Here is a 130,840-nt window from a genome sequence, read left to right as displayed (position 1 = left end):
TACAATACAGCATTCTCCCTTTGCATTTTCTGCAAGTCATTCAATGTTCAGTGATGAATAGTTTATTTTCACGATATTTTGATGCAACATTGTTTACCAAAAATAAATGGGTGTTGGGTGAACTTGCGTTAACTTTTTATTCCATAATAAGTATACTGGACTACATAATCTGTTGTGTCCGATGTTTAAGAAGTGTTATGATATTCATCACAGAGCACATTTTGGAGGTAAAAGTTGTAAATCAACCTCCAGTGTCAGTGAAACATCCGAGAGACCGAGCTCAATAACTGACACAAATTAGAAATACAAATCTTCCACCTCCTGGGCCAGACATGACTACTAATTCACTTGTCCTCTTTGGACTCCTGTCCCATGACTGACTGCTTTAATTAAACCGTGATTGGGGCTGGGAAGAGGGTAGTGTTGTAATAGGATTGCAAGCTTTGGTCCGTCTCCAGCGGAGACTATCAGGGTATCATGGACCTCAGGGATGAGGCTGAGGCATTGGATGGGAACCAGCTGAGGCCAAGGTTGACTTAATCAGCAAACTGACTGGTACAAAAAAAAAATTAGAGCATTACCAAGCTTAGTCAACAATGATTATGATTAAAAAAAAAACACAAAAAAAATATCAAAACAAGCAACCTAATTAATGGAGTGTAAAAAAAAATATAACGTCCCATTGTGGCTTTTCCTCACCAGTGAACAATTGTACCCATTTATGAACCCTTCAACAAGAATCCACTTAAACTGCAAACAGATATGTCAATTAGTGCTATACATAACGATATAAAAACACTTTGCAATATTTCATCAAACGTGTAAAGTTAGAACGAAACATATGGTACAAAAGTTACATGTCAGTGGGGTTAATGTGACAATTGGCATTGCCATATCATAATTAGATCCATACAGCTGAGCTCATGTTTAACCTCTCCAGATTATGCAGCCACGAGGCGACAGCTGCACTTAACCTTTAAGGTCATATCATGAATAAATGGTCATTTACTGCTTATCAACACTTGCATAAGAGTGTTTGTGTTGCTCAAAGCTAATGAGGTATTGCCACATTGTCAGTGGCTGAAGTTGCAAAGTATCGGCCCATCAAGCAATATGGCTGACGTCTGTGTGTAGATAGGTCACTGTTTAAATTGAGTAACATGTGTTTCCGACAGCCATTATTGTTGGTGTCTATTAGACATAGTTGTCTATTTGATGTCTCGTTAGTGATTGGTTAGACATCGACTAAACTTTCACTGACAGACCGAAATATATCTAAATTTTAGCCTAGAAGTCATGTCTACTTACAGACGGCCATTAGATGTCTTTTTGATGCAACGTTGTACAACTGTAATCCAGTTGGTGGCTATCATTTGTTACCAGACCCAGTTCAACTTGAGTAAAAGTGAAGCCATTATTTGGGGCATATTACACTTATATGCAGTTGTTCAACAACAGTCTAATTGATGTCTAGGCTACGCTTGAGATGTCTAATAGACTTTCACACACACAAACCTAATTTAGCCATGTTTCAGCCGAGTCGGAGTAAAGACAGCAATACGATAGATTGCTGTCTTACAATAGATTATTCCCTCCGTAGCCAAGTTGGTAGTTATACCATTTGCTTGGACTGTAAACACTGGTGAATTCACAGCGGTTGTCATGGACTGATGGTGTGGTGTGCGTGGTACTGCTGTGTTCCCTAATTACATTTTTATATTATACAATATTATACCGAAGAAAAGTCAGTATGAATATGGACTCCATTATTCAACTGTGAAGAATGAATGAACAAAATGGCAGGGCTCCTCACGATAATGATGTGTTCATGATGATGGAACAGCTCCAGGAAAAAAAACTGAATAAACTGGATTAATTGAATTGAACTAATTGGATAATCAAGTTTAATTTCCATATGTGCAATTGGATCGTCTTGAAGGGGGCAGGTTCATTGATATCCATTGGGGAATGTTTTATACAAAATACCCTGGACAACATTTTTTGTCAGAAAATGAGTAAAGTACTGTATCCTATTAATACCATGTAGTATAGAAGTGAGTCATAATAGGAGTTAGTTCCTAATACCAGAGTGGGTTGCCTGCCAACCCTGGATGAAACCCAGCGTTCACAATAGAGTGGCCAAACACCTGATCCTTATTACCTTAGAGGACTAATACGTGTTGGCTATCACAAGTAAATCCTTTCAGAGACAATACCCTGGAACCTAGACCTCATCTCACCATGAAGATGTAGCCCAACTAGAAAGAGTCCTCTGACAAAACACTGCACATAATATTGCCTAATGAATTTAAAATAACAGTATTTACTTTTATAATGGAGTCTATTCTTCATGCATCTCTCTTGCTCAACTCCAACCATATGTCTAGTAGCGGTTAATGTAGATAATACTTAAAGTACATAATGCTTAAAGCCTTTAAGCACCTATTTTCTCCCTAAAATCAAAATTGTGAAGTGTTTTTTAACCTTCTTCAAGAAAGTTGACATATGTTGCGTGTCACGTAAAGTGACACAGTTAGGACACATATGCCTAGACAGTGAATCAGGTGTTGGTGCCCCATTGACAGCCTTTCACTGCCTAGTTCCAGATTTATGGCATACGCAGTGTCCACTAGCCACGCGTAGTAATCCCAAAGGATTGGCAAGTATTTTTAGTAATGGATTTACTGATGTCCGTTGATCCTTTGATGGGAGGCATCTTTCAGAACAGTCATGGACCACCCCAGCCTTGCTGAGCATAATATTTCCTGGTATGCACGTGTGTGTGTGTGTGTGTGTGTGTGTGTGTGTGTGTATGTGTGTGTGTAGTTGTAATGCAGGCCCAGACACAGTGCTTGAATAATAGAGTAAGCCCAGTGGTGAAATGCAATCAGGTTTTGTTCCATTCTAAGTTAAGAAGGTTGCCATGTATCGGTCTGCTGTTATCTGACACTCATAATTAAAACTCCCAAAAATAATGTGATGAGGACCTCCTCACACTGACCATAGGTTATTCCCTTGTGAGCTCAGCAATGTTGATTTGTTGAACTGTCGTTTTCAAGCCAATTTTAAAAGTGAAGAAAACTCTCATTTGATTTACACATTAAAGAAATTACAAGATATTCCACCATTCAAATATTTGAAAGTCTTTTTTCCCCTTCAAAAAAAATGCCGAAATACATGTACCTATTTCAAGACAGATCTGTCTTCAACGCGCTAATGCATCAGTAATAGTTTGTGCACGCACCATCACCCTTTTGTGTTTCTGCCCAGAGAATCAAGATGAAATCAGTGTTTTTCCACCTCAATGGAAATCTCTGGAAGAAATTACAGAGACGTAATTAAAAAAAAGAAGCTTTTCTCTTCTCACCATTATAAGACCAAGCTTAGCTTTATTGTGTCTATTACTCAAAGAGTATTCTACTTTAAACAATATTAATAAAAGAACAAACCTCTGGGAACTTTCTGTCAGTCTGCATTATTACTTTCACCATCTGTGGTTTCTCTCTGAGGCACCTGTCACATGCAGGGATTTGACCTCACAGTGCAGTCCCTTCTTTAGGGACACCTGGCTGGACACACTTATATTTTAAATCTCATAACATTTCTCCCTTTTATTTATTTTTATGTCATCATCTGTGCCGTTAGGCTTGTTATGAATGACACTTCAATATGTAAGCACCAAGCGGTGACTTCACATCAATAAGTACTGATAACTTGGCAACACTTTATTTCAAGAGTGTGTCTTTTCTGTTTTTAGGATACATAAACCATATGCGGTTCGACTTTTCTACCTCATCATGTCTGAAATGTTGTGTATACATGTCCGCCATGCTATGAGCAATTTGATCGCCCGGAGTAAAACAATGGCTACGTCATGGCTGGCTGAGTATAAGAGGAATCTAAATGTTAATTACAGCTCCAAAAAGTCAAATCGCCTAAACTTTGAAAGCCAGAGATTTGAGAGGCTGTTGGGAAAATCCCACAGTAATCCAGGGTGATCTGAAGTACTCTAGCTCCCAGACCGCGCAGACCACAGCCAGCTGCAGACAGACAAGTGTCCGCCTGTGTGTGGGCATGCTTGTATGTGTGTCTGTCTGCATTTGGGGCAGGGAACGAAAGGAGGGAATTACTTTGGATGAATACAGAACGTTTTAGGGTAAGAGGATACGATGTGTTCCCAGTCCAAGGCTGGGGAAATGAAGTGAAGGGTACTCGCGCACATACGTAACCGGTGACGTCACCTCTTCCTTCATCCACCCTCTGCCTTATCCCCCTTTTTCCTGTGCAAACACTGAGCCTCCCTGTCGACTGCTCCTCCCAGCCCATGTATGCAGTCGTGACACTCTAGCCCTCCCCTATTCCCACCTGCTTTATCCTAGTGTTACCTCTTACCTCGTCATCTGTCCTTCCTAAAAAACCCGACCCTTCACTCAGCTCTATATTTTACGCGTTCGGTCATGGCGGGGAGGCTTCCCGGCGTTTTGGTCTGCTGCCTCAGCAGCACAGCAAGGTTAAATCCCCCCCCCCCCCCCCCTCCAAAAAAAGGAAATGGGTCTCTGCAGCTCTATATGGTGCCTTGGGGGGATTGACATTTTTCAGGCTTGATTATACATTTCACACACAGAAAGGGTAAATCGAGAGGAGGCATTGAGAAAAAAAAAAATACATGCACTGTGGCAAAGGTCCTCAATATAAAATCAATGCAGTTAGTTGAGATTAAATCAAAAGATGTCTCACGAGTGCACAGACCCCACATAAATGCACTGCAGCGTGGTGTGATAAGGGCGAAGGTGTTCAGCTCAGTGGTGGTCAAGGAGGAGCCAAGGTCATTTCACAGTGACGAAGTCTCTTAATCTGTGAACTGCCCGTCAACCAGAGAGAGACTGACTGACTGTCTCCTGATTGTCTTCATTTTAGATTAACTATCTTGGTCCAGGCTCAGTGATATGTTCTATTAATGAATGACCCCCACTTTCACTGTACCTTTTGTACATTTACTAGTCAGCCTCCATGCCAAAATAATAATAATAATAATAATAATAATAATAATTCACAAATACAGGCCTAAATGTTGTCTATCAAAGTTCCATTTACACATGAGGCCTTTTTATGGAAAACTGAACGACAGACCTGAATGTGAAATGTGCCTTCGCATGCCTTGAATCGATGATGAGCTGCATCAGGAGCAGAGTAACCACACTGTTGTACGTGACACACATGCTGCAGCCATATTGAAACAGGACTTGAATTCATTTGGTTTAATTTCTCTCATGTCCCCAGGATGTGAAAAGACAAACGCAGCGTGCAATCAGGGGCTTAATACAGAAGAAAAGTTGCATTCTGCCAGCTGTCAACCATTTGTCCAGAGTCCATCCTTCAGCAGATTATTCCGTTTATTTTGCTATATGATATAAATATGATTGCAGTCGAACAGTGTTGCAGTCTAAACCAATACAGTATGTATTGTGTTCTGTTTGCCAGGATCAGAAAGTGTGATAGGACCTGACAGCCATTCTGCCGGGATCCCTTAATGTTTAATTGACCATTCGGAATCAAGTTCACTCCAGATTAAACATATCACTTCCTTGTGAGTGATGTATCTGATTTGTTAGTCACTTAATAGTGATGATAAGATTTCTCTAATGTGGCCACAGTGAAGGTTAGAGAGGTGAACTTGTGACCACATGGTTGCTGTTTTTTATCCGCTAGACAAGCAATATGTTCTTTTACATTGTTTCTCCATCTTTTCAGCATTCATTAGAACCAAAAGAGTCTCAAGACAAAGCTCTACAGCCAGGTTGAAGTCCTTTGAGCTCACCCTTATGAATAATTAAGAAGCACCACAATGGCAAGGTGCCCCAGTTCGATCTCAAGCTAATGAATCTATTACTAATGACTCACTTAGCTCATCGGTCTCAACATAGACGCAACATTAAACCAACAACACTTCAGACTCTATTAGCTGGATGTGTCAAAGTCGGTCTCATCTCCAGAAACTCTTATTTCCCCAGAGGAAGCACAGTTGTTTGTCTCATTCTGAAAACAAATATTGTGACTTTAACAGACAGGAGGTTATTGACTGACCTAAGCTTGCTTTTACTGCTTTTTAATCCCTCTTCTCTCAGGGTGGTTTTATCTCGTCTGTTACGTGTGTCATTATTAGTCAAGTGTAATTTGCTGGTGCCTAATGCTGGCTCTTTTTTTTGTCGTTTCTCTGTCTGTTATTTTTTAACGACATTTTTCTTTTCCACCCAAATATACATTGGCTGCTGGGAAGTCAAAGAAGCAGCCAAATCAGTCTTCATACAAGATTACAAATTAAATTGTGTAAGAAATTAAGTTTCCTATGTGACATTATCAAAGTGACACAAGCATTTAGAAAGTGTCAGTAGAAACTGCCCTACAGTATCTCCACAGAGTTAATAATGGCAGAAGCAATGTCACTAATAGACAACATTTTTTGACTTACTATCTACAGTTTCAAATATCAAAAGTGTTCTCGGCACTGATATTTTAGATGTACAGTTATCAGACGCTTTGAGGTAAATGCTAATGCTAACATGGCAACATTCTCCTAACGGCAATGCTAAAGTGTTGATGTTTAGCAGTTATGACGTTTACAACGTTTATCATCTTAATTCAGCTTGTTAGCATGCTAACAGTTGTCTATTAGCGGCAAACAAAAATTCCAGCTGAGGCTGACGGGAATATTTTTAGCTGCGCAGGTATTTTCTGTGCTATAACCCAAAGTCCTGGACAAACCAACATTTTTATCGGAAGATGGTGCTCATGAAAAACCAAAGGATCAGCAAAGTCATTGACTGCTATTCATCGTGAGGGGAACGTGAATGTCTGCACCAAATACCACGGTGATCCCTCCGTTAGCTGATTTTTGAGTCGAGCCCCAAAGTGTTGAAGCGAGCAACGGAGCGATGTGAACACCCTGAGCCATGCAGCTAGCATGACTGAAAAAGGCTCAACGCCTTAGACTGTTGTCATTGCACTCTGACAGCTATTAATATCATTAGCTGGTTATAAGCAGATTAATCAGCCAACCAGGTGCAGCTGGAGATGCAGGTGGCAGGATATGAGGCGATCCAGGTCAATTTAACCTATAAGATAAGCGCAGCGATATGAAGCAGGGAGAAACTACTTATTTGGAGACAATATTAAAATAGTGGTTGTGTATGGGAGCAACACTTGCTGACTTACAACTTTAAAATGAGCTACTTTCTGCGTTAGGACTACTACGGTGATGTGATAGCCTCCAAAGTGTGTGTAACATTAATCATGACTATCTCGAAAACAAACCAAAACAATTATCATGAAGCTGTGGGCAGCGACTCCCAGCCCTCAAGCTCATACAAGCTGATTATAGGCAAGGCAAGTTTAGCACATTTCAACAACAAGGCCATTCAAAGTGCTTCACATAAAACCATTAAAAGCATCAAAACATAATGCAAAAGTCAACAAGATTTAATTTTACATTAACAAGTAAAAAAGCAAGAAATAGAATAAAAGTTGCAATGCAGTTAAAGAAATAAAATGCAGTAGTGAGATGCAGAAATTGATTGATATCCTTGAATCTTGTTCAATTAAAGGCAACAGCAAACAGAAAAGTCTTCATTCTGGATTTAAAGGAGTTGAGGGTCTCAGCAGACCTGCAGCTTTATGGGACTTTGTTCCAGATATGTGGAGCAGTAAACCTTCTCCAGGTTTAGTTCTGACTCTTGGAACAGAAAGTAGACCAGTCCCAGACGAGGGTCGGGGTGGTTCATAAGGTTGCAGCAGATCACAAATGTATGTAGGCCCTAAACCATTCAGTGCTTTATAAACTAGCAGGAGGATGTTAAAGTAAATTATTTGTTGGACAGGAAGCCAGTGCAAAGACCTCAGAACTGGAGTGATGTGATCCACTTTCCTGGTCTTAGTGAGGACTTGAGCTGTTCTGAATCAGCTGCAGCTTTCTGATTTACTTTTTACAGAGACCTGTGAACACACCGTTACAGTAGTCAAGTCTACTAAAGATAAATGCATGGACAAGTTTCTCCAAATCCTGTTGAGACATAAGTCCTCTAATCCTTGATATATTCTTCAGGTGATAGTATGCTGATTTTGTAATTGTCTTGATATGGCTGTTCAGGTTGAGGTCTGAATCCATAACTACACCTAGATTTCTGTCATGGTTTGTGGTTTTTAACATCAGTGATTGAAGCTGAGCGCTGACTTTTGATCGTTCATCCTTGGTACCAAAAACAATTACTTCCGTTTTATCTTTATTTAATTGAAGAAAATTCTGGCACATACCGTTGTTTAGCCAGCTCTTGTATGGGATTACAGTCCCCTGGTGATATAGATTTGTGTGTCGTCTGCATCCATCATTATGATAACACACTTTGTTGTTTTTCATAATCTGAGCCAGTGGAAGCATGTAGATGTTGAACAGAAGTGGCCCCAGTATTGAACCTTGGGGAACACCACATGTCACCCTAGTCAGCCCTGATGTGTAATTAGCAAAGTATTGTCGGGCCTTCAAGTAGGAGTCAAACCAGTTAAGTGCTGCACCAGAGAGTCCTACCCAGACTTTTAGTCTGTCTAGTAGTATGTCATGGTCGACCGTGTCGAATGCGGCACTGAGATCTAGTAATACTAAGACTGAAGTTCTGCCACTGTCTGTGTTTAAGTGGATGTCGTTGAAAACCTTAACAGCAGTTTCAGTCTTCTGGCGTTGACGAAAGCTGGAATGGATGTGAAAAAACACATTTTCCATTATTTTCCATAAAAATGGGAGGTTTGATATTGGCCTATAATCTTTCATTATTTCGGGGTCTAAACTAGCTTTTTTTAAGAGAGGTTTAATAACTGCAGTTTTTAAGGCTTGCGGGAAAACACAATGTGTTTACAATTTATAAAAGATCAGTGGTCATGCAGTGTGAATTATACACTACCTGGACAGCACAAAATGGCCAAGCGCCAAGTGGCTGTTGAAGATAGTTGAATAACAAGCCTGGAAAAAGACTCTCAGGAGTTGGCAGACAAAACCAGAGTAAATGTTGAATTAACATTCAGCAGATAGCGAGAAAGAGGATTCCAATGCAATGCTCATTTTGTGCTTTAATATTTCTTTCTGCTGCCTTATTTAAATCATTCTAGATTCATTGTAATACTTTCACCCCCTCTGTCACCCCCTCTGTCCCTGGGAGCTAGGCTTCGTTTTTATGTGCAGAAAACAGATTGTAGTTCATCATCTACTATAACCTCCACCTGCTCTGTACAGCAGCGTTCCCCAACCTTTTTTGAGCCACGGACCGGTTTCGTGTCAGACAATATTTTCACGGACCGGCCTTCACAGTGTGGGCGATAAATATGACGTAATAAATATGACGTAATAAATATGACGTAATAAAATGATACGACCGGCATAAAGTGCATAAAAATACAACTCACCATGATGCCGAATTAGTGGGAGCCCTGAGCTTGTTTATCTGCAACAAGCCGGTGCCATCTCGGGGGGTGATGGGAGACAACGACACCCGAAGTGTGTTTGTTACGTCCAGTCTCCGTAACTTAGTTTTCATCACTGCAGAAAACCCGCTTCACAGAGAAGCTCTCCAAAGACGTTTGTTTTTTGACTCATTTTCTCTGGCTTGTGGGTTTGCTATCGCTCGCTAACTTATACGTAATACGTGACCTCTTGAGATGTGTGACATATTTCGTAAAGTCGTGAGAGGCTCAGATGCAAAGACGGATGTATCTGGTCCTTTATCAAAATAATTTTTTTTTACGACTTTGATAAAAACTTCTTTTTTTTCCATTCACTCGTTCTGTGCGACCCGGTACCAACCGACCCGCGGACTGGTAACGGGGGTTCGGGACGTCTGCTGTACTGCACTGAACATTTTTTTAATTCTTGCCGATTTGATGGATGAAGGTATTATATAATCTGCCATCCAAATATATGCAGACGTATTAAGAACAGTTGGCTCTCAGTCTAAAATCTTTTTTTTTAAAATACAGAACATTTAATTTTAAGGAAAGTCAACCAGCTTTCAGTTTCACCACAGTGATTCCTGTAAATCAGCTAAAGTGTTACGTTAATAATGAATAATATAGCAGTTTATTAAGGACAGTGTGGATTCTCCTTTTTTCTATTAGCTATTGCTTTCTCACCCAAGCGTGCAATAAATCTGCTTTGGCGAGACAAACTATGGATGACTCAGAGTCAGTACAGTACATCACACAGCCATGCATCACATGTGAAGAAAAAAACAAAAACCCTTGGCTCTGCAGCTGTAACCCCATTGACAGAAAGCTATCAAGAAATACAGAAAGGCTGCAGCTGAGTGGATACAAACTGTCACTGTATTTCAGACACGGCGGCTGCGGGACGCTGGCAGCTAACTGATGTTATAACCATGAGGATGCTTTCAGAAAATGAGGTTTCAGAGCATAGGCACTGATGGATTGCTCTCAACTCTCCACCTTCATCGACATCAGGGCAGAGGGTTCCCTCCTCTTTCTTGTCCTTGTCACACAATGCAGGAGATGGTCCCGCAGAAGGTCAGTCTGAAGCCGCATGAATCAAGAGTGGCACGTGTCTCGTACTGGGTTCGCCTGCGCCCAAGTGTCTCCAGATATGTGCACTTACAGACGAACATTTGGTTTCCCGAGGCTAAACGCTGTGTTCCAAAGTGAGGATATAAAGCAACATGATGTTCTGCGGAGCAGCAGCAGAGAGGAAACAGCAGCTGTCGGGCGCATGTGACTGAGCGGCCGCCACGCAGGGAACGAGCTATATCATGATTGAAAAGTCCAAACAATGGCTTCAATGAACACAATGTGGCAGCGAGGCATATCAACTCGAAAAAACAAACCCGTACGTACTTTTATGCACGAATGTACGTCTTACGCAACACACACACTTTTCTCACGAGCATTCATCGTTCACCCGCTGTCTGCCGTTTCTACAGCTTTCCTTCCCTTCGTGGCTTATGCAACTAAATATATCACTTATGCAACAAAAAGCCTGTCTAAATGACCTGGCGCCCTCATCATACTAATAACGTAGGGAGTGTAACACGTGGTGGACAGCTGGTCCGGCTACCAGTCCGAACGCAGCCACTTCCCACCCCCCTTCCCTCTGCCAGCATCCGTGCTGCGGAAGGTCAGCTGTGTACCATTCCCCTGGTTTCATCTCATTATGCAATTCTTGATATGCATATGCTTCGACGGTGATTCAGGGTTTTTTCCTATAGTGATATAAAAGATAATTAATTATAATCTTGCAAAAACATGCAACACAGTTCTCTACATGTTAAAAAGGGTGACTTAGTTGCAATGTGTATTTTATATATATATTTTTTTAAAGATATATGCATTCATCTGAACATGATATAGTCTCATATAAAGTAGATATAGAAACTGAATCATCATCATCATCATCATCATCATCATCATCATCATAATAATAAGGTAAGGTCATATAGTGTATCTTCTGTCATTTTAAAACATACACACCATCACTTCAATGTGGGAGTTCAGCTTAAGGCTAATGTGTATACACGATACAGGTTACAGCCCCGCATCAGAGAGATTTATGTACGATGTATGACTTTTTGGCCACTTGGAGGCCAGATTATTATTATTGTCACATTATTTTCATTTAATTGGCAATATAGAAAATAATTGAGTGGTTTTAAATCTTGCCCAAAGACACTTCACCGTGGGGACTGGAGGAGCTGGCCAACCCGCTCCACCTCTGAGCCACAGCTGCCGCTCAGAATACACATCATAAGGCAGAATAAAGATGTTTCAGAGCATCGGTGCAAATATTAGCCTCACTACAAAAGCAGGTCATAGTAAATGAGTCAATCTGAATTTCAATATGGATGGAGGAATATGGTCCATGTGCACATGTTGAGCATGTGTCCATTTAATTAACAGTTTAAGTTGTACTGCACCTCATGACAGTAAAGACATGACATGTAAAAACGTGATGGTTACAGCACAGTGAAATCCCTTTTTAATAATGAATGAGGGAGGTAAGGAGCACAAGGGTTTCCTAGTTAGTATTTCCCGTCTCCATGGACACGCTGGACCTCTGTGTGAATGTGTCCCTCTTATTCTCTACATTACATACAGTACAGACATCTCAGCTTTAAAGTACAAAACTACACATTTTACATGACGCGTTACTTTTAATGTCTTGTTGAGATTTCATTCATAAACCAGGGAGACAAACTCTGCTTATGATCGTGGGTGGCGTCTTGATACCGACACGCAAGTCACCCTTGAGCATATCTGTGGGAGACGCACCCGGTCTTTACACCAACCTCCAACGTAAATCCACCCGCATCCTTATTGGGCGCTAATAACAAACAAAAGGTATTTGCCTCAGGGGACTGGATGGTGTTGTGTCCCGCTGGGCCTTTGGGTCTCATGACAGAGGGCTTTCGCATGCAGCGATAGACAAAATCAGCCTTGCGTGAGCTCCTTTAGCAAGAGGCCTGAAGGTCAAGGTTTTGTTTTGTTCTACGTGTCAATGTCCCGCACTCCAACTTTAACTCTGTGAGCTACGATCGTTCACCACTCTTCCGGGAAGGCGGACAGAAGCAGCTCTGTGAGTTTCACATTGCCACTGCTCTTCGTCCGCGAACAGGGATGTGTCCACTAGTGCAACCAGGGCACCCGACACTTTGTGTGTAACACTAGAACCGTGGCCCACAACACTCACACCAGCACTGCAGGACAAGATTTGATCACAGACAACTCAAGTGCAAAGAAAGGAGAACCCATCCGAGACTAAATGCCTGTGCCAAAGGCGCCAAATGCTTCAAAACTGTACCTTGAACAATTCCAGTAACGCCGGCTGTGAATGTATTTCTTTCTTTATCTTGCTGAACAAAAACAAGAACGTCACAGGCGTGGGGAGAGTTGGTTTCATTTGCCGGTTTTAGATTATACACGAGGCACAGTTCGCTGTATGATTAATATTGCATTTAACCAAGAAGCTGATCATAAATCACAGGCGCTTCTTAAAATCTAATCTTCACGGCTTTGATGTTCGCGCAACTGTATACAAGGACGTTAATGTAGGTCAGGTTAACAGATTGTATTTTCATGGATATCTAACATGCAATATAAGAACACATTTGGAGTAATAACGTGGAATTCTTCAGCGGGATATTCTCACAAAATAACCTAAACCAATGTATCAGCCGAGGTTTGTACCTTTGCACTGCAGGTAGTTCAGGGGGCAGCAATACACCCGGCTGCATGTGGTCTACTTCCTCCGAAACACTGCAGAAAAAAAAACTTTAAATGTCTTATTGATAACATTTTCATGGCGATGATTGCTTACAAAGAATAAATAATACATCTATTGAGCTTTTAGAAAGAAAAGTGCCACCCAAAAAAAAAAATCTTCTTTACTAACATAAGAATTGTGAATTATTCATTCCAAAATGTCTAATGGGTGCCAAACTAATCCACGATGAATATCTCGGCTTAACAGCCGTAGCCCTTGCAGCTAGTAGCGGATAGTCAAAATGACAACAACAAAAAAAACTACTGTTGCATCAATGACGGCTGCGTCCAGTTCCTTCACGTTATAGCTCCCTCAAACAATGAACAAATAAGATGCACATCAGAGGAAGTACCAACGACTACGTTATATAAATCTTTTTTGTTAAACGCACAAAGTAACCTGAATCAATCTACAGCTAGTGTATGGCTACATAATGACCTCATTACTGTCTGAGCCTCACATGCGGTATGAAAGTTGTGCAACAAAGGATGCAGGGGGACGGGGAGAGGGAGGGTAACATCTAGTGGCAGAATGTTCTCAATTGCACCTTCGAGTAGTTACGTTTTAAGCCAAGTTCACAGAATAACACCTGTTAAAAAAGTGCTCAGATCAATGTTCACGCTACACAAATGTACTGTCTTGAAGTCTGTGGTTTTCACTCTAGATGCCAAGCGACAGTCAGACAGACACACACACACACATCTGGAGAAACCATGCACTAACTATGCTGTGTTTTGTGTTGAAGTGGAGTGTGACTTGGCACATTCATTCTACCGACAGCACCTTGCTCCAACCACGTCCTCTATGCACACACGCATGCAGTTGTGTTGGTAAAATGTGGTTGGTGCACATTCAAGTGAATACAAAGCCCGCGTCGAGCCCTCTCCACAATCTCTGCTCTTTCCTGCACTTCAAGGCTAATGGCCCAATGCAGCGGCCACTTGTGTGTTCTGCACCGATACTCAGTGAAGACCCATTCATCCGTCTGAGATGCTCTGTGTGCACGAGACATGCACATCTCAGCCTTCTTCATTAAACCGTGTGACAACATTCAAATACACAGACCATCGCCCAAGTATATTCTGGTTACATTAAGATTAAATTGTATTTGAGTCAACAGTTTTTGAGTTTTTTACTGCATACATGTGCTGTGGGTCCTCGTTCTGAGAGCCGGAGGGTATTTTTCACAGCACAGAGGAGGCTGTCTTTCCCGCGCGGTGACGGCTGTAGTCATGCAGCGTACCGTACTGTACAGTGTGCGGCCACACACAATGTACAGGTACTGCATGTGCGCGCACACACACACACACACACACACACACACACACACGCTGATAGGCTGCATTGCAGCACTCGACTGTCTCCTCCCCATCAACGCCTTTGAAATTCACCTCATGGAAGGCGTTCATTGCTCCATTTGTGATACGATTGTGTTCCTTTTCCTTGTCACTCGTCTCTCAGTCTTTGTTCACGAGGAAGTCAAATTTGCGGATCAGGTAGCGTGCTCGCAGAGAGAGAGAGAAGAGGAAAGGTGTCTGAGGGGGAAAAAAAACTGACAGATGTGAATGATGTGGATTGTAAAGGAAAAGACATGATGAGGAAGGTTGCCGAAGCTATTTTGGTCTGCGTGATTGGCGTGCAGACGGTTTGACAGCATGGTGTCGACTGCTCGACAGTTGATTGTCCTGTACTGAGGATGTTCACGTTAGTTTGTAGTCTACTGTTGGGTCTGTGCCGTACGTGCATTGCCCCCAGGTGTCAGGTTAGTACTGTATGATATAGCCCTACCTTTTGTTGGTATGGGTCTAACTAGGTCCCCCACCAACATCTGTCCCATCCCTTTCTCCTGTGTCATCATCTGCCCGTCCCAGCCTACGGTGTGTGAGCTTTGGGTTGCATGTGTCATGACGGAGCTGTATGGGCTTGTGTTGTCCAGGAATATGTATCTCTGAGGGTCTTTAAACCCACACCAGGTTATACTTAGACACATCAACCCATTTGTGTCTGCTGCCAAACAAAACCTTTTCAAATGTCCAAACCACCAAACAAAAGTACAAAATGTATTCATTCAAATAACACGCCACCTCCTGTAGTTTGGAAATATTTGTACATCACTAATCTTGCAAAAGAAATAGCTCAGCCTAAACCAGTTTAAACATTTATATGTCTCTTTTTTTTATAATCATGGTCAAGCTCATCAAACAACAACATGGCCAGATGGCATACACCAGATGTTCATGATTACTGAGAATACAAAATGATTCCTGATTTCAACATCATTAACAAATAAAAAATTTGGAGGGGGGGGGGGGGAGAAATCCCTTTTTCTGAAATCAGCAGAACAAACAGGAATACCCTTCGTGTTTTGATCCCAAATGAGAGAGGGGGAGAGGTGCACTGATGTAATCACCGCTGCTTTAGATGGTCTGGTCTCACAAGGTCCCTTGCCCAGATGTTGTTGCGTAATAGTTCATTGAAAATGAAAGCTCTGTTGTTTAGCATTGGCTTCCAACCTCTGGGAGCAGCCGGCCAGCTTTGGCCGTATGAAGCTGAGCCGATGCCCATTGCCAGCCTCGGAGGTAAAGCCGCAGCCATTGATGATGAACTGTCTGTAAGCCGGAGGACGGAAGGACACTCTGCTGTGCAACATTTGTAAGCCCCGAGATATTAAACAACTATAGCTTCAGCATCATACACATTTAGCTGATGATGCATCATAAGCGAAGCACAGAGAAACCCGGATTACAACAAACATGGTGGGAGATTGAGTTGATTCTCTGCTCATATATATATATATATATATATACATACAGTATATACAGTATATATACATACATACAGTATATATATATATATATTTACACACAATATATATACATACATACACATACATATATAAATATATTATATATATATATACATATATATATGTATATATATGAGCAAATACAAATAGAGAGCTAGAATTCTGCACCTTTAAAAAAAGAAAACAGAAGATACTGTTCACAGATTTATGCTGCATCCACATTGCAAATCTTAATAAAATTAGATTGTTTTCGAAAGTGCACTCTTTAGATGAGATTATTCTGATGACCCACATGGAAAAATCTGATTGTACTATAAGTAAATCAAACTTAACCGTGTGCCAAACATTGAAGCAGATGCTGATATTTCACTGAATAATTGAAAACTTAAAAGTTACTTTTGGTGCTCGAGGAAATATCAGATGATCTCCTTCTGTTTCATGGATTGGAGTCCCATTCATACATTGTCATATTCATGTAATGTGTTTATGTAACTTTGTAACTCTGTTCATTCTGTACACATGACATCTATTGCATCTGTCCATCCGGGGAGAGGGATCCTCCTCTGTTGCTCTCCTGAAGGTTTCTTCCCTTCTTTCCCTGTGAAAAGTTATTTTTGGGGAGTTTTTCCTGATCCGATGTGAGGTCCTGGGACGGGGATGTCGTATGTGTACCGATTGTAAAGCTCTCTGAGGCAAATTTATAATTTGTGATATTGGGCTATACAAAATAAACTGAATTGAATTGAATTGATCACTGAAGTCATTACAGTTTAATCTCATGAGACCACAAATGTCCACACAGAATTTCATAGCAAACCAATAGTCATTTTGTATCGGAGGTATTTCAACAGGAATTAATTTAGGCTATTTATTTGGGGGTCTTCTGAAAAGATTCCCCACCAGGTTGAAAACATATGTACAGTAACACATCATTTGAAAAACCAACTAAACGATAAAAAAAAAAAAAAACATAGATAACTCAAGATGTATTATTAAAACATATGTGTGCTCAGACAGAAGTGAATTCTTTTGAGGCGATTATAACTAAAGTCTGTATGGTTGGCACATGGGATGTTTAGGGGAAATACACACAGAAGGACCAGCTGTCATATTCATATGAATGATGCTTCCTGCGGGAACAAACCTATCAATAGGTAATGTAACGCCAACCAAGAAAGCCAGTATTTCCCAAAATGTCGTGCTATTCTGGAAACGCTTTCTCATAAACTGTGCAGGAAGTCGCTGTACGTCCTCGTACCTCCATGAACTCATTGAGCTCCCTGCTGACATCTATCTGGCACATTGCAACGCGCCTGAACGTCTGCTGGCAGGCGGTCAAACACGTCCGTATCACATCACCGACTGAAACTGTACCTGAGTGTGAGGTGTCTGAGGAACACGGGTCACACACGGCCGGTCCTGTCCTGTAATGAGAGACCTTACTTTGCCACCCAGACACTCAAACAAGCCTTTAGCCGCGCAGGCACCCATCACGTCGCCGTGTCAGCAATCCACTGACCCGCGCCCAAGTGCCCATGTCTTCACGGCAACCCTCATCCATTCATTGGCGAGGTGAAATGAGCTCCTCTGATTTTGGAAGGGGGGGGGGGAGATCAGGTGACCAGTCACATTCCTGTGTTACCTCGGTGAGACTATGTAGGTCACACCATCTGACTAATTAAAAATTCAGGATGGAGAGATTTGCTTCTTTCTCCACGAAAGGCATGAAAAAAATATGATATTTTTTTGGGTCCACAATCTAAACTAAAAAGAACAGGTGACCTCATTTGTCAAACTGTGGAGCTCGGTGTAGAAGATCACTGTTCCCTTTTAAGGTTCTCCATAACAATCATTCCTTGTACCAGCCCTTTATGTTCTCCATGTGTTCCTCTTCAGCTTCCACATTACTACAAAAGGACTGTTTAACCTTTGTTTTATAATAAAAATGCTGCTTTTTGTTGCTGTCAAATTGGAAATCAATTCTATAGAAGAATGCAAAGAAATCAAATGATCCTCTCCGTTACAATAGTCTGGGTAGAGCTGAAGAACAGTAGAGGGAGAGGGGGGGGGGGGGGAAAAGAGAGACAGAAGAATATTATTGCAATGCATTTCCTTTGGTGATAGCGTAATTTCATCTTGACATCTAAAACATAATAGCAGGCTCAGTGAAGCAAGCTCAATTCTGTTTTTTAAGCCCGGGGCTATTTTTTGGAGCAAACACTCGAAGATTTTAGATGTTTACGAAATAGAAGAGGGTAACTCTGAAGATGTGATATTCTCCTCTGTTAATGCAGGAATGTGTTCATCAGACAACTCAAAACACAGGACCAAGAGGGGAAACTGTTAAACTGCAAAAACAAAGTCCAATTTGATTTGGATTATTACACCGATTCCAAGCACACACACACACACATGCAGAAAGATCATAAAACAGGTCAATGTTTAATGTTACGTCACCCTAAAATATAAAGAGTACAGGCACATCTTAAGAAATGCACAGTGATTCAATTAGTGCAATTTTCTTGTCGTTATTTTTGTGAGATGGAAGAAGAAGCTGACACAGAGAGCAAATACTCAGTTGATTAAACTACAGTTCCATGTATTGAAGAAGTCTAAATTATTCAGCTGGACATGGGCCCTGGAACATGACAGGGATTAAGGACATTTACTGTGTCACAACCTGAGTGAACTCAACCAGATTTTATAGCGTAGCCCCTGCTGATGCCATTTGAAAGAATATTTCAGTATTTTTTGGGGAAATAATCTTATTTCAGTCAGAAGACTGATACCACTCACATCATCTTAAATAGGAAGCTAGCGCCTGTTAGCTTAGCGTGAAGATTGAAAGCGGCGGCTTGCCTCGTTCTGTCCAAAGGTTGAAGGAAATCGGCCTACCAGCACCTCAAAAGCTTACTTACTATCACATGATATCTCTTTTTGACACACCCTCTGAGAGTCTCGTTTTCACTTTGAGGTTCACAAGACGCAAGCAGAGAAAAATAGTGCAACAGATGACCGCATTTAAAACCACACCTTTGCATTCTTACAATTGGGTGATTGGTCTAGATTTAACAAATGTGGGTGAAGCGTGATCATTCGTGACCTTTAGCTGTGCTGGAAGGCAGATGTTGTTACCCCATTTCTCCCCGTTTGCAGTCTTGATGCTATAAGCTAAGCTAGTCGCCTCCTGGCGGTGGCTTCCCATATAAATGTGAGTGGAAACAATCTTATCGTAACATTTTTGGTAAAGAAGAGAATACATGCATTTCCTTAAAATGTCCAATTAACCCTTAAACATGGTAACACCGTAGTATCAACGTTGTATGTCGCGTGATGACATTGTGGTAGATGTACGGTGGAAATATGCAGGTTTACTCATGAAGACTCGTGAATTGCAGGAAATACATTTGCACATTTGCTCGTTTAATAGCAGAGAGTCCGTGTGCTGAATTGCTTCCGCGCAGCACGCTCAATTATTATGTCAACCCCCCCTCTCTCTCTCTTTCCACAGCCTTAATTCATGCAGCCCACTTTATAACAAACATGCCATCCTAAAGGATTGCTCCCAGTAATGCAGGTCATGGATCATCCTGCGGCCTTGGCTTCAACCAAGCCGAGTTTCTGCGTTTTTAAAATGTATGAGAAAAAAAAAAGAAGCCGGATAAATTAGTAGATGCCCGTGTGCCTCTTTGAAACTGCGCGAACACATTTTCTTTTTGTGAATTGCACCTGGGTTGAAACAAACCTAGGTGGCCTAGTTAAAGTGGTGCTTTTTTTCCTTTTCTTTTTTTTTTTTAAGTTCATGTTGCAAAGTAAAGCCAGCTGCACATATTTGGCCATAACTAGAACATCTCAATCCAGAGAGATGCACATGTCGATGCACTCACGTTTTAAGGAGGCTTAATATTGGAGTGTAATTAATACATACTGTGCCGTTCGCCATCTAGTATGTTGACATCCATTTGTGCAGATCAAATTAGCTGATTGGGAGGAACAGGCTGACAGAGTTTAGCTGACAGTGATGTGCATCGTCAGCAATACAGGACATGTGTGTGTGTGTCTGTGGTCTCTGCATATTCTCAATGTTCCCTTGAACGTGCTTTTTGCAGGAGCACATCTAAGTGCAACAACCAGACTGCCCTCCTGTGGCAAAAGGAAGTATTGCATAATCATAACCTAAATATTTCATTTGTCTATGGAAAATTAAAAAAAATTTAAGGCCTTGGCTTATGTGAAGGGAGTGCCACTTGCTTTTAAGACTTTTCCAATCCTTTTTAGTGCTTTTGTTAAGTAAATGTGAATGAGAAATAAAATGTCCTGTAATTTGGAAACCACTGGCAGATATTTGTCAGGATAGGATTCACTTTGTCATGTCTAACTCTCCCTTTAGTCACACCAAAAAATAAAAGTGAAAGTAGAGAGTTCAAAAGTTCCTTCCAGGTCCAGTTAACCTCTTTGGCCAAAGAGGTCTAAAATCAAACAAAATAATGCATTTTTTGAGCATATAATTCAAGCCAGGATTATTGTTTCTCATTGCATGCGTGTGGCTGAATATCCATTTTTACTTAGAGCGGTGACGTGCTCTCCAGTCTCCCTAAATCATGTGTCGACACACATTTTCAATTGGATTCATTATAATACACCTGAATTCAAACACGATCATAAAAAACCACAGTTTACTCCAGCCGTACAAAATATTTGAAACAAATTCTTGACACATTTTCTTTCTCCCTTGGCCTATTTTTATTATTATTATTATTATTATTATATGTACCTGTTAAGTTGCTGGATGTTACATTTATATACACGGCGAGGGCTCTTGTGAAAAAGCCCCCACTCTCTCAGCTGCAGGGCTGCTGACTGCAGGTTGAATTCTGCCTTACTGGCCACGCCGCTCACAGGGAAACAGATGGGTAATAAGGTCACTGCAGACGTACCTCTCACTAGCACAGACAGATTGCAGCCGCACCAGCTGTGCTGACTCAGGACAACATTAGACTCAGGGGAATCAAATTAAGATCTCATTTTGTAATAGGGGAAGTTGTTAATTTGTGTGTTATTCGCCTTTCCTTTCATTTGGAGGCGGTCAGTAAATGGAAATGTAATGAAAAGGCCGTGAAAATGGACTTTATCTTTGATCTAAATGCTTGTTTTCTACAAAAACAAACTATATGCTGCCAAAGTTTGAACGGTTTAACATCTGAGATGTGATATTTTAGATAAAGTCAAAGTTTTCACTTATTTAGCGATACATACTTGATGGATTGGCACCACAGTTTACAGACAAACATTGTTTCCAAGACAATCTATTCAATTAAAATAGCTCAACAATCATTGATTGCATTAAAATTAGGGACAGACATGCATACCATTTGTAAAAACTGTGATCAAGGCCAAGGTCAGAATTGACCTGATGTGATGTGTCATAACTGGACCGTATAATGACCCGGGACATATTCAGAATGTTTCAGTGCACATAACATGTAATAGGTCCTCTGGCATTTCCTGAACAAAAGAGCATTTTAATTTCCTTTGCTAACAAATTGAGAAAACACTTTATCACATGTGTCTCTTATGTCTAAATGGTCAATCAACTGATTTTCCTGAAAACTCTGAAGTGGCCTAATTTAGGGCCTTTTGATTTTGATTTAGAGAAGGTTGACTGACAGAAATGATGTTTCCAATAGATGTATGTTCTAAATATAGACACCATTTTAGGGTTTAAATGATATGTCTGTACTTAATTATAATAAGTATTGTTTCATTACCAAGCACACCGTTGTTCTCTCTCACTGGATGGACATATAGATGTATGAGCAGTGGCCTTTTTATTGGAATAAAAGTTGGGACAACCATTTTGGATTATAGATGCATTGTACAAATGCAAAACCATAAAATGACAGACTTTGGAGTAAATCGCTATTTCTCACTTCCCACCACAGTTCACAGATGACATACCTGTTCACCTGTTCACCTGTTCTCCTGCTCGAGGACCGTCTGCCCCGTTTCACCGCGTGCTCATCCTGTCAGAAGGTCACGTGGGATGCTAAGAGTGTGTCCTTTTTCTGCATCTCTCCAAACACACAAGGACATGTGATGGGAACCGAGGAGTTTAACCTCCTTAATTTGTTCTTCAAGGGGACATTTTCCAACGTGTGTTGCAGATGATACTCTCCGTCACCCGCAGCTATGATCTTCTAGAAAAAAGACCCCAACTTCGAAGCAAATAGCTAATCAGAAGGCAGCGTCTGGGCATGCGCATTGTAGCTTGTTACGCGTTCCGACCACTTGACATTGCGCGTGAGGCTACGACACGCGATCCGCTCATAGCTGCTCTAGTCAGCCACTGCCCTTATTTAGTAGATTATTGATAAATAACAGCAGCAACTAAGGATGTTTTATGGCATGAATAATGCAGAATTGTCCAGTAATCTGAAATTACTCTGTAGCACCAAAACCACAAAGTATTTATTTCTGCCAGCAGGTGGGGCTTTTGAACTCTATTAACAATGACGTTTTCTTTTTTCAGTTGGTCTTGTGTATGCACAATATCCAGTTGTCATGTATCTGAAAGCCCATCTAAGACAAGCAAGCTTTGGCATTCACTTACTTAATAGAATATTCACTTAATTCATAATATGAATGTAAATACATTGATGTGTATATTTATGAGAAATAAATTCAATAAAATGTTCATTTCGATGCAGAAATAAAAAATCAATAGGCCGACAGCAAAAATACTTATTTAAACACCCTTTTATTTTACAATAATACCATCCGTGTGGGACGGGTAATTAAATTATTACATATTTTCAAACAAACAGGCACATTAACTCTTTTTTGTGGCTTATTCACCTATATATTTTAAAAATCTTATCTATCCCTGTAGTGCTGATTCAGAGTAAGCACTGCATTAATTACAACACCTTGCACATTTGGAAAACCAAAACTACACATATCTTTAATTTCAACCAACATATAAACAATACAGTACACTACCTTACAGGTTTGGCCAATAAAAATCTGTGTTCAGTGCATAATGTGCATGGCATGGGAGAAGATACATTCATCAACAGGTTGACCACAGCTGGCCGCGTCAGTCCTCTGTGTCGGAGCTGTCTGCTGGGTCGGTGTTGTGGGTCAGCATGTAGTTGTCCATGTCGATGGAGGGGCAGTTGTGGATGGAGTAACGCAGACGCTCAGCGAGGATGGCCTGGCTCGTGTAAGGGGGCAGGCGAAACAGGAAGAAGCAGGTCTGTGCAGTAGGGAGGCCGTTGATGGGCTGAAGGAAATAATAGGGGGGAAGAAAAAAACAAGTTTATTGTTTGTACAATTGATATGTTTGCCTTTGTGAACAGGCTTGTTATTTCGTTAGCGATGACCTCACCCTATCGACCTTGATGATTTGGAACTTGTGTGTGATATCTGCTGGGTTGGAAGGCAACCTGGACCGGCCAGAGACGAAACGTAGGAAAAGCACTCTCTCCTCATTGGTGAACTCCTCCAAGCTCTGCCAAAACCAGCCAATGAGCTGGTGGCTCTCGGTGATGTCACGGTAACGCACCAGCTTCTTCAGCATCTCAACAGAGACCTCTGGCAGGCCACAGACCAGCTGCTCCAGCTGCTGTGCTGTCAGCAGAGAGAGGAGGGGCACCGGGATGATGTTGGACATGCCCTCTCTGACTGCTGCCACCTGGACACAACAGAACAACGTCAGCTTTGATACTTCTGAGGACGAGATGAAGGGAACACCAACAACAGCACAACAAGCAGTCTGTCTAGTGAGCACTAATGGAAACTGGTGGGCAGACTGGTGTTTACAATGGATGAGTTTCAGATACAGTCGGGAGAAACCCACTCTCCATTTTATTGTACAATTAAACGGTCTATGTAGGTCAGGGCTGTTTGGTGAATTTAGATGTTGGAAATCTCTTCATTTTTTTGTTGTAAACCAGCCACTGGCATAATATTAAGAAATAGTATGCAACAGTTTGCATGCACATAGGTTATGTGCATACGTTCGAAACAGATCTGCTAAATAAAGAAAAATAAATCTCCAATATTTCAAACCTGTGAATCCATTTCATGGAGCCTGTAGTCCAGAGCTCTCTCAACATATTCTGTCCGGTTGGCGAATGTCAGGGAGATGTTTTGACCTCCAGGAACTACAGGCACCAGCCTTCCATCTGCACTGTGGGCCATAAACGAGTCCAGCGGGATCATCTTCATCGGCAAATATGGCAGGAGTGGGAAAAAAAAGGATAGCATAGGAAAAGAAAGTGAGGGATTGGGATACAGAGAATGAAAAAGGTAGTAGGTGAACGTGTATCTCACCACATGGAAATCATCCTCTGTGATTCCACTGTTTTCCAGGTGAAGAATGCCTTGGAGGGTGCGGTAGGTGAGCAGGTCCACTTCCTCCAGGTCAGGCTCTCCCAGTGGCATCGAGCAGAGCTGTTTCCACACCCAAGGAGCCAGATGTAAGTCCAAAGGTTTCTTGGTGCGGATAGCCACAGCCATGAGTATACCCAGGAAGCGAAGCTGGACCAAGTGATCCTCTGAGAGTGCCGCTGGGTTCAACAGGAACCTTTCAGGGTACACAGCCAATAACAAAGGTAAAGAGGATTTCTTTTAAATGTGATGTTTTGTAACGCTTTCAAAAGATACCGATTCTGCTGGTGACGATCGAAAGATAAGTACAAAATGTGCACCTGTCAGTGTTACTGCCCACATCGGCAAAGCTGTTGGGAGTATGAATCAGAAGATCCACCACACCAGACTGCAGCTCCTGGTGAAATAACATTTTATTTGGTGAATTTACAAAGCAGCAGAGAATATTCCTGGCTGCATTTGAACCGTCTCTGTTGCTCTTCGAGCTCCTCTGCGTGGTTTCCATCCTACCTGGCACATCTCAGTTATGGTGTCATCAAACACCCCTCCGGCGTCGTCGGCTCCCTCGCCAACAAGCTTAACCTTCCAGGCCCGCGATGGAAGCCGTAGCTCAAGAGGATTCAGGCTGACCACTTGTTTGGCGATCTGCACAAAGATGGGCTTGCTGGAACGCCCTCTGCGGAGTGTCAGGGAGAGGAGTTTTAAAGTTAAAGTTTTGATTAACGAATACTACCAGCTCAGCTGAAGACTGAATATCATGGTCACCCTTACCTTGTGGAAAGCCGTTTCACAGTGATCTGTGGCCCATATGTTTTGCCCTGGGTCATTGTCCTGCCAATGGAGCGCACGAGAGGCAGAGTGTTGACCTTGGGTGATAGAAGACCTCTGAGATCACCCCGGATGATTGCTGTTGTCCCTGAACTATAGCGTGACGTGAACACCTGGATAGAGTGCGGGACAGGGAATGAAATAGGAGGAAGTGAACAGGAAGTGAACAATGACAGCAATGCACAGAGAAGGCTAACAATCAGTGAGTGAATAATTATTAGAAAGGGCAGAAAATGAGATCATATTTTACCGGATTTTTGGCGTCCAGGTTGAGCAGCCTCCAGGACTTGTACATGAGATCAGAAAAGTGGTAGAGTACCTGGAGGCGCATGCTGAGGACATCAGGGCTACAGTCTTTCAGAGTGTTGTACTGGGGAGGAACTAACTGGGGAAGGCCTAGCTGGAAACTTCCAGAGCCACCTGGAGATGAAGGTGACAAATGGAGTCTCGAGTGTATTGCCTTTCATGGATTATAGCTACAAAGAGTATTTGTGCTTTGAGTGTGTACCTGAGTTTTTCAATGAGGTAGAAGGGGTGGTCCATGCTGAACTGTGGCAGCGGCCAGCGGAGATCTGTCTTATGTTTTTCCCCTGGAGGGTTGTTACGAGCGTGGGCTCTTTCACTGGGTTTGAGTGCCCAAGGCCAAGCTGGAAAACACACATTAAAGATTGTGCTTCTGACGTGCAATGAATGCACACTTTTTTTATTCGAGAGGATGTTGGTTACCTGTCCCTCGCTGTTGCAGCCCCAGGCATAGACGTCTCCAGTGGAGGACAGGGCGAGCACATGTTCACAGCCCACAGCTATGTCTTCTATGAACAGCCCCTCCAGAGACGGCACCAGCTGGGGGCGGGATTTATTCCTCAGCATCGAGTCCGGCAGGCCGATCAGAAGCTCTAAGTGACAGAAGGAAGCCGAGTGAAAACAATTGGCATGTACAAGTGTGCTCAAAAATGAAACCAAGAAAATTGTATATTCATTTACGCATGCAGCTTTCATTGTGCCAAGTGAGTTGGTGAATTGATTTAGAAGAGAACATTCCCTCCCTGTCTCTTTTGCCAATCAGAAAAATTAATTACAGAAATACCCAACGTGTCAGGGTTGAAAAGTTCACTTTTCACTGATTAAGTTGTTGCATCAAAAACAAAAAGACACTGTGGCAGACAGCAATACAATAATTACACTTTTTAAGATGTAAATAGAAACTAGATTAAATCTTCCTTTTTAAAGGGTCAATTTAAGAATTTCAGATCAAGTAATTGACATTTAAAAGAAGCAGCATAGTTATGACATAAGTAAGAAACACTGCAGGTGTCTCAAAAGCGAAAATGGAGCCACAGTACAACAACACAATCCACTTTCACAGTAAAACGTACCTTGTCCAAATGTGTAAACATGTCCATAACTGGCCAACGCCACAGAGAACTGAGTCCCGCAACTGACCTTCTTAATTCCCCTGTTGCAAAGCTGCTCTACTTTCTGAAATGAAAAAATAATATTGTATCCATATTAAATAAAAGCACTCAATTAAGATTAGTGAATACATAATTTAAGCAATGGATGCAATAGAGGGAACAACAAGCAAGTCTTTGGCATTCCCCATAACCACGTAATAACATAAATAAACTGTGTTTTCTTTTTAGGATTCTTGAATTTAAACCTTTGTCACTATTAACTTACCTGAGGGTAGTATTTCGCTGTAGAGGAACCAGTTCCCAATTTGCCATAATCCCCATCTCCAAATGCCCACACAACCATTCCATCAAGGGAGAGCACGAGTGTGTGGTTGAGACCACATGACACCTGAGAGAGGTAATTAAGTTATATTTTCCTATTTCACTGTGGAAACTGTATCGCCATCCGAGTTAAAACAAACAGTCCATTGCTCACCTGCCCCACATGATATCCCTCGAGTGCAGCCACCCTCTCAGGCAGTATCTTATTGGAAGTTGACCTTTGACCCAGTCGACCAGATTCACCACTGCCGAAGGTGAACAGTTTCCCATCTGCTGTTACCACAGCTGAGTGCCGGAAACCACAAGCGAGCTGGGAAGAGGAAGAAAAGGCACATGAACATTTTAGAAAACAGAGATAAATTGATTTGTCTGTGTTTAAGACTAACACTTTGTTCCTCTCCCAGGGGAGTTCCAAGCAGGTTTATCTCTACCTGAATGACCTCTTCTCCTTGTAAGGCCTCTATCTGTTTCGGTCTCCTCTGCCTTTCGCTGTTGCCGTGGCCCAGTTTACCAAAATCTCCATCCCCCCAACTGAACACCTCCCCAGTCTCCGTCAGGGCCATGGAGTGTCCATCAGATCCACAGGACGTCACCAGCTGAGTCACCACATACCCTGCCCACAGATCAGAGAGTCAGTGAAGCTCAACTTCTAAAACTAAGAAAAAGAAGCGACTACATCAAATAGAAATACTGAAATACTGTTCTTTTTTTCCTCTTTCTGTTTTGGTTAAAAACATTGTTTGAGGCCGAAATTTAAATTCATCACCTGGATGAATCCTGTACCTTGAAAAGCAGAGATGATCGTGGGGACATAGAGATCATCAGAATTGCCCTGACCCAGTCGGCCATACTGTCCTTCTCCTACAGCCAATACTGTCCCATTGGACTGAACCAGGAAGGAACAGTTCTGTCCACACACAACCTGAATGAGGGCGGGAACCATTAGTAAACAACAGAAATCATGGGCAAAGTCTGTGTCCTGTGTAAACAAGTTGCTACCTGTAGGGTCTGTAACAGAGAGGGTGCAAGAGTAGGCATCATAAGGTTGGTTCCCATTCCTCCCAACTGTCCGTAACGTCCGTTCCCCCACAAGTAGACCTCACTCTTCCCCCCTAGTTGCCAATCCTAAGACACACAGCAGGTGCAATAGAAATTACAATATACTACAACACTCTCCAGCTAAAATAAGACACATTTTTACTGTGCAGATAGATGAGAGTGACAGAGAGAAATGTAAGTTAAAGACGTTGTGTTACACAATGGCTGAACTGTTACCTCAGGTCTGGTGGTGGCCCATGACATCAGCTGTTCATCCATCCTGAAGCTCCACTTACTATTGTCCTAGAAAACAGAGAAGTCTCTCAATAGATATCTACATTGGGAAACTTGTGTATATTGCAGTCAATTCAGAATCTTGAAACATATCCAACCATTTCCGAAAAAAAACAATATCTCAAAGACAGCTGTATCTCACTAGTGCCTTGCTGATTTCAATGACATCAAACTCCTGAAACTCGGAAAGATTGAAGGATTCTGGGAAGGCGGTCCCGCTGGCAATAGCCTCAGCGCTGCGGACAGTAGTGGCATAAGTGGCGAGCCAGCTCCACTCTGGCGGGCAGGAGTGGGCATCAGGACCTGTGTGGTGTGGAGGGCGTGGGTAACGGCACAGGTGTTTCTCTAAGGACAATCCAACACTCAGGGAGGCCAGGCTTTGCAGGAAGGCACTGTGGACCAGCTGGTCACCGGCCGCCACATGGGTCTGCAATAAGAGACGGAATTCTAAATATCTGTCACAGCCCCACAAAACACAATGACAACTTTAAAACATAGTTTTAAGTTCAGTAATGACCCGCTCATAGCTGTACTGCTCCTGCAACAACAAGGGCAGCCTCTCCAGAAAGACGGCCAAACAAGGTGCTCGATTTAGACCCAGGATGTTCTGGCTTCTGAGGACCATACGACAGGAAGCTAGCACGTGATTTTGACTGATCCAGTCTGGGGTGCAGCAGATCAACAAAACATCCTGGAAGAAAAAACACAATGACAGAACAGAACTGTGATGTGACACAGGCAAGAGAAAATGCATCTGCAAAAAGAAATGTGTACATCTCCTTTTATGGAAATAAACTAATAAATAATATTGAAGTGAACATTAGTATGGAATAGTATGAAGAAAAGAACTGTGAACGTCTGTTTGCTAAATATGGAGTTAAAGTTTTGAATTAGAATTTTTAAAAAGCATTTTTGGAAATCAAAGTTATGAGTGATCCAAATTACCTTCGACCTCCCAAAGCAGGCAGCTACACCCAAATTTGGTACCCAGGTAGTAAGGACGACCGAACCCAAACCTGTAACAGTCTGCAAGACCGAACCGTCCTAGAAGATGCACAGAGATGCAGGAGGGTTAACACTCTAAAAGGAGACTTCTTGACAGATGTATGTTTGAATAATATAAAATCATGGTTTAATAATCATGGGATATTTGCACCGACTTCAGGTCAAGCAAACAGTGAATGTTGTTTTCTGACCTGCAAGGACCAGATGTTGAGCAGTCCCCCTATCCCTCCAGAGACCAGAGCCAGTCCACTGGAGCAAAAGGAAAGCGACTTCACTCCTGTGATGTGGCCACGAAGCACAAACACACTTTTGGCACTCTCCTGCTGTAAAAAGAAACAGAACTGGATGATTATATGAGCTTAAATCAGCTTGCAAAATCAAACTAAATGAATGACTGGCACATATATTCCTGATAAGCTTTTTTCACAACACAATTTAAGGATATTTGTAGAAGCAGGGCTGCAAAAAGGAGCTCCAACCTATAATCCAAACTGACCTTGACATCAGTGCTTTTATCTTGGCGCCGGGAGCTGCTCAATATGTTGGGCAAAGACACAAAAGTGCCACCCTGTGGCAGTGTCCAGACATGCACAGAGCCGTTCTGACAACCTCTACAGAAACATGGAGAGAATTAAATGAGAATTTACAACAAACATACCAACATTAATTTCAAGGTAATTCGTATATATCTGATTACAGAAATCACCCTACAACTAGATTTCCACTAATTTCTTCTCTTTCTTTGTAACTGTAGGAAAGAAGCAAAACATTCAACAGAGAAATAATTAGTTATGTAAACTCACGCAGCCACCATGAGCCTGGGATCCGGTACTCTGCCAGCCAGTGGGCACCATTCGGCGACGTTAACGGTGCTGGAGTGAATGAGGGAGTGGAGGGTCACCCAGTTTCCCCCACAGCGTCCCAGTATCTTCACGACCTCTGACCTCCCCAAACAGAGCAGCAAGTGTCCTGTGGGGTCCCATTTGAGAGAACCCACACTGTCCTGTAGAGTGAAGTGAGGGAGAGTCGAGTGGTCAATAAGAGAAAAAGTGGATAATTATGTACATTGTATGTCCCATATGTCGATTGATTTGGGTGTGAAGTGAACACAACTATTTGTAGGGTGGTTTTTGTGCTCTGGAGTGCAGTTTGCAGACAGACCTGAAAGACAGACAGCACTACAGGCTGCTCGTTCTCATAGATCTCAGTCGTGGACAAAAGAATCATCCCATTGAGGTAGCCCACTGCAAAAGGCTTGTCCTCGCTGTGCCAGGCGACACACTGGGGGGCTAGGAAAGATGGGAATAGAAGAAGATCAATCTCTTTCAAGGATAGTTCCACATTTTGAAAAATAAACTTGATCTTGATGAGAAGATTGATACCACTCACTTGTCTGTGTAATATTAAGCTACAGCAAGCAGGCACTTAGCTTAGCATACTTAGAGGAGTAGTAGAGCAAACAGCTAGCTGTACAAACCTTAAAGAAACAACTCCAGGAAGTGTAACTCACTGTGAACCTGCTCCTTGATGTTTGTGAACATATTAAATAGACAACATATGATGTGTTAATGCAAGCTTTAGACATGCTGGTTGGTGGATCTTTTTTCCCTTTGCTTACAAACTGTATGGTTAGCTAACCTCATCATTCGCTGGCTATAGCTTCATATTTACTGTATAGACATGGCGTGGTTTCAATCTCCTCATTTCATTCTGTGAGAATGAAAGAGTGAGACGCTGTAGTTTTAAACAGTAACAGTGTGTGTGTGTGTGTGTGTAGCTGTCTCCTCACCCTCTTTACTGTGGCAGCGGGTGAGTTCGGTGCTCATCACATGCAGGTCTATCTGCTGCATCTTGACCTGCAGCCAGCAGAGAGAGCCATCCAGCCGCGCCACCAGCAGACTCTCAGCAGGTCGGTTCTGACAAGCCGTCGGTTGGTCGAGAACCGACAAGCTGAAGGTTTGAGCCCAGCAGAGGGCCGTGACCCGAGACACCTGAGCCTCCACGTGACAATGAGATCCTGAAGGAACACAAACATGTACATTGTAGAAAACACTTTGTAAATAATCAAGCAGCAACATTTCAAGTTACAACAACAAAAAACGGCACACGCCACATTAGTAAAGAGACAAAAGTCAGACTTACCCCTGATGTTCATGATGGTGATGTGTTTGTTATCTGGGGCAGCCAAAAAGTTTCCCCCTGTACTCCAGTATACAGGAGACATGTGAGGACATCTACCGGCCCTCTCGCTGCTGGATCTGTCCATCTTACTGGAGAGCGGGAGAGTCAGAAGGAAAGGTTTACAACTAAAAGTGATCCAAGGTCCTCAATAGAATAGCAACCCCCCTCTGCTCTTCAGAAATGTCTTGTTGTGTTGCTTCATCTACAAGGAACTTTACATTATTTCCATTTGGCTAAAACTACATTAGACTAGTGAAATCCAATATTCTCATACATAGCCTCCGGATGAAATGTATGTTTTGACATTAGGCACTAAACTGGCCTTAATCTGTTAAACCAAAGGTCTGATGATCTATACAGATCTAAGCTTACATTTCAAAAACTGTATTACAAGCAAAAACACAGCAGGTATGATAGTCAAACAATCAACAATGATGTCAAGTTTAAGCAGCCAACACATGAATGCCATCAGCATGCCACTGTAAATCCCTCACTGGACAAAACACCACTGAAACAAGCAGACGACACCTGGTAATGCAGGAGAAGGTGCTGTGTAATTCCACCGTGGTCTGGCTGATGCTCCACAGTTGCACCACCTTGTCCTGGGAGCAGGTAGCCAGCAAATTCTGGTCACTGTTCCAGGAACAGCTAGTCACCTGAACATAATAGATCAAATTGAAAGTTTGTAATTTTCACCTCTCATGATGCGTTGTGAAATACAAAGCCTGTTCCCACTATAACTGACATGTATTAGTAGCCAAGCTCTCCAAAAGTCCAAGGAGACATGTCTGTTTTCTCACACTGTTTTAACAGAATACCACACAAATAATCACTGTCTTGGTGAAAAATAAAAGAATAAGCACACACATTGTTTTCATGGATTATGGATAGCCACGGTTTTTTAAGAACGTTTTCGAGCTGAACATGTTTTGCAAAACATCTCATCTTGTTGCGAGAATAAAGGAAACACCTTTTGGTCAATTAGATTACAGCAAAAAATGGATAACAGGAACAACACATATCCTGTTTTAGAAAGAAGAAGTTCTAACGCGGATCACATTGAGAGTCCTTCACCTTGTTGTAATGTCCTTCCAGCCTCTTGAGAGAACTTTTGCGCAAGTCGCCAGCCAGGTCACTGTATGTTTGGGGCCGGTTAGGAGCGTCCCTTCCTGTGGCAGCCAAAGCCTGGACCAGCTGCTTTGCTGCCCACTGGCGGTGTTTACTGGTCAGCCTCGCCGACAGGACACATGCTGCCAGTGCATTAGCCAGCTCCAGAGGGCCCACTCGGGCACTCAGGTGGGGTAAAGGGGAGGGGGGCGAGGACGAAGAAGACACCCCTTGGTTTCCTGTGTATAGGTTACATATGCGGAGGAGAGCCACGATGAATAACCAAAATTCACAACAGTGTAATAAATAATGTATACACAACAAGGCCACTGCTCTCTCTCACCGTTAGCCTCGTGTTCTCCCTTATCTGGGCCGTGGCATTTAACGCCCTTTTCGGTGAGCAGGGACACCAGGTTCTGTGTGACTAGGAATGTGGGAGGCGTCTGCTCATTGTCGTCCTTCTGTTGCTGGGCTCCCTGGGCTGCAGCTGTTTGACTGGAGTTCAGACTGCTTCTTTGCTGCGGGTCACTGATGGCCCCGATGTTCACCCCTGTAGCTGCTGCCATCAGGTCCTACAGTACAAGCAACAATATAAAAATGTAATTTAGAGCTTCTATTCATTTGCTAACAGTTACATCCATTCATAATTCAATAATCCTTTCAAGACAGAATAATTACATAACTAAATAGATCTTAATTTAAATCATGTATAACGAGTAAGGCTGAACAGTAAAACCAAATGTATTAATGACTCAATGTTAAACTACCAGTGATATTTGAGCAGGTTTTCCACCAATAAGTAGTCAGACTGAAAACTGCAAGTCAGCACCATAAAAGAAGTGTAATTTAATGATGTATTAAAACAAATAATAATTTACTGTTATAAAAAGACAAATCTGACACTTTGTAATATAGAAGTGCTATTGAGAATTAGTTACTGTGATGTAAAAGCCCTAGTAATTAGCATGATACAGTATTTATAATTAGTGTATTAAGTGAAGAAAACTGACCCGAGTGCATATCTTTACTAGCTGCCTGTAAGCAGTAGGGCTGTGGGACACCACACTGCCGATGGCCGAGGTAAGAAAACTGAGGCAGGTGGAGCTGTTGCGCTCCGTCGCCAGCCCCTTCACACCCGACTGTCTGTCCACACAGGCCTGAGCCCTGCCCCCCGCAGCGAGAGTCATCAAACGAACCAGGATACGGATATCTGCCAAACCCAAGGACTCGAGGCCGTTTGAGTGGCTGCACACTGATGCACTGGAGAGGAAGATTAAAGAAGACTCTTGAAACCGCTCTGAATTGATAAAAGACAAATGCTGGTAAAGGCTCTATATTCTAGTCTAATGTACCTGGAGGCAGTCTGAGACAGTGCTCCCATCACCATGCTGTACGCGAGCAGAATCTGGGCTGTGGAGGTGACTCTTCTTAGAGCCTTTAGTCTATCATGAGAGTCCCTCAGTGATACTGCCTGCTGTCCGAGGCTCAGAGACGTCTTCTGCTCAACAAGGGCATTTCCTGGTCAGGAAAAAACACATATCAAAAAGGCATGCTACTTTGGTAAATCGTTGGACGAATCCCTTTATTCACCTCGCTAAACTCACATTGTTAAACACCGTATCGTGTGTGGGCATGCAGAAAAGTCGAAATAATGGATCAAATGGGAGAACTGGGAGTACTTTGCTGTGTGCTTCAGATGCCCAGCTATGATGAATGAGTGATGAGTCACTATGCTGCAGTGAGTTTGACTGTGGTTGGATTCTCCTGCTGCCAACAAGCACAGAGGGAATGTGGGTGGGTGTTACAACAAGTGGGCTAAATCTTTCAGCAGAAGTAAAGTTACAGAAACATTCAATGCAACATGAACAAGAGGACAGTTTGCTACACAGACACATAGCCAGCAATTGAATTTTTAGAGGTGTGTGGATAACATCATTTGAATTGTGATTGACACACTGCCCTAGACTCAGGGCAGAACATCAACAGTGTGTATTTTGTATCAAGATCTTTATACTGGAGAAAACTATTTCTCACCACATGTGACTCATTACATTCTTCACATTTTTACAAATATAATGTTTTTAAAATACAAATGTCATACCTATTTTTACAACAGGCATTTAACTTGCTCCCTCGTGTTGAGACCAAACAGTCTCTGCAAAACGTCACACAGTGTACTTTTGGGTGTGGAGGGGGTAGAAAACCAAGGGTCCTATAGATGCAATTTTTTTTGGATTATACATTTGCATGCATTTATTTCTTTATTCTATGTATAATAATATTTTTTGCAACCTTGTCTGAAACTAAAATATTAATTAAAATATATATATATTAATAAATTAAGGTTGATTAGTCTGCTGTCCCTCGATGGACTGGCGGCCTGTCCAGGGTGTCCCCTGCCTTCGCCCTATGTCAGCTGGGATAGGCTCCAGCGCCCCCGCGACCCTAATGAGGATAAGCGGTATTGAAAATGGATGGATGGATGGATAGTCTGCTGTCATGCCCCTTTAACATTCCAAGTGGATCAGCACAGTCGTCAGATATTGCCCATTCGGACATATATACACATTCATTCTACAACCTGATAATAGCCAACAGTTTGATCTAGAATAGGTGAGATTAACTTGGAGACGACAGTCTGATGCTGCTATACTGTAAGACTTTACTGCAACAGCCTCCTCCTGAAGCTAACTATACAGCAGCAGTAACTGTCACCAGCATCACTTAGCGATTTACTACACTGACAGCGAATATTCACCCTGCATTCTATTTTTTTGTTTCACGACATTCTACACAGCAGCTTTTTCCTGTTTCTCTCCTTAAGTGACAAGCCATCCTTCCCCTAAAAGGGGGCACGGCCTTGGCGATTGGCGCATGATGACGCAACGCCTCGTCCTTGAAACAGCCCCCGCTCTGCCCTTTAAACAGGATGCTGCATGTCGGCTCCCTAATGCACAGGCTCGCAACACTTTTTTATTCTTTGTTCCTTTTTTCAGTACTGCACCACAGATATCATTTTTTAAATTGCGTTATCTTTTGCAATTCTGAAATAAATATTTTGAGACACTTTTGAACTCAAAAGAGACTAGAATGCATTCAGAAAATAACCAAACTATGGTTTTTCTATAGCAAAACGTAATACCTTTGGAAGCTGCCGCTCTTGTCAGGTCAGCTGAGCTGTAAACCAGGGCTCCGAGGGGATCCGGCTCAGTGAAGGCAATGGGGTCTGGCACCAGCTGATTTTCAGTCAGCCCCAGTGGTCTCAGCAAAAGCCCAAAGTCCTCCAGTCCTGTCAGCTTGTCTGCATCAAACTCGTCTCTGTGGCTAATTTCCCAATCATCTGAGCAAACACAAGCGTTATTCATATAATAAAATGAATAGAAAAATCCTTTAAAAAAAAATGAATATTAGTTATTTTATGACCTTCCCTACCATCTGACGTGCTGTCCAATTGGCCAATCAAATCGGATGTCAGGCCTTTAATCCTGAAGCAAAAGGAAGACAAATAACATCCTAAGGAACCATTTTACCGTAACCAAATATAGTCAATAAAAGCGTGAGAACAAGGAACAGTCTAAAAGCCATCACTATTGGTTGCATGCATTCATCATTTCCTTAATGATATACTACACCTTTCATATTTAGAACTTGAATTGCTCAGGTTTGCAGCCAGATACTTCTCCCTGCAGGAGCTGCAGAGGAGGTAGAAGGGGAAGTTGGAGCCACACTCCCCTTTGAACCAGACGTCCACGTAGGCCCCGGTGCTGTCGTAACCCTTACGTGCAGCACTCTGACCGCAACCCGGGTGACGCCGCTTTACGTGGTTGTTAAATTGGAGCGTAAGGGTGCTGCACAGCTCACACTTCACCATCTGACTGTGTTCTTCTCCAGCCTGAAAGTTTTAAACAAACCATGAAACAAAAAAAACTCAAAATGCTTTATGTTTTGTATTTCGAATTCAAAGTCATTTTTGATTCTGTTATGTCATGCAGCTTTGGTGATGACCACGCGTGTGTGTGTACGTGTGTATGTGTGTTACCTCCACTATCTGGAGCGTCTCTCTCTCCAAGCTGAAGAATGAAGCGGTGAGCATTTCCTCATAAGTTTCTTCATGGTATGGGTCATCCATGTAGCCCAACTCAGACTCCTCAGCAGAGTAGGGATGAAACTCCACCTGCTCTGGCCAATCGCTGACGGATGTGTGCTGCTGGTACAGTTGCGGGAGGGGGTTGGGTGATGGCAAGTCTGAAAAGATGGCGTTTGCTTCAAATAAAAATGAATAGTTTAATGTTTAGTCACGATTTTATTGAGAGTCACAGCACAGGTTGATCACAATAGTTCAATCGGGTAGCGGGAGCTCAAAACAAGCATGTAAACATCTGTGTTGTTGTTCGTTTTTTACAATATCTGCTTTTTAGCACAATGTGCACAATTTATTTCTGGATCAAAGCTGTGACTCTGACCTGCCCTTCGAAAAGAAGTCCTCTGACTCGGGCCGGAGCGTCGCCGCCGTGCTGGAGGAGGCCTGTTCCTAGTGAGGTGGACATCCAAGAAATTCTCCCTCTCTATCCAGTCGAGCCCAGGCAACAGACTAGAAACAAAAAACATACAGTCCATCGTCCTACTGGTTGTCTTTATAACAGTGATAACATCATAATGCCAGTGTTAAAGAAATCAAATCAGTATGTTTCTCAAATCCCTGACCTTTCATTGATTTGACTGGTGGGGCGCTCAGGACATTGTACCGTCTCTGGCCCATCTGGCGACGGCGTGTCGGGAGCCCCCTCCGGTCTTGCCGACTCAGCTGCCTGCTGCTCCTCCATCAGGGGGTGCTCCAGCATCCAGCTGGCCAACACCTCGATGGTTTGAGAGTCCAAGTCCCCTGCTACATCTGGGGAGAGACCACAGGGAATGTGAACTGTCAGAGTTCAAAAAAGAAAAGATGGATCATGGAGTGTTGCATTTCTAATTCGTGTTGGACAACCCCCACCAGATGATCACGCTCGTGTGTGCTGTCTGAGGTCAGCCTGGCACATCTGCTCTGATGATACAGAGTGTGACAAGGGTCAGGGGGTCACATTTGTAAAATGATGGCATAATGAAAGTGAGGGAAGGTCTAACATTTTTAGAATGTGAAGGGTGTGTGATTTAAAGAGGTGATTTAGAAAACATTACCTGCCAATAGTACTTTTCAGAATCAGAATGTGTTCACCTTTAAATTGTAGTCTTAGAAGCCCATGAGTGAGCAACATTTGAGAGAAAATTGGATTTTCATTTGTTCCTTTTTCCCCATGGGAGGTGGGTAAATCTGAAAGCCTCAACTGATTTCCACCACGAGTAAGAGCATCGTGTTAATCTTTACGACGACAAAAAGGCTGCGGCGCAGTGAAGGACAGATGTTTAAAATGGAAAGCACATGAAGCAAATTAATTTAGTGATATCAGACACTCCACAAAGCAGTACCTGCTGCCTCCATGGCCCAGTAGATATGTCTCATAGAGAATCCCATTTCTAGCAACCGACTGGTGACAAACATTTGTGTCCGTTCTGGTGATTGAGGAGAAAAGTAAAAAGTACACAAAAAACAGAAAACAAAAAAACAAGCCCACAGCTACATTTTGAAATGTTCATACTCTGCTGTCAGTCGTGATATTACGGTAGTCGTTATTTTCACAGTCAGTTTTTTTTTTCCCCCCTCAGTTTATGTTCTGCTTCTTTAGTTTGCAGACTACAACAAGCACCAAAAATAAGCCAACATAGCTGCTGATGATGGAAAAAATGGTGCCATTCAAGCATGTAAGGGGACAAACTGTGTCACGCACGGATTTGATAGAGTAAATATCATATCTGTCTAATAGCAAAGCAAAACATGTGCCGTTTTGAGACATACATATAAAACCATGCAAGAGACAGACAGATCCCACTGAATAATCATAATACCACTTTTTACAATAGCTTAATTTCCAAATTATATTACATGAATATGAAGCCATGGAGAAAGTTTGTAATTTGTTTTGTAAATTAACTGACCGGTAGGACTGCAACGATTAGCAGAGCTATTCTCTTTAACACAGTATGTCGTTGGTCACTAATTGTAAATTAGACGATTTTTTTTTTCTGTGTTGATTTTCGACAGCTTTTATCTGCGCTTGTTCTTACCCAGGCTGCTCCTGGCCTGTGTGCTGCAGGGACCTGGTTCCATGAAGCTAGTCTGCTGCTCTGTGAAGGCGTCACAAGAAGCAGAGCTGGCCAGGCTGAAGCGAGGGTGCAGCACGGGGGGAGCGCTAACCAGGCCGGTAAGCGTGGGGAACCGAGTTAAGACCATGTGCCTGGAGGGAGTCAAGATACAGTATGTACAGTAATAACACAGTGCACGTGGTGCTCTACTGTCAGTATTCAGTGCTGAACCTGACAGTTAAAAATGTAATGCGTCTCAAGGAATAAAAGGCGAGATATATATGTTAATTATTGAAATGTTCAAGTCCAGTATTTGCCGTTGTTGTGTCAACTCACATTCAGAGAAGCTTGTACAACATGTAATTCAACTACGAGAGACTTTGGCAAATATCTCTGGGCTATTCTTGTCAAAACTCTCCTCACTGTATGGCTTTGATTGTATTCTCTGTTTGATCATATGGCACCGAGGCTGTTTGTTTGTTTGCCACTTGTAAACAGGAATAACACTGATGCTGTGGTCAGCTGGCTGGGTTAATACAAGAACAAGCAGGCAGAGCTGCAGCTGAGGTTAAAGACAGTGCAGGCAGAATCCTAACTCTCTTTTTTTTTTCCTAACTCACCCGTTCCCTGGACTTCAGAAAAGCTGCTGCTGCCAAAAGATACAGGTCTGTAGCAATCAGTAACAACACGAGAAATGAGGATAACTCTGGTTGCTGCGTTTGTGTCCATTCAGCATGTTTAGTATCAATTACTCCACCAACAGGTAAATCAAATGAAAATCATTCACGATTAATCCACTCTATGTACTCACTGGAGGAGGCTGATGGGAAAGAAGGGGTTGAAATTATCAAGGCCTTCTGTCTGCAGGTTTGTTGGCAGAGAGGATGCCAAGTCGGTGTTAGAGGACGAGGCCGAGGCTCTGTTGGATTGGCCAAAGATGGCGGTGCCTTCTGAACCCGCGCTGTACAAGGACACAGAGCTGGAGGACTTGGAAATGGGCTGAGAGGACAAGTGGTGGCCAGATTCTGCAAGGACAGGGAGGAGAGGAAGGTCAGATCACCCAATACTTAGTATAATACTCGACTATTTATTTGATATCTTGACCCTCATTACAGTACGTCAGTCATTTGGTCTCTGAATGTTGATTATTAACATGTCTTAGCATTACAAAATGTGTTTACATACTAATTAGAGCTGAAACAATTAGTCGATTGACTGAAAACTAACTGCAAGATTTGACAGTTGATTATTCCAGCTTCTCCCATGTCAGACTGACTTAAAATTCAAAACCTTAGGTTACTGGGAATTTGTGATGGGCATTTTTCATCATTTAGGATTTATTTTTTTATATTTTATACCAAACAATTAAATCAAGAAAATATCAGATTAAACAATAATGAAAACAATCGTTAGTTGCAGCTCTCAAACAACCAAGTTCTTTCAATTCAAAGGTCATGTGATTAAATAATCATGCGGTCTGTGATGTCACTATCTGTGTCACTTTAAGTGTCTCAAATATGATCCATGAATCTAGATACCTTTGTGTTCTTTGTCCTCCTGCAGTCTGCTCAGGGCTCCTTTGTAGATCATCACCTGAGCCCTTTCCAGGTCGACAAGAGACACACTCTGTTTGATGGGACAGGGCCTTACTGCCCACTTCACCATGCTCTGCACCACATACTGAAGCACCGATCTCAGCTCAGCACTCTCATCCCACTGGTTGCTGCTGGCCTTGGCCTGATCAAGGTTTGGGCTGGAGACGGGACTCATTGAGGAGGAAGGGTCATGTTTAGGCACTAGGAGCAAATCTGATAGCTTCTCACAACTAAAAATGACAGTCAGGGATTTCAAAGCTCCAATGAGTAGGTACGAGACTCTAACTGCTCTCAGTTCATGTGCAAAGGCATCCACTTTGGAGGTCTGGGATGTATGGGGAGGTTCGGGTAGACAGGTCAACTCCTGATGGTCAATCTTTGTGGCATCTTTGGTTGTGGAAGAAGATGGGAAGGGCTCCGTCTCGACCGTCTCACTTTCTCTCATGCTCTCCTCAGAGTATTTCCTTTTGGAGGCTGGATAAGCCCCCTGCCATCCCTGCTCCTCCAGCAGCCCCATCAAATAAATCAGGTCTAACAACACTGTCGGTTTGAGGCCTCCGAGTGGGGTGACATCGCAGAAGGATATGTCACTGGGCTCCAATGAGACGATCGGCGTGTCGCTGGGTGACCAAGAATTCACGGAGCTTAGTTATTGGTAAGCACGGGAAGAACCCACAAACACAGCATGGGGTGATACCAGGACGGATTCAACAGGGGTTAATGGATTTAAGAATGAGGAGGAAGAAGCAAAAAGAAAGTAAGATCAGGGGGGTTAATGATGAACATAACGTAAGATGTTAGACAGATTACTTGGAGGAAAAATAAACACCAACAAAAAACAATTATATAGTGTAATAATAAACATGCCGAAAGGACAAAGACAAGACAAATATATGAATTGCTTAATGGAAGTTAATGAGAATCAACATTTAATATGAAATGACATGTCATAAATTAGATAAATGAGATAAATACCTGACAGAGAGGTCAGCCTCCTCCCACTGAAGCTTGGCTAGAGAGCTTCCTTCTTTCAGGACTCCCAGCAGAATGGCCCTGCGTCCACTGGGCTTGTGCAGGCACAGACCTCCAGCCCGGAGACCACTGTCCACTCCTCCGATCAGGGCCAGTACCGGCCACACTTCAGTGCAAAGAGCAGCCAGCTTGGCCTCCGACAGGGTCCGACGATGTCCCAACAACTCCCCCGTGTCGTCTGCAGTGACGTCTCCGTCCCTTTCATTCGCTTCCTTCTCAGAGTGTGTGGGGCCGACGTCTGTAGGAGAAAGTCAGACGGTGAGTAGGAAACAAAGAGTTAAGGAACAGCCGTGAAGCCACAGAAGTACCAAATCAAAGTTTCCAACTGATTTTCATCCATCTGTTCTCTACACCCGCCAGTCATTCCTTGGTCCACTGTGGCCGGATTGTGATTGACAGGAATTGCTAGTACTGTATCACATACTGTATCACATACTTGGAGAATAATTAAAAAACAATATTGGATCTATTGTGTGGAGCTATTGTGATGGAGAGGCCTGTCAAAATCATAGGGGACTAGTGTTACACAAGTTTGACAAAGAAGTGCACTCAAGCCTGGTGAAGGTTGAGGTACAATTTAGGAGTACTGCAATTACTGTGCAACAGTATATTTGCGATCACACATTTGCATATTAATGTGATAGGCTTTTACTATGAGCATGCATTAACAGAGCATCAGAGATGTAGGTAAGCAATGAGGGTGGAGGCGCAGCAGAGTAATCCAAAGTATCAAGGTGCTAACTGCCACATCGGAAAGCAACTCCTAATTTAGCATTAGCAGTCTCTACGCTCCTGTACATTTGCACAACACGGGGTGTAAATGGAGATCAAAACTCCTCATGAGCAGCAACCTCCTTGGTTCATATGTCGCTATCGCTATCCACCCTCCCCCAAAAAATTATGCAACGTTGCATGTTTTAAAGTTATTGTTTTGTTGGAAATAAACATTCAGAAATGAATGAGTGACATAATTAATTAATTTTTTCACTATTGCTAACAATCTACTTTTTCCCCATTTAAAAATGTAGGATGATTTCCTGTGTTATAAAATGAAACTAGAGCAACGTCTATTTAGGAGAAGGCTAAACGGTCTTATAAGTGACCACTGCCGAAGCCGTGTCTGACCTGGATTTAAGTCCTCCTCTTTGAGCAGGGGACCAATGAGCTCCAGGTGGGTGTGGATGTACTGGTTGATGTGCGAGGCCCACTGGTCACACTGGTGGAGCCTACGGAGGAGCTGCACTGTTGACTCCAGCAGCACCGTGGTCCGAGGGCTGCAGAGAGGCTCCCCAGGAAGAAGATGACTGGGCATGCCTCGCATCTTGAGGTCACGCAGTGCCACCTGGGAGAAAAACAGAGGCCAAAATCCTCTGCAAATTAAATTACTGGATGTGAAATAAAATAATATTTCCTGGAATAGCCAAAGAAAACCCATCTCCATTTGCTCTACACATTACTAAGCAAAATGTGTACCTATTGGTTCCTCACATTCACCCTGCATTAATTTTACTGTATGGAGGAACGGCGGTCTCGTTTGAAATTAAGATCCAGTTCTAAAATTATATTTCTTTACTAACTGTGGCCAAAGATATTCAATAACTGAAATGTCTGGTGGCAAACACACACTAATGCCTGCCTCCACTTGATTTAAAGATAGGGGACAAAAGTGCCACTTATTGAGTAAGTGCCTAAGTACAAGTACCTTTTCTCCAGGATTACTGCTGTAAAACAGCACACACGGATACAGTTCAGAGGCAACCACACCTTCAAATGCCAACTTTGGTTCCTAGCGGAAAAACAGAAAAACACAGATATTGCAAACAAAAAAAAACAACCCAAAAGGGTGAAAAATGAATAGTGATTGTGAATATTTGGTCAGACCTTGTCATTCTTAGCAAATGATATGGTGTGAGCCTCCATGTCCAGGATGCAGGTGACCGTGTCACCTTGGGTAAATGAGGGAAGTGTGCGGACCAGTTCCCCTCCATGGTACAGGTTGCCACTGTAGGCCCGATACAGCCACATGTCAGTGGTGGTGTGGTGGTTGTGATCTCTGACCGGCCAGCGTGAAACACCAATACACGTGGCCTCATTGCCTCGGTTCTCTTTGGTAATATAGAACTACGGAGAGAAGTATTGATCAGTTTGTTAAACACGTTCTCTGAGAACAATTCAGTGGTACAATGTGGCGGAAGAGATGAAGTGCATCAGTGTTTTCCTTTCTTCGTGTGCATATCAGTTACTTACCTTCCAGATGAAACAGCCGGCTGTGATGGCTGTGGTTGCCAGGCCGTACCCTTTCCCTCCCGAGCCGTGGGAGAGGATGTTCCCACTCTCCAAAGAACAGCAGATTATCTTGTGTGGGTCAAAGGAAAAATCGCCAATGGGAATACATTCATCATAGCTGCCAGGCTTCTGCAAAACATAATAAAAAAAGAACAATAATTGGTTAGCAACCACTGTGCAACACAATATGACAACATGGGCTGCACGGTGGTGTGGCGGCGAGCACTGTCGCCTCACAGCAAGTTAAATCCGGGACCCCTTGACACACTTCTGTGATTTACAAACACATTTTGAAATGAGAATAATAATAATAATAATAATAATAATTACATTATACTGGAGGGTTGTGTTTTATATTCATGCTCTTTGTAATGTAATCTTTCCTCTCCCATTTCCTCTCCCTCCCCCTCCGTGGAGAACAAGCCCATCTGTTCCACCAAGTAGCCCCGCTGTTTTCAGCTTCATGACTGCCAGGAGGGGATTTCACTTCTACCCAAACTCAGCATTCGATGTTGGAATATTGCATTCAGTCCCTATTGTCAAAAAACATCAACACACTTTCTGATATGGTTATGGTTATGAGCATTAGCAGGCTGGCTATATGGAAACATTTTAATCGAATTGTTAGCATGCCGAGTTGCGTTTTAATGTAAACACAAAGCTTTGTCCGGCGAGTCGTTTATACCATTTAAATAGTGTTTGCAACCATTTCTGCAAGAAAAGAGGATGACTAAATAAGAACACACAACGCAAGCTGAGGGGTTTGTATCGTGAGTATTTTGTGTAACTTTTTCCTCTGACAGACAGTAGAGTTGGAATAGATCAAAGTGTTAGCTATAAATAGATTTCTTAATACTTTGTCTGCATTAAAAAGGAGAATGACTACCCTATTTTTCCATGTACACGAGGTGAATGATACATTAATGCCTGATAGCAAAAGTCTTTTCCAGACCGCAGATAAGTGGCAATAATGTGGGTAAACGCTCATGTAAAATGCCATGGAACTGCGAAGACAATTTGTTTTATATAATAATACACTGAAATAATAATGCTTGTATAGAAATATATATAGAGTAAGCGGTACATAGTATTATTTGTGTACAAGTGGCTGAGGAACTGACAGTTGACCACATTGTAATTTTGTAACACTGCTGCATTACCCCCTTTTCTTTTTCAGCCGTCTCCTTGTGGTTCTTCTCAGCCAGAGGTTCCTTCCACATGTAAACAGACAGGAGCTGAAAGAGTTGTTTAATAATCTACAGGCGAATGGAGAAAAGGAAAACATGTAAAAGGATAACTACTTCCTTATTAAATTCTCAAACTCTTCTTTCTCTACTTCCCTTGCACGTTGCATTTACACTTTAACATCATACCTGTTGAATTTGAACCGGTTCAGAACAAGCAGGTAACAGTCTTTCTAAAACGTGGAACGCCAAGAGCTTAGTGCGGAGGTTCTGGAAGCACGAGGATCCTGAAAAGAGGCCGGTGGAAATGCACAGGGAATTATGTATTAACCAAAATAGACTGCTCTGCACTGAAAACAATAGCTATGCTGTTTTTTAATTACCATTTAAAAAATGTCCTACCTGAAGAGCACTTGTGTGAAATGATGGCCATGATTGGATCAACCCATTTGACAAAAGTAGAAAGTCTTTTCATTACTCTTAACGACAGCACACGCCTCAGAAACACCAAGAAATCTGCCAGCTGAGATTCAACCACTTTGCTGCTTTCCACTCCTAAAACAACAAATACAGAAGGAAAACTATACTCAATAAGGCTTCACAAAAGTATAATTTGTCCTTAAAAACAGACTTCATTGTGTTGTGCTATTTGTAAAAACATAAATATACATATATTTCAAAGTTAAATATAGCTTAATATGCAACACCAATTGGATTTGTGCTCTTGCTGCAGGAGTCCAGATCTGTCCTCTCAGCAGTTTCTCTCTCTGCTGTCTGCTGCTGGTGAAACGTATACAGGATATGTTGGAGTTGCTCACACAGCACTTCCATTAGAGCATGGGACACATCCATAGGCAGCAAATCCTCACAGGAGCTGAGAGCACAGGACAATTTGTTACGCATGCAGCACTAAAGTCTACTTTCAGTTTGAATCAATGAATATCATAGTAAGAGAAGTAATGAACATCGCGTTGCAGCCGTTTGCAGTCTCTTCATTCTCACCTAGCAGCCACAGTCAATATTTGAAGCAGGCGGGCACAAGCGAGTCTGACAGCCCCACTCAGCAGCATGGTTCCAGATTTAGAGGCTGCAAACCAGCCCTGGTTCATCAGTGCACCGCTGTTGTTGGTCAGCATGGAAAGGATTTCCAGGATTCCACATTTGATGACCAGCACCAGGTCCACTGGTTGGTAGCAGAAATTCAGCGCAAACATTGTGGCCACGAGAAGGTGCTGGCAGGAACCTGGTTATGATAGAGACACAATCTCAACTACATGCAAAATATGATAGAAAGTTGTGCAGGGCAGTATGTACACAACATTTGTGAACGCTTAAAAACACAACCCACATAAGTCTAACATACCTTCAAAAGAAAAAAAACCTTCAACATTAATCATAACTCTCACAATAAACAGAGCGAACTAAATGAAATGAAACCGGAAGGAGAGCACTCAGGGGAACACAATTAAACAAACAGGACAGACTAAATACAATGAAACCAGATCCCTGGGAAGGTTCATACCAAGACAACTTACAAGACATAGAGCCAAACACAAGCCTATTCTTAAACAATTTATTTATCGTAAAAGAAAATCATTTTCTAGTCGCTTTTCCAAGAGCTGGGACGTCTAAATGACCTTGTGTTACCTGTGTGGTCATATGAGAGAGTCTCTCGTTGAAAAATTAAATCTTTGAGCTTTTAGGCATGGCCAAAGTAAGTTTATCTGTCCGCAACTGAAAAATTGGACAATAATGAAATTCCTGTAAGTAAATAATGGCCAAACCTGGATGTTCTCTCTCCAACAGGACCCTCTGTTTGAGGACCCGCACCACCTGCTGGTAGAAGGTGTGGGCTGCAGATTGCAGCTCTCTTTGCGTATCCATAGATGCTGAATGCGTACCAGACTGGATTAAGAAAAGAGGGATTGGAGAGTAATTCATACGACAAAAGATATAAATGTGGAAGAAAAATATCAAATGAATACAATATAAATATTCATTCCTTCGTTCTTTCTAGTGTTCATAAACATCGTGACAAACTATTGTGATAACGAGATTACTAAATGTACCATGTAATGCTGCATCTCATAATTAGCTCCAGAGTGAGAGGCAATGATTTGTGTTCCCAGAGAAAAACATCCAGAGAGGAACTGAAGCTGCACAGAGTGCAACAATGCAGGAAACTGAGGGGAGACGGTGAACCCGCTGCTCTTCTCCTCCATCTTAGACAGGAAGGATGACATCTGACAGAAGGCATCCAGATGCAACTGAGCACAACAAAGGGAAACGTTAGTAGTTAGTTAAGACCTTTCAATTAATTCACAAAACACCCGGATCACTTACAAACAATGTCCGGTCCAGCACTGCATTTTGCATTATTATTTTTATTCAAGGACACGTCCACATGCAACTAATGGGGAGAGCGGGGATCGAACCGGCTACCTTGTGGTTACGAGCTACAGCCGACATTTATGAGATTTAAAAAAACACCCCAAAAAAACATGAGGAAACACCAAAAATTAACAAAAAGCTGCAGGTGTTACAGAGTTCGTAATAATTAACTATCATGTAAAAGGGAGAAAAAAATGGTATTACCTCAGCCCTCTGTTGCTGCTGCAGAATCGCAAAAGAAATTGCCTTTGGATCGGCCTGAGTGCATGTCTGTCCACTCGGTAGTGTTGGCGAGGAGGAGGATGACAAGTGGCTCAGGCTCCCACAGACAAAGTGGAACACCTGGTTAAGAATAGGCAAAGTGTTGTTGCCGTAGTGGGACATCGTCGAGGTTGGACTGATACACTGCCGAAGCCGATCCCAGGCGTCTTTCATGATGCCCAGAGAACAAAGAGGTAGACCTGCAACAGACAGACCAGAAGACTAATCGTTCAACAACTACAGAGTTAATAATCCAGTTTTAATTCATGAAAGAAAATTATTTAAAATAATGTCTAAACAAGCTTTCCTCAGAGCCGAACGTTTACAGTAAGAGACCAATCTAAAAATATTAACCTATATGCACTCATTCTGTCATGCAACATGTTCCCCTGGAGACATGATAACTGACCCAAAAATACATTTCTGAGAACACAATAAGGAGATTAAAAAACATACAGTATACACATTAGTAAAAGCCATAGTTGGACATTTTAGGAAATATGTATATTCGCTTTCTTGCCAGACCACAGCCCTGTTTCCAGTCCTTATGCTAAGAATTGATGAATGGAGCCTCATTATTAGAGTAGTATTGATCTTCTCATCGAATTCTCTAAACTATTCCATTAATACATGATTGTAGGCAAGACTTTTAAAAGGTATTTATTGAACAAATGTTTAGGAGTGAACTTATTCAACCTACCCATTTTATTCTTGGAAGATCCCAATGAGTTTTTGGATTGGTCAGACTAAGTAAGACAAAGACAATACATTAGCACTGATAAAGAGGGGAGGGGCCACATCGGTACAGTAAAAGTCTCACCTGTTTCCGTCCGTCAGCGGCCATCATTAGGAATTCTGTTGTTGATTTTCTAAAAGTGGGATGATAAGGATAGTTCAGTGCAATAAAAGCCCACACAACAAACATACCACAAGAAATAACAACCTTAAACATAGCTGCCTCACACAAAGTCTAACCTTGCTCCAGTATTCTCCCTTTCGCTGGGTTCCACAAAAGCAGGCCTGACCCCCAGCAGGAGGAAGAGACAGCGGGACACCACCAGATGGCATGCAGCAGGGAAACCCACGCTTTCCTCAGATTCCCTCTGCTTCTCCCACTGTTGCTTCGGATCCAGCTCCCTCTCTGGGCTGACTGGGCTCTCCATGCTGCTGGGGAGGGTGGAATTGCCAAAGGATTCGTACACGGTCACGTTCTGCTGTACTTGCATGGCCTCCCGGGTGGCCATAAATGATTCTAGGACTTCTGCAGAGACATGAGAGGATCAGATGTGTGTGTAATGTGTATTTCTGTCTGGGCCTGCCTTCCTTCAGGTGTGAAATATTTTTTCAACGTTGCTGGAAGAAACACAGACGTTCACTTCTAACCTGACAGGTACATACGACTGTTGCCAAAAGTGTCCTCCTCCGCAATCTCTTCCTGGTTGTGGTTTGCTGTCGGGGGTGGGGGCACCTGCACCTCCAAGCTGAAGTGACCTCCTGACTGCTGCTCATGATCCTTTCCCACCTGCTCCGCTGAGGTTCCTGGCTCTTGTCTGTCTGCATCGGGACTTTGGGGAGTTTGTGTGGTCTGCAACACAAGAAATATTTTCAATACACTTGTGTAATCATTTATAATCAAGATGTTGTGCCAGTCCTGATTAGAATAGTAGGATAAGATGCCTCTTGAATAGAAATAATAATGCAGTAATTGTAAACATTAACAAACAAAAACACAAGTTTACAGAACAAAAATTAAACTATATAACGTTATTAAATCAGTGTTTTGGTTCATAATTCTTAAATGTAGGAAATTAATTATCACAATGCAATACTAAAGTAATTTTAGTAATGGTACCTGTTTGACAGCAGTCTGCACCTGTGTAATCCTTGGAGAGTTTTTATTGGCCAACAGAGTGCTTCTGATTTTATAAACCGTTTCATAGACGTCCAACAGCATCTCACAGGGCTCATATCTGTCTCAAGAGAAGGAGATAAATACAGTATATTGTTAGCATTGCAGTACGGATCTTACACAATTATGAGTTGATCAAAAAATGCTCAATATTACAGTCCATTTGTGTGACTGACCTGTCCTGCCAACAGGCCTCGTTCTGCAGTCCAGTGTGTTTCAGAAGAGCCGCCAGACTACAGCGACAGACCGTCTGCAGCAGACAGTCACCTGCAGAGCCTCCACTCTCCCATTCTGCTCTCACAGCAAAACAACACAACTCATTCACAACAAAGTCACAAGAATGAAAGCACACACAAAACTAAAGACCAGAATTTAAGAAGAGAATATATGATGGAATTGTGCAGCAATAATTAGTATAAGTACATCAAAACAGGTGCATGACATTTTTATTTTAATAAAGATAGTTTGTCAATCGTCATCTGGGTATTTACATTATGCACTTTCAAAACACAAGCGTGCAAGTCAAAGCACCTTTGCTGTGAGCATACTCCTCCATATTCCGCCACAGGCCGCTTGCAGGTCCTCTGGAGGATCCCAGCGCCAGTTCCAGTAAAGTCCTGGTTTCCTCATTTAGACTGAGCTCTGCCAGCCTGGCGTCACTACTGCCCAGCAGGACCACCTCAGTGAGCCATGCCATGCTCGGGTCTTCAGGACAAAGAATCACATGGGACATATATGAAAAGTGAAAACTACACACTTAGAAAAGTTGATGTCGCCTAATTTGCATAACAACATAATATCGTTAGTTAAAAATGCCTTTCAGGCTACCCTGTCAACTACCTAACAAAACAACAGAAGAATCGCAAACATTACTCTGAACTCATTTGAAGTCTCCTTAACATCCTCTTTGCCCATTGGCAAACACGGCGGTTTTATTATTTCATTATTATACAAAGTGTGGACACATTAGTGCAACATTAAAACTTGGGATGAACATTGCATCCAGTTTATGCCCATGTGCCAAAAACATTGACTCATATGAAAGCACGCGGTATGTTTTCCTACCCATCTGTTCGAAGTCCATCTCGAGCCCGTTCCTGAGGAGGACATTCGATAGCCAGAACTCTGATGTTTTCTCCTGAAGTGAGGGCGGCGGGCCTTGCAGCATACCACCGAGGCAACGGCCGACTGCCAACGCGACGGACCGTTCCAGATCCAGCAGCCAGACCCACTTGCTCTCCTCCTCATGTTGCTGCTGTCCAAGGCATGCGTTTTCTTCGCTTTTATCTGTAAAGGAAGATCCCTCGGAATGGTTAAATGTGTCTATACTTGATCATGTAAGAGGACTCTTAAGTGTAAAAATGTGCCACCCTTTTTATATTAATTATACCTGTGACACTGCTCTAGCCGCAAATATAATAAATAAATCTAATGTTTCAAGCGTTAATAAAAACTCTGCTGACCTGAACAGGTTTTCGGAGCCTCCATTCTCAGTTCTTGTTCTTCCAGGAGTCCCGTCTCTGGTAGCAACCTGTTGAAACCATTGAGTTGTTCCAACAAGGCCAGCAAATGGCTCAGGAGGGGTTGAACTGTGCCCAGAGGCAGCAGCAGCAAGGAGTACATTACTTGGCACAGCAGACTGCCAGCCACTGAGCTGTACAACACCACTGAGACATGGGACGAGAGAGCGGGATTAGAGTGACAGATTATGAAAATAACTGAGAAATAGAGCTGGACAACAGCTATAAGAGCACAGTAGAAGATTACATCATTTAAAATACATTTATATAATGTGCTTGTCCTCAGACCAACTGACACCTACTCAAATGCTCTCAAATCTATGAACCTGAAGGTGTCGTCATATAAATAAGTAAGTACAGGTTTAGCTAGAGACGGTTCACATGCAGAGAGTTTTTGTGTCTTGTTGTTCTGACCTATGTTTCAAGGCGTCAGTATAAACACTGAAGTTTGTCTTTTGGTTTGAGAACTTATCTCTTGTGTATATGGTACTTCCCAAAGATCAAAAGCAGATTACCAGAGTGTGAAATATCAGTCTTTGATATCATTCTTTTCTGTTCCAAACAACACACATGATATCTCCAAAGTCCACAGTTGTACTTCTTCTTTAAAGAAAGTAATGTCAATCCAAAATATGTTAGTGTAAATTAATGTCTTATCACATCTTTCACAAAAAGGTATACAGATCTAGCTATATTTCATGAACAAAAGCACTGTGCAAACAATAAATTAAATACATGTGGGACGGTAGTTTGTAGTTTCTAAAAAAGGCACACACACTTGTTATCAGCCATACTTCTTACCGTGAAGCTTCTTGATTATTTGTTTATCCAGGGAACTCTCCTTCAACAGTTTGGTGGATCTCCTGAGTGTCTCAGCAGCACAGGGAAGCAGCAGGTAAAGATGCTCGCGAAGCAGCGTCACACTGCTGTCATCCTACACAACAGAATCATAGTGAACATAAAAGCAGATTTATGGCTGCAGAGCTATTAGATGTAAATATATGTCAATGTAAGTATACCTCAGGGCTGGGATGGATATAGCAATGTGCGAGCAGGTGTTTGTGCAGTCCAGACAGCAGCTGGTGGAAGTGACAAGGAGGATCAGTCTGTCCCTGGCTATCATTTGATAGCTGCTTGTCACTGTTTTTCTCCAATTCCCCGAATGCCCGTTCCTGTGTGGACACACACAAAAACAGAAACTGTGTTGAGGAATAGTACAATCAACTCTAATTCAACAGTAACAACGTGCACTAAATTATCCAGGTAATATAGAACATTTGGGAAGATTTGACTGAGAAAACACGTAATTCAACACACAAACACACAAGGTCCTCTCTCCATACCGTGTAAAAGCCTATGCTGAGGAGCAGGGTTCTGAGCAGCACCTCTGCTAAGTGCAGAGGGTTATAGGCCTCAGAGCTGGATGAGGAGGGCGGCCTGCCGGACATCGTGGGTGTCAGAGGGGGTCCCAGAGATGTCACCTCCCCAAAATTGCTGTAACCTAGTAGAGAAGATACGTGGCTCTGATCCTGAAGGCTGCTGAGGACCATGTCTAACTGGAGGCGCTTTTGAAAGATACATGGGAAAGAAAAAGAGACAATTGTTTGGTTTTTTTTCACAACATTCAAGCAGTCTTCAACACATATCGCCTAGCAACACTCCTAGTTTGCTTGCTTTACCCATCCAACCATTTTACAGCCAACTATCTGGATCAGAGTTATAGTTTAAAAAGAGGACAGTCATGCAGCAAAGGAAGACCATTTGTCCTTTTTTAAAGAAGTTTAAATGTAATTCTTTATTCTGTATTTACATAAACATCTTCTTTATTAAAACACTCTCTTGACTGTTCATTTGTTGAAGCACAAAAAACACATTTGGTACGGATCACCAGCACTATTTTGAGCTCTACATACCTGCCCTTTGGAGGGGACATTTATGCTCTGGGGGCCCTGAGGAAGGAGGGACAGGAGCAGTTCTGTCCTTTCCCTCAGTGGAGGAAGCAGCAGGGATGCACCAATGGACAGCGTGCTCAAAACTGCCTGAGGATGGACAGGAATGTCAACACAACATAAAAAGACACTTGGAAATCAATAGTTAGCATGTACTGCGAGCATATACATAAAATACAAATGGCTCATATGGGCTCTATAAATCCACGTCACGGTTTATATTACACACAAAACTGTTCTTACTATCTTGGTTCTAACACCTGCAGACAACACCAACAATTCAGCCTAAACATAATATGTAAATAACCTAAGAGGCAGACTGATAGTTTACCTGTTGTATGGAGTCTGGCATATTGGTATCTATGAGCCGGAAGAGCAGGTTTCTGAGGGGCCTCCCCTGAGCCCCCAAAACCATGGCACCAGTGCCCCCAGCATGGGCCAAGGATAAGTGGATGGAAAGCAGCTTCATGCACAGCAAAAGAAACTGATGGTGGTCCCTGAGAAATGTATTCAGAGAGCATTAGGAACGATGGTTAAGTGGATAGGAGGGCACAATACGGTGTGGGATTCCATGTGGGTTCCTATGGGTGGTGATGTAATGCAATAAAAACGTAGGATTCAATTCATTATAACTGATCAGGGCTCAACGGGCCACAAAGATTGATTTTTGACTCTATACTACATTAAAATCTCAAACACAAATAATAGAATACAATTTTTCTTTACCGGGTTAGAGTATTACCACTGATAGAGTGCTATGTTAATGAATTGTCATACCTTTTAGATAAGAATGGGGCAGGGGGCGTGTCATTCCCGATGCCGTCACAGTAGCTCTCGAGGAAGTTGCGCAGGTAGGTGAATGTACTCTCCTCCAAGTCGACACAAAAGGGCCGGTGCCACGCCACCAGTTGCCTGGAAAAGAGGAATTCACTTAAAAAGAGCTGTGCAAGCACAAACATTTTCACCATCCATCATTTTGATGGATGATGAAAATGTTGTATTCAGCGGTATAAAACAATGCAGTGCGATCAATGAAAAACCAAGGAAACACAACCATTACAAAAAAAGGCAGACTTGGACTTCAGAAACTAAAGACTTACATTTGCTTCGGACGAGATTAGGTTTTACCTGTCAGTTGGATCTGCGGTCCAAGCCAGGCTGTGAGAAGTGCCAGCGGTGATTTGCTGGATCGCCACCCCCTCTAGACCGAGCACTTTCTTGGGTTTGGTAATTGGTGTCGAAGTGTGGCCTTGTCCACATTGGCCCATCGTGTTGTTCCCCCAGGCATACACTTCATTCTCTATTGGAAGGAGAGCAGCGTATGTTGCAGTCAGAGCATGTTCACACTTGTAATATCCCATTATTAACAGAATTACAATTTTTACCCCAAATACATTTATAAAAAACTGACGATTAACTGTTGAAGGTCTCTTACCATGCGTCAGAGCCAGACAGTGGCTGTCTCCACATGAGATATCAATGATCTTGGTGATACTCAGGTCTTCTATGAACCGGGGTCTCAGAGAGGTCGTCTCAGAGGAGCCACATCCTAAACATGAGCCGCAGCCCCATGCAAACACCTGAATAACAAAAAGAATAAACATTAGTGTCTTTTCTCTGTATACGTCACTTGTGTCGAGGATGTAATTTAATGCAGATACATTATTTAGACTAAACTGGTGAAGAACAAGAGTGTCATCTCACCTGTCCTGCAGAGGTAAGGGCCAGAGTGGACTGGCTGCCAGCACACACTTTCCTGATGATGAATCCATGCAGCGCCTCTATGATCTTGGGGCGATACACACGATTGGTGTCTCCGTGACCTAGTTTACCTGCAAAAATGAGTCACGTCCGAGAACCACCATTAACTCACTCTACCTTAAGTAGACCACGAATGATCCCACTGTGGTACTGTCCACTACGGTACTGTCCAATAGAGACGTAGTGTATTTATATATTGGATAGAAATGATATACACTAAAAATGTGTTTTCCTTCAGTCCACACAGATGCTGCAATATTGGCTTAAATCAACATGTCAACATACCATTGTCCCCTCCCCCAAAGGACCACACGGTCCGTCCATCCTGCGCCACGGCAACGGTGTGGGAGCTGCCACAGGCCACCTGCCCTACACCGCTGATGTCCTTCACTAGCGTGGGAACGTTCCGACTCTGACTGTCGCTGTGACCTGCTTGGGGGTGGGGGGGGGAGCAGAAGCACAGGACAACAGAGGTTGTTGCTGACGTGCTTCACCGAAATGGTTGAGACAAACGAGCGCAAGCGAATTGAGAAATGAAGTGTGTACCGAGTCTGCCAAAGTCGCCTTCTCCCCAGGTGTACAGCTCTCCATCATTAGTCACAGCAGCACTGTGTCTGTAGCCAGCAGACACACAAACAACAACCTGGCACAGATACCATAATAAATGTAAGATTATGATAAATTGCATGGCTTTCCACATTAAATGTATACATGAATAAAGTAGAAGGTTTTCTGAATGCCTACCTTGCCAAACAGCGGCCCTTGTATGATTTTAGGATATTTCTGTGTCACACTGTTGCCATGGCCCAGTTTGCCATACTCTCCATCACCCCAGCTGAACAACTGGATTAATTGAATTAATTATAAAGAAAAGTGAATTTTTTTATTTGTCACTTAAAAATGTAAACATTTGGGAAAAACATGTCTTAAATGTGTTATTTGACAACTAATGGAGTGGGAAAACTGTCAACTGTCAAGAGTATTATCTGCAGATCTGGGAAATATGTATCAGTCCATAATAGTAGTTATTTGAGCTTGTTACCTCTCCTTCTACAGTGATGGCTAAAGTGTGACCATCAGAGCCTTTGGAGGAGGACACCTTCTTCATGTTCCTATGTGGCTCCAGCACCAGTTTCTTGGGCATGGACTGGTTGTTGGAGTCCCCCAGGCCCAGGCGGCCATAGCTGCCTTTTCCACATGCTTTCACTGAACCATCTGCAGATACTGAAAATGTACAGTACTGTCCTGCCTCAATCTAAAAGACGGACACAGTGGATGAAAGAAAAAAACAAGAACATTAAAAGATGAAATGTGGCAGAGCAATATTATGGGTCATCATTATTATGGGTAGTCATACCATTTGGGCATCACTGAAGCCCTGTGTCAGCTTTGGCAGCAGGATTTTCTCCAGAGTCCCCTCTGCCAGCTGATGGCTGCTGTTGCTGCCCCACACATACACCATGACTGTGTCACTCTCTGAACCAGGAGCAGCTGCATTAGTGCTGCAGGAGCACAGGCAGTAGGATGCTAGATTACAAATCTGTCAAAAGAGAAGGGTGAGGTCCATAAAAAGTCAGTTACTCGAAAGTACATCGGTTTATAATAGTGCCTAAATGTCACAGAGCATGTACCTCCTCAAACAGGCAGAGAGCAGCCTGGGAGAGTCGGCAAAGTCCATCTGCATCCTTCTTCAGCACCTGAGTATTGACGGAATCCCCTCTGAAACCCTGGGGGGGGGGGGAACATATTGGTTTAGCCTTCAACATAGTGTGTTTTTACTATCACCTGAGACTCCCTGTGTGTAGATATTAAGGTTGGTTTTGATGGACAATACGTCTGTTTTATTACATTCCAAATGTTTTATTTTGCACATTCTTTCTAAACCAGAATGTTTTATCACAACAAAAGAAAAAAGCCTCTATTCCAAACACAGTGACAAGTTCCTGCATGATCAGGCAGAAGGTGAAACACTAAGAGGCACACATTTGATATCATTGTCTTTAGATAGAGATCTTAAGTGGGTTTCATGTTGTGTTCTCCTTCAGGACTTTTGTAATTAAGCTACCACGGAGGTCTAAATTGTGTGCAGGGTGGGCTGAATCAATCATGAGGATGTTGGCAATAGCAAGCCCTTGTTGTCGTTTGTCTAGAAATATTGCAAAGCTGATTAGCCTGCTAAGGGATGACTCGATAGGAATACAGAGGGAGGGAAGGAAGACTGGCTCAATCTTAATCCGTATCTGCACACTAATGCATCTCTCCAAGCTTCAAGTGAGACTGTTCAAATAAAAAGAACAGCTGACATCAGGGATGGCTGTGGCAGCGAAGTGGAATTTGCCTGCTTTACAATAAATGGGGCTCATTTACCGGTATGTTCATAAATGTGCATGTAAGTTACCTCATATGACTTGTGCACTAACCTCAATACCATCAATGCAAAAGTACCTAAACTCATTACCTATAATAAGGTAATATACCAAGGCACAGCGGGACAACCACTCATATCGAGATGAGATGAACACATCTGAATTCCTTCTCCAGGCTGTTTGCCATACTTTAAGTCATGTTATTCATGTTACTCCAGGTGACCTATGTTATTTTCTGGAAATGTTAAACTTCCAAAAACAAACAAATCCAAATAATCATGTGATGTAAGGACAAAAGAATTACTCTGGCATCACAACAATCATAAAAGTTATGTCTGAATATAGTTAATGGAACGGTAAGAGAAAACAGCAACAAAAAAAAACAGCAACAACAGACAAAAAACAAAAAGGTCCAAATTTAAAGACCTACCGAATACTGTTTCATTTGGAGAAGGGTTTGATGGATGACATCAAAGCCCACGCCAGCTGAGTTCTGGGAGCTCAGTGAGGAGGAGGAAGAAGACAGTGTAGAGGAGGATGAGGACATAGAAGCCGCCAAGGCTACCTCCACCCACTCCAGCAGAAACTTTAGAGAGCCTCTCTGCATGGCCAGGCCGAGTAGCAACTCCAGCGCTAGCCTCCGACCAGTCGGGTCTGCACCACCAGTCCCACTGCTCACAGAAGTCTTCTTCAGGAAGTCCGACACCTGTGCCAGGCAGTCTAGCCCAACTGACGGGATCTTATTCTCATTGGCCAGAGAGAGCGGCGGCAGAGAAGTCAGCACAGAGGACGCCGTGGCGAGCACGTCATTGCAGAGAACCGACTCTGGATGCACGGAGGCTGCGTACCGCCAGTTCTGCTGCAGCAACGAGAAGAGCAGACTCAAGCCTGTCCTCACACCCATCTCTATCAGAACATCGGTACCTGACTTGACTTTGGACGCTCCCCCTAGCAGGCAGGGCCCTAAGGCCAGCCCAAGTTGCCCACATTCGGTGCCACGCTCTGTGGACTGGGAGGGCAGCTGCACGCGGAATTTGTCGTGGTATTTGCTGTGAAGCGCGTAGTAGATCCTCTGGAGGACGACCAGCCTGTGGTGGAGGCCCACGGTGTAGGAGGTTTGCGTCAGCATCCGGTGGGCCAGCCATCGTTGGCTGTGAAGCAGGGATGAAAGGTACTCTTCCTTCTCCGCTGAGGCACTGGACTCGCACTCGAAGTCTGGCAGGCGCGGGCCGACGAGTTCTTGGACAGGTTGGGCCAGAGTCACCACTTCCTTGTTGTGAAGGAGCTTATTGTAGAGCACAGCGGCTCCATCCCTCCTGGATGTCTGTACACTGTCTTCTGAGGCCCAGGAGCTATTAAAGTGCTCCTGCCACTTCAGCAACACATGGGTCTGACACGGCACCATGTCTGAGCATTATCTATACACCTGAAAGACAGGGAGGGAAATACGATTGAAAGAGCTAACGAGGGCTGTCAATTGACAGATTTATAAAATTCACACGTATCATCCCACACATTTGATTAACATAATAAATTGGCTTTTTTCTTTAATCTCTGCCAGAAAATGTACGGGCAACATTTGCCGCTGAAAGTCAATGGTCTAATGTGTTTTCCTGCCAAGTGAAATCAGAGTAAAAGGTGTCAAGTTTCTCCTTAGTGTTGGAACCTTTCCGGCGTACAGTACATCCAGGCTAGTGGCTTAGGCCCAGTGGGTATCACTGAAATAGGTCGGCTCACCCTTTGATAACAGCTAACCAACACACCCACAAGGAGACTTTTGTCTCACAAGCTGATAAGCTACATGACACAAAAGGGAGGTTTTTTTGTTTGTTAACATTTGAAAGTAATAATTTCATAATATAACCAGAGAAAGAATGAAATTAGACACATGAGTGATAATAATCTATTCCCCTCTCATTCATATTCTCAATGCGGTGGTCATACAATTGTCAAATACAAAGAAAAAAAACCTGCCAGTCTGTTTGCATTTGTGTCTGCTTTCTAAACAAATAAAGAGCAAAGTAAAGTTGCTCTGGAACAAAAATACAGATTTGTGTTTTCCTATCCCCATAAGGGAGGTTAAAATGTGAATGCCCCAATAAGAGATGGCATTCATATATCTTAGCATGTGATTTCATGGGGCATTATCCACAGTCACTGTACCAATTAGAAACAGAATAAATAAGTAGATTTAATAACTACTCATTTAGTACAAAGATGTACACAAAAACGTTGCGCCTTAATTACAAATATATTCCTATCATGCGCTACTATGACCCCCAAGATAAATGACTTTTCATTCCTGCCAAGCAACACACAGCTCGAGGGTAAACTAACTGGTGAAGTCAGCGGTTGAGTTATAATGTAGAAATCTGCATACTCTCGGGTGATGGCTGAGGCTCCTTTTATGATTAACTTGTGAGCCGGTGTGAGTGAGAGAATGCTAGTTGCTGCTAAACATGCCACCATAGACCACAGTTATCTCTCTCGCCTCGCCTGTGGGGCTATATGGTTTCCACTCTAGCCAAAAATAACAGCAAGCATTGATATAGCAATGGAGTCTCGGGGTCAGACTACCACCAGCAAGCAACCAGCCGCAATGTAAGGCGCAACCGTCACCGACTACGAACTACGAACCATCTGTAATTTCAGGGCATGGACGTTAATCCAATATCATTGATACATTAAAAATCCATATCAGTGACTGACTTTGAATGCGTGCAGCATGAACGATCAGAGGGAACGTGTTCTTTTCCTGTTCTATCGTTTGCCTTTATTTACATAGTGATTATGTCCACATTACTGATGACTATTTATCAAAAATATATTTGCGTACACATTGTATAAACGCACCAATGTCCACCTTTCAATATCATTGATTGATATTTCATTGATTCCTTACTACGGAAGGCTGACAATTTACAAAGCTATGTCAACGTGTTCCTGAATGTCACATATGCTATTGGACAACAATATGAGATGTAAACATTGGCTACAACTAATGCTTGTTTTCCTTGTAAATGTATCTTGCCTATTAGTTTTTTTCTATCCATCGATTCATATTTTATGTCAAATTAAGAGAGAGCTATATAGAGATATTAAACGAGACAGAGAAAAGCCCTCACACTCATCCGCCTTTGATAATGTAATAATGAGAATATAATGTGGCCAAGATCACATATTTCTTCTGCGGGACAGCTGGCCTCAATCTACAAGAGAGAGAGAGAGACTCCACCATCCTGCATCACGTTGCTCGAAGGCTGACCCTGGACCAGCTAGAGGTGATCCAGGGCTCTGAAAGTCTTCCACAACCAGCTGGAGGAAGTTGCCGAGGCAACGGTCGGTTGGGTTTCCTCCATTTAGACAATGTATAAATAAATGAATGGCTTTGGATGGATTCACCACAATGACGGACAGCAACTTCATTATTAGAAGATGCTGTGGAGGAAAAAAAGGCAGCTAAAAACACACGGCCGTGCGTCCCAAGTGATGGGCACCGCATCGGGACATCAGCCAACAGGACCCGTTAAAGAATGTCCGAATAACGGCATTAAACTCTGCTTCCAAACGCGTCCGTCAACATCACGTGTTTCTTTCTCGAGCGATATAGTTAGCTCTGCCAAACGGCCAAATATGTGAACCTGAAACGCAGTCATTAGCCAACACCGGTGACATTATTATTATTATTATTATTATTATTATTATTGTTGTTGTTGTTGTTGTCGTTGTTGCATCTGCGGTGACAGCTGAGCTAACGGCTGGCTGCAGTGCAGTTGCTAGTCTGGTCCATGGCTGTCAAAACCGACCAAGCCCCTCCGCTGGTCGGCTGACAGCTCTCAGCAAAACACTCCCGCGGCTCGTGAACGTCGTAATAAGATATCCGCGTGGTTCATACAGGAAATAAAACTACCACGCGGACACGTAAGTTACCTTGACAGTAATACAAATAATAAACCGCAGATAGGTGTTATGCGTTACCTGTCCCGTCCCGGTGAGGTCTCCCTTGGACGTGAATATCATATCAACCGTAACGTCTTTCTTCTGCTTCTTCTTCTTCGTGAGGTTTGCCCACCGACGGCAACACCGACGGACGGAGGACGCCACCTTGTGTCTCGGAGTGGGGATCGCTATATATATATATATATATATATATATATATATATATATATATATATATATATATATATATATATATATATATTCACACACATACTTATATATATATATATATATATATATATATATATATATATAGGAGGGAACTTTGTCCTTGATGTTGCATTTTGGGATCCAGTGTTTTTGGACACAGTAATGAATACAAGTCCGGGATGTGATCATTTCTCTTTTAATTGTGTGAATCATCCAACTTTATGGAATTGCAATACTTAGTTGCTGGAGTGCACCTTTTAAAGTACTGTTGTAATCTAGTTGTGTGTGTTGTCTATTTTATTCCCTGATAACATTATATTTTTACTGTTATAGCCTCTCCATTCAAAATACTTGTAACAATTTACAAGTTATATATTTTTTAAAGAATTAAAAAATTAAAATAACTACAACATTATTTATCAATATAAGCATAATACTATGCTAGTTTTCAGATTAGTAGACAGCTATAAAACAACATATTTGTAATACAATCTTAGTGTCCATAACTTTTTATCTTTCATTTTTAATTGATGTATCTTGTTAAATATTGTCAATAGTATTTCCAATCATAGGATGTTGTGAGTAAAAAAAACATCCGAACTTCAAATGTGATTCTTCAAAGCCGAGCCAGTCACGAATTTGTGTGTTTGTGTGTGTGTGTGTGTGGTGGGGAGGGGGGGGGGGGGGGGGGTCAGTCGGTCAGTAACACAAAAACAAACCAAAGATAACTTATGACATCAGGTCACACGCTTTTCAATTCCTGGATGGTGGTCCAGAGTTAATCCCACTTCCACGCCGGATTTCTAAAAAAAGGGGGCTGACTGGCAAAAAAAAAGAAAAAAAAAAGGGACGACAACACCGGAATGAGGAAATTGACGAGGGCAAAGCCATGTGCAAAACAAAGTTGTCCATCGCTGATAACAGAACAACCTGGAGCACCAGAGGTCACTCCACTCAAGTCTCCCAGAGGTTTGTCCGCTCCTCTGTCCCGCAGACGTCCAACAGACAGCAGCCCATCCGCGAGCTCTCTGCCCGGTACCCGGTGATGTCTCTCCTCCTCCTCCTCATCATCACAGCGCTGTCCTCGCTCGCGGTGCGCGATGCTGCGGCGTGGAGCGCCAATGTCAAGTACGCGGTGAACTGCCCCGACCGGTGCAGCGCGGAGCGGTGCGGCGGCACGCAGCGCTGCACGCGGACGGTCCTGGACGACTGCGGCTGTTGCCAGGTCTGTGCGGCCGCCAGAGGGGAGCACTGTTACCGCACCGTGTCCGGCATGCACGGGGTGAAGTGCGGACCGGGATTATTCTGCGAGTTCTACAAGGAAGAGGACGATTACGGGGACGAATATGGGATATGCAAAGGTACTAGTCACGTTCCACATGTGCGCTGCGTTTTTGGATGTGTGATGCCCTGATGCACCAAACGCAGTATATCCCAGCATATTGTTTCAGTCTTTTAATAAGGCTCATATTGGTTGAATTATCACAATGAAGATTGACACATCATTAATGGTTTTACAGGCACATTTGCAGACAGGTGCAGCATCCTTGCTAAAAATGAAAATGTAACTTGATATTTAGCCTATAGAGGCTTAGAGTTGAGACATTTAAACATTAATGTGTGTGCGACTACGCACTTGCAGTTTACACATTTCTCTTCATCACTGATTTGGCCTATCATTATTTGTACTGTTAATATGAATCTTTGACACTATGACCCTTCTGCGAGACAAGGCAGACAAGTCTAAAGTGATGTTTTCTCTCTTTCAGACTGTCTGTATGGAACCTATGGGATTGAGTGCCGCAAGGCATGCAACTGCAAAGGTGGCATATGTGACAGGGAGACAGGAGCGTGTCTCACCCTCAGATTCTTTGCCAAAATCGCCGGCAAACTCAAGACTGAGCCTCAAGAAGGTACAAAAAGAAAAAGAAAAATGCAGATTGTTTATAATGTCATTTGTGAAATTTCCCATTTGCATGAATTGGAAGAGTAATGGATTCTCTCTCTTGTATATTTCTAGGGGGAGAGGTGGGCTCGGGAGAGGTCGGCGCTGCCCAGAACACAGATCAGAAGCGGCTCAACCCTCGCTGACAAGTGCTGACAAGGCTGAATCTATTCAGTGTAAATGTAGCATTAACTTATAAATGAACTGAAAGATATATTTTATTATGTTAAACAATGAGACACTTTTTTACAGCATTTTGGAAGTTTTTGTTTGGTTTTGTTTTGGTCCTCGTTTGACACCAGCATCATTTCTAGTGAAATACACAGGACCATGTTGTTCTCCTCACACTCTCTTTGTCTCTGTCCTCATTTAGTTAATGTCACAAGAAAAGGACCTTGCATCTATGTACCAACTGGACACGGCAACTTTTTTTTCATGTATTCATTGTAGTCCACTGAATATGTTGATGTTTTCCATAATGATATCTTATTTGTACTGTATATATGAAAAGCAGACATGGAATATATCGTGTATGTGACACCAGCCAATGTAAAGAAAGCCCTCACAATTAAACCAAAGTTATCACAGACTCTTTTCATTTTGTTTCATTGACTAATAATTCATTAATCATTTGATACAGTGACTGTATTTTAAAAAAAACAATCCTGAGTGGATGTATCATGTAATCAATATTTACAAACTAGGCAGTTGCAGATTCAGATTTCAGGCCAGTGGAATATACAGGAGACTAAATGCTATTCCATTAATTATAATGTGACTTACACATGTATGTGTAGTGAAACTAGTATACATATTGTTTCGGTTTATTGCCATGTTTCTGTATGAGAGACTTCTCACGTCAAACTGCAGCTGCGTCCTCACTGGGGGTTTTCTTCAAGGATCTCTTTGTTCTTTACTCTTTGCATTATTGCAAGAGAATATGTTTCCTCTGGGTATTTTCAAATCAAATCTTCCTTGACTTTGAGTAAGAAGACTGAAGAGCATCTATAGACTTGTGCACTGAATACAGTATTTCTAGAAGAATGTGACATATCTACACGTTGCAGAGACACATTGCACCTTAGAATAAAATACTTTGCCCAGAAACTGAGGCAAACGAAACTGTGAATAGGATTTCTGTGAGAAAAAAAAGAGGAGAAGACGTTGATATTCTCAGGATGATTTGAGATTTATTTATGGGAGGTGGAAAAGGCTTCTCTGAAAAAGAAATATGTCTTCTGAGTAGAAGGAATTCTTATTTCCCATGATGATGTGAAGTGGTACAGTACATCCAAACGGGAGCAGAGATTGCTGAGAATTTGTCAGGCATGCTTGAGTCTTGGAACGACCTCCTTACTCAACGTCCACAAATGGCCAAATATTCTTTGGTCCCATGCAAAAAAACATTTGTCAGCCATGGAAAAATACTCTCACCACAAATAGCTTAAGAAGAAATGAAGAGCAAAGACAAATGATCACAGACGGGAGAGAATTTGGGGATGTTTCTCTGCCAAAGCAGCTACAGAGAGACTCAGCTTTGCCTTTACAGCTCGAATACAGCCAGACAGGACTTGTCAACATGGGGGAAAAGCATGAATAAAAATGATTACAACCGTGAGACATTTAGGTCATTCTTGAGAAATGCACATTTGAACATTTCCTACCTGCAGGAAAACTTTCATGAAAGATGTTACTTTTCTCTCAGCCTCTTCTGAGAGTTTCAACATTTACACTATGAATTATATAAATAATGTTCCTGAGCGAGAAGACTGATTGTCTTCATATTTGTATGTGAGTTGCATGCCACTAATCAATGTAGTTTACCAAATGAAATGTGTGTCTGCATAAAGAATACAATTTTCACAAAACATTGATGAAGATTTGAATACGTCAAAGTTACAATTCCTTTAATAATGAAACACAGGACAAGTAGCTTTGTGTTAACTAGCAAATCACTTAATGATAAGTTAATGATAATCTTCAGAAATACATGATCTGAGTTTATAATGCATCAAGCCAACAAAGTGTGGCTTGTGGTCTACCTACCTTTGAAAAATGAAATATGAACATGCATTGGTTTCTGATAAATGGAGTAAATTAGTTGATGACAATAATTCGATAACATATTCATCATCTTTGTAATTTTGACTTTCTAAAAGTGATCAAACATGATATGTGGCTCTTTATTAGAGGAGGATGTTTTTTCTCTCAAGTCCCCTTTCGTACATCGCCACACAAATAAAGTGCGAAACTTTAAAAAATCATATCGTTCAACATTTTGTCCCAATCTGGTCCCAGCTAAAAATATCCTTATTAGCCTCACCTCTGACTCTTGCAAAAATGTTTTCCAGTATTCAGCTTGTTTATTTCCTGTGCTTCCTGACACCTGTGAAAATGTCCCTTCTTCCTGTTGTTGTTGTGTCTGACCAGGACGGGAATTTAAAAGCAAGGTTTTTTTTTTCTTCTTTCTTTTCTCCAAGAGACAGTCTTGAAAAAGCAACAGAGGCTCCGTCCTCTTGTCGAGAGATAGAGGAGGACACTGTATTTTCAAATCATCTCTTCAGTAAACAAAGTGGGAAATGAGACGTTTGAAATATTTCAAAGAACACTTTTTTTGTTGCTTTGAATCTGTAAGTTGCCGCTGCCGCATCAAACTTAGAATTAAATGAATGTAGGTCATTTCTCTTTTTCTCACTTTTGACGTTTTAATATGAATAATTATGAATTCAAACCAGATAATTTTCGTACGTTAATATATCGCAGAATTTCAAAAGCTTATGAACGTGAATTCACTGCGGGGGATGTATCGCCTCAACCCAAAGACAAGGTGACGCACACACACACACACACACACACACACACACACACAGTGATGCAAGCAGGTATGGGAGCCGTCTGTGTATGAGAGCAGGAGTGTTCATGAGCTCTCGGGGCTCAGACGTTCCTCTCGTTCCCCTGAGAACCGACAGGCCGAGGCCTCGCAACCAAACAAAGGACCCTGGAAAACAACAGGAAAGCGTTGGTGAGAAATACCCTTTATCTGACTCCCTGAACACGTCACTGCCGCCTCTGCAGAAACAAAGGTGCGTGAATGGAGTAGTAAATAACACTGATTTACTGCAAATAGATGTTCTGGTATTTTCAGTTTGGCCCCGCCTCAACAGGTTGTTTATTGTAGCTGTGGACTGACATGGCCCAATGGAGACAACATGTAAACACTGTGAACAAGGACATTAAGTGGTGAGATGGATTACATTGATAGCAGATATCTAAAGTGAGGTTTATGAAATATAACAAGGAGCACTTTAACTCTCAGGCTGTCATGTCACTTGATTCAAAATGTGAGGCAGACTGATGAACTCTTTGACTCCTTTATTTAAATAGTTCTCAGGAACAACAAGAGTCTGGAGCCTCGACCTCAGCGACCTGCACAGATGTTTGTCCCGTGGAAGGATCGTCTTGTTTCTTATCAAAGAAGAGGTTCGTTATCACTCTTCAGAATTAGTATATGAGGCCAGTCAAACATGTAATCCATAACTGTCAGATCTGATTGCATTACTTTGAGGGTCTTTTCCTGTTAAATGACTGGAGCTTAAACAATTCCTCTCTGATACTCCCTGCGTCATAAATAGCACAAATACTTGTAACACCACATCCTGCTATGTTTACTACGTACAAGATACTATCAGAGAAATCTCCGAGCCAATAACTATCTGTTTGAGACTGTGGCACTGAGTGTACAATATCATGTCATGTGATCATATTCAATTATCATATCTGACTCTATTGAGATCAAATCTGTGATGATGGGTTGTTTTTAGAAAGTAGTAGCAAGAAGACATTAGGCAAACAGTGTTATAAGGAATAATTGCTGAATTTAATAAATTAGTGAATTATGAACTACAGTACATTTAAATCAATGTGTAAATGTGTTAGCGTTTACTTTAAAAGCTTTAATTACAGTAAATAAGGAAGTTTTATTGAAGGTGTGAGGCAGAGGCAGGAAGCCTTTGTGATGTAGCTGGTGAGTTTTTTTTTATTTTTTTGTAATACAATTAGTTTATTTGGTATAGTCACACTTTGAAGAATGTTTTCATTATATAGAATTAAAACAAAGCTGTGAAATTATATAGGGATTTAGAGCCGAATAGGTTTTTGAATGCACATTTATTTGCTGTAACAGATGGACCTCTAGTGGCTTATTGATGGTATTGTAGCATATAGTTATTTAGCATTTATTTTGGTATCAGTTTATCTTGAAGCTTCGACAAACGTTGGAATACAAGCTTTTACTTTTTTTTAATTCTTAATTTGTGTCTTTTAATTTGTGTTTATGTCTGTTCATAACAAGTCTGATAAGGATTTTACACCACTGACCCAATGTCAATTGTAGGCTATACTGCCATTGTGCCTTACACCATAATATAAATAACTTCCGCAGACAGAATATTAAAGATATGAGTATTAATGTGTGTGCAGAGTGTTTAAGACAAACAGCTATAAATAAGTGTGTTTAAATTCCCAACCTGAAAGTTTTAAAAGTAACCACCAGAGAGCAATATTGCATCAAGAAAAAAAAAGGAAAGGAAAACGTACTGACTTCATCTGATGGAAAATTAGACTAATGCAGTAGTAAATGATGGACTTCATATAAGAGCAAAATAAAATATCTGGGGACTGAAAAAAGATATGTTTGCAGTCAATGTTAACTGGAGTTTTCTATTAATGCAGACGGAAGGAAGGAGGAAGAGCAGAGTTGTTGCGTTGACCTTTCAAAACAACAGTCAGCAAGTTAAGAGAAGGAGCTGCAACACACTGAGGTCAGGACACAAAACGGAACAGACTGACGTGTACAAATTAATACACTGTAGGGGGTGACCTCTACTTCGAGAAAAAATGTACTCCCACACACATAAACCCTTACTATTAACAATATTATTCAATATGATGACCTCTCACTTCTTACCTAAACCATCACAGCTGGCTTACAGTTGCTTTTCAATCGTTTCCCGTCTGTATTTCTAACATTTTAATGCTTTTAGAGAGTCGACAGTCGAAAGCTGACATTAAATAAGGATTGACGTGACACATGTAACACAGTTCCCCCACCCAGACTCAAAGGAGGTTAATGGTTACTATAGCGGCATCTTAGACGGCCAACTTTGACTGTCTGCTGTTTGGTGTTGAGCAGGTATATTTTTTTGGTTATTTTTTTAAAGCTTTTTTGTAGAAAATAAATGTGCCGTCTTCTTTCAAAGTGGATTCTGATGAAAGCATTGAACTGCAGGCCGTAAAGCCAAAAGCTACGAGCTGAAAGAAGCTACAAAGCTCCCTCCGGGCGCTGCAGAGTCAGGGGATAACTATCTGAGTACAGAGCAGTACCACATATTAAGACAGCGTTATTCGAAGCCCTGATCAATGAGTGCCAGTAAAAGAGAAAGGGAAAGGCTTTTTATCTGACTCAAACAGGCATCCAAAGATTTTCATCATCTTCCAGAAGTCACCAACTGTCCAAAACCTCTGACTGCGAGACCATGAGAACGGCAGACCCGTAGAGAACATTTCAATTCCCAGAGGTTTCCTCTGTGGAGATTCATCCGTTCTTATCTGGTGAGTTATCTCCTATTGGATACGCTCGCCCAGAGCATCTCATGGGAGTCAATGCAGCTCCAGTTTGTTTACAGGCGGCCACTTCTCACGTCACAAGGTCACTGTGTTTCATGTTCAGCATTCCGCGTCCTGAAAATATAATAAAACATGCTGAAGGATGCCCGAGGACAGATGGCTCAGAGCCCACCGTTGTTTGCTCTCTACATTTCATTTAAGCTTTGTTTTAGCCGATGAGGCTTTACACAACTACTAGAAAACTCATCTTTTGTGTGGAGATTCAACTTTATTAGGAGGAAGGAATTTGTATATATCTTTGCATAGCTGGAAAAAAATACATACTTAAAGATAACAATTTTTTATATAGGGTAATAAAATGTAACAAAGAGGACGAAGCAAAGAGTGTTCCACCAAGGGTCGTTAATGGTTACTGTGCATTATTGTCCCAAAGTCAGTATGAAAATTAGATTTTGAAGCTGCGCCAGAACAAACAATACTACATTTCAAATAACCAGTAAGTTACATGTTGCGTGGTTAAAGAGGGCATGCACATTGAACCGAGTTAGCATGACTATATCTTTGGTTCACAAAGGGTCCCAAGAGAAATCTGACAGGTCTCAGGATTTTAAAACAAATAAAATAGAAAAAAATCGATGTTTCCCTTGCACAAAATGTATGCTAATTTATGCTTTTCAAAAATAAAAGTTCTGGATACATCGAGTCACAAAGCACAATCAACAGTGATGAGGTGTGGCAAGTAAACAACGGTTTGTTTTATGAGGGGTCAGGAGCCAAAAAGGTTGGGAACCACCGGTCTAGATGGCTAGAAAGATGGCGATGTGACAAAAAGAAGGTTTTCACAAATTTTATTGCTGCGGGTGAAAATGTACCATCAATGCAGGATGTACGAGTCATGACCACTTCATTTCAGGTTGCTCCAGAGTGGGAAACAAAAGGTTATCTGATGCCCTGACCAGACAAGGGCACCAGATAACCTTCTGAAAGGAGAAACGAGTATTAAGCTTGGGACCGATTCATGTACTGCTGCTGCCCCTTTGATCAATCATTTGACAAATGCTGATAGAAGGTCCAAGTGTATCGTTGACCTCACTCCTGCCTATAGATCAAACAGATCAATAGATAATGTGTTGAGCCTGACCCGACCAACTCAATAACCCAACCAGGGTTGAATCATGTCACCATACACACACCACCCATTTTTATTGCATGTGAGTCTGAAAATAAACCAAATCTCATCCCGGTGATTTGATTTTGAGGAAGTAATTATTGTTGACACATCAGCCGCCTCCTACATAGATGGGAATTTCCCTCCCTTATTTGTAATGAGTGCATTTTCCAGGAGCAGGTGCTTGTGGGCGACACATTGAGGCTTCTGAATCTGCCATGTGGTGATAATGTAAATTGTACCATTCACCTTTCAGTATTTATATATGTATATGTATATATATATATATATATATATATATATATATATATATATATATACATATTAGATAGGAAAAAATACTTTAGTGGTGAATATATTCTTATTTCTTATACAATTTGGGTTTATCAATCTGTATTTCTTTGCTAAAACAAAAAGAAAAAATGCCTATATTCTGTGTCATCTCTCTCTAGCAAATTCTTTTTAGGTATATAATTACACATAATCACAAAATGTTTTAGAGCTGGCATGACAACCATGAGCTGGAATCGAAAAAGAGAGTAACATTTTCAAACGTTGATTTCATTTGGCCTGCTCTCCGTTCATAAATCAACAGTCTGTGTCTGGTGATTAAGCAGGTTGTGAGGAGCTTAATGATTGCATGAGTGAACGCTGGAATGTACTGCACGTGTAAAAGCAGACACCGTAATAACTGTGAATACGGTGTAAAATATTTGATATTCTCTCCATTTATTATACACATTTAACATTGTTATGTTTGCACATAGTTCACAAAATGAAAAATGCTCTTCTTCAGAAGGAACCACTGCAGGACTATGGAATAGTGAGACATTTTAGACCACTCCCACGTAAACAAAATGCACTTTCCACTGGTGTGTATACAGCTGGGCTTGCACCAAAGTGTCATTGAATAAATGTTTGTCGAGCTGCGAGCATGCAGTCATTCGTATACAACATCTTGAAGGCACCTTTAAACCGGGGCAGCTTTCTCTGTTTGTACGCACAATTACTCACAGATGATTTACGGGAAACTCACGATTTATATTCCACATTATGAACCATAGGAAATTTTGGGAATTTCTTGGCTGTTAACATTTTGAGAAGACTGGAACACACTGTGAGAGCATTAAAAACTGCCAGTTGCTTGTTTGCAATCTGAAATACAAGAGAAAGTCAGCTGCACTGCTGGAGCTGCTCAGTCAGAGAGAGCTCTCATCTTGAGACTTCCTAAAACATGATCACACACACACACACACACACACACACACACACACACACGCACACACACACACACACACACACACGCACAAACACTTCCCCCTCCCTCTCTCCTCCCTCCTCCTCTCTGTAACCAACACAGACACTGTTCTCAGACTGAGTGTGAGTGTCTCACCAGGCAGGATGACTGGAGGAGTTGGGGCTGCATAGGCTGCAGTGTTAGGGGAGAGAGAGAGAGTGTGTGTGTGTGTGTGTGTGCGTGTGTGTGTGTGTGTATGCGTGTGTGAGTGTGTGCGTGTGTTTGTGGGTGTGCATGTGTCTGGGCGGACTCCCGCTGTAACGCTGCCCCGTGTGTGTGTGACTGTGCTGACCGCGACATCCATCCTGTTCTCAGCGGAGACTTTCTCAGCATGCAGATGGTGTGAGCAGTCAGGGGAAAAGTTTATAACGGCTCGTCTGAGCCTAACTCAATCCACTCTGCACACACTGAGTTGGTTCTGTGTGTGTTTGTGTGTGTGTGTGGTGGTGGGGGGGTGGGGGGGGAGAGCAGCAGCAGCAGAAGGAGCAGCTGAGCTGGAGTGCAACTTCAGCTCGTGTGTTACCAGGATCTATGTTGACTGATTACCTGACACTGGATTGGATACCACCGGTGTGCATCACCACACGTCAGAGCTGAGGGATTCAACAAGGCTGTGTATTTGAAAAGGTGAGTCTGCTCTTTGAGTTCTACAGAATGCTTGTTGCATTTGAGGTATTTTTGTATTATGTAGAAATGTCCCCAAGCGTTCTTGACATCTCTACTCACTTTGGCACGAAAGAGGAGTGTGGAGATGCTGTTGGCGAATGGTCTGACTCACTGGTCCCATCTTAGAGGGGTTGAGTGACACTTTCAGTTACGTAATTCATATTCTAAGCAGGTATAACTGGAGCTGAACTCCACATAAAATTGCAGAAGTAACCTCACATTCTCAAGCACAGCAGTGCTTGGTATTGTCAAGTTTTGGTGACGTGGATACGTCCAGACATTTACAATGGATTTGATCACTGATCATTAATGTGATTTATCTCCACTGTGCCACTGCACAACTCATCCAGCTGTGTCGTAACTGTCCTGATATTAGAGTAGAGGTGCATCCGAGGAAATAAGATATGAATAGATGTGTCACACCTGGGTCAGCCTGCTTGGGGATCTGAGAAACATACAAAGACTCAATGCTGCCATCTTTATCTAAAATATATTGGCTTCATTGTTTGCCTGAAGCGGCATAACTGAAACTCTAAGTCACCATAGCAATGTTGGATGGCAGGATAGCATCCATTTTCTCTACTTTTCGAGTAGCTTTTCATCATGTAATGAAACTCCAGTGCATTTATTGTGCTGTGGCTCTGTTACAACCTCATTTTGTAATTCTAATGCAGGACAATAAAAGGATGGAAACGACAAGGTGGTTGATAAAATGGCAGGGAGGACAGAAAAGACATCTCTGCGACTTGTTTCCCCCACCTGGCGTGTCATTGGAAAAGGACGTTGTGAAAGCAAACAAGGCATGAGCTGAGGTAGAAGCAGGGAAGATATGATGACCCCCCGGGTGCCAGGAATGTCTGCAGTGCACAAGCTGCGCTGCTGGAAAGACCAGGGATCAGGTTCCCCGTGTCAGCTGCTGCACTCGACTGTTCCCAGGTCTAACTCTGTGATATCTGTTTATTGAGACGGAGAGGAAGGGATGGAGACGAGGAAAACTGAAACTGCAGCAGAACTGGAGTTGAGATGAAATTGGAGAATTGCGGAAGCGTTTTAATTTGAAGAAATACTCTTATTTCCCTTGTGGCTCAGTCAGATGAGAATATCAATCTTGTCATCTAACTTTCCGCCAGAGTGAATTCGCATGAAGATTTCCAACTACCCCTTTAACATCTGCTAGTTCACAAAGAGAATCTATAGTAAGGTGACATTTAGGAAGGTTAAAATTCAGAGCCAGCTTTCCCCAAACTGCAATAATAACAACAATAACATCTCTGTGGAAAATGCTCTCTCACTTTGTGACCAGAGCCAGGAAGATGTGGCCCTGTATTCAGATTACTGCATGACAAAGGACAGCCACATCAACAGTATCATTCACTCGGTCGTAGCAGTGTGTCAAAAACACATGTAGAATGAGTCAGCGGCCAACGTGAAATCTTCAGCCTGGTTTCTGCACAGAACTGCTGCCAGACATACGGTGACACATGGCGTGGAGGAAAATGGGGAGGGAGGGGCGGCGATGCCAGTGATGGGGTAGCGAGCGTATCATACCAAAAGGGCTGCATTGTAGACTATGAAGGGGGGGGCGGCACATATGGCATCTAAATCTGTGTGGAGACAAAATAGACAGTGACTCAACAAATTGACTCATACAGGAAAGTTAGCGAGTTTATTGGGGGTTTCAGCAGCGGGAGAGAAAAGGAGAATGTATCTCCTAGAACCAATGCTTCTGTGTTGGTGATACATTACATCGCCCACCTTCAACCTCACGTTTTCTCTTCCTGCTTTCATCCATCCACCTTTCTCTTCGTGACTCACAGGTTGTGTGAGTTAGAGACAGATTGTGTACCCCATAATGAAGGAAATAGTTCTCAGATCGTGACCTCACTTCAACCCCCGTCAGCATTGTAAATCATACCAGACCTGACTTCTGGTGTGTGTTGGATGGATCAATGGATCAGTTTCAATTTTCATGTGTGTGTGAGTACTTCCATTTGTGAACGCTCTGAAGCGCTTCCTCTTTCACATCCTATCAAATGACTAGCACAGCAAGAAACATGCCCTCCTCTTACTTCTGCGACTGTTCGGCAGGAGTCTAACAGAAGCAGACTGCTCTCGAGGTAGCAGCTTTGCTAGCGGCAGGTTATATTTGTCTTTAACACATGTGGGTCACAGAGGCCCTACTGTGCAGACTTTAAGGGGCAATGTTGCTGAGGGATATCACAAGGGTTGACATCATTGGCTGGCAAATAGAAGTTACATGTTTGTAGATACTGAATCCCTCTGTCTATGAAGGGCACATGGACTTTGTCAAATTTAATATGAATTAGCCTCGGAGAGATGGTCGCTAATGAAACACAGACAGACAGTCAGACGGACAAATAAAATGGATTTTTTATCAGACTTGATCAGAATAACCGGTAGCACTGTTTTGACCCTCCAGAGTGACTTTTCTGATCAATGCACCATTGACCTTTGCATCATCCAAAGAAAGTTGGCACAGGCTTTACTGGCGAGCACCAGTGCCAATGTGGAATACAGCAGCTGCTGAACATGCAGAAAAACTAGAGACTGTAAGACAGACAGATGGTAATTGCATTTTTTGCCACATGTTACAGGACACAACTAAATGTCAGTGAATCATAAGCCTTCAGACGGAATATTAATCACTGTGAACATTGATAACCTTGATTATTATTCTTAACACACATTGAACATTACTTAAGAGTTTTCATCAACAACATGTTTTTGGAAAAAATGTGATTTAATAAAAAATCCTCACCAACAGTTTACTAAGCCGCTCTTCCCCGAAGAGCTATTGTCCAAATTAGGACGGAGCTTAACTGTAAATCACCACCTGTCAAGTTTTGGATTCCACCACACGTTGAAGAGGTGTGAATGGGGCCTTGTAGCTGAGCAACACTCTTCCTTTATTGTCTTTCCAAAAAACTAAAACTAAATGATCTACTCTAAAATAGACTGCAGTCCAGTTTAGTAGCTACAGAGATAACTGTGCATTAGCCACATTCGTTTGTGGTGTTAGGCGTTAATTTGAAAAAAAGCCCTGTTCAAGACTAGCATGTTCGCTGTGTGGGAGCCTGACTGGTCCTGCATGCTAGCAGAGTTTAGACTTTTTACCAGCATTGTCTAGCTCCTTAAGTTAAGTTTACATACGTTTACATTCCACCAACCTCAACCCTGTTACCCGACCCAGCATTATGTTTAGCAAACACATGAGGCTAAGTGTTAGCTCCATTAGCTAGCTAGCTACAGCTAAAGAAATCTGCCAGCAAGTCATCATTTCAGCCGATGACTCGACTCTCTGAAAGGAGGCATTGCTCCAAAGATTACTTAAAATGTGGCGCATGATGTCCGTGAAATTCATGTTTACGATTTCTGCCTGTGATGGTTTAGAGCAACCACAGGATTGGAATTTAAGTTTGCTGAGTGCAGTTTACTCTGGACAGTGTGCTGCGTTGCGGCTGTTGTGACCGGCCACTTCCTGTGGTCACAGAAGATTTTCTACAACTGTCCCCACCCGACACCAAGTTTGGGCAAGAGTCTTAAAAGTCAAAATTCTGGGAATTGTATGCTCTTCTTAATGCAGGCCAAAATGTATGATTTCGGTAACTCTGTTGTATTTTTACCCCCCCCCCCCCCCCCCCCCCCCAAAAAAAAATTCTTCCCTCGAACAATTTTAATTTCCCAGAGGAAGAGCCAGACTTAATATCCTTTCCTCCAGAGCAGCTCAAGTCAAAAGAAGACGTGTCAAACAGCAGTTCAGGCTTTCTGTGTGCTGTCAGCTTCAGTATGTTCCCATCAGGGGAACAAACACTCCTGATGCTGTGAGACGAGTCCTGTATGGACAAGAAGTTCTACATTTCATAGATTTGACAATCTCGTCAAACTTCTCTTCTTGTTCAGACCTCTAGATATCCTTATTTCCTCTGTGTACGGGTATAATGCTACTCGTGATGCAGCCAACATGTGGTGCTTCTGGCATCAATTGCACATGAGAAAAAGACTTCACTGATGTGTAAAGGTTGCTGTCGCTGCGTGCTGAATTATCCTGAATTATGCCACACCACTCAACAAAAACCAGAACCCCCTTTTGTTAATATCATGCATAGGTTTATCATCACAAGTATCAGTTTACATCAAATGGCTGTGTCGCAGGATGCAACCCAAAAAGGATTTATGGTGCAATTCAGTGCCTTCTTCGCTGTTCTGAGAATAGCTTTTATCACTAAAGACATATCCAGTAGCTGTATTTTATGGGTGCACTGACAGACACATATTTCCAAAGCAGCAACAAGGACTCTCTGATCCCGAGATGGCCTGGCTCAGCATCCATTTTACTGATGGACACAGACTGAATACTAATACCCGCGTCAAAATGGAGACAAAAAGATTTGCACCCCTCATAGAAAAGTCACACCATCCGCTTTATTCCTTTACTTGTGGAATGTATTCTTTTTTTATTCCACTGCCACAGAGACACAAATACATTGCATCCTGCAAAGAAAGTACAGTGCATGCATGCCGCAAAACCTTAGGGGGCTGAGTGACTATCTTTGTGTTGTCCTTTCGAGTGTTTTGTTGTGAGTTTGTTATAGTGCCAATGGCTGTCTGTGCTGTATACTGAGCTGTTGTTTTGTTTTTGTTTGTAGTGAAGGTCAGGGTGTCTCTTCTCACTGACTTGTGGTCAAAGTTCTCAGACGCGCGGTGAAAACATTCTGGGATATTCCTGAACTGAAGAGACAGAATCAAACATAGTCAATCTCTAACTATGTTTACTTCATCCCAAAATGAGTTCTGTCACAATTTTGAATACACGTCTTGTTAAATCTGTAGTTTAACATACATGTATGGGTATTATTTAACAAGGACCTTCAGGCATCTTTCACCTGTCTTGTAAAGTTATATTTCTTTGTTTTTATACGTGTTCCTTTTTCGAACCTTAGTGGTCATGATGGGGAAGTGTTATATATCTGCTTATTTTAGAGACTGAGGCGCAAGGGACAACTCACACTACTAGCCACACACAGACAGTACACACATCTGCAATCACAGGTGCTTTACAGGGACACCGACTGCACCTCTGGGAGGCTGTTTTTAATGTGCTGAATCGACAAAACAGTCTAGTAGTAATGTGTTCTTGCAGAGAATTTGCAGTTGCATCATAAATGTGCTTACAACCATATCTGGCATTATCAGGAGGTTCACAAGTGTCTGCAAAAATAATGGCATCGTATAAAATCCAGGTATGAAAAATAGGTCGACTACCGTGACTTCAGCCCTGGTTGGGTCGTTCCTCATACTAATCAGGTACATTAATCTATAGACAAATATATTAGCTTTGGTACGATTTATTTTTGTAAAAGTATAAGCGACAGTATGTCACCCACTTTTCTTTACAGAACATGGGTGGTGGGAATTAACCTCTCGGCTTTGTCCATCCTAGTACATTTCGCTCCTCTTTTAGTCATCATTTGATTAATGCACGCAAACGTTAGGCAAACTATTCATACCAAACCAGTTGTCACTGTCCCCGCCTGGTGCCAGGCCCAAGTACACGTGTGGCTTTATGGAGCAGCCCTGTCTCCCCATCCACATCCCCCTACTGATGAACCAGACGTCCTGATGATGTCGTACTGATGTTGTTACTAATGGTATTATATTATAATAGGACATTTCGTATACAGGGTTTGGGTCTTTAAAAGCATCAAACATTGCATTTCACATGGTGTGCAGAATGTTGCATGCATGTCTGCACGGTGTTATATTTTCACAGCTCACTGTTGTGGAGTAAAAGAGAGTCTCAACCATGCAAATGTAGAGTTATTTCAAGTTTAAATGAGCAATTGTGCAGGGTTGTTCAAGGCCTGTGGTGGAGGAATTGAATGGCAAGCCAGTTGTTGTGATATTTCCACCTGGACCAAAGTGGTGGGGACCAACCGACCCACACCACTTGCTTGGCCAAAAGACCAACATTAAAATATAAAAAGTACGGTATGTCTTCTCCTGTTTATTATCTTCCAATGCGTGTTTGAACGAAGGTGCTTATTCCACCGCAGTTCAATCTTCATAACGTTCGTAAAAATATAGGATTCCTTCAAGATTCATTACTTTATGGCTGTTGTTAACACATCATTTTCCTATGATTTCTGTTTCATGATATTTCTGCTTGAACCCACAAACTGGCTTTTAGTGGGAACATAACATTTATAATGAGTAACCTTATAGAGGTCACAATTCATCATGGCGTTCCTGCGTGAGCTAAGAAACTCTTAACTCTTCTGCTAATCTTTTTCTACTTGTCTGTTGATTTATAGATTCATAGATGATTATGCCTCCTATCCCCGTGTGCCAATTTACTACCACTGGACTAGACCTCAGTGCATCGTAAATGTGTAAATGCTTCTACTCTTAGCAAGGTCCAAGTTATTCACATTAAGAAACCCTTAAGTTATTTACCATTTCACTTTGTAGCACCACAGGCCTGTCCCAGCAGTGCTGCTAACTATAGGCCCTGTGCAGGGGGCACCAGATTGGCAGCACAGCAGGTAACTCCATCAACAGATGGGTGTATCAACCTTAGACTGTGATTTATGCTGTGTCTGTGTGTGTGCGTGTGTGTGTGTGTGTGTGTGTGTGTGTGTGTGTGTGTGTGTGTGTCTGTGTGTGTGTGTGTTCAGGCTAAGGGAATCACGTGTGTAGGAAGCAGCATGGATACAGAGGTTATTCCCTCCAATATTAGTATTAACTATTCCCTCAAAATGAAGAATTTTCCATAGCTCAGATAATAGCTTTCACCGCTGGTGTAATGAAAGCCCTGCCCACTATTTCCCCCTCATAGATCCAGCATTAAAGTGGCGCAAAGTTTTAGCAGCGATGGACAAAACATTATGAGTAGGTTATCGCCGCCATAATGCAAAACAAGTGGAAAAACTTGCTTTATCGTTCAAGCAGAGTAGCGAGCATGTCTGTGCATGCACATGTGTGCAGGACTCGCTTACTTGGACTGTGTGCACGGGACAAAAGAACATTTTCAAATCCCAACAGCGGTCCTGCTGCACTTGTTCCGCTGCTGCCTGGAACGCTGCTGGGCTGCATCTGGTCCTCATCTGGACCTGTGGGGTGTTTGGACTTCCACCAAGGAAAAGCTCCACCAGAGCCACTGACAACATGGCAATGCTTAACGCCGACAGCAGCAGTCCGTAGCATGTAGTAGCGTGTGTCACTGAATGACGCAGAAGCTTTAAACAATCTATAATGCGCGTGGAAACAATATGTGTCGGGGTGATTTATTGCATGCATGGTGTCGTTTCTGAGTGCACTCATGTATGTACTATATCCCCGTCCGTGAAGGTTTTATGTCTCGCCAAGGATATTTGCTTATGAGTATGAGTATGTAACCGTGTAGAAACTTTGAGGCCTAGTTGTTAAAAAGACCACCCGCTGCTTCAGAGGGTCAAGGAAGATCAACCCCCTATGTATATTAACGATGCTACCCCTGTTGACGTGCCTGTGAGCAAGACAACGGACGACTGCCAGGAATACTGGTGAGCCTGGCCACTCTGTTGTAGAAAGGGGAATGCAAAAACAGGATGTCCATTTGGAGATGAATCACATTATTTCTAAGAAATCTTTTTTTTTCAACGTTTACTTGCAGCCTACTGCACAATCAGCAAATCTGTTCATCAATTATTGCAATCATGGATTTATTATAGCTATCTCGTTAGCACTACACAAAGTGCAACCCACTGCAACGTGCAGCAATTTGACATTATGGACTGGGGTAAGTTTTTTTTAATAGTCAACCACCCAGAAGTTTCTCAGTAAATGACTCCTTGAATACAATCAACCAGTTATTAAAGGCACCAGCAATGTTAAGTATGAATCTCAAAAAGAGCATAATAGGTCCCCTTGAACAATTGATTTTAGTTGCTTAAACATAACTATACACTTACCATCCAGTTGTATCTGCAGCTCTGATTTCATCACTTGAATACTTGAATTACTTGAAGTATATTAAAACATTAAAACTTCAAAACAGTTAAAATGGTTGAGACAAAATGTCACACAGAGACGACAAAGACCGCCGGGCCAACATGTGTAGGTGGGTGACGCAAGATTAAAGAGATTAGAGGTTTGGTCTGTGGTCTTGTTATCTGGTTGATGAATTCCACCTCCCACACTCCCCCTTCTGCTCTTATTTCCTTGCACTCAACACTCAGTCTGCAACAAGTTTTCACAAACAAAGCTCCATGATCATTTCTGTTGTAAATATCCGTATTGAAAAGAGGGCATTTATGACTTCTGCAGCATCTGTTTGTAATACGGTGCATTTGTTTTTCTTACGTTCACCTTTCGCCGACTTGGAACATACAACTTGTGCAAACCATAACAGAATGAAACAGTTTTGCCTTTTTCCTTTTTTTTCTATTTTTTTGCAGATTAGTGTCGCTGCAATGGACGACCAGTGTGTGTCCCACGGCAGCCCCCAGCGCAGTGGAGGTCCGGCCAGCACAGAGACCCAGAGGCCGAGTGTCATCAGGTGTGGGTGGCTCAGGAAGCAAGGGGGTTTCGTCAAGACATGGCACAGTCGCTGGTTTGTTCTGCGAGGGGACCAGCTCAACTATTACAAAGACGAGGAGGAGTCCAAGGTCCTGGTAAGGCTGCGAAACACACTGAGGGTCTCAACCAAGACGAAACTATGAAATGCCAAGAAACATGCAGGAACTTACACAATGGAACATGTATTAGTACTATTGTATCAAATATTCATATTCATTAATTCGGCATTATCAAAAACCAGAAGCAAGTAATTGGAATTACACAAAAACAACTATTGAGTTTGGGCTGCAAAACAACGATGTAACAAATAAAGTTAATCTCTTCTGAGCTGAGCAAGCTGGCAAATTGATGTGATTCCACCAGTCAACTCACTTGTTAGCTTAGAAAACATGATGAGCGTGCAGACATTGACTACGAACAGCTGATCGGATCAGAGACAAGAGGGACAGAGTCACATCTGGACACAAAGCCCTTTGCCCAGTTCAGGAGTGACCGGGAATAAATGGGTCCAATTGTGAATCAGCCTGACATTCATTAAAGGTTAAGTCCGACAATTGGTCCCACATTTTGATCATCGTTACAACTAGTTCTAAAATATCAAGCAGAGAATTTATTTTTTGGTATGGTATATTTCGGCAGATCACGTAATAAGTTGAATGTTAAAGTTTCTGAACCAAAAATATGTTTCATGTCAGCCTCCTGTCATTCTTGTAGAAGCGTACAATGCCTCATGGTTAACGTCGTGAAAGATTGGTTAGGCAACAAAGCTACTAGGTTAAGGTGAAAAAAGAAATCGTGGTTTGTGTTTAAATATTAACGTAAAAACACAATATAACCTAACTAGTGTCAATAATTAACAAATGCCCTTGAGGCACTTTCCCAGGAGACGTAACAGAACACGGAGAAAGACTTTTGGTTTCACCCACATGAAAGTCCAGTGGTTCCTGGATTGGACTGGTTATACTTGTAAGCATTTTATAGCAGGTAACCTTAAATAATGATCGCTCAATACAAGACATCACTTGATCTAAGCGTCGCTCGTTGTACTACGTCACCAGCTCTGACCGGATGTAAAGACGTCGATACTCAACGTATTCGAGGTTTTCCAGAAAAGTTCATGCCAACATTTGTTCCTCCTTGTCCACGGCCAAATCCATCGCCTCCTCTTACCGTTAGGACGAAATGAGATCAAACCAAAGATATATAGCTATTTTAGGTCAAGATGGAGGTGACTATAAGACAAATGACTACCTGTAGTTCCTGTTATTAGGTTATTTTGTGCATATTCGTATGTTTGTAAGCTCACATCAGCGTTTTTCTCTGAAACATTCAAAGTGCTGTGTCTCTAAAACAATGGACACCCGGGGGTTTGCAGAGCCGATGCCTCTCATAGAGAAGTCGGGTTGTTTCGACTGTGCGACTGTAAGTCAAAGTAAACTCTCGTGAGCTTGCTGTCGCTGAAGTCAACACACAAAGCTCCCCCCGAAAGAAGAAGAGGAGACGATGAGCGATGGAGACAATAAGGCCGTCTCTAACGTTACTGTAGCCGGGCAGCCTCTCTCACTGAGCATGTGTGGACCGAACAAAGAGGCAGACAGACAGACTTTTCATTCTCATCCACAAGAAAAATCACAGGCTTGTTTTAAACAAATTGTCAAAGTTGAACCTTGCAACTGGGACTCAGAGAAATTAGAATCTGTTGTCATTGATTTATGCTGTTTCACGGCTGTTCGGGGATCAGTTAGCGGTGATTGAGTGTCGGGGGGAGCCAGCGACAAAATTACAGATTTCCAAGTGATATTAAAGGAGTAGTTTGACATCTTGGGGAAAACTAAGGCTTATTTGATTTATTGCAGAGAGAGAGAGAGAGAGAGAGAGGATGCTCACAAGAATCTTTGATTCAACTTTATTAAAAATCAACCTGACAGCTTATAACAATTTAGCAGTTATTATCTCTTACAAAGGTAACACTCGATTATTTAAAGTGTTTCCTTTGTGCAACAGGCCTTTTTCACAGCAGCAGCCACTTGAGAGTAGAATAAACACAGGTGTAATTGATTGAATTAATTAAGGCCCCATTCTAATTAGCGTGTCACAGTCGTTCCAGTGAGCCAGCATGCACGATACCGGGATCCGGACCAACCTAAATGGATCGGGCCCATAATTAATTACACCTGTGTTTAGCCTGCAATGACTTGTCAAAATGGCTGCTGTGAAAATAGTAGAAGCCAGCTGTTTCACACCAGCAGCTTTGTTCATTGTAAGCACAATACGACCGTTTCTAGTATATTATCCACCCAAACAATATCCTCTTTTTTTCCAGAGGAATCTTAAACACTTGAGCACAACCAACATCTTCATACTGCTCCTCTACCCACACATCTTTGTCTGGCTGATTTCCCAGCATGCTCAGCTCAGCCAAACCCAAGCCACACCAGCAGCAGAAGTCTCTGAAGGTTAAAGACCCAGAGCTGAAGGCGGGCCAGATACTTGGAGAGGAGATACTCTTCACTGCTATTTCTGGGTAGCGCCGGTTCTTAAGTTAAAGCAGGAGCACCAACGTGTTGTTGGGAACATCCTGAGGGAATGATGCAAATGATGTGGAGCAGGTCTTTATAATAATTTACAGACACTGACAGGAAGCAATTTGTTTCCCTTTTAAATATCCTTGGCATCTATATTTACCCACCCAGAAGTATTATTCATTAATGTCACAACAACGTCAGCTGCTCTCTTATGTTTTGTCTATTCGCTCATACATAAAAAAGCCAACAAAGATGTCAGATAGCAGAGAACTGCTACTTTTTTTTTTACAAAGATTTGAATAAAACTAGGTCGGGCACAGAGCAGTGCGTTCAAAATCCTTAAATCTTTGTGACCTCCAAAGCAGCGCGGCATGGATTTAGCACAAAAATAACACCCTAAGACACAACACCCAGCTGGGTACGAGATAACAAGTCTGGAGTTTCCGAAAGAAAGAACACATGTAGGGCAGAGAGGAGAAAGTTGTTCCTATAATCTTTAACACTGATGCTCGAGATCAGGGGGCCGAGCTGCGTTTCTTACCTCAGCGTGTGTTCACTGGAGTTATGTCTCCCTGACCTGAACCACGAAGCACAGGGTGTGAAGCCATATTTAGATCCGCTATTAATTCATTCTCTCACGTGCTGTGAAGTCTCCATTAGTTACCTGTCACATTAGCCTAATTGCCGCTTCCTCCGTGGGAGCAGGAACATCTGCCCCTCTATGTTGCCATGGAAACACGGACGCTGATTAGACATGTCACATATTTAAACACCACAGGCCACGTTTTCTTTTCCTGATAAGTTACCGCTTGTGGTCTGCCCCTCCCTACGTATTACTCATTTAAAGTAATTAAAGTAATACTATTACTTTAATTACTAAGAATAAAAATAAATACTTACTTTAGTGTTTATATTGCTCTATTACTTTCAAGTCAAATATCAACCTTTAGCTCTGTTTTTGGTCTCCACCAATTCATGATGGAAATATATTTAGCAGCTAAATGTGACACTGCGTTTTGTCTTATTATTGCTTATTGTTGTTGTAAACAGCCACTGCCTTGGGAAATACAGTTATGAATGAACCAAAACAGTAAAGGTACAAGATATACAACCAAAACAATGGACTGAAAGAAGCTCAGAAGAAAATTGATTATAGCCGCTTTGAAGGAACAAAAACAAGACCCTAATATGAAAATCAGTTGAACCAGTGATAGTAGTTGTTGTAGTAATAATGCTTTATTGGCCAGATGTTCACGATGTGGTCGTGTCCACATTTTGTGTGTTTATGTTCCATACACATTACATAGTACTTTAATGAACTGGTCCTCAGAAAATAAAGGAAGCAGCACTCAACACTTTTATTTTTTGTTTTGAGGAATTCTGATGTTTATACAGATAACATTATTAGAAAGAGTGCATTATTATTGTCAGCATGGGACCATGTTGTGTCCGATACAGTCTGGCCAAACCTCTCTCAGCAATGCCTGGCATCTGAAGAACGGGAGTCAAATGGAGGTGAAGGGTCACCGAAAAGCATGCGGAGGGTACGGCACGTGTGGGCTTAGCGTCAACATGCCATCTGCCTGCCCTTACTCGCCCGTGGAGATGTATGCATGCACAAGCGTGCATGTATTCACTCACATTCTCTCTCACACACACACACACACATGCAGGTTCTCAGATTTCATCTGGCTGAGCCATAAACAAAGACAGGATTCATTCAGTGGGCGAAATAGTTTAGATTATTGTAATTTAAAACCACTTAGCATTACATCTGTATTCCAGGGAAGTAAGCGATTATGAATGACTGAATGAGAGACTTGTGAATGAATACTTTGAACCAACGCAAGAAGAAATAAAAGACATATTAACATGCAATTAGGACATTACCATTCTAGTCACAACAAGTCTTACAAATGAGTTGATAAATATTCATAGCAGCAGGTCTGAACTCAGACAAAAGGATCGGAAGGAAAGTACTTAATAAATTGCAAATTCCAATAAATCAATAATGCAACAGTGCAATAATGCACTGAAAACCCTTTGTTTTTCACACTTGAGCTGGAGACTGTTTGACCTTGGCATTTAACGAGAGTAAATAAAATGCCGACGCACTTCTGTAATTATTCATACTGCAAGACTGTGTCGTCTTGCTGCCCTCTTGATAACACATTAATAACTCTGTACCGTCCGTTTGACCTTCGCTGCTGCAGTTGCTCCATAGCCACTTAGACAACGGCTACACTTGCGACTCCTACGTTGCCATCTCATAGCAGAAATGTTTACTCGCATGTGTACTCTTGTGGCGTGGGGGTTGCAGCGAGCCACGTCACATCCAGGCGAGATCTGACTCGAATATGTCAGAGGAATGTGGACAATAACGTAGGCATTATCCAAACACCCTCTTGTGTACGTCATCAACTGCACGGCTGACATCATCTTCCGGTTACAGGTCCAAACGCAAACTTTACGTCTGAGTGTTACATTCAGTCTACGTGAAACGTGTTTTTTGGCTGGGTCGCGCATGAGTTGTCTTCTCTTCTCTTATTCCTGACAATCATATTTAGGAAGAGGCCTTTTCATCACCAGGATTAATACATAAGAGCAAGAATAAAAGGAATTTCTGTTACGCATGTTTAATACAGAGACTGCTCCCCGTTTGGTGCCTAATACATTTTGTATCGATGGATGAAAAAATGTCTCTCGCATGCAACAAGTTTCTGCAAGATTAGTTTTCTGAGCACTTTCTCTGTCCCTAATAACATAGCTGGTATTAAGGTACGACTGTAAATTGTCGGTATGTGCAGGTGTAGTGGTATTTGTATAAGTGGGGGAGCACATTTCATCACGATAAGTGATAATAATTCTTCCTGTCTGTTTGCTGTGACCAGTAAATCAAAGCCATGCTTGAGGTTTGGTATTAAAGTACAAGTATCGCATGTCTCAGTAAGGTGCTCCACTTCATCAGCTTAAGAGAGAGCTTACTGGGTAACATGAAGGACAGAGTTTAAATTATTACTAATGGTACATCAAGGGTGAGCGAGAGGGAAGTCTGGGTCAGCCTGCTGGGCCTGCTGGGCCTGCTGAACCGCGACCCAATCCCGGAAAAGCAGCTGAAAATGGATGGATGGATGGTACATCAAAGGGGGGCAAAGGGACATAATACACAGTAAATGCACACATGCCAACAACAAATGCACACATAGAAACGGACAGTCACAATGCACAATGCACAAAGATGTTTTGAAAGTAACTCAACATGTGTTTTTTTATGGACACTGCTATAGCAGTACAGGAACTCTATGCTTTTACAAAGTACTGTAGAAAATGACTACTGTTGCTTTTTGGGATTTTGTTGCATCCATGTTTCTTGCAAAATGTATTTTTCTCACACAACCAGGAGACTTTTTATTAAAAAAAATGAATATATCTCCAGCTTTGCAAAATGCATGGTGTTATAACTGATGGTATTGTTCTTTCAACAACGACACGGATATTCAAATCAACCAACACTCAAATATATCACACTGTTGTAAGCTGGCTGTTGTGATGCATTCAAATCTTGTTTCAATCTGTTTCCTTCATGTTCTTGAGATTTCCGATGAGCTAAATGTCACATTATCACTTCAAAAGACATATCAAGGTTTTATTCAAGGCTACTTTTTTCTTCTTCTTGGTAGCCGGTTATCTTCAAGTGCTGGGCTTGTTTATCTTCTAAGACTCTAGGCAGTCTGATTTAGGATGTCACACAAACAGTATTGGACACACGCTAGTAAATGAACATGAAACAGAAGTATGGTTTCTCTCTGTTGTCTGTGGAGCTGAGCTTTAGTTTTAAAGGTGGGACTCTAACCAGCTGCAAACTAATTTACCTAGAAAATAGTTGCTGCCTCCTGCTTATTCTGTGGTGGTTGATTTGTATACTTTGCAAGGCAAAGTAGTGACGCCTCCTGCAGCTGTGCTCTAGTTTTAAGGGTGGAGATATACTGGAAATTCAGCTGAATATGCGATAGATTAATTTCACAGGAAACATGTGAACTCATATGTTGAATTTGGAGCACGTACATTCGGTATGTATCCATCCATAGTAATAAACAGTACTTTACATAAAAGATGTATCCACATGCTCATGCCTACATATTTACAACCGAAACGGCATTAACTGTCACAGTATTTTTTAATTTCTTTTAAACGTTTATGTCAGTCACAGATCATACCAACGTAAAACAAATCACCATCAGTGTGCAGTATGATGCAGTATGATGCAGTATGAAATGTATAATATGTATGATACAGTAAGTATGTCCTTGCAATGACACAGTGCTGCCTATCTGAACATGTTTATTAGCTCTCGAGGAAGATTAATCTATAAAACACAAACTCAAGGGAACACTCTGACTTTAATAAGATTACATAAAGACACACGGAAATGTATTTAATAAGGTTAAATAGATACATACAGTATGCAGACGAGGAACCTTTATAAGTGAGATACCCTGTATTTTATTATTTATTTGTAATGAATAGGAGCAGAGATAGTGGCAAATATTTTTGAGCCAATACATTCATCTTCTGTAAAGGTTTTTTATTTGGACTATGTAGCCTTCAATCTCTGTCATTTAATCAAAGACATTGTTCCTTTATATCTTGTCTTACATTTCATCATTTGAGAAAAGCTCAGATTTAGGCAGAGGATATTTTATAATGCTTTACATATGGGAGTTTTTTCTTGGAGGAAGATAAAAGGTATCTGTATCGGGCCGGCAGCAGCCGTGATATGTATTCCTGCAAGAGAGTGACAGGAAACCGTGTGTTTTACAGCTGCTTGCACATAAATCACTGGAGGCTTTCTTATTTTTTATTCTTCGGGATTTAGTTTTTGATGGATTTACTGTGGGAGTCAAAGAAGCTTGCTTTCCGACCATCATTGTCCTTGTTGTCTGCCTCTTTGGCTCTTTTTCTCGGATTTTATTGCACATTAGTTGTTTGCAAGAGAACCCTTTGTTATTTTTTTTTTTTTTTTGTGACGGAGCTCGTGTGATCCTCGTAAAGTCCGCCTGCACTAGAGTCTGACTATGATGAATAATCCAAAACACATAGAAAGATAGTATAATAGAAGAGAAATGTGCCTTACCTGTTCATTTTTATGTTGGTTACAGTTTTAAAACTGTTTTTAGCAAACACTTCACAAACTCTCCTCAAATGTGTACCGCCTTGTTTGGTGATATAACTTCTTATTCCCCTCTTGTTAATTGAAGTCGTCTATGTATCATCTTCTCATGGTTTGTCATGGATAACTTCTCGCGTCATTAACACCCACGATAAATCCACCAAGTCCATAAAAAGTAATGGAGAAGCCCTTTTTTCCACCCTATTGCGTTTGACTGGCATATTAATTTTTTTGTAGTGAATGTTATGCAGTCGCTGCTGTGGGTTTACTTTTACTGTGGCTTTTGGACGCGGCTCAGCCAGCCAGAGCGGAAGTTCAGAGCTACCTGTTTTATAACTGTAATGACATGTATTGGATTGATGGACTCAGCGGAGTGATCACAGCAGAACAACCACTTGTAACTCTTTGCCACTTGAGTAGACGGGTCTTATAGAGGAGACTTGAATAGTGAGAATATATATTTTTTAAAAGGCAGACAGATGCACTTACACACTCACAAGTCCACACAGGGGAAAATATATAGGTAACCTCCCACTGAGTCTGACTTCCTGTGTCTGACAGGTCACTGACGCTGGAGAACAGTAATTATTGGATAAAAGGGCAACCAACCAGCCACGGTTTAATGAGCACCTAACTGACCTGTGACACCAATAACTCCGGCTTAATTGACTTCAGTAGTGAAGCATTTATCTGTTTGCAATCTGAAATCAATTTCTGCTCCAGAATATATTTCTCTGTATTCCATTATTGTGTCACACATCCTGTTTCTTACAGTCATTCATCAAACCTAGATCATTCACCAAACCTAGGGTTATTTATACATTTAAACTTCATACTTGCTTAATTTGATTTAGTAGTCGCCGCTAGAGACACAGTCTCCAGGAGAAATTCCAGTGGGGCAATCGTTTTTATTCTTAAAGCGGCTATAATCAATATGTTTTTATTAACGATTGATCTATGTGTATATGGCGAGGGGGTAGCTGACAGTGATGAATGCCCAGATAATTATCACACATTCGCGCAGTTAACCTTGTAGCATTTTGAGCTCATGCATTTCTGATCTACAATATCACTGTTTTTGGTTCACTCTCTCCTTCTCATGTCATCATTTTCAGGTGCAGCTGGCCGCTGTTCTTCTTTTGGGGCGAAACATCTAAATAAAAGTAACAAAAGGACAGAGAACTTTAGCAACTAGCTGTTGATCATCGTTAGCGTTCAGCAGCTAAAAAGCCAGATATTTGGTTGGTGGAGACCAAAAACAGAGCTAATAGTAGAGTGATACACCACCTTTCATCAGGTGGCAGATACACCACTCCCAATTAATGATTATGTTTGTCTGTACAATATCCTGGATGATCAAAACTTACATTTTTACCGTTGCAACTGAAGGTAAAGGTTGCCCGAAATCTGACTGCATAGGGATTCCCTGTTGGGGCACCTTTCCAGCTGAACAATCCAGCTCTTAATTCTCACGATGAGCTCATCTTCTTTATCGTGCCGAGGACGCAACGTCAACGGTATTCTTAAATCGTTAAAAGATGTAGACATTGACAGCGGATAGCCTATCGTATGGTCATGGTGTACAAGCTGGCTCCACTGTGTCTTGTGATTTGATTGAAAAAGCCAATCTGGCATAATAATGAAACATCCAAAGCTGCGGATAACAATGAGGCGCACTAGAACATTCACCCTATCAATATACTTGAGAATCAAATGTCTGGTTTATGACCAACACTGGCAGTACATTTTTGATTGATTTGCCACAGTGCGTGCAGGTTGGTCAGACACACTTGTGTCGATGCCAATAACTGAACAGAGCTGGAGTCACACTCAGTATTCTGGTGTTTGCCTGCGCTCTGAGGAACCACTTCAAATTGTATTTGGTTTGGAGCATACTGTTGGACACGGTCTCAGAAACAAGCCTTCCTGACAGGCTGGTGCTTACAGGCCTGAGCCTCCCGCTGTCGCTTTCCTCAGACGGAGTCCTTCATCCCAATTGTGTGTGTGTGTGTGTGTGTGTGTGTCTGTGTGTGTGTGCACAGCTTTCTGGTTGAGAACAAAAGATAAGTGGGTTTGTGTCACTGCAGCGTTTGCAAAAAAATGACCTCATCCTCGTTAACAGTATAAAAATGCAAAGAACACCCCCAAAATAGTTTGCCCCCATGCACTGGGTTGGGCCAGGCTACCGTGCTCTTTGCTGGGTAAATATTACTCTGTCTGTGGTGGAGTTTGTCTGCAGCAAACAACAGACCACCAGGGAGGATGTCAGGATGGAAAGTGTGGCTGTGGTTTGAGAAACAGAGGGGGGAGGAATATCAGTGGAGTTGTGGCTTTAAAATATGGAGGGACTACACTGTTCTTTTTTTTTAGGAAAAGCTCAAGTACAAAAGGCACATATCTTTGAAGTCTATCTCACCCACACACACGTTTCATTTGAAGTCATATCCCGTTTCCCTGGAATCAGTATGTGACCAAAAGAAAGGAGAAGAAAAATTGTTTTTCCACTTCTTAAAGAACTTCTTAAAGAACTTCTTAAAGAAGCTTTTAATCCCAAAATGCTGACGCTGAGCAGATTCTGTTGCTGACAACCACATCAAACAAGCTTTCTCTGCCTCACTGTCTGTCCAGTCTTTATAACCCCCTTTTAAAGCAGTTCATCATGGGGCTTCAGGTAGGGTTTCTACTTCCTAGATGTCACAGTTAAGGCTCATTAAAGAGCTCTCTTTTTTCTGCAGGAAGGAAACCGACTCCCTTCAGATCCCGGGGTCCTTAATACTCTTGCTGTCACCGATGCACATCTTGTCTGCGTTAACATGAACCCAGATAGAGGGCGCTCTAATGGCTGTCAGATGCTGCATTGTGGCTCTGACGTCCACGTTGTTAATCAGGGGGAAAAGTCACCGTTTGAATGCATCAAGGGTCGAAGTGACCCGTTTTATAAATACGGAGTCTCCCACTAATATTCACATCCTTTACTTTACTAGGGTTGCAAGTAATGATTAGTTGCATTATCAACCAATCAATTGATCGTTGGCCCATAAAATGAATGACACGTTCAAATTGTGTGACCAACAGTCTAATCATATTCAGTTTGTTATCATAGAATACTAATAAAAATAACCGAAGAGCGGTTGGAGAGTTTGGGGCTTAAACAAATGCATTTAACTATTAATACATTTTGGTTAATCAGTTTAAAGATTAATAGCTTGATCGTGCCTGTAAAAAGCAGCAAAACCACAATGAAAATAACACTTTTACCCACAAGAAGTCGGGCATTTATAATTTCACTGACATTTAAATACAGAAGTAGCAAAAATATACTTAAACTGACAAAAGTAATAATTAGGCAGCTGAATGGCCCCCAACAGTTTGACATGATTCATATATTATTTTATTATTATTATTATTACAGATGCATGCTAGTTGAAGTGGAGCTGATTTGAACTGTTTTATATCTTGTTGGGTAATTTGATTAGTAACAATGTATCATATTTCATAACGTGATCATGTGTTTTGGGGTAAAATGTTAATCAGCAAAGTAACAAATAAGATATCATTAATATAACCCCAGAATGGGGTCTCTAGTCCAGTCAATGAGGGCTTCAGTCTCTGGTGAGGCTCTTGGAGGACGACATACACGTATGTGTCTCACAGCCTTCTCGAACAGACAGGAAACAGTAAAGTTATTGAGAGGTTGACTTTGGGAAAAGCTGATGCTGACGCTCCTGCTATTTAAAGCAGAGAGTCGTTGGCCTTCGGTGTCACACAGATGATGTATCATTGTGTGACAGAGCTGAGCAGAGAGACAGAGATTCTATATGCGCAATGCTGCCAGTTTGCCACATTTTATGAGCTCCGTCATCCAGACCCGTCCCACGGTGCTCTCATGCACCAGCTCAACGCAAAATCCCTACACACACACGTCAGTGTTTTGAACTTCTCCTGTGATAATGTGTGAGAGATGGTGAGGTCAGGAATGCTGACGTTACAAGAAAACCTGCGGGAAGGTCGAGCAAAATAACCTGTTCTAGATCAAATGTGCAGTTACATGTAAAAAAAATAAATTAAAAAAAAACGTCTCAAACCGGGGACTATTTTAAAATGAAAGTGGGAAAATTGTTTTGTTGGATTTTTAAAAAAAAATCATGATGAGAACACAGATATTCTGCATCATTCAGTGAAAATAAAGTATGTTGATGTATCAGCAAAAATATCAACAAAACAGATGTACTATCCAAAAGACAGTTAGTCAGCATTCAGTCCTAAATATTTATACTAATATATGTTTTTTGCGTATTGCATCTGATCACTTTACTCTTTGTTTTCCGCAGGGAGCCATTTTCTTACCTGGAAACAAAGTTACAGAGCATCCAACCAGCGGCGATGAAGGGGGGAAATTTCTCTTCGAGGTCATTCCAGGTAGGAAAAGATGAGATTAATGTAATCACTTGTTATCTTTACTTAAGCTACAATTATCATAGCAATGTTAGCTAACGTGACAACAGAAACAAAAGGTTTCACTCACTCTGGTGTGCAGCAAATACATTTGAGTGAAGTCGTAAACTCTGTGAAAATCATCCAAGAAAGAAATGTGTACATGCTGACCCCTATATATATACACACACACACATATATATATATATATATATATATATATATATATATATATATATGTGTGTGTGTGTATATATATATACAACCCCTGTTTATAGCCTTTGCGCTAAGCTAAGCTAAGCTAACTGCTTCGCTGTAGCCATATATTTAACGAACAGATATCAGAGCTTTATCGAATAAATACAATTCCCAAAACTTTTCCTTTAGTTCAGAAGCTCAGCTCACAAGCTGACACACACACACACACACACACACACCGACCACACACACATTCACAGACGAACACTTGCACAGACGCCAGGACGCTGTATGGAAACGTGTTTGAGTAGAACTCAAAGGAATAGTGGGGAATCTTCCCAGGCGGAGGGATGCCAGGAATGTGAGTCTATGGAATAGATATTTAAAACACACATACACACTGGGGACATCGAGGCAGCTGGTAAAAGATATAGTAGCACCAGTTGTGCCAAGCAGAAAACACCGGATGTGTACAACTATTGCATTTTATTTATCTTCTGTTTCTCTACACTAAAGTTTCTCTCAGAGGAAACCAAATTATTTATATATATATATATATATATATATATATATACAAGACATTTTGTCACATGATTTGTGACTCAAAAATAGTGTGACCCGGTAGATAATGGTGCAAATAACACTTGTCAGTAAAAGGTTATTAGAAGCTGAGACTGAGCCAAAACTAAATAATTAATTTGGGCAGTTGGCCAGAACTGACAGATGAAAAGTGCAGGTGTGTGTCGCAGGTTCGCTTGACAGACTTTTGATGGTGGTTTTGGTTTTGGTTGCAAATGACCTCGCTGGTTTTCACATAAGATCAGGATTAAGTTTCAATATGCTTGCGCGCTTATGTCATGTCAAGTCATTTTAATGAATATAAAACAGCACTCAAGTCAAAAAGCATTTAGACGTGAGGTGTTTGATTCTATTCTTCGTCTCACGGTGAGGAGATCAGGTGTTGCTCAAAGACAATCTGACAGCTGATGACACACACACACACACACACACACACACTGGCTGCTGTGAGTGTTCAAACCTGCACAGCCAGAGTATGATTGACACCATCCATGCGGATCCAAAAAAATAAGTCTCCAAGTAGTTAGTTATGCTGTTGCATTTGGGCTATGCTTGGTTAAATAAAGCTGTTTTGAACAAACTGTAAAGAAAAAATTATAATAATCAAAGGAACAAAAAGGGAAGTTTCACAAGCAAAACTTTATATCGTCACTTCTCTTTTTGAGACCCATATACTGCTGAAAACTACAGTACAAATAAATGAGTGGTACAATTGTATTTTTATGCTGAGCCGCATGAGGCTTTGGTGACAGCCAGAAACATGAATATGACAATTTTTCACGGCTCTGCTGAAAGTTGTCACCTGGCAACTAGGGTGCAGATCAGAGATCGCAGTCCTATTCCCATGCAATTTAAATTTTGAGGGCGTAAGACTTCAAAACAGTACACTAACGAATGAAACACATGCCTCGCTGACTCATCGTGCCCCCCTCTCAGTCTCAGTTTCATTTCCCCGTTTCCAGGTGCTATACGCTCTGTGCCGTGTCTTCAGATGTGAAGCACGTGAACAGAGTTTGGTTATGCGGTTACAGCTACGTTTGTTTTTTTCCCTCTGGAGGAAATGTGTCTTTGTCTTGGCAGCTTTTCAATTTCTCTTGACTTTTTCGAGACTCAGTGATGTGTTTACCGGGTCTCTGCCACTACAAACTGTAAAAAAAAAAAAAAGAGGGGAAAGGAAATTTGGAATCCAATGAGACCGACCATCATTTCCACTGTGTGCTGCTGCCAACTGCCATGTTCCTCTCACCTTAAAGGCTCTCCTCTGTTTGAGTGTCTTGGTCATCTATCTTGGATATGAAGGGTTTTAAAGCAGCTTATTGAACGGTTTGTGGCACATTGTGGTTGAAGAATGTGGTCAAACATCTGTCAGGGAGCAGTTTGTATCTTGTTACGCAGCTCATGCTCATTGTTTCTGTGCCGCATGACTTTGAGGCAGCCAGGATAATAAATGGATAGTTACTGCAAATGAGATGTTAATGGGATGATAGAGCACCGTATGATGTATTTTCAATTGTTGCTATCAATAGTAAATGTTTTTGTCCCTGATACATTAAGGATATTATGGATACACAACTCTACCATAAGGGAATAAATACTGCAGATGAATACAGAGCTTGTATCCTAAAATGTTCGTGTTGTGTTTAAGTTAAAAAATTCTGTGCGGTTTACCTGTTGCCCAAAATAATGAATGACTTCACAATCAGATCTCAGTTTTGGTTTTTAAACCAAGGTCAAAATTGACTGATGAGGCTTTAATTTTTGTTTGAGTAACATTTGCATCATCTGGTCTCCGGGACCAAATAAGGCCGTAGTGTTCTTTTCATTCCTAATTTCCTCTTTCAAAGGTTATTTAGTCTCCTTTCAAAGAAGGAAGGATAAATATGTCAGACTTTGATTTTCTCTATTCGCTCACACTTCACTCCTCTGGCCACAAAGTCTGTCGTAAACTTTCTTCTTCAAACCATCAAAGACCCGGGCTTGTTATGGCTGTGTCTTAAATGCTGTTAAATGACTCACTGAGACTGAAATGTGACTACCAGCATGTTCACTACAAGGGCCTCACTGGTTGTTAAAACAACGACGAGGACTCGACCGACTTGAAGAGAGTTTCTTTAAAATGCCACTAAACTGCTTTCGCCATTCGGCAACATCCACTACGCCCTCGGACTGACGGGGAAACAAGAACGTTTCTTGTTGTGAGACGGCAAATAAAGAGGTCTCAGAGAAGCAGAGCCGAGCAAATGAAAGGAAAAACCCAACACATATATTCCACTGGTCTAAATGGGGCCGTGCAGCGTGAACACAACACACGGAGAGTCTCTGGCAGAAAGACAGACGGGATGTGATGGGGGGGTGCAAAGGGGAAACGGGGTGGAAGTCCGTGTTGTACAGAGATGTCCGTTGTCTTCTCTGCTGGTGAGGTCTGAACACGAGCCGGGTATCGGGCCATCGATCAGGACTTCTGAATGAGGAGAACAACACACATCTCTGTATTTACCCCTTTACTCTGTGCCTTGAACAGCTTGAAGGTTTTGGAAAATAGTCCAGAGAACATAAGGCGTGCACCATCAGATGTTTTTTTTTTTTATGTTTCTTTCTTTCTCTCGTCTTTGTGTTTCTTTCACATTGCAAATCCACATCTGGATGATGTGTGTTAAAAAACCTGCAGGAAGAAAGAAAGAAAGAAAGAAAGACAGGAGGAGTGCTGGTGATGCGGATTCACCACATGGCTAACAATATTTAGACTGGAAATCACGGTTATGTCTTTATTTGCAGCCGTCTGACTGAGATGCACTGGCGCTGACACAATGGGGCTTTTGTTTGGCTCGACCCACACTTTGAGGCTTGTGGAGGTCCTCCATCACACGGACACGTTGGAACATGTGCAAGCACACGTGGGCCCGAGCTAAAGAGAAGAGGAATAACAACCGCAATGCATGAACACAGTTGTCAAAATGTCTGTTCATGGCATTAAATGTTTATTTTTTTTGCAGCTTATCTATGCAGGACAAGTTTATGCCCCGCTTGAGGATTACATTAGAGGACATTTTCTGTGTAGCCATATTTGGATGCACCTGCAAACTATTCTAAATTCTGCTACTTCCTCAGGGATCACAGAGAAAAGTAACTTTTTGAGAGTGTATTGCTCACGCAGCAGGCAGCACTGACAGAATAACAACTGGAGTTATCTCAGTCCATATATCTGGAATACATATAAGAACATCCTGCTGCTCAGGTTCAGTGTGCCGTGTTATCTGATGTTCGTGAATCCTCCCAAGAATGTCAGATATGATCTGAATACAGCTGTGTGATATAACACAACTCTGGGTTGTGATATTGCAATAAAATGAGCGAACAGAGGCTGCCTTTAGCCAATGATGAATTTAGACAATAAAGAGCGGAGGCTCTCCTCTATTTATTTGTCAAAGCTGCATAAATACCTGTACCTTAAATGTCACTTCCACTGGTCCAACTATGATTAATCATCCCGATCCTATAAAACAAGAATCAACACAGGAAACACTCCCTGCTGTGTTTTTGATGGAGAAACGGTGTGCTCCTGTTTCCCCCAAGCTCTAATAAACACAAGGCTTTGGCTGAGTTCAGTATGTCTCTCTCTCTCTCTCTCTCTCTCTCTCGCTGCCCTGTGGCTCACCCTCTCTGTTTCTTCTCTTGGTAGCCTGGTTAGAGTGGCTGGTCAGGCCACAGAAAGTCACACCGCTGATGAATTATGGGAATATTTCCTGAGCTCATCCCCAGAGGCCACCACCGTCCCTTCATTCATAAGAGAAGCCTGAGTCCATGACTCATACCTAAAGAGTAGAAGGGTTTCCTCTTCTCCACCGGTATCAAAGATTATGGTTGGCTTCAGCTTATTGTACAAAGTAAAGTAATGTCTCTGCATTTCCTCATTTTGAGTGCGAGTTGACATTGTGCTGAGGTGAAGGTTCCTAAACAAGGGTGACAGTGCCCTCTGGTGGTTTTCTAAGGCATTGCATTACTGGAGATAATCCTCCAATCCAGCCCTGACAACGTCAGTCTTCTTTTGCATTAAATAGAACTGTATGCATTTTCATATGTTTTCACGAAAACAATGCACTAACATTGTATCCTTGTGTCTATATTAATTCTGCAAAGTGTTAGACTGTGTGCACATTTTCAAATGCCTTGTAGAATGTCATTTGAATTGCTTCTATTATACAGTGTTGGTATTGTAGTGGTATGAAAGATTGTGAGATGCAGTTGAGAGCTCTTGAAAAAAAGCTACTTTGTGCATCTTGAGTTTGCATTTTTGTCACAATTACTTTTGAAATACTGCTTATTATTACTTTGCCATCAGCACCAATATCATCAGTGAAAACATTTAATGAGCGTATGTAAATATCTTTATTTTTCTTCATTTTGTAATTTAGTGCGTTTAGTGATTAATCCTCCATCACTATCGTGACATGTATGTCCGATGGGTATTCACCTCTGTGACCTCTGCAGTGACTTGTGAGTGTCATATATCTCTGAGGTGGATAGTCTAATTTACACTATGTGACTTGTGTGATTGACTTATGATAATCACACTGTAAATATGAGTCTGCAGGCCAGGCAGAGCGTGAGTAAATCAGACCCGGACCTGCACAGAGGGGATGTGTGAAGAGATGTTTAAGAGCCCCTTCTTATCGTTATTAACTGAAAACCGAAAACAACCTGTCATTGTGTGATCAGTCTTGGGATGTGCTTTATCAAGGTATAACGTGCTAATCTTACCTGAACCTATATAGTCAGACTTCTAATTATGAAGTAACGACTGAATGATTATTATCAGAGGGCGAAGACAGACGTGCAAAGATAAGACCACGGACCGCAGTACTGTTCATTATGAGGACGCCAGAAGTTACTCATAGGTTGGCATGGAGACTTTAAGCAGCTACAGTTGATGATGGGAAGATGGATGGGGGGAATTACATTTTTTAAAAAGGCCCAAGCCAGCATTGGGGGTGGAAGGGGGGAGGAGGGGGGTCTTTAATAGCCCAAACAATTATTCCACTTTAATAAATAGCAGGCTGAGAATAAAACCTTTTAGGCATATGTGTTTAAGGTTAAGGAAGCCCCCAGTGGAGTAATTGAGAACCTGTATTAATCCGTGGTGTTGACGCTTCACTGTCAGGACGTATGCAGGAGGTTTTCAAATAGGCCCCCATGTCACATTAGTCATGGATAACTTCTGTGTGTGTGTGTGTGTGTGTGTGTGTGTGTGTGTGTGTGTGTGTGTGTGTGTGTGTGTGTGTGCGTGTGCCCTCCTGTATAAACAACGATTCAATGACCACTGGTGCAGCTTTAAGTGTCACCATATTTGTATCATATCATGTTATGTTTAGCTCTACTTTGCACACAATAAACTGGTGTTTTATGGATTGCCTGAAAGACCCTGGGACATCAGACAGCTGCCTCACAGCTTCATGTGCAGCTCTATTTCAAGGCGCACCCCTTCGGTTTGCTCACAAAGTCTTAGAATCCATATTCTCCACTGTATATTCATTCATGCATTCACAATACAGAGTTTGGGTTTTTGATAATACCTTTCTCAGTGTGCAGGCATGTCACAGTCCATGCACAAGATTATATAAAAATGCAGGATTTTAAAAGTTATGTGACATCAGATAAAATGGAATACAATAGATTAAACTGGAGCATAAAGATTACAGCACAGTTCAGACAGATCAGGCGCATACAATTAAAACAAATCAAACACTGAGATAGAAATATTTCACATCGAGCAGATTTCAAAGGAAAAGGTGTGCTAGTGCATATACAAGATAAGACAAGCACATACCAAAAGGAGAAAAAAAAGCTAATAAAAATCAAAGTAAAATGCAAAAATGTCATAATTATAGTAAAATGCAGGCTATAGCATTTCAAGGAAAACCCCACCCAGCTATAATAAATGAGAAAGCTTGCGGGAAATAAAATGACTTCCCCAGCTCACACCCACTTCACTGCCATAGATAGAATATATATCAACCTATACACGAGTTCGATCAAATTAATCTGACGCGCAGGGTATGAACAAGAAGCAGCTCTCTGTTTCAGACTCCATGTTTTGATGTATTGATTTAATTAGCATGTGGAAGCATGGAGCACACACAGCTTCAAATGCACCATAAATCCAGGAGGAATAAAGCAGCCGTATCAAGCATTCAGAAGGAAGGCAGTGATTTATGGATATTACTGGCAAAAATGACGTAGCCGGAGAAGCATGAGTGACAAGATTGTTGTTTTGCACAAATACCAATCTTCTTCATGTGTACGTCCTGATCTCGTCGGCCCGTTCGGAGATCTTTGTGTCCTTTTCCCTCTCAAGAATTCCCTTTGTGATATGACATTTTCAAAAAGGTCAGCAACTGAACTCCTCTTTCCTCCCTCTCTTCCTCAGTGTATGCTTGTTTATGTGTGTCTGGACATGTTTATGCACATCCATGTTTTCCCAGCGTGCATATGAAGTCAATAACCTGCTGTCTGTGACACAGCGGCATCCTGGAGGAGTTGTGGCCGGGCAATTTGCTTCTGTTGACATTTGTCATCTGGGGCCTCTGAGATTCACATTCTCTTGTTGTTGTTTTCTTCATATCTGGATTTATGATCCCCAAGCGTTACAGAGGGCGACATCAGACCGACTCATACGATGGATATCAATGCACTGGCAGCCAGAAGTGAGAAAATAATATCACAGCAACAGAGACATTTTCATAAAAAATATTTTCCCCAGGGAGGATCTCAGGGGAAAATGTTTGAGATTGTGTTCATTGTGAATTGTGTTGAAATTACAGTAAACAACATGTACTGTGTGGGTTTGTTTTTTTAGCCCTGTTTGTGGTTTGGGGTCCAAATAACAGAGGCAATAGAGGTTAGTTTTTACATTTTCCTTATGGAGTCCTGGAAAACCACTCGGTGTCCCAGAAGGTGAAGTCGAGACGTTGCTCACGGTGCCTTTGGAGAGGGAAATGCTGATATTTAGAGGGGAACAGTTAGAAGGTGTCAGGAGCAGTTTCAAAAAGGAGTGAGAACATTTCCTTGGCAGAGGTTTGCCGAGATAGTTACAAAACGCATTAAGCACATTTTGGGGATTGTGTCCTCAAACAGATCGCAGAGAACTCTCTTTTCTTCTGAACTGCCTGTGACAAAGTGCTGGAAAACCAACTGGCTGACTGTCAAATGGATTTAAAAGTAACAATGCAGACGCCTGCTGGTTCTCGAAGCAGAGGCAACATCTTTTTTTTTGACCCTCTCACAGATTGCTGAAAGGTTTGGGGTTTGCAAATCCTGACTGCATGTGGCTTTGTGTGGATTAGGAGAAGGTCACGGACCAGGTTTCCCCAAAGGTATTGTTGCAGGAGGTGCTGCGTGAGCAGCAGCAGCAAGCTGACTCACAGAAGAGCTCTTTATGATGATCTCTGTTAAAGGGGGCATTGGACTCCTTCTGATAAGTATGCCTCCCTCCTCAGTGGGATTGTCACGGACTGCTCATTATACGGCAGGCGGTCTGGACAGCGTTAAAGTTCAGTGACAGAAGGGTGAAATCTGCAGTTTGGAGAAAACATTGTCCTTTTAAGGTTATCAGATTCTGAGTGTGACGGCTAACAGCCCTCAGTTTGAAGTAATGCCTGTTTAGAAAAGACATGGACTGTCACAGCTGCCTGAGGGGAGAAGGATCCAGTTTTTTTTTTTAGGGGGTGGGGAGGTTATGAAGTGAGGCAAAAATCAAAGATATTGACTCTTGGGATAGGATTTGACAGTTTTAAAAAAACACTGTTTTGCAAGAGGGAAGTAACAACTTTGTAGCAGCACATGAATACTGATGGTTTTAAATGTTGTCAGTATCTTCAACAGCAGTCTGATGAGTGCCTACAATCCTTGTGTGTGTCTCCGCAGCAAAACAATGTGCCGTTTATGTATTTTAGCTACGGGACCAAAAGCTCGTGGGAGCTCGTGTAATGACTCAATCTACAGAGTGAATGACGGCGCCCATTTTCTCATAAAGCCGCGATCGATCAACCTCTAAATGGGAAGAGATAGCTGCAACAACAACAACGTGTAGGATGAGTGGGTATGCGATGTTGCAATGCTTCACTTCTCACATCGTGCAGACAACAAGGTGTTCGCGAAGCTGTCGGATAATGAAAAAGATGATAAACTATAGCGGCTCGTGCTGGTAAACGTTTTTTTTTCTATCCGAGCTGCCGAAGGACAACAAACGGTGCGGAAGATATTGCGAACGAAAGAAATGCACAACGACCTTGGGGACTTTTCCCACACATTGATTTGACCCGTGCATGCATTCTCCGCATCTCATCCAGACTCGCATGCGGACGGGGTGCTGATTCCACAAAGATGCGTGACATAAAGCAGGAGGGTCTGGGAATCCGGCATGTCTAAACAATAAGCCGCATACCTCCGCATGGGCTCGGTGTGGTTTGGTAAACCCTGGAAGAGAATTCCAGGCGTGCTTCTTCCTTTCTTGTGCGTTATTATTCCCGTGTGTGAGAGTCTGCATGTGTGAGAACCTCTGGAGGACATGCACTGGAGGCCAAAGAGAGAAACCGGAAGCTCGGGAAGCTTACATAACAGCCTTATTGAGGGGGGGTCAGTATTTGACATGTCACATAGCAACAACCTCCATTAGCCTCCCGCTCCACAACCCTTGCTCCCACGTACCGGGTTGGCCGGGGGCTCAATGAGGGCACATGTTGGCCTCCGATGAGGTTTCAGCTGGGCTACGACAGAATGTGTGTCTGCTGGGGACACTTGACTTGAATGTTCAGACCAATGGTATGTAAACGGATTTCTGTCTGGATAAATATTTAGAAGTCCCCCCTCCCCCCCTCTGAATTAAATCCAATGGGTAGTGTGTCAGTCTTAAATTTGAATGCCTCTCCAGGTCCAAAGGGATGCTCTCTGCCATTTGATGTAAGCCAATGACGTGCGGATTTGCCTTCAAGTCAGGGTGAGATTGAAAAACGATAAGGAGGCTATTAAAGACCTTCCTCCAAGGGGGAGCAACCCCAGTGTGTCGGGCCTTCTTGGCCACCAGTAGCAGCAGCCTCGTCGACCCGGCACTGCTGTATTTATAGAGCGCTGTGGATGAGTCATTTGGCAGAGTGCCCACTCTTCGTTCGCCAGATTTACAGGTCCCCACTTTGGGGAGGGCCGCTTGATTTACGACGCTCCCCCCCTCCAACCCCACCAGCTCCCCTCCCACCCCTCTCCCCTCCTTCAGAGACCTTCTTGCCTTCGGCTTGCAGCCTCACTCGGTTTCATTCTCACTTAGAAACATGCTCCCCGTTGCTCTCTCAGCTCTGTTAACAGAGGTGCATGCAGAGGGAAAAGGCTTCCTGAGAGGCACACAGACTAGCCTGAGACTGACCCCGCCCGAGTGCTGATTGCTGTGTCACACTGACCTGCCATTGACTTGACAGTATGAAGTTTTAGGCGAAAGAGTTATAGTTATTAGAGGAAAGCGAGAGGCCCAAGGACAGCAGGAAGTGGTAGCGCGGAGCGTGTGTTGAGCAGAAACAAAAGTAGATCAATGCGTCTGCGGCCCCCGAACAAGAACAGATGAAGAAGTGGCACCGGGGGTCCGGCGGTGAGCGGCGACAGCGTGGCTTTTGCTCCCTCAACCTCCAGCTGAAAGGGGGGCACGTCTTCTTCTGCACCCTGTGGATCTTAACTCCAACTCAGGTCTGTCTCTTTCCATAACAGTAATAAATACTAACACGTTTGCATCTGTTTTAGGAATGATGGCAGTGATATAATTAGACTTTTTAAGTTTCAGTTCCGACTGAAGGAAGTCGTGGCAGGATTTCTCAGACAGCTTCACTTTCTCATTCAAACGTATCTTTTCCTCTACGCTGTCCATTCATCATGTCAACAGATGGGTGTTTTACAAGTTACAGTGCATAGCTTGAGTTTATTGCAGCTGTGATTTCAGATGATCAGTTTATGGTGCTTGCATTCCTATTTTTGAAGTCGAGGTGGCACCGTGGCAGGTTTCTTGTTATTTGCAGATGACACCAGCGTTTGCAGACCCGCTCTGTCATTTTTTTCTTGCAAAAAGCTTTATTTTTATATGCAATGACATCTTTTAATAGCGGGGCTTTCTGTGGCGCTGTTTGAACGGTCGGGAATGCCCATTAATTCATTAATTACGCTGCAGTTTAATTATATATATATATATATATACATACTAAAAGTATCAGAATTGATGCATTGACAATTTCACAATGCAACTCAACCACCAACAGTTGTGTCAGGTGTGTTGTGCTAGTAGCGGCTAATGATGAGACTTTATACAACTTTTTTCACAGAGGATCTCAAACAATAAATACTCAATTTGTTGGTGTGTTTTAGTGCACTGCATCCTACTGACCATCCATCCATCCATTTTCAATACCGCTTATCCTCATTAGGGTCGCGGGGGCGCTGGAGCCTATCCCAGCTGACATAGGGCGAAGGCAGGGGACACCCTGGACAGGCCGCCAGTCCATCGAGGGCACATGTAGGGACATACAACCATTCACTCTCACATTCACACCTATGGGCAATTTAGAGATCAATTAACCTGCAGCATGTCTTTGGACTGTGGGAGGAAGCCGGAGAGCCCGGAGAGAACCCACGCTGCCACGGGGAGAACATGCAAACTCCACACAGAAGGACCGCTCCGACCGGGAATTGAACCCGCAGCCCTCTTGCTGTGAGGCGACAGTGCTAGCCACTACACCACCGTGCAGCCCCCTACTGACCATAACATATGAATTAGTTAGAAGTTACATATTTTAACTTGACAAAATGAAGACTAAATACGAAGTTTAGCAATTCCTACCCACTATTAACTTTTAAGTATTAAGCAAGACTGACTTCACTGAAAAGTTGTGAATGGGATTTAACCATCTGAGCCATTAGAATAACTTTCATAATATCATAAGCTTTTTAAACCATATAAGTAGGTAAATACCACCCATGTATGGTTGTACTAGATATGTAGCTTTACGATGAAATCTTGCCGGAGGAAGGAAAATCCTACAAACCTAAAAAAAAATTCTCATAGCTGGATCACATTTCACTTTGCGTCACTGCTCGAGGCAAATAACGCGCTCGTGAACTCGTGTTTCCCAGGCTGCCTGTAAATCCATCATGGTAAAGACGTCTCAACATATGTGAGAAAGGAGAAACACTGTGAATGTCGCAGCAGAAATGAGATTTCAGGAATCCTTGGTGGAGGTGAGGAGGAACGAGAGAAGAGGTGTTTTGAGAGAAAGCACGTCAGAAAAATCTGCTGGTTGCATTCGAAACATATTTCATTACTTGCCTGTTGGGAAAGCAAGTAATAAATGACGATAAACGTAAATGATTAGCCAATAAGCAATAAGAAGGCATACCATAACAATATTAGTCAACTACTATCGTTGTTAGACTGTGACCAGCTCTGTTTGACATTCAGCTTTACATTTCTGACTGCGATGTTGAAGTGATCCGGTGGATCTGCAGGGTCAGATGGGGTGATACTAAAGAGTTCATACAATTAGTGGACAGAAAATTAATTGATTCATTGTTTGAGTAAATGTTAAGTATACATTTTTGCTATGAAGGGCATCAAAACGCCATACAGGGTTGGACAAAAACTCCTGTTAATCTATGTGGCACTTTACACTGATTTAAAAAAAAAAAAAAACACTACATGCGTGTGTGGTAACTCAGTAGTTTCCACATATGCATGTGTGGAAACACAGTAACTGTAACTGTAGTTAATGACTTGTATATTTAAGCTTCATAGCACAGCTCTGAATCGAGAGAGCTAACCGAACGACATCAGCAACAGTTCAGCAACACACAAAGAGCCAACCTCGTCGTCAGCATTTCTCTGTCTCTCCACTTAGATCACCACCAATCTCCCCCCCCTCCCCTCCCACACACACACACACACACACACACACACACACTGCAGCCCTCTCAGGCCGGCAGTGCTTTGGCCAGCTTTGTCAGAGAAAACAAACGCGGATTCGTAGCGGCGAAAGCAGACAGGACTGCTGCGACGGCCAAAATCAGTACCAGCTTATCTCACCGAAAAGTCCATTGGCTGTCAACGGGAGTTTTTTTAGTTTTTTTTGGGGGGGGTGCATGCTTCACACAAGATATGTGTGCAGAATCACACGTCGAAAAACATCTGGCACAGACAGACACAAGCACAGTGACGGAGATGCTTCCGCTCCGGGATCACCACAAATGGTGTCGTTTATATTCCACCTCATCAGTCACCGAGAAGAAATATGAAGTGGTGGGAAAGGTTCATGCAGGGAGGTGACTGATGAATGTCTATCAGCTCTCCGTCAACAATAATGTTCCCCTCCGACAGGCCCTTCAATCTCCCGAAGCAATCGAGCAAATGAAAATATTGATTCATGCTTCTATGAAACATAAGCAGTGTGAGTTCATCTTGTAATTACTTCAGGTGAATATAAATCGCAGGAAGCATTCGTTTTAAAACTCAGCTGTCAGGATCTTTTTTTTTTTATTATCATCTCTCTGGTTTGAAGGTCTTCACACACAGTTATTTCTTGTTTTTGACCCTCCCTCGTTGCCGGTTCTCTTGGGTTCTCACGAGGAAAGGCAGAATACGTGAGCAGCCAAACAATAAACCAGAAGTCAGGTTTCAATAACCCCGTCTGAAAAGTTCAAACGGCTTTCCCAAAGGCCGGGCGGGACTCGACCTACCAATTTTGGCTGCGGGGTGTGCAGGTGTGCATCTGCCCCGAAGCCCCCATCGGCGCTGAAAGGTGATATTAGCAGGTATTAGTGAGCCGAGCAACAGGTACTTTGTCAAGTCCACTCATTCTTTGGTCTGGTTGAAGGGAGGCGCAGCCCCTTCGCCGAGTGCCAGGAAGCTCGTCTACGTCTATTCCTTCCAGGTAATTAAGATAAAAGCTGTGAAATCTAAAACAAAGCAGCAGATTGAGGGGAATAACTTGTTCACCTGCAGGGAAAGAAAATCAAAAAAAAAAAATGTTTTCAGTAGCATCTACTTCCTGTATCAAAATCTAAAATTATTTATATTGTGTGTATATTATTATATTATTGTATTAGACAAACATCGTTTTGTGTCACGGAGTGCAAACCAAGTATGAATTACACATATTTAAAGTCTCACGGCCGCCTCTGGATGACATATGCACTCGTCCAATCGGTGATCTGTCATAGTGAGATGAGTTTACATAACCGGAAAAGGATGCCTACATCATGTTTCACACGGACACACGCCATCACACGCAGTACGGAGAAACACAGAGAGTTTAAAGAGTGTCTGGCTGGACATGAATTCTCCGACATAATATGGGGTGCATTCAGAACCTCTGCCAGGTGGACTTTCGGGGAGCTCTCCTCCAGAGCCGCTCTGGGTGTTTCTTTTGCATCTGTGTGTACTGCACCTTTCCAGAGGCTTTCTCTGAAGTATCCGTCTGCTTGTATCACTGATGTATGTTTCAAGTGACAACAGCTGCCGGCCCTCACCAAAACTCAACACTCCTAACATTTTAATGGGATATTAAGCTCCCCCCCCCCCGGTCAGTCGTCACCGAAGCTGTGAGTTAACAAACCTCAAAGTCTTGTCGAGCATAGTTCAAAGATGTTCGTAATTAATCTCACGTCTCAGAAATAAACAAGTTCAACAGAAGGCTTGAGGTTTCACAGCAATTGACGAGCGCTGCTATAAATGTCAGTTGTGATTTATTTTTTACAATCTTCTGTTTTTGACTGCTAACACTTCACATTAAAGGATCATTCCAGGGATTTGTTTGTTCAGTATTATTCTTTACATTCACTTTACCCTCCATCCTGCCCTTTTCCAAAGGTTGTTGCATTCACATTTCCTGCCTGAAGGCTGCCGCTGGTTTCCATTTCAGGGAAGTACACCGACTTCAGGAAACTTGAACCTCCCTTAAGATACAGTGTGTCAACCATCACAGGAAATATGATGCACTGTATTATTATCTTGTCAGAGTTAAATTGGAAAAAGTTGAAGATTGATAGACAGTGCTGGGTTTTGTACTCAACGTAGTGAAACGGGAAAAAAAATTCAGTCTGGTTTTTAACTTATTCATCTGTATTAGTTTATCGTCTTTTTAATTATCACGCCGACTTATGTTCCAACACAAGCTCTGGACTTAAAGTCGTGTGTGAGCCGTGTTTCCTTTCCCAGAAGTTGAATTTGATTCCCCTTGCAAAATGGTATATTTACAGCTGCCTTGGCAGGACACACAGACACGGCTCTTTATTTAGTTGGCTTGAAATCAGAAAGGAGACACTCAGCTTTTTTTGACTGATCCACTCCTTCCCCAGACCGTTCTCATGACAGCTCACTAAAACCCTGTTCACTCAACAGCAAAGTATCACGTTTGCCTTTCAGCACCATAAGAATACAGAAAATGTAGAGTTAATGTGGCCATTATTCTCAATTTTTTCGGTGCCGTGATTACCTCCCTCCCTACGGGCGCCCGTAGAGGGACAGTAGAGCCAAACAGCCGGTGTACCCTTTGACCTCCACTCCTATTCACTTTGTTACTCATTCAGCATCCGATGGTAATGGATAGCCGTAGTAACTCTTTGGACTCTGTGTTCTCCCCCAGACAATGTCTTTGGGGAGGCTAATGTTGTGGTGTCTGCCCTCAGTGTATGCCAATTGACAGGCAAGGACCACTGTGACACCAGGAAGAGAATTAGCCATCGATACCTAACTGGGGTCAGGTGGAACAGGACACCCATTAGAGATACATGGGAAGATATAGCAGCGAGAGAGCAGCTACACACCAGAAGCCTGTCAGCAGGACTAATGTATTTCAAGTTGCAATGAGAGTTTAGGATATTTGGCAATGAAAGAGTAAGATTTGGTGTCAATTTGATGATTTGTTTTACATTCTCATGGACTCAGTGTAGTTTGTCGCTGCAACTAACAGTTCTTTTAATTATCGTTTAATCTGTGAAAAACCAAAGATATTACATTTCCAATGATTCCAAGGCAAAAAAAAAAGAAGCTTTTAGAAGAAATTTGAGAAGTTGGAAATTCTTCTTTGATTATGAAAATGATAATTTCCTTTTCAATCAACCAGTTGATTAATTAGCTAAAGATTGCATCTGACGTTTTAATTTAATTATCAACCATCAGGCGCTTTATTGTAACAGTTATTTTTAATTATTGACGATGCTGTTGTTGTCTTTAGTCCATTCATTTTCTTCATTACTTTAACTATGTATATGTTAGTTTAACTTACTTAAACACAGTCTGCATTATGCGTTTGGTATTTGAATCAAATTAAATGAACTTGTTTATTCTAAATGTTTGAATACAACACCAAAACAAAGTGATATTAGGCATAATAGTGGTAATAATGTGGTATATTCTGGGTTGAAGAAGTTAATAAAGCATTGCGGTGTGAATGGGACATCCCATGTTTGCTTATGGGGTCATGCCACGTGTCAAACCAGTGGCCTTTTTAAACCCAAGCCTTCAGAGAGATCTGTCTATTGTTCCCAATACTGTTCTTAAGAGAGGTATGTGAGTGTGAGTGTGAGTGTGAGTGTGAGTGTGAGTGTGAGTGTGTGTGTGTGTGTGTGTGTGTGTGTGTGTGTGTGTGTGTGTGTACTCCCCAACCCCCTCTTCAAACCTCACCTCCCTCCCCTCCTTCCCTTTCTCTTTCACACCCTCTCAGCTGTGCTCACTCACTCACTCATTCTGAGCCAGGCCAAATAACCTCCGTCAGGAACTCCCGTCCTCAAGTTAACCCAGACGGCCGGGACTTTGCAGCCCACTCAGGGAGCCTCTTTTTTTCTGGATTGCCAGAGATAGGAGTTGTGGGGGGAGACATGGAGATGGTTCATCAGGCGATTCATAGTTTACCACAGTATGGATTGTGTGATTTACTATCCTCACATCAAGGTAACAATAAGTGTGTTCTTTGACTGTTTTGAGCCTGCTGGTAGCCTCCTATCTCTCCTCTGCAATACAATGGATGCATTTTTAGAAACACATCGTAACTACAGACCTCTTTGTTGCAACAGCTGCACTTTGGCGAGGCATTAGATCATCTGGAGGGGATGTCGCTCATGAATGAAAGATATTCGGAGCGTACGCCTTCGTTTGTAAACCAGAGACGAAAAAAGGAAATAACAGCAGTTTTGATTTCCTCGTCATCATTACGCACGACGGAACAAACTTTGTTACATTGTCGCTCTGTGAGTGACTTCCTGTTCTGCTGGAAGTATTTATGATGTGTGGACTTCTGAGAAGACTATCATTAGACACAATATTGAATCTCAACTTGCCCCCGCTTGCATGCAAACAAGAAGACTCTCGCAGACAAGACAGAGCAGACAGTGATGAAGTCATGTAATCTCCCTCTGCATAAACACACACACTGGGAGAATTAAGACATATTTTTATAATTTAAAGCTAAATAAGGTAGTTACAGTGTCTGCATTGTTTTCTGGGCCAGCAGCAGCTGCTTCCTCCACTTGGCGAGCAGCACAATCAAAATCTAGAGGAACAATTTCACAAGTCTCTACACTAAAATGTATTCTGCCTTTGAGGATACTGGATATTTTGTAGGTGATTTATTATTCTTTAACATGCTATGCCTTTGGGGCAATGCCTGGCAAAATGAAAACAAACGGACCATGTTTATTGTTAGGCCCTTGCAATGAGGTGAATTTAAGGTGTATCACATTGTTGGACTGCTGGACTGCTTTGAAGGTAGATAGACACCATATTCTTTATGGGTTCAGTTGTATACTCTGCCCTGTATTGTACTGCACCTAGATCAGTTTAACAACATGGTTATCTTTTTTTAAATGACCACATTAAAGGAATAGTTTTATATTTAGCTAAACTTACTTATTCGCTTTCGGGTCGGAACTAAGATGAGAGGAGCGATAGTTTTCTTGTCTGTTCGTTAATTATGAAACTACAGAAGAGGAGACAGTTAGCTTAGCATATAGACTGGAGGCAGGGAGAAACAGCTAGCTTGCTCCAATATTTTGTATTTGTTACATTTGTACACAAACAAGAGAGTTAACTCAACAACTTTAAGTTTTAAGGAGGTTTCTTTGATGCTAAGCTAAGCTAACCGTCTCTCGGCTGTAGTTTAATTATTTAACGGACACATTGGAGAGTTGTATCAATGTTTTTGTCTAACTCAAGGCAAGAAAGAGAATACTAGCATATTGTCCAACTACTCCTTTCAGCTAAAGAAGACAATGGACTGAGCAATACGCACAGTTTACACGTCCATATTTATGTAACATTTCAAAGTGCATTTTTATATTGTAGCAGTTGGCGAACGCTCTGGCGCTAGCATCCTGTGGATGTAAAAAGATGAAAACCCTCTCCATGTTGTGGAATAGCTGCCCTGCGTGTTGTTTTACAGGACTTCCTCACAGAGGTACAGGTTGTGTATGGGGGCTCCAGGTATTTGTGAGCAATTACAGCACAGTGGGATCCTTTGTTGTCTCCCACCTGTTTCTGAGCCATTAGCTAAAGATTGGTCTGCCGCTGGGTTCGGACACTTATTAAGGCTGGTGGTCAAAACTGGAACGAACAGTTGTTAGCTCTTTGAACCCAACTACTCATTATGACAGCACAGCTAGAAATAATGGAAATGTTAGAGATCATTTGATAGTATGCAAGGTTGTCAGTGACGTGTTATGGTTTTGAGTGAGGACAATTAATCAGAAAGAATTTAATACAAAAGGAAATGTCGCCATATATTTCCTTTTGTTTAATGCTGTATACAGTTTTAAGGTTGATTGTATGAACCATCTGTTTGCGATTATGCCGTAGCATCATCCAGTTGGAGTATAGTTTCCTGTATGTAAGAAGTTGAGTAAACTAAGTCGTCACAGTGAATAGAGTTTCAGTTGAGAGGATAAAGGGGTTGCCATTTTCTCTTTTCCTGAACTTTTTTCACGAGTGAGTCTCAAGGTGAATGAAGAATCCTCGGTCTTCTGTAACGCTGACAATTCTTCAGCGGTTTGCTGAAGCGTGGCGAATCAGGGGAATTGTGACAGCTGTCGCGGTTGTCTCTTCCGGTACAGGTGTGCTTTAGGTGAAGATCTGTCTCCTTGAGTGTCTCTGGCAACAAACCTCGGCTGGGATTGGTCTCAAAGAGTGCAAATCAGAGAATTGTGTGCCGTGAGAATAATACCTAAAGGCAGCAGCACCACAGCCAGGAAATGATTTGTCAAAGGGAAGCCTCCAGTCGTTTTATTCAGCGAACAGATGTGGAGAATCTACCTACGGGCGAAGAGATGATATTTGAGCTAAATGCTTTTATCTTTCTGCAGCTATTGCTTTAATTGACCAAAATCCAGACGGCTGTGAAAGTTGCAGGCTAGGGGTTGAAAAGCTAATATTTGTTCTTCACAGGAATGTGGCTTTGTTTTTCTGTGATTACCCGTTTATCTGATGGTTGATTTTACTCCGCAGACAAATCATTGATTGATCATATATGTGTCTTACATCGGGAGACAGTTACCTGGGACTACTGTGCGTTTGTGATTAGGTATACTTTTGTAGAATACTTTGACTAAAAAGAAAGAAGGTGCCATTGGGAAAAAAACTTGGCATCATCTTTGCCAAGTATGCAAATGGTCACTTTTCATTAAAGCGAGCGCTTTATAGCACATATGTCCTTCACCAAGTGATGACTCAATTATTGCAGCTGCTACGTTAGTCTGCTTTTCCCGTTAACTCCTTTGGTGGATAAATTAAGCTCCTGGGCACACACCTCTATTCTCTAACTCCCTTTGACATAGACGCAAAGACAGACGGTATCATTTTGTTGTCACTTGTATTGTCACCTGCTTCAAACAGTCTAAGAATGGATCTGCATCCATCTGCCGATATTGGTTACAAGGCTACAGATTTATATGCATATGTCCATTCAGGAAGACATCTAAGGAACAGCTCTCTCACACATTTAGAAGGTTTTGTCTAGGAAGTTGCCCGTGTGCTATAAGTGAGTTTGACACATCTCCCCGTCTTTAGAAACAATGTAGACAATTCAGCCACTGTGGAAGGATGTTGAGCATCAACAGGAAATGGCAAGGGGGAACAGGAGTGTGTTGTAATAGCCAAGGGATGCTGTATGATCCTGTTGCACACTTGTTTAATAGCTTCACAGCCGTGGTTTCCAGAAGGAAACGCTGCCTTTCAGTGCAACTAATGGAAACAGAACGGGCTGATTGGTTTAAAATGTGGACAAAAGCACTCACAGGGGCACCGGAGAATCACAATTGCTTTGCATGACAATTAATGCAAATGTGACACTTTTGTGTGCCAAACAGGGCCAATGTGACCTATTGATGTCACTGTGGAATCCGTCCGGCAGATCCACTTCACTGATCAACGCTATTGGGACCAAGAGTCAAAAATATGTGCATGCTCATACTGTCGTGTTACAAAATAGTGACTGTAGTTTTTTTAACTTTATATTGACAAACAGGTTGATTGTTTGTATGAGCAGTTTTTGACAAACAGTGGTCATTGTGCTGAGCACATGTTTTACAAGAAAGTGCATTTTCGCACAAACAGCCTAATAAATTACTGCAAAAACAGCCTGCACCTGCTTTGACATGGTAACCTGAGATTGTAGCTAAATAGACAGAAGGCTTCTTTAATTGATATGAACCCTACATCACTGTCTCAAGAACAACCAAATGTCAGCATTATTTTTTTATATTTGAATATTGCCTTAGCTATTAAAGTATGCATACACTTTCTGTCGGTTCCATATTTTATTTTTTTTCAGTAAATGTGGAAATCTAAATATGTCCTATTGCACTAGAGGAAACAAATTGTTGTTTAGTTTAATTATACTTTATTGCTGTTCTTGACATGAGCAAAGTTGATTATAAAGTTTTTGCAAATTTTAAATATGTCATAGTGGTTACCTCACTGTCTGGGGGGTATTTTCTATTTTCTTTTCAATAAATCACATGAGAAGACCAAAACTACACCAAGACTATTAATAAGTGCTGCCCGTGTGGCCAAAACCTGTCATAACGTATTCCCTTGTGCCATAGCGCTCCACAAATTACTGAAAATACATCAATCAGATTTACGGCTATGACATTTAACATTATCACCATAAACATGGTCACTGCAGTTTATTTCCCACATATATACATATATGGTCATAGTGCTCTAAACTCTCACTGGAGCTGCACATGTGTATTAATCCACAGCGGAAAATAGTCCCCAATAAATACACAATTTACTCCCGTTTGAGTAACGTATACTAAAAACAACATTACAAAGTAACATTATTTTAGGAGATTATTTCTCCTTTGTAAATGTAAGCCGTTCTTAATAAGATGTCAACATGTTCAGTAGGAACATGGACTTTGGACTGATTTGCTTCGGACCCTGAAAAAAGCTTTGGCGCGGGCGGCCCTGGTAGTCAACCTCTTTCTCTCTCTCTCTGTCTGTCTCTCTCTCACACACACACACACACACGCACACACGCACACACACACACGGACACGCACACACCGATTTTCTCTTTCCTCTCCCGGTCTCTGAATTAAATCCAGTATCGTATCAGCCCGGTGAGTTCGTGCCCCGGAGGACTTGTTACCCTAAACGTGGCGCGCGGTCCCGCAGAGCGGACGGAGCTTTCTTCCTCCGCCGGCCGAACGACTCGCATGTGCGAATGTAAGTGAATCGATCCATCCGCGGGTTGATTAGTGGGCTCCGTGGAAATCTGTTGCGCGTCGCAGGTTAAGAAGAAGCGGGCGCGCGCGACAGAGAGAAAGAAGTGACATTGTAGATGTGAGCTGAAGCTGCCTCTTTGTTGACGTTTCTTTTCAAACGGCTTCAACACTCATGTTGTTCTGCGAGATCAGAGACCCGGGATGTGATTGACAAGAGGTAATCGATGTAATGAATGGGACTACGAGGTCAATGGCGGGTGGTGGCTAATCTCTGGATCAGGAGCAGAGGGCACAGCCTGCTATTAATAGGAAGGACTTGATGTCAGGTCACGATATGGGTCACAACTTCAGAAAATCCGTCTCTAATTTGAAAGTTGCATGGTTTGTGCACGCTTTAACGAGGCAGCCTCGTTGTTACTGCAGGCACAATATGAATGGAGTATTGGGGGTGGATGTTATGCATGTATATATATATATATATATATATATATATATATATATATATATATATATATATATATATATATATATATATATATTATATATGTCTGCAATGATATGTGGACACCATACATGCAGCATGCATCTGCTTTATTACAACATTGTGTAATCTGTGACTTTCAAACCTGAACAGAACTGTTGTAAAACTAATGGATAATTATGCAGACATTTTATTGTTACTGCTTTTATTGACGGCTGCAACTAATTAATATATTCTCTCCATCTGCTGGAAATGTCAATGTGCTGTCTTTAAATGTCAAAAACAAATGCTCTATCTTACCGGGACAGGGGAACATTCAACCTGTTTGTTGGATTGTCCAATCAGTCTTAGTTGTAACTTTAAGTCATTGGAGCAGTTTGTGAATGCAAAGGCATCTGAGGCAAATTTGTGATATTGGGCTATACAAAATAAACTGAATTGAAAAAAGGATGTGCAGTAAAAGTAATGTTTAGGATCGTTGGTGTATTAACGTTGGTCCACATCCTCGGCCAACAAGCCAAACAAACTTTCCTTAAACGGGACCAACTGCAACTTTCACACACACAAAACTCACTAAATAGATCCATCCTAATTTTCCCGTGAGGTTTCTTCCTCACATTGTCTGTGTTCATAAAGTGGGTAAACATTGTGAACATGTAGAATGGCACACAGGGCAAACACAGGCATCTGCTGCCCGCCTAATGAGATCTCATTAGGACGGACTGAGAGCATCGATATCAAAGTGGGGCTCTAAATATAGCCGTACCAGTTATCCAGATCAAAGCCTTCACAATTCGCGGTGAGTCTGGATTTTCTTCCCTTGGTTCACATCTGGATCTGTTGTCAGAGCAACAAGTCTGTTTAATAAACAAACATGTTTGTTTGTTTGTTTATTAATGATGGTGACGTAAAAAAATGACCTTCAATTTAAATCATTTGTTGACATATATGTGCGCTTGCATGTGTACCAAAGTGTCTAAAACTATGTATTTGTTGTTGTTGTTGACCTTGCATGGAGCTAATGGATCTTCTGGTTAGCATCAGAAAACAGCTTAGGCATCTTACTTTGCTTAATGTTAACTCATTAGGACTTCATATTGGTAAAGCGTCATGTTGTATTGTCACAGTCTATAAATATTTGTTATATGCGACATGCAGATCTCAAACCTGGAACAAAATCCATGGAGCAGGATCCCTGGTGGTCAAAGTCCTGAATAATTCAACGGTTGTGCGACACATCATTTATCTCTTAATAGCTCGTCTCTTCCTATAATAGAGCAGGTGCATCCCTGCGACATGCCATATGAGTCCTTGTTTGTTTGTTTGTTTGTTTGTTTGTGTCATCCCACTAAGGATGAAGTGGAGCAGTATAAATGGTTCTGTTGTCATAGTAATCCCTGCAACTAGATTCGTTATGTGAAGCCAGTCCAGACCCTCAGGTATCACATGACGGCAGAGTGCTCATGGCCATTATCCACAAGTGGAATGAGGATAGGCGAGCCGGCCTCTAATGGAACACACACACTTCTGCTCAGAGATGTTGACTTTTCTTTTGATTTATTACTGAAGGAGAGTTAAAAGGGCCCAAAAATTGCCCCCATTTTTTTTTTTTAGAGATGCCTACTGGTTAAGACGAAGTACATCAATGTGTCATCCAAGGGCGTTTATTGTCAGTGCAATGTCGGTCACTAGGAGGTCAGACACTGCAGGTAAAAAAACGTGTTCTTTCATGCTCTGGGCTATTTTGAGAGAATCCAAAACACAGTTAGTTTAGTTTGTTTTATTACTTTGTAATTTGACGTCTGCTTTTTGGTTAGCATTAGATAAAGCCTACAATTGTCTTTAATGTAAATAATCAAATGGAGAAGATTATTGGTGATATCCATGAGCGATTATTGTTTACCCTGTGTACCTGTCGTGTCTTTTACATACATTTTACAATACGTATCTTAAAGGACGTCTTCTCCAAATCTATTGGTTTTCTCAGACTGAGCCAGAAATTACATTCACCAAACTTTCCAGTTCCATTCCTATCTAATCTCTGATGGTTTCCACACCTTGATTTCTGCAACATTGTACGTGGGAAATTGATTTTCTTTGGCTGTTGGCAGTGATTTATGATTTATGGAGTGGTAAAAAGAGATATCCCAAATTCCCTCTGTAAAAAATATTTGTCTCTAATATGTCAACTAAATATTTTTCAACATGTCTTTATCTCAAATTCAGATTTCTGTTCAGGAGATTTATGCAAATTAGCACATATTTCAGAAGATGCCTAATTTGCATATTGAAACATAACATTTCGGAAAACTTGTACTACCAAAAATGGATTATATGTTCAGAGTTTGATACCAGAAGGATGTTTTCACGTTCAGCACGTCTGAAAGTCGCTCAATCCCGTACATCTTGTTTGCGTTGTATAAAGAGTTTTCTCTTTGTGTCGAGAAGTTTGCTATCTACAGGATATTGTACTCATCCATGTTTCTGTCTCTTTTACGTGAACAGGGGGAGACAGAGAGCGGATGACAGCCAACCATGAGACCTACCTTCTTATGGCCAGCACCCAGAATGACATGGAGGACTGGGTGAAGACGATCCGCAGGGTCATCTGGGCCCCTTTTGGTGGAGGTCAGTGTGCACACACGACCACTGTTTTTACGTGCTGCTTGTTGGCGCCAATGAGATTTGCAGAGGCAGTTTGTTGTTCATCTGGGTGACTTTTAAAGTTCCCAGTAGCGACGCTGGAGGACAGATAAGTGTGTGTGTTCAATCCCCTCCGTCTCTATAGGTCCTTATGAGCAAGGCCATCAAACTGCTGGCTGTGTGGTCTGAGCCCAGTAACAAAATACATCTGTTATATGGCAGAGGATGTGATTCACTAAGAACTGAAACTCCAGTTGGCTTGTGCACAATGATAATAGTGCAACCTAAATCTATTTGTGGGTGTGGGTGATAAGAGACGGGACTTAGCAGCAAGTTCCAGGTGCAATACCGCATTTATTTTCATGTATTACATACTGCAGCGTTTTTTTTAAATGTTCTATATTAAATACTGCATTTTTCCCAGCAATATGTTTTATAATACTTCAATGTTCAAAGTTGTATTTAAAACAAGCATGTTTCCAGAGTTCGTTGGCAGATAAAGCAGCAGGTGGCCTCCTGCATGTTTCAGTCCATATGGTGGGTGTCCCGCCACATGTTGGTTGCATCGCCACAAAGCGAGGAATGTCTGTGAAGCTTGAATTTACAGTCTCGTGTTCTGCATCTTGATCCTGCACGTTTTGTTTTCTCTTCCCATCCATCCTGTTCACGCCGATGCACTAAGGACATTAATGTGTTGAAATCAATTACATGCGTCAAATGAAACAAAAACAACAAAAAAAACCCCGCTGGTGATGTCATCAAGTGCGCTGTGATTCAAAGCTGAAGTGCATGACGGTGTAATTGTTCCTGGGATCAGCGCGGTGATTACCGAGTGCCCCGCTGTGCCCGCTAAGTCTTGCTATTGACTTTACTGGCTGCCATTGTCCCACATTGTGTTCCAGCGGGGGCACAAGTGCCGCATTCGAGACCGGACGGGCCGTGCAGGCAGCTCTCTGGGACACAGTGAATGGGTGGGGCCGAGCCGGCCCCTCTGTTTTCAGTGCGGGGAGTTTGATATTGATTGCAGTTGACTGCTCTTCAAAAGGACGAGCCATTTGTCAAAGATGCCACAAGAAAGGTGGCTCCAAATGGGAGCGGAGCCGGACTTTTCACACACACACACACACACGCACACACATTGCAGGCTTTCCCATTTTGCAGTAGCAGCAGAGACTAACTGAGCCCTGATTGGCCGGTCAGTGCCCCTGAAGTGTGATTCCAAATCTTTGTTCAGAGAGTGACAGACGGGGAGGGGAGCTCCCCGAAACGGAGCCTGTGTTGGAGCTCGGAGCTCCCAAAGGTTTTCTGTCATGTTGTGCTGAACACTCGCCGTGATGTCGAATTAATTACTGTCCAGAAAGACAAGACGAGAGAGAGTTTGAAGTCATGTGCAGTTGTGGCCTCTCCATCTGGATCTTTGGAGATATATTTCATGGTAATTACCCATTGTTTATTTAAGAGTTTAATGTTAGCTGTAGTTGCTGTTGGATTAATGCTATCTAGAGAACTATTCTGAACTGTTCTTCATCCTAAAACACATAATGTCTATATGTATAATTTTTTATTTCCAGTCATGTTCTCTAGAGCTAACATGGGAGATTATTCAGACTGTTTTAATTGTTGGTTTGGACTAAACATGTCACCACAACCACCTCCAATCACCCTGTGTGTCATGTCTCTTTCAGTGAGTCCACCACTTTCAACTTAATGTACAATTCATATTTAGTTTGCCTTCAAGTTGAGTTCTCATGCAGAAGAAGGTGCGTGTGTGTTGTGGTACAAGCCAGCAAACGTGCATGCAAACACACGTGCACACTGTTCATCATCGCCCCCCCCACACACACACACACACACACACACACACACACACACAGTTACAAGTGACTCAGGGAAAACATTCCCAGACTCATGACCAGAACGTCTGGAGGGATGACCTCACTTTTATCCAGTCACCGTTTCTCTCCTGTTCTCTGATGCTCTCTTCAAACTGTGAGGATATTCATCTTTCTCTACTCTGGTGGAGCGTGACTTGTTGTATTTCTCTCCGATCCAAGATTTGGGAAATGGATACACAGTTTCAAGTACTTCTTTGTGACCGTTTACAGTTTTGTCTTAATTGTGTTGCTGTAAAAGTCCCCGAAGCGACTGACCCTGAGGAAAAAGACAAGAGCACAAGACTTTTCCATTTCTGAGCAGCAGCTTTGCCCATGAAAGATGATTGAAGAGAAACTTTTACTGTGAGATGGAAATGAAGACAGTTTCTTTTATTTCTGCATCCTTTTTGTTTTCCTTTCTGCCAAAACTGAGGCTGTTTTTTTTTTTTTTTTTGTGGAAAATGCTGGAATGTCGACACTTTAACTTCTGCACCTGTGGTGTGTTATCGTATTACAAATTCATTGATAGGCCTTTCTTCCGAAAGCGTACAAGCTGTGTCAGTTTCAAGAGGGGTGAGTATATCTTACTATAATAATATTGGTGAACAAGCAACCTGATTTATAATTATATTGAAGCATTTGCATCAGTTGACTAGGAAAGCTGCAATCTGTACGCCTGTGTAAAACAAACAAAAAAACAGTTGGTTCGGAGCGGCTTCTTTCTGTGTCCAAAGCTGTCAGAAGCACGTGCGTCCCGGTGAGCTCAGTCGAACCCCCTACGGTACCTTGTCGTACCGCGTGTGTGTGCTTGTGTGTGAGTAGCCTCGGTCTGTCTCTGGAGACCGGAAAAGTATGCAGATCCAAATCTCCCAGGAAGGCTGCCTTAATCCCCTCTTGAGTTGCATCCACATGAAACGGCTGCAAATGGAAATCAGTCTTTCTTCTATATTTTTTTGTTCTTTTTAAAAAAAAAAAAAATTTTAACGGCTACTTCCTCAGGCAAAAGGCGAGAGGTGGGAAGTTAAGAGATTTGATCATCAGACTAAGGCTTTGTGGGTGTACACTTTTTTTTTTGCTTGGTCTGTCTAGCCAGCCTTATCAGAATTTTTTTTTATTTTCTTTTCAATCAATTTAACTGTTTTCTTTGATGTGCCTTAAGCTGCAGATGCAAGGCTGTTGGTTGTTTATAATTCTTTGAAAAATGCTCTTTTGTTCTCGGGATAGAAAGTTAGATTGGGCAGGATGTATAATTTTTGTCATTTTTAAATCATGTCCTAAATGATTTAGCTGTGAAGAGAGAACCACATTGTACGTATATATCTGTGTCAAAAAGATTATTAAACCACTGCTTTGAGCTTCTTTGATATAACCTCACTCACTGCACCCTGATTCCCAGATTATAAATACAATAAAATATAACGGGTTGATCATAGTGAAGAAATGTTTAAATATGGGGTGAAAACAAAATAACTCAATAGCGATTCTTTTGAAGCACTGACATTTATCAATGTCTGAATCTTTTCAGGGATCTTCGGTCAGAAGTTGGAGGAAACCGTGCGCTATGAGCGGCGGTTCGGGAACAAGCTTGCCCCCATGCTGGTGGAGCAGTGTGTGGACTTCATTCGGCAGTGGGGCCTCAGGGAGGAGGGCCTCTTCAGGATGCCCGGACAGGCCAACCTGGTCAAAGAGCTGCAGGATGCCTTCGACTGTGGAGAAAAACCTTCTTTTGATTGGTAAGGAAACAGTAACGTTAAGCGTACCGACCAGCTCGTGCATTTTATTGTGATGGTAATATGTTCAAACTGTTGTTTGGTTGAGTTTTGCACCACTGGAACCACATGAGTGTCCCTGATGGCCTGAATTCCTCCAGATGTTACACATTCAAAAAATGGGCATGAGGTTTAGTTTTTTTTATAGAGACTTGAATGAACTGTTTTGCACCGGAAACTGTATTATTCCCTTCAAAGAAATTAAAAATCTGGCTACAAATTCCTTTTCACAAAGTTCACAGTTCGTTCCATGTGTATGTGGATAACTTGCAGATAGTTTTGGATGTGTTGCCTTTACCACACTGAGGGGGATAAGGGGATTTGGGTTTATTGTGCTCCTTCTCATCCCCAGTGTTCCTCTTCAGTGCAGCCTTGTAAAACTCAGCAGCACAAAACAGTGATGTAATGTCCGACACTTTGACGCCATCGCAGGTGGAATTAATTAATGGCAGTTCTCGGCTCAGAGACACCTGAACCAGAGCAACTTTTCAAGTAAAAATGTTTATGGAGAAAAGTTTAGGAAAGGTGCTAGTTATGTATTGATTTGTACTAAATGAATAAGTAAAAGTGGGGTCTTTTATATCTTAAAATATCTAATATATTAGAAGTCAATCAGATCTTTTCTAAACTGTTATCTCTACAAATGCATCAGCATTGGAACAAATATTAAGCGAATGCAGGCACTGAACACATTTAGCTAACGCACCCTTGTGTTAGACCTTCAAATCCATAATAATAATAAATAACCTCAACCCCTTCCCATTTCTGTGTGTCTTTCCATCCTGTGCAGTAACACAGATGTGCATACAGTGGCCTCTCTGCTGAAGCTGTATCTCAGAGAGCTGCCGGAGCCGGTCGTCCCCTTCCACAAGTATGACGACTTTCTGGCCTGCACCAACCTGATCGGAAAAGATGATGAAATGGTAAGAAAGGGCACTTGATGAATGCCCTCACATAAATCTTCCCAACGTCCTGCTCGGTGGCATTGAAGCTGGTGTCTTGCTGCGCGGCCACACCGTACTCCGCTCCGCTGTTTCAGTACACAATGACTTCGTTGTGCCCGTCTTGACTTCTAACGTGTAAACAGGATTTATTTTTTACGCCGTAAAATAAAGCGCTTCACAGCAGGGGGTCTTTGGCTGCCTCACAGTGTAATCCTCTTTCTTTCACGCTTGTGACTTTGTGTATCCATGTGATCGAGTGTTATTTTGTATTTCAGTTTAAACATCTCAAGCGTAAATTAGTGCTGGCCTTCCTTTTTAAACCTCATCAAAGGAATTTTAATTAAAAGGTGGAACACAGTAAGCAGAATTCCCGATATTCTTGGAAAAAAAGATTAACAGTTTTGCCTGTGTATTGCAGCAGGTTTTTGGTTGTTTGTAACCCTTGGTCTGATGATATAAAACATATTCATTAAAAGTATATAAAGTGTATATATTTTGTTTAATAATCTTTTCCAATAATAACCAATGCAACATTAATTCCTGTAGGTAATCTCCCTTTGAACACCGACCTCAGAAAGTAATGGGAATATTTAGATGATGAATCTTATTGTGTATTTGTTCCCTTAAAAAAACAAATCGTAGATTTGTTTAAAAGAAAAAAAAAAGAAGCCTGATGAATCGTTGAAAGAAACATTGATGCTCTTTCAGTTTTAATAAAAGACCCTTGATCAGATTGTTTTTTCACTGATTTGTTATTTGAGCTGTGTGTGTGATTGTTGTAATTGCTCATTATTTATCACAACTTGAAGCATGAAACTTTCACTAAAAAGTTTCTGCATCATCTGCAGGGTATAAAGGAGTTGAGAAAGCTTGTGGAAAATCTACCTCCAGTGAACTACAACCTTCTCAAGTACATCTGCAGGTATTAATAGCTTGTTAACGTGGGTGATATTTAAGATGTTGATCATTACTCAACAGGGAAAAGATGATTTATTTTGTTGTTTTCTTTGCCAGATTTCTAGATGAAGTCCAGTCGTATTCAGGAGTGAATAAAATGAGCGTCCAAAACTTGGCCACAGTCTTTGGGCCAAATATCCTGAGGCCGAAGGTCGAGGATCCAGTCGCTATCATGGAAGGTATGTATGTATCCTTGCTGGTCGTGTGCGAGTGTCTTGGCATTTAGTTTCGACCTTAATTGAATTAACATGTTTTTAAGTAACGGGCGGTCTCATGTTGTCAGGTACGGTTCTGGTCCAGCAGCTCATGGCCGTTTTGATCGGCCGCCACGACGTGCTTTTCCCTCTGGATGAGGACAGCCCCACGGCCCTCGAGCTTGTCAACAACAACATCGAGCTGCGGCGGCGACAAGGCGCCGCAGCTCCCTCCGCCAACACCACGGTGTCTCAAAACGCCGAGAATAACAACACGCAGGTGGTGCGGCAGTGCGTTTGGGAAGCACCCGAGTCTCCCTCGCACCGCCAGCACGTGGACAACAGTGGCTCCCCGCGGTCGGCAAGCCCTCGCAATGGCGTCATGGGGCGCTTTGACATCACCCGCAGTCCACCACTGACTGTCAAAAAGAACCCGGCGTTCAGCAAAGGCAGTGGGATTGTTACAAACGGCTCCTTCAGCTCCTCGCCCTCTTCAGACCCCAGTCAAGAAAAGAGCCCGACGTTGAACGGTGGTGGGTGTTTGACGGTGCGGCGTACTGGGACGCTCAAGGGCTCCGGCACAAAAATGGGCACCAGTGGCGTGATGGGTGGAAGCGGCTCTGGAGGGAACGGGACTGGAGTTGTGCGCATGGGCATCTCCAGCACCGATGTGGTCACGGGGGGTGTGAACAGCCGCAATGGTCTCTGGGTACCGAATGGCTGCGTGACGTTACGCGAGAACAGCAAAGCGCGCGACTGCTCCCACGGGGATCAAACGTCCAACCAGAACCGTCTCTCCACGTATGACAACGTCCAGTTAAACCATCAAAACCTGCAGCAGCAGAACCACATCACCAACACATGTCTGAACAGCAGCCACGAGGACAAGCAGAGCGTGGACAGCGCCACCTGGTCCACGTCCTCCTGTGAAATCTCTCTGCCCGACAACTCCACTTCCTGTCGCTCCTCCACTACTACCTGCCCTGAGCAGGACTTCTACGGAGCTCACTATGAGGACCTGGATGGACCAGCACAGGACATTGAGTGCCCGCAGTCCAGTGGAGGAGGAGGAGAAGAAGGAGAAGGGGAAGGGGAGGGGGAGGGCAGAAACGGCAACAGAGAAGGCAGTGGAGGTGGAGCAGGAAGGAGCAGTCAGGGGACCAGCAGTAGTAATAACAGTGACGGTTACTCTGTTGGCAATGGACCCAGCAGTCACAGTGCTCTGCACAGTTTAGTGGCCAGTCTTAAACAGGAGATGCACAAGCAGAAGACCGAGTACGAGGCCAGAATAAAGAGGTGAGAAATGTGTTCCTAAAGTGTGTTGGAAGTTGCTAAAGATGAATGAACATGGTTGCTGGCTCTAGCTTCATATTCAGTTTACAGACGTATATTGCAAATGTTGAACTATCCCTTTAAAGATGACAGGCAAATTTCAATATGTTGTTCTTTTACGAAAAGACTTTTTCAAACTTTCTAAAGCAGAGTAACCTGCTTCACAGTTAATGTGTCTCATTGAAAATGAAAGTGTGTTTTGTCATTAGACTCTCAGAAGGAGCCATTGCTTGTTGTGTGAACGCTGTCTCGTTCCCTCCTTCGCAGCTTGGAGCAGCGCAACTTGGAGCTGGAGACGGAGATGGTGGGCCTCCACGAAGAGCTGGACCAGGAGAGGAAGAAGTACACCATGGCGGAGATCAAGCTGCGCAACGCCGAGCGGGCCAAGGACGACGCCGAGCGGCGGAATCAGATACTGCAGAAGGAGATGGAGCAGTTTTTCTCCACGTTTAGTGACCTCACTGCGACTGGCAACACCCCGGCCGCCGACCCTCGCCGACCTGATCGTAACAACACCATCTGGATACAGTGAAGGAAGGCGGGGAAACGCCAGCCCAAGACTGGAAATGGTTTATTATATGACATATCGAGGGCTCCAAACCGGATTTGGTGGTTGAGGGGAAAGTCGGAAAGTCGCATTGCAGAGGTTAACGCCATGTTTTAATTTAAGTAATAGGAGGTCAAGGTCTAATGCAAGGCACCTGTATAAATGAAGACATCACCTGGAGTGATGCCAGACTGATAATATCTGTAAATACAGCATTATTTAAACAGCTCGCAGACACACTCCAACTCAGAAACCGGTGGTAATCACAGTACATTATGGTCTATGATGATACACAGTAATCTAGTTATTTTTACTTTAGCTCCTTGAGCCATATAGGGGGAAGGTAAAATGTTGACTGGTTGTTTTGAGCAAAAACACAACAACCTGTAAACGCATTAGGACCATGCAAAACTCATAATTCACTTTTAAAATCTAACCAAAAACATTGTATTGTTCTATGTAATTCTGTATCTGCTCATGTACATATTGGGGAAACAATGCGGAAAAAACAGTCATATATGTATGTAAAAAGAAAGAAAAAAAAAATGTAAGTAATACTTAAATGTTTATCTGGTATTTAAGCAACGTTATCAATGTGCGATATTTTATATTAAGATTTCTCCTTGCACTTACATGTTGGTTAAGTGAAGGTGGTACTAAATGTTCTGTCGGTCAATGTGTGTACCATTTAACATATACTGTTTACGTGCCTGTGCTTCTGTGCTGTTTTAATTTACCCCATGACCAAAAAAGAGCCTGTAATGTAAATATTTTATAGATATTCGTAGACACTACTTGTCAGTCCGCGCTGTGGTGTGACGCATATACAGATGGGTATGGCATGTATTGAGTTGATACGGATTTAGGAATGTTTTGTAGCTTGTAACGATACATTTTAAGACTTGCACGCTGAGTCATTGGCACAAACCCCCGATAAAATAAAATGAGTACATTTTGAATTTCAGTCGACAAATTGTCCCGCTCCCTCTTAACAGGTGTGTAGCTGCCATCTTTCTTTGACTGCTCTTGGGAATTACACGTCACGGTCTACCTCTGAGCATACGAGATGTAAGTTTTAAAAATAGTCACCCATCGTCTTCTGACAATTTATCCACCTGACACAAACAGGTTTTCATTCTAAAGTAGCAGAGAATAACAAGCTGCAGCAGCAGAGTACCAACTCAAGAGTTGTGTTTGTGGGTCATAACTGTGAAAAAGAAAGTGGAGTACAGCATCAAAGTGTGATTAATGTTGAGGACATCAAAAGCCTGTTGGCTAGATTCAGTAGCACGTATTGTGTGCATGATGGTGCTTGAGTCCGTGCGGGCCGATGTTTAATAAGTGAATGTCTGTAACGTGACTGCATATTGTTGAAGTCTTTATGAGTGTATTTATGTAGCTTTAAGCCAAATGCACACACGCGGTGTGGGTTTGCTGATGGGTACAAAACATCTTGAGTACAGACCTGAGCTGTATGCTGGCTACTCTTCCTCTGAAGACCAGGTCCCATTTAAACCTGCTGCTGGTCAGTGCAGGACATCTGGAATGTGCACATGAAGGGGGGAAGAAGTGCCTGAACAACGGAAGGAGGGAAAGGGGAGCCTGCGCTTCTCAATTTGCACCCTCCACCGGGAAATAATAGGCTTAAGCCGAGCTGACAGCGGCACCTAGTTCTGTGAGTTCAACACAAAAGAGCAGATTATGGACGCAGGACCGGAGGGAGAAGGGGACTGGGTTAGTGGAATATTTTCATGACATGATACTTGAGACACAAAAAAGAACAAATTATGAATTAAAAAAAGCATTTTTAGTTGAGTCTGCCTTTGTTATTTACTTTTAGAGTGCCTCCTAACTTTTTGTATTTAATTCACGAGTAGATTTTAGTACTAGCACAACAATTACTATTTTCATTATTGACTATTTTTTTATAAATGATATCAACACAAAATGTACAGTTGTAGCTGGAACCGTTCAATGATTGCGGACTTATTTCCAAGTGAATGCTGTATGATAATTAAGTATGGCATGAGAACAAACATTTAATTTGAATGAAACAGCCCATAAACACTAAACAATATGGCTTATAGGATCTGTCTTGATTTGACCATAATTACCAAACACAACCAGAGAAGGCATAGTTACCACAGTATGTAAGATATATGGGAATATGTGATAGTAAACATGTCACTGCAGTCTGGACATATAGTTGAAGAAGGCCAGAAAGAAACTTTTTAGATGCATATAAATCAACAAATGTTCTCCAGGGAAAAATAAACATGTACACTGTAGTCCAAGATCAAAGATTTTGTTTATTTTCAATCACATACATATACTATTTTTACATACACAGTTCCTTTAAAATGTTGTGTTTACAGTAACAGCTTTCAGTATTTTTTTTTCTTTTTCTTTTGCATTTGTTTTGACTTTATTTGAAACGCTATAGCCTGAAAGCTTTGAGATCAGCGTGAAACATATTATTTTTTATTTATTTTTTCAACCTGACAATGTCAAAAGAATGATGCATTAAAACAGCACGGAGTAAAAGAAACAAGAGAGAAGGTAATTGTAAAAGAATTGAAGAACAACATCACCTGATTCAGATGAGCTATACAGGGTTTCATTACTGTAGAGTTCCGCATTTAAAGACTCTCAACATTTCAGCATCGCCTGACCCTCGCAGTGGCTTGCCTCCCTGTCTGAGTGCAATAAAGTTTTTATTGCATTGTTGGATTGTTGTTATATACAATATGACTTAAAGAAAGAGGTGAAAATCAATAAACTGGGGGTCACAAGTACTGAGTCCAGAGATGGTATGTTGGCACAGCTTGTGAAATTGGCAATAATATTATGGCTGAATGACACGTCAGCCATCTTTAGATTACAAATAAATGGCCAACAGACATGAATTTGAATCCTGAATCCACAAGAGATGAATTTAAAATCCCGTCTGACAAAACATGGCAGGATTAGTCGTTGACACATTTCTAAATTCTAAGGTTGATGTGACTGAACGTGAATAAACACATGAAATACTTCCAAACACACAACTGTACCGACTCTCCATCGACATTCTTATGAGTAATCCCACAAAATCTTGTATTGAAAGAAAAATGTGAATACATGAACTGTTCAATAATCCGTCCAGATCACATCTTCCGATTCAACCTTACAGACGGCTTGTGTTTGAACGCTGGTTCATTTGAAATCACACATTCACACACTGATGACGAAGCAGAGCAGCAGTGACGTGAGAGAAACAATTCATTTCTACATTCAGTGCTGACGACCCAGCTGTTAGAATCATCTCTACTTCAGGCGCATCACGCAGGATCAAAAGCACCTTTTAAATTACAACAGAATTGTCTGGAGGGATGTCTTATAAAAAGATCACATTCAGAGAGAGAAATAAAAGGAAAGAATTTATGTTATCCGGACTTCGAAAAACCCTGCGCTGGCCAGACCTAGGAACAGAGCGCCAAGCTAGCCGCAGCGTTAGCGTTAGCCTTTAGCTCTGCTAAGCTACCGTATGTCGGTGTGTGTGGTTCACCGCACACAGGCCACAGGCAGGAAGAGTGTTGAAAGTAGTTAGAAGTTATGTATTTCATTCTGAGACATCGCATGGACAGCGACAAGGTGCTTTAGGTAGACTCCATGCTGAACGTAAACCACAGTGCTGTAGCATCTGAACTAGAGATACAGTTAGACCGTCAAATAACATTATAGCCAACTGAACGGTGCTGTTATCACACCTCGAGGAGGACGTTTTAACAATGTCATGGCTGGACCATTATTCTTAAATAGCGGACCTTTGAGTCATGCAGTTTCCATAAGCAGGAAAGAGTAAAAGTAATGTAAATAGTGTTTTTGAGACGCTGGAAACAAACAGTGTAAAAATCTTTGTATGTTGTCAGTTACCTGATTGTCAAGTGGTGACGGGAAAGCTAATCTACTATGCAAAATATGCATAAAACGGAGAGACATCTCCAAAAACAAACACAGCTCAGTTTGTGGAAAGTCTTTCCAGTCCGACTGAAGAATTATTAGAACGGAAATGATTTCTTTGCTTGTAAAATGTTATTTCATAACCCAGCAGCTGTTAATGGTTCTTTGCCCATACACCCACACAACCCTGCGTGAGAACATGGAATATGGCAGTGGAAACCAAGAAAATGTGAACTTAGAATAAATAACACATGCACAAGTAAACAACTTCTAGTTGGAGTGTTTTTTATCAAAAACATGACAAGAAAAGAAAAGCTTTAGTATCTGTAGTAACACCTTAAATGCAATCAACTATTACATACACACAACTGTAGCTAAAACTGTTGTGAGCAGTGGACATATATGATGTTTTGAATGGGATGGACATCCGATGGTCTTGTCTTTGGGTGAAATATCAACGGTTGGATGTGGACTACAGTGGAGGGCTCTAACTGAGTGTGTGCTCGGGTCCCAGTTTGAGAAAATCTGATGACATCATTTTACGGGGATTCATTTTGAGGAGAAATTATAATTAAATCAATATGCAAAATGGCAGACGACCTTACATGGTGTGTAAAAACTAGCATAGGTTTGTCTTTAGCCTTACAATCTGAAGAAAGCGATTTGATTTCGCGCCACAAAAAGTCACTGCCGCTGGCTAGACCCGAAAGTTAAAGCGCCAACATCTGGCCAAACAGTGTTTTCTTTCCCACCAACATTGGTGGCTCGGGGATTTGGATAGTTTTAAGGCAGAAAAAAGAAGAAGCATAGGAAAAAAATACGCAAAATAACATAATTTCTGCACTTGCAATGCTTCATTCCAAAAGGCACTTGCCATAATCGGGTTCCATCTATGAAAATAAATAATTCAATAAATAAATCCTCCAGCTAAGAAATGATGTCGTCAACATAACTGTTGGGTCGCCTCTATCCAGTCTATACATTGCTACGAGGTCAACGCTCATCGCCTGCATTTTAAACTTCCCACTGTATCATTTGTGTCCCTTTCTAAAAGCCTTCTGTGTTTCAGACAATCAAATAAATAAGAATAGTCTCCTCGTGGAAACACCACAGCCAAACAGACCAACCACCTGTGCCTATGAAGGGTTAATGGTACACAATGACATGCAGGGCCGTGGAACAGCGTGGTGGGGAGCGATCATACACTGCCAGGAGAAATAAAAGGGACATTACACACAAATCAGACTTCTTAAACCCCTTAAGGCTAATTTCATGAAGTCTGAGCACAATCAAAATAATTTATTTCAGAGTGTACTGACCCTTTAAGTCCCAAACTCAGCCATGACATTTACTAATGTCTTAATGGCTTGCCTGTGGTTAACACACACACACACAAACACTCACACACACACGCACACACTCACACACAATCACTCGTCCTATCCTGTGACCAGACCCCCCCATGTCTGGAGTTGAGTTAGTTTACATCGTATATAAACAAAGGTCTGTATACAGACTCATTTTAGCATACAGTGAGATTAGCATAGAGTTAACTCTAATCATGCAGGACTACAGCAATAGGCGAGGGGGGGGGGGGGGCAACTGAGGTGGAAAGCGGTGATGTGGCAAGGTGTGCTAGTCAGAAAAAGAAAAACTCCCAGTGTACTGGCCTTCAGTCCCACTCTATGTGCCCTTCAGCTGTACAGAATTACATTATTTACAAGTAGCGCAGGAAGCGCCGCCCTGGGTGAGAGCGACTACGTATCCCTGCAGAATAACCACATAAAAACACACTAATCAGGCAACCTTACATTGGGGGTTGTGTATGAGGGCGTCTAAGACAAAGCCTAGAGGTTAAGATACAGCAGTGTCAATACATAGGGGTTTGATAGGGGAAAGGGGAGAGCGAGAACGTATTGTACAGTAGTGATGAGCAAAACGGCAGCCCACCTCGCCACG

At 42.1% G+C, this 130,840-nt stretch overlaps 3 protein-coding genes across 7 annotated transcripts; 2 read left to right on the top strand and 1 right to left on the bottom strand.

Annotated features, from left to right (window-relative positions):
- Positions 1 to 22,850: 22,850 nt before the first annotated feature.
- On the bottom strand, positions 22,851 to 61,214 carry LOC117740150 (probable E3 ubiquitin-protein ligase HERC1). 5 transcript variants are annotated; one of them, XM_034546354.1, is made up of 80 exons: positions 61,102 to 61,214; positions 57,554 to 58,549; positions 56,389 to 56,484; positions 56,115 to 56,297; positions 55,800 to 56,012; positions 55,502 to 55,600; positions 55,304 to 55,400; positions 55,043 to 55,189; positions 54,701 to 54,828; positions 54,432 to 54,576; positions 54,125 to 54,296; positions 53,774 to 53,908; positions 53,328 to 53,493; positions 52,961 to 53,086; positions 52,391 to 52,612; positions 52,067 to 52,219; positions 51,849 to 51,981; positions 50,991 to 51,194; positions 50,593 to 50,814; positions 50,059 to 50,232; positions 49,704 to 49,818; positions 49,471 to 49,588; positions 49,002 to 49,203; positions 48,594 to 48,879; positions 48,439 to 48,487; positions 48,319 to 48,364; positions 47,562 to 47,818; positions 47,036 to 47,233; positions 46,751 to 46,871; positions 45,969 to 46,209; positions 45,674 to 45,840; positions 45,369 to 45,521; positions 45,156 to 45,253; positions 44,943 to 45,038; positions 43,744 to 43,911; positions 43,378 to 43,617; positions 43,199 to 43,282; positions 42,622 to 42,838; positions 41,440 to 41,734; positions 40,408 to 41,108; positions 39,681 to 39,894; positions 38,852 to 39,021; positions 38,156 to 38,239; positions 37,397 to 37,583; positions 37,156 to 37,283; positions 36,732 to 36,955; positions 36,325 to 36,584; positions 36,125 to 36,177; positions 35,835 to 36,032; positions 34,045 to 34,210; positions 33,703 to 33,952; positions 33,036 to 33,264; positions 32,660 to 32,931; positions 32,114 to 32,241; positions 31,547 to 31,674; positions 31,194 to 31,421; positions 30,566 to 30,693; positions 30,208 to 30,407; positions 29,901 to 30,015; positions 29,596 to 29,727; positions 29,345 to 29,443; positions 28,917 to 29,090; positions 28,542 to 28,826; positions 28,343 to 28,408; positions 28,067 to 28,192; positions 27,851 to 27,989; positions 27,499 to 27,680; positions 27,222 to 27,377; positions 27,012 to 27,134; positions 26,708 to 26,810; positions 26,058 to 26,227; positions 25,840 to 25,978; positions 25,582 to 25,751; positions 25,275 to 25,444; positions 25,014 to 25,179; positions 24,824 to 24,900; positions 24,447 to 24,699; positions 24,183 to 24,335; positions 23,500 to 23,805; positions 22,851 to 23,394 (listed from the first exon to the last, which is right to left on the bottom strand). In XM_034546354.1, exons 2-80 carry the CDS (start codon positions 58,526 to 58,528, stop codon positions 23,209 to 23,211), a joined length of 14,379 nt encoding a protein of 4,792 aa, XP_034402245.1. In that variant the 5' UTR covers positions 58,529 to 58,549; positions 61,102 to 61,214; the 3' UTR covers positions 22,851 to 23,208. The 5 variants fall into 5 exon arrangements, with proteins under 5 accessions (XP_034402245.1, XP_034402247.1, XP_034402248.1 ...); XM_034546356.1 differs by having other exon boundaries at positions 36,732 to 36,937; XM_034546357.1 differs by having other exon boundaries at positions 40,408 to 41,084.
- An 890-nt stretch (positions 61,215 to 62,104) lies between these two features.
- On the top strand, positions 62,105 to 63,764 carry esm1 (endothelial cell-specific molecule 1). The gene is made up of 3 exons (XM_034547179.1): positions 62,105 to 62,633; positions 63,042 to 63,185; positions 63,293 to 63,764. The coding sequence occupies exons 1-3, from the start codon at positions 62,162 to 62,164 to the stop codon at positions 63,361 to 63,363; spliced, it is 687 nt and encodes a 228-aa protein (XP_034403070.1). The 5' UTR covers positions 62,105 to 62,161; the 3' UTR covers positions 63,364 to 63,764.
- Positions 63,765 to 71,776: 8,012 nt separating this feature from the next.
- Positions 71,777 to 126,754, top strand: arhgap24 (Rho GTPase activating protein 24). Its single transcript, XM_034546332.1, has 10 exons — positions 71,777 to 71,934; positions 80,430 to 80,645; positions 92,577 to 92,664; positions 117,185 to 117,307; positions 120,722 to 120,929; positions 121,756 to 121,888; positions 122,758 to 122,831; positions 122,924 to 123,045; positions 123,150 to 124,356; positions 124,660 to 126,754. Exons 2-10 carry the CDS (start codon positions 80,445 to 80,447, stop codon positions 124,922 to 124,924), a joined length of 2,421 nt encoding a protein of 806 aa, XP_034402223.1. The 5' UTR covers positions 71,777 to 71,934; positions 80,430 to 80,444; the 3' UTR covers positions 124,925 to 126,754.
- Positions 126,755 to 130,840: the final 4,086 nt, after the last annotated feature.

Source organism: Cyclopterus lumpus, chromosome 12, assembly GCF_009769545.1.
Source record: "Cyclopterus lumpus isolate fCycLum1 chromosome 12, fCycLum1.pri, whole genome shotgun sequence".
Lineage (NCBI taxonomy): Eukaryota > Metazoa > Chordata > Actinopteri > Perciformes > Cyclopteridae > Cyclopterus > Cyclopterus lumpus.
Note: the sequence above shows the minus strand (reverse complement) of the source record. Positions and strands in the feature narration are given on the sequence as shown.

Coding starts and splice junctions, on each gene's coding strand:
- LOC117740150 (XM_034546354.1), bottom strand. CDS start 58,528: ATGGTGCCGTGTCAGACCCATGTGTTGCTGAAGTGGCAGGAGCACTTT. Junction 37,284..37,396: donor ACCAGTCAAATCAATGAAAG/GTCAGGGATTTG, acceptor TTTTGTTTCTAG/TCTGTTGCCTGGGCTCGACT. Junction 31,675..32,113: donor ACCTTCTCCTGCATTACCAG/GTGTCGTCTGCT, acceptor CCCGCTCTCCAG/TAAGATGGACAGATCCAGCA.
- esm1 (XM_034547179.1), top strand. CDS start 62,162: ATGTGCAAAACAAAGTTGTCCATCGCTGATAACAGAACAACCTGGAGC. Junction 62,634..63,041: donor CGAATATGGGATATGCAAAG/GTACTAGTCACG, acceptor TCTCTCTTTCAG/ACTGTCTGTATGGAACCTAT. Junction 63,186..63,292: donor CAAGACTGAGCCTCAAGAAG/GTACAAAAAGAA, acceptor GTATATTTCTAG/GGGGAGAGGTGGGCTCGGGA.
- arhgap24 (XM_034546332.1), top strand. CDS start 80,445: ATGGACGACCAGTGTGTGTCCCACGGCAGCCCCCAGCGCAGTGGAGGT. Junction 117,308..120,721: donor CTGGGCCCCTTTTGGTGGAG/GTCAGTGTGCAC, acceptor GAATCTTTTCAG/GGATCTTCGGTCAGAAGTTG. Junction 121,889..122,757: donor TCGGAAAAGATGATGAAATG/GTAAGAAAGGGC, acceptor CATCATCTGCAG/GGTATAAAGGAGTTGAGAAA.